This window comes from Hyla sarda, chromosome 10 (genome assembly GCF_029499605.1).
Source record: "Hyla sarda isolate aHylSar1 chromosome 10, aHylSar1.hap1, whole genome shotgun sequence".
NCBI classification, from domain to species: domain Eukaryota; kingdom Metazoa; phylum Chordata; class Amphibia; order Anura; family Hylidae; genus Hyla; species Hyla sarda.
Window position 1 is genome coordinate 8,720,873 of NC_079198.1, and position 103,897 is coordinate 8,824,769.

General features: G+C 43.6%; 3 protein-coding genes across 3 annotated transcripts; all 3 read right to left on the bottom strand.

Annotated features, from left to right (window-relative positions):
* Positions 1-217: 217 nt before the first annotated feature.
* On the bottom strand, positions 218-35,387 carry LOC130294272 (phospholipase A2 inhibitor and Ly6/PLAUR domain-containing protein-like). Its single transcript, XM_056543884.1, has 6 exons — positions 35,362-35,387; positions 27,513-27,685; positions 12,190-12,306; positions 3,705-3,851; positions 1,251-1,391; positions 218-603 (listed from the first exon to the last, which is right to left on the bottom strand). The coding sequence occupies exons 1-6, from the start codon at positions 35,385-35,387 to the stop codon at positions 410-412; spliced, it is 798 nt and encodes a 265-aa protein (XP_056399859.1). The 3' UTR covers positions 218-409.
* A 1,674-nt stretch (positions 35,388-37,061) lies between these two features.
* Positions 37,062-48,019, bottom strand: LOC130294208 (uncharacterized). Its single transcript, XM_056543786.1, has 9 exons — positions 48,011-48,019; positions 47,653-47,772; positions 47,242-47,388; positions 46,514-46,654; positions 44,589-44,702; positions 42,565-42,654; positions 40,223-40,366; positions 39,310-39,447; positions 37,062-37,313 (listed from the first exon to the last, which is right to left on the bottom strand). The coding sequence occupies exons 2-9, from the start codon at positions 47,759-47,761 to the stop codon at positions 37,117-37,119; spliced, it is 1,080 nt and encodes a 359-aa protein (XP_056399761.1). The 5' UTR covers positions 47,762-47,772; positions 48,011-48,019; the 3' UTR covers positions 37,062-37,116.
* Positions 48,020-56,752: 8,733 nt separating this feature from the next.
* LOC130294273 (translation initiation factor IF-2-like) lies at positions 56,753-82,503 on the bottom strand. Its single transcript, XM_056543885.1, has 16 exons — positions 82,455-82,503; positions 81,060-82,094; positions 78,847-78,909; positions 73,831-73,953; positions 72,944-73,066; positions 72,739-72,813; positions 72,066-72,161; positions 70,757-71,032; positions 70,397-70,558; positions 70,227-70,301; positions 68,786-68,950; positions 66,863-66,984; positions 65,520-65,585; positions 63,752-63,955; positions 60,374-60,527; positions 56,753-56,892 (listed from the first exon to the last, which is right to left on the bottom strand). The coding sequence occupies exons 2-16, from the start codon at positions 82,047-82,049 to the stop codon at positions 56,827-56,829; spliced, it is 2,760 nt and encodes a 919-aa protein (XP_056399860.1). The 5' UTR covers positions 82,050-82,094; positions 82,455-82,503; the 3' UTR covers positions 56,753-56,826.
* Between the last annotated feature and the right edge of the window lie 21,394 nt (positions 82,504-103,897).

Here is a 103,897-nt window from a genome sequence, read left to right on the forward strand (position 1 = left end):
GAGATGTCAGCAGAGAGCACTGTGCTCTTGATGTCAGCAGAGAGCTCTGTGTTCCAAAAAGAAAATAAATTCTTCTGTAGTATTCAGCAGCTGATAAGTACTGGAAGGATTAAGATTTTTTTAATAGAAGTCATTTACAAATTTGTTTAACTTTCTGGCACCAGTTGATTTAAAAAAAAAGTTTTCCACCGGAGTACCCCTTTAAGGGTCCGGTCATCTATTTTTTTTTTTTTGCTTTTTTTTTTTAGCCAATACGACACTGGTCTGATGCAAATGGCTACCGCCAGGTCCTGATGGACCCCATTCACTTGCGTGTCCGACGGCAATGGGAACGAGGCCTTACACGTATTAAAAGAATTATAACATTTTGTCAATATCAGGAAAAAAACTACATCACTGAATGTTTCCTCTATATCAATAGTTTTGTGACCAAGGCCGTAAATATAGAGATGAAGTATCCAGCAGTGAGGCCGGCGGCGCCATCGCTGCAGTACGTCTTCATGTCCACGTATAATCCATCGATGACCGTATTCTGGGTGCCAAGGATGTCACAGAAGCTTGAGGTGGCACAGCCCCGGATAGCATCTTTTAGGTTTATTGTACCTGGACAGAACAAGGATATCAATAAAAAATTATATGTCATCCAAATTTTAACATTTTATTTTAAAATAGTAATTTGTCAATTTTATTGTTTTGTACATTATTATGGGGCGTCCATATTGCCTGTGCTTTCTGCATAGCACTTAGAGATATGCTTTACGATTCCCAATGGACAAAGACACAATAGGCCAGAGCTGACCCTTTTGACTTCTATGGGAGAGGTTTCTAGGCATGCTCTGTGACCTTTGCAGAGGTCATTGTACATGGAGGGATTGCTTGGGGGGGGGGGGGGGCTAGAAAAGCATTTTTAACTCCCCTTCCTCCGTCCCTCCATAGCGTTGCTACAGCTTTTCGTTCCTCCAATCGGGTCTTCTTCCATGTGTACGGATCGTCACACTGCGCTCAATGTTGGTCCAGTGGCAGGAAAATCCTGGGTAATCTCCGCAGCCTGAGAGTAATGGGATCAGGAGATGTACCGGAAGTCCCATCCAAGTTTACAAGACTTCTAATACATTTCCTGAGCATTTCACTTTTGGGCTGCGGAGATTGCCCAGGAGTTTTAAACTTCCTGCCACTGTATTAACTTTGCTGCTGTGGTGAGGAATGCAGGGAAGATGAGTAACAAGGTTTTTTGTTTTTAAACTTCTTACCAGATAATGTCCTTGCCATACGTCCACACTTGGTCTCCTTTCCGGTGCACTGTAGGGTCTCTGACGTGTAGCAATAGTCGGAGGAGTCGGATGAACACGTTCTACATGTCAGGCCATTCTTTTCTGAACTTGGACTTGGCACTTTAAAAAATAAATAACATGGTGTCATTTCTGTCTATCGCATTGTTTAGGGTCAATCAATCATACATGGACTTAGGACCAGTGATTTCCCTGTCAGTTTCCTTTCGGGTACCACTATCTGCCCGCCATAGCTGGGATGAGATCACAACTTTAGCGTACACTTTGCGTAAGCAAAAAACAAAACATAAAAACATGTTGACAAAGATATCTTTTACCCATGTATAATTTGTCAAATGTATATGTTTAACATATGGTCATGTGTTTGTATATATTTTGATACTTTTCATTAAAACATACGTTTTTCATAAAAAAAAGCTTCTTAAAGGGGTACAATTACTTCCAGTACTTATCAGCTGCTGTATGCTCTAGAGGAAGTTGTGTAGTTCTTTCCAGTCTGACCACAGTGCTCTCTGCTGCCACCTCTGTCCGTGTCAGGAACTGTCCAGAGCAGGAGCAGATCCCCATAGCAAACCTCTCCTGATCTGGACAGTTCCTGACATGGACAGAGGTGTCAGCAGAGAGCATTGGGGTCAGACTGAAAAGAACTACACAACTTCCTGTGGAGCATACAGCAGTTGGTATTAAAGGGGTACTCTGGTGGAAAACTTTTTTTTTTTTTTTTTTAATCAACTGGTGCCAGAAAGTTAAACAGATTTGTAAATTACTTCTATTAAAAATGTTTAATCCTTCCAGTACTTATTAGCTGCTGAATACTATAGAGGTAATTCTTTTCTTTTTGGAACACAGTGCTCTCTGCTGACATCACGAACACAGTGCTCTCTGCTGACATCACGAGTACAGTGCTCTCTGCTGACATCTCTGTTCATTTTAGGAACTGTCCAGAGCAGCATATATTTGCTATGGGGATTTTCTCCTACTCTGTTCTTAAAATGGACAGAGGTGTCAGCAGAGAGCACTGTGCTCGTGATGTCAGCAGAGAGCTCTGTGTTCCAAAAAGAAAAAAATTTCCTCTGTAGTATTCAGCAGCTAATAAGTACTGGAAGGATTAAGATTTTTTAATAGAAGTACTTTACAAATCTGTTTAATTTTCTGGCACCAGTTGATGTAAAAAAAAAAAAAAAGTACCCCTTTAAGGTTAAGATTTTTATATAGAAATAATTTACAAATCACCAAATGTTATCTTATTTCTTTTTTAGCAGCGGGACCCCAGCGACCTCGGTGCAGCCCCTTGCATTCTGTGCCAGGCGCTGCCTCCGATACGGGGATGTGATGTCATGGCCACGCCCCCTAGTAATGTCATGTCACGCCCCTCCATTCATGTCTATAGAAGGGGACAATACAGCTGCAGCCCTGTAGAGAATGATTAATGATAAAGTATATGCGAAAATAAAACGTGAATATTATGAATATGCAAATTTAGCGAATATATGACGAATATTTGTCCATATATTCGCAAAATATCGCAAATTCGAATATGGCCTCTGCTGCTCAACACTAATGGATAATTGCATTGACCTGACCATTTGTAGAATTTGCTACATTATGAACAAATCATTTAGGATTATATCTGCATTAAAGGGGTACTACCGTGGAAAACTTTTTTTTTTAAATCAACTGGTGCAGAAAGTTAAACAGATTTGTAAATCACTTCTATTAAAAAAATCTCAATCCTTCCAGTACTTTTTAGGGGCTGTATACTAAAGAGAAATCCAAAAAAGAAATGCATTTCCTGTGATGTCCTGACCACAGTTCTCTCTGCTGACCTCTGCTGTCCATTTTAGGAACTGGAGAAAATCCCCATAGCAAACATATGCTGCTCTGGACAGTTCCTAAAATGAATAGCAGAGGTCAGCAGAGAGCACTGTGGTCAGGACATCACAAGAAATGCATTTCTTTTTGGATTTCTCTTTAGTATACAGCCCCTAAAAAGTACTGGAAGGATTAAGATTTTTTAATAGAAGTGATTTACAAATCTGTTTAACTTTCTGGCACCAGTTGATTTAAAAAAAAAAAAAAAGTTTTCCACGGTAGTACCCCTTTAATAATTCTTGCATGCAATGCCATTTGTGGCCACCTGGTGTGCTGTTACAGGAAGTTGTCTCAGTGACAGTATTGTATTGCACCACCTAGTGGTTCCAATTTTAAATGCAGCAATTGGTTTTCATAGTACAGGAAACAAGATCTGGCGCCAAACTGTGGCCCTCCAGCTGTTGCAAAGCTACAACTCCCAGCATGCCCGGACAGCCAACGGCTGTTCGGGCATACTGGGAGTTGTAGTTTTGCAACACCTTTGAGAGATCCCCAGAGTCATCAGTATCCAGTTTAGCCTTGTTACATTTTACAGGAACTTACAGGTGGGAAGAGTGGGGACGCAGGAATCCGTGCTGCAGCATGAAGTCGCTGTCCGCACGGTGCCATAGTTGAAGGTCAAGCTGCTGCTCCGGTCACATTCATTCTGTGTTCCGCATGAAAGAGAATATTGTGGGGTGACAGAGGCTCCTGTGGTTGGCAGACAGAAGAGCATCATCATTACATATACTACTAATAACCATGTTTAAAAAAAAAAAAAAAAAAAGTATATATATATATATATATATATATATATATATGAAAAGAAGTAAAAACTTTCACAAAAATATTATCTATTTACGAGGTAAAAAAACTACCTATAGGTGGGTCATGCATACCAAGGAAAACTACCTACAGGGGGTCATTTATATAGGGGACAAACTACCTACCGGGGGTCATTTATATAGGGGACAAACTACCTACAGGGGGTCCTATATAGGGGACAAACTACTTACAGTGGGTCCTTTATACAGGAGGCAACCTACCTACAGGGCGTCCTATATATAGGGGGACAAACTACCTAAAGGTAGGTTCTATATACGCGAGCAGGCTACCTATTATGGGTCCTATATGCAGGGGACAAACTAACTACAAGGTGGTCTTACAGTATATACAGAAGGCACACTATGCACAGGAAGGTCCTAAATATAATGGTAAAACTACCTACAGGGGAGCTATATGGATATGTTAAACTACCTACAAAGGGTCCATTATACAAAGGGGAAAACTACATATAAGGGCCTCCTATATACAGGGGCCAAAGACCTACTAGGAGGTCCTATGTACAAGGAGCAAACTATTGTACCTACAGAAGGGTCATATAGACAGTGGGAAAACTACCTACAAGGGTCCTATATATAGAGGGTAAACTTCCCACAGGGGTAAGCTACAGGGGATTCTATATACAGGGGGGGGGGGGGTCAAAGTACCTAAAGGGATGATAAATATGGTTGCAAACTAACTACAGTGGGGATCAAAAGTGGGCACCCCAGGTAAAAATGTGTATTAATGTGCATAAAGAAGCCAAGGAAAGATGGAAAAGATCTCCAAAAGGCATCAAATTACAGATAAGACATTCTTATAATATGTCAACAAAAGTTAGATTTTATTTCCATCATTTGCGTCTGCACAAGTTTGGGCACCCTGCAGAATTTATAGCATGCACTGCCCCCTTTGCAAAGCTGAGACCTGCCAGTGTCATGGATTGTTCTCAATCATCATCTGGGAAGACCAAGTGATGTCAATCTCAAAAGTTTTAAATGCCCAGACTCATCTGACCTTGCCCCAACAATCAGCACCATGGGTTCTTCTAAGCAGTTGTCTAGAAATCTGAAACTGAAAATAATTGACGCTCAAAAAGCTGGAGAAGGCTATAAGAAGATAGCAAAACGTTTTCAGATGTCAATATCCTCTGTTCGGAATGTAATTAAGAAATGGTAGTCATCAGGAACAGTGGAAGTTAAAGCAAGATCCGGAACACCAAGAAAAATATCAGACAGAACAGCTCACAGGATTGTGAGAAAAACTATTTCACTGCACAATCCCTCCAGAAAGATCTGGCAGACACTGGAGTTGTGGTACACTATTCCACTGTAAAGAGATACTTGTACAAATAGGGTCTTCATGGAAGAGTCATCAGAAGAAAATCTTTTCTACGTCCTCACCACAAAAATCAGCATTTGAACTTTGCAAATTAACATATAGACAAGCCTGATGCATTTTGGAAACAAGTTCTGTGGACTGATGAGGTTAGAATTGAACTTTTTGGCCGGAATGAGCAAAGGTACGTTTGGAGAAGAAGGGGAACAGAATGAAAAGAACCTCTGTCCAGCTGTTAGCATGGGGGTGTATCAATCATGCTTTGGGGTTGTATTGCAGCCAGTGGCACAGGGAACATCTCACGAGTAGAAGAAAAAATGGATTCAATAACATTTCAGCAAATTTTGGATGCTAACTTGATGCCATCTGTGAAAAAGCTGAAGTTAAAGAGAGGATGGCTTCTACAAATGGATAATGATCCTAAACACACCTCGAAATCCATGGGGGATTACATCAAGAGGCGTAAACTGAAGGTTTTGCCATGGCCTTCACAATCTCCTGACCTCAACATAATTGAAAATCTATGGATAGACCTTAAAAGAGCAGTGCGTGACAGACAGCCCAGAAATCTCAAAGAACTGGAAGACTTTTGTGAGGAAGAATGGGCAAAGATACCTCAAACAAGAATTGAAAGACTCTTGGCTGGCTACAAAAAGTGTTTACAAGCTGTGATACTTGCCAATGGGGGCAGTACAAGATATTAACTCTGCAGGGGGCCCAAACTTTTGCAGACGTCATTTTTTTGTTTTCTGTTATTCTGAAAGTGTAAATGATGGAAATAAAATATAACTTTTGTTGACATATTATAAGAATGTCTAATCTGTAATTTGATGCCTTTTGGAGATGTTTCCATCTTTCCTTGGCTTCTTAATGCACATTTATACAATTTTTTTTACCTGGGATACCCAAACCTTTGATCCCCACTGTACAAGGGGTACTATATACAGGGTGAAAATACCTACTGGGAAGTCCTACCTGCAGGGGATATTAAATATGGTGGCTGCAGAGGGAACAGGGGTCAGGATCAGGGGGCACATTACTGACTACAGAGGTCATTATATACATCAGGGGATATATTACTGACTACAGAGGTCATTATATACATCAGGGGGCACATTACTGACTACAGAGGTCATTATATACATCAGGTGGCATATTACTGACTTCAGAGGTCATTATATACATCAGGGGACATATTACTGACTACAGAGGTCATTATATACATCAGGGGATATATTACTGACTTCAGAGGTCATTATATACATCAGGGGATATATTACTGACTACAGAGGTCATTATATACATCCGGGGGCACATTACTGACTTCAGAGATCATTATATACATCAGGGGATATATTACTGACTACAGAGGTCATTATATACATCAGGGGACATATTACAGACTACAGAGGTCATTATATACATTAGGGGACATATTACTGACTACAGAGGTCATTATATACATCAGGGGCACATTATTGACTACAGAGGTCATTATATACATCAGGGGACATAATACTGACTACAGAGGTCATTATATACATCAGGTGACATAATACTGACTACAGAGGTCATTATATACATCAGGGGACATATTACTGACTACAGAGGTCATTATATACATCAGGGGCATATTACTGACTACAGAGTCATTCTATACATCAGGGGACATATTACTGACTACAGAGTCATTCTATACATCAGGGGGCATATTACTGACTACAGAGGTCATTATATACATCAGGGGACATATTACTGACTACAGAGTCATTCTATACATCAGGGGATATATATTACTGACTACAGAGTCATTCTATACATCAGGGGACATATTACTGACTACAGAGTCATTATATACATCAGGGGGCATATTACTGACTACAGAGGTCATTATATACATCAGGGGGTATATATTACTGACTACAGAGGTCATTATATACATCAGGGGACATATTACTGACTACAGAGGTCATTATATACATCAGGGGGTATATATTACTGACTACAGAGGTCATTATATACATCAGGGGGCATATTACTGACTACAGAGGTCATTATATACATCAGGGGGCATATTACTGACTACAGAGGTCATTATATACATCAGGGGATATATTACTGACTACAGAGGTCATTACATACATCAGGGGGTATATTAATGACTACAGAGGTCATTATATACATCAGGGGGCACATTACTGACTACAGAGGTCATTATATACATCAGGGGATATATTACTGACTACAGAGGTCATTATATACATCAGGGGGTATATTACTGACTAAAGAGGTCATTATATACATCAGGGGGTATATTACTGACTACAGAGGTCATTATATATACATCAGGGGATATATTACTGACTACAGAGGTCATTATATATACATCAGGGGGTATATTACTGACTACAGAGGTCATTATATACATCAGGGGACATATTACTGACTACAGAGGTCATTATATACATCAGGGGGTATATTACTGACTACAGAGGTCATTATATACATCAGGGGATATATTACTGACTACAGAGGTCATTATATACATCAGGGGATATATTACTGACTACAGAGGTCATTATATACATCAGGGGATATATTACTGACTACAGAGGTCATTATATACATCAGGGGATATATTACTGACTACAGAGGTCATTATATACATCAGGGGGTATATTACTGACTACAGAGGTCATTATATACATCAGGGGATATATTACTGACTACAGAGGTCATTATATACATCAGGGGATATATTACTGACTACAGAGGTCATTATATACATCAGGGGGTATATTACTGACTACAGAGGTCATTATATACATCAGGGGGCATATTACTGACTACAGAGGTCATTATATACATCAGGGGGCATATTACTGACTACAGAGGTCATTATATACATCGGGGGATATATTACTGACTACAGAGGTCATTATATACATCGGGGGGTATATTACTGACTACAGAGGTCATTATATACATCAGGGGATATATTACTGACTACAGAGGTCATTATATACATCCGGGGGCACATTACTGACTTCAGAGATCATTATATACATCAGGGGATATATTACTGACTACAGAGGTCATTATATACATCAGGGGACATATTACAGACTACAGAGGTCATTATATACATCAGGGGATATATTACTGACTACAGAGGTCATTATATACATCAGGGGACATATTACTGACTACAGAGGTCATTATATACATCAGGGGCACATTACTGACTACAGAGGTCATTATATACATCAGGGGACATAATACTGACTACAGAGGTCATTATATACATCAGGGGCATATTACTGACTACAGAGTCATTCTATACATCAGGGGACATATTACTGACTACAGAGTCATTCTATACATCAGGGGACATATTACTGACTACAGAGTCATTATATACATCAGGGGGCATATTACTGACTACAGAGGTCATTATATACATCAGGGGGTATATATTACTGACTACAGAGGTCATTATATACATCAGGGGATATATTACTGACTACAGAGGTCATTATATACATCAGGGGGTATATTACTGACTACAGAGGTCATTATATACATCAGGGGGTATATTACTGACTACAGAGGTCATTATATACATCAGGGTATATATTACTGACTACAGAGTCATTATATACATCAGGGGACATATTACTGACTACAGAGGTCATTATATATATCAGGGGATATATTACTGACTACAGAGGTCATTATATACATCAGGGGACATATTACTGACTACAGAGGTCATTATATACATCAGGGGCACATTACTGACTACAGAGGTCATTATATACATCAGGGGATATATTACTGACTACAGAGGTCATTATATACATCAGGGGACATAATACTGACTACAGAGGTCATTATATACATCAGGGGCATATTACTGACTACAGAGTCATTCTATACATCAGGGGACATATTACTGACTACAGAGTCATTATATACATCAGGGGGCATATTACTGACTACAGAGGTCATTATATACATAAGGGGGTATATATTACTGACTACAGAGGTCATTATATACATCAGGGGACATATTACTGACTACAGAGGTCATTATATACATCAGGGGGTATATATTACTGACTACAGAGGTCATTATATACATCAGGGGATATATTAATGACTACAGAGGTCATTATATACATCAGGGGATATATTACTGACTACAGAGGTCATTATATACATCAGGGGGTATATTACTGACTACAGAGGTCATTATATACAATGGGGGGTATATTACTGACTACAGAGGTCATTATATATACATCAGGGGATATATTACTGACTACAGAGGTCATTATATATACATCAGGGGGTATATTACTGACTACAGAGGTCATTATATACATCAGGGGACATATTACTGACTACAGAGGTCATTATATACATCAGGGGGTATATTACTGACTACAGAGGTCATTATATACATCAGGGGATATATTACTGACTACAGAGGTCATTATATACATCAGGGGATATATTACTGACTACAGAGGTCATTATATACATCAGGGGATATATTACTGACTACAGAGGTCATTATATACATCAGGGGGTATATTACTGACTACAGAGGTCATTATATACATCAGGGGATATATTACTGACTACAGAGGTCATTATATACATCAGGGGATATATTACTGACTACAGAGGTCATTATATACATCAGGGGGTATATTACTGACTACAGAGGTCATTATATACATCAGGGGGCATATTACTGACTACAGAGGTCATTATATACATCAGGGGGCATATTACTGACTACAGAGGTCATTATATACATCAGGGGCATATTACTGACTACAGAGGTCATTATATACATCAGGGGATATATTACTGACTACAGAGGTCATTATATACATCAGGGGATATATTACTGACTACAGAGTCATTATATACATCAGGGGGTATATTACTGACTACAGAGTCATTATATACATCAGGGTATATATTACTGACTACAGAGGTCATTATATACATCAGGGGACATATTACTGACTACAGAGGTCATTATATACATCAGGGGGTATATTACTGACTACAGAGGTCATTATATACATCAGGGGACATATTACTGACTACAGAGGTCATTATATACATCGGGGGGCATATTACTGACTACAGAGGTCATTATATACATCAGGGGGCATATTACTGACTACAGAGGTCATTATATACATCGGGGGGCATATTACTGACTACAGAGGTCATTATATACATCGGGGGATATATTACTGACTACAGAGTCATTATATACATCAGGGGGCATATTACTGACTTCAGAGGTCATTATATACATCGGGGGATATATTACTGACTACAGAGGTCATTATATACATCGGGGGATATATTACTGACTACAGAGGTCATTATATACATCAGGGGGTATATTACTGACTACAGAGGTCATTATATACATCAGGGGGTATATTACTGACTACAGAGGTCATTATATACATCGGGGGGTATATTACTGACTACAGAGTCATTATATACATCAGGGTATATATTACTGACTACAGAGGTCATTATATACATCAGGGGACATATTACTGACTACAGAGTCATTATATACATCAGGGGATATATTACTGACTGCAGAGGTCATTATATACATCAGGGGGCATATTACTGACTACAGAGTCATTATATACATCAGGGGATATATTACTGACTACAGAGGTCATTATATACATCAGGGGACATATTACTGACTACAGAGGTCATTATATACATCAGGGGGTATATTATTGACTACAGAGGTCATTATATACATCAGGGGATATATTACTGACTACAGAGGTCATTATATACATCAGGGGATATATTACTGACTACAGAGGTCATTATATACATCAGGGGATATATTACTGACTACAGAGGTCATTATATACATCAGGAGACATATTACTGACTACAGAGGTCATTATATACATCAGGGGACATATTACTGACTACAGAGGCCATTATATACATCAGGGGATATATTACTGACTACAGAGGTCATTATATACATCAGGGGGTATATTACTGACTACAGAGGTCATTATATACATCAGGGGGCATATTACTGACTACAGAGGTCATTATATACATCAGGGGGTATATTACTGACTACAGAGGTCATTATATACATCAGGAGACATATTACTGACTACAGAGGTCATTATATACATCAGGGGCACATTACTGACTACAGAGGTCATTATATACATCAGGGGATATATTACTGACTACAAAGGTCATTATATACATCAGGAGACATATTACTGACTACAGAGGTCATTATATACATCAGGGGATATATTACTGACTACAGAGGTCATTATATACATCAGGGGGTATATTACTGACTACAGAGGTCATTATATACATCAGGGGGTATATTACTGACTACAGAGGTCATTATATACATCAGGGGATATATTACTGACTACAGAGGTCATTATATACATCAGGGGACATATTACTGACTACAGAGGTCATTATATACATCAGGAGACATATTACTGACTACAGAGGTCATTATATACATCAGGGGATATATTACTGACTACAGAGGTCATTATATACATCAGGGGATATATTACTGACTACACAGGTCATTATATACATCAGGGGGCATATTACTGACTACAGAGGTCATTATATACATCAGGGGGCATATTACTGACTACAGAGGTCATTATATACATCAGGGGGCATATTACTGACTACAGAGGTCATTATATACATCAGGGGGCATATTACTGGCGTTGAGTGGGTCCGCCCCTTTTGACCCCTTCCCCTTTGTTACCATAGAAACAGTATAATTGTATAACAAGTGTATAGTGTTCAGACTTACCAACACTCACTGAGGAGAGGGCAGCGACGCAGACGCCATTTTCAGGGCAGGTCACATTCGGCCCATTACATTCTGCACCACTTAAATGCCAACAACTCCTACATACAAGAGAATAACCTGAAACCAAAGACAGGACACATGGAATGAGCGTGCAGATTGTTTATCACCATTACTGCACTTAGATTCACAGATCATGGAGGTTTCCATATCAGAGACCAGATCTAAAGCTTAAAAGGTGTTATCCGGCATTTTGCCAGAATTTATATTCTACAGGGGCTGGGGAAAAAAAAAAACACTATACTTACCGAGCCCTGGTCTTTCACAGCTACCATGTCTTCTTCCTGCTTTCCAGGCAAATGCCCAGTGCAGGACCTGCAACTCAGCCAATCACTGTCTGCACCGGTGTCCTGTCTCACCCAGTGATTGGCTGAACCAGCAGGTCTTCAACAAGAGCTTATCTCGGGAGCAGGAAGAAGACAGAAGACCGGGGACTGAATAGAGCAGATCGGGAGCTGTGAAGGACCAGTGGGGGATTGGGGCTAAGTAGGTATAAGTTTTTCTGTTCTTCTTTATTTATTTATTTTAAATTATGAATTATGACAGAAAAGTTTCTGACTATAAGATGAATTTACTAATACTGTCTTATTCAAATTTATCACAATAGAGATGGTCTAGTCTAAGATTAAAGCAACTATTATTTGTGCCATAACTCCCCATTACTGCAAAGACACCCCCTTTTCCCAATAGGACACACTTAGACCTGCCTGATGTCAGTGATTGAAAACATTCTTGTTTATAGCCCGTTTAGATTTGTGTTTAGATAAAGAGCGGGTATTTATACAGCAGTATATACAGATAGAGGTATATATACAGAGCAGGTATATATACAGCAGCATATACAGAGGTGACTTGTATATTATAGTAAGTAAATGACATCTGCTGTAGATTACTTGTAGATGATTTGAGTCTATAGACAGAAGCAAAGGTCAAAGTGTCCAGAACTGTTTGGCACTGGAAATGCTTATCTCAGCTTTATGTTGACTTAAATGGGCACTGTCAGATACAAACACTTTTGATATGTTGTAAAGCATGTATAACCAATAGATTTTGCAATTGCTTTCATTAGAAAATTTTAGTATTTCATACTGAAAAATCCAGTCAAACAACTACCCCCCCTGTCTGCTTGGACACATACTAGTCCTGCTGTGTCCATGCGTCATCACCTATGTCATGGACACACTTCCTTGATTGACAGCTGTGAGCGCAGGACTCAGGGCTGGAGGAAAAACCCTCCCACTGTCATCTTGTGCCCCACTACTGTCTCTGAGGACAAGCTGGGAGTTGTAGTTTTGCTAATGCTAGGGGAGATGTGAGCAGACAGCATACTGAGGGAGGGGGCGGAGACCTGCACAGTGAGGCCACGCCCCCTGCCTTTGAGAGGAATTCAGACTAGTGAGCTAAATTAAAAGTGTAATAAAAAAAATAAATAAAGGAGCTAGACACATAAAAATTACATGTACATGGTCAGGATTAGGTACTGAGTGATATATTAAAAAAAAAAAATTTTGTTGGATCTGACGGGTGCGCTTTAAACTAAAAATATTAAAAATCATATCTACATATTTAATTAACCGTTCTTTTTATTGTCACTGAATGTAAATTTAATTAAGTTATCTTATTAATTTAATTTTATATTTTTATCTTTTTTTAAACTATTTAAGAATTTTCAGCTCTGTTAATATAAACCTTAAAATAAACCATACTATATAGCTAGTCCTGCCGGGAAGTGGATATAATTGAATTGTACAATGCTCTGTGAGCTAAACATCCTGGACTCCAGACTGATACATTGTACATAGCTAGTCCTGCTCTCAGCTGAGAAGTGATACAATTGTATCCAGTCTAGACAATGCTCTGTGAGCTAAACATCCCGGACTTCAGACGGATATGTTGAACAATATAAAAACTAGTAAAAATCAAGCAGTAAAAAAATCTAGCAGAGAGACTTGTGTAACTGCTGCTGATGCTTTTAGCTCACAGAGCATTGTCTAGACTGGATACAATTGTATCACTTCTCAGCTGAGAGCAGGACAAGCTAAATGCAGGGGTGTACAGCGGTGATCTCCAAACTGTGAATCTCTGCTGCAAAACGACAACTTCCAGCAGCCAAAGGCTGTCCGGGCATGCTGGGAGTAGTACATTTGCAACAGCTGGAGGGCCATAGTTTGGAAATCACTGGTTTACAGCCTCTGAATGTAAATAAGAGTGTTCTTGTTCACTGACAGCAAACAGAGATCTTGAAATGCACAGTTTATTACAAAGTTGCAGAACATTTAATTAGACACTGATTTAACTTAAATAATGACTATTTTATTGCCATTGCATATTACTATAAGTATATAAAGTGTAATGTATCTTTTATCATTACAGTGAAATCTCCCTTAGCGAACACCTCCCAATAGGGGACAGTTTTTAATTCCCAGGCAGAGTCCCATAGGACTTAATGTATTTGCACCCTCCGAATAGGGGACATTCCCAATAGTGGACGCGGACACACCCAACAGGGGACAATGGGGGACAACCAGGCTTATGTGCCGGCCCTACCTTGTATACAGGGTCGCTGTCAGGGGGTACAGCCAATACCCCAGTAAGGGGCCCAGACTCCTAGTGGGCCCAGGCCTCCACTGCAGCCCCCTGTAGCAGCCCAAGCACAGAAGCGAAAGATCTCAGTGGTCTCCTGCTTCTGTACATCCGCCGGCCACATCATTCACCCCCCTCCTTCCCTGATCCCCCCCCATGCCCCTTTATTCCCCTGTGTCAAGTCACCCCCCCCCCTTTACCCCCTGTGCCACATCATTTCCTCTTGATCCCCCCCTGTGCCATTTCTTTCCCCCCTTTATCCCCCTTTGCCACTTCATAAAGAGGGGGGTGATTAATTTATACAGAGGGTAATAATGGGGGGAATGAAATGGTGATCAAGGGGAAATGATGTGGTACAGGTAGTAAGGGGGGATAATTTGGTACAAGGCGTTAGGTGGCACAGGGTATAAAGGGTGGATGAAATGATGGGGGGGGGGATAAAGGGAGATTAAACGTCACTGGGAGATTGTACTGTAATATTCCTTTTTATCATGTTTTATAGGTAATTACACTGTAGAGTGAGTACAGGACAGTAGTCAGACATTTAGGTTTTTTGTGCCTTATTTTTCTCAATAGGGGACGTCTCTCAATAGCAGACACTAGAGATGAGCGAACTTACAGTAAATTCGATTCGTCACGAACTTCTCGGCTCGGCAGTTGATGACTTTTCCTGCATAAATTAGTTCAGCTTTCCGGTGCTCCCGTGGGCTGGAAAAGGTTGATACAGTCTTAGGAGACTCTTTCCTAGGACTGTATCCACCTTCTCCAGCCCACCGGAGCACCGGAAAGCTGAACTAATTAATGCAGGAAAAGTCATCAACTGCCGAGCCGAGAAGTTCGTGACAAATCGAATTTCCTGTAAGTTCACTCATCTCTAGCAGCCACTTTTATATTCCCCATGAGTGTCCGCTATTGGGAGATTCTACTGTATTATTCTTAGTATTATGAATAACTTATTTTCATTATTAATTACTATCACTTCAGTGATATTTATTTTATAAACTACAATACAGGAATATGGGTGCACTCCTGTGTTAGATGTATACAATGACATTGGCTATCCCTCAACACTGATGTTAAAATTGAGACATTCGCCAGTATATCCTTATATGAAGGACATACCAGAGCCCGCACACCAACGCCAAGGTTTCTTTTTTTGTTTGTCTAAATTTATACTTGGAGGTGTGTAAACTCCATAGTGAATGCGACTTGAATATCTTCCAGGCAGTATTAGGGTAGCACCTGTGAGGCCATGCACCCATATTAGCCAACTCAGGGGGGGCTTGCAGCTTGCCTCCCCCCTCCCATTGTATGTGTGCTCAGTCACGCTGGAGGGTATCTGGGAGGACGCTGTGAGTCGACTGAATGCTGCCGTAATTGCCCACTGGCCCCTGTTTTGCTTATCACGCACAGGTAGGATTAGCGTAGGTCCCGCGCCATTTTGAGAAACCTTGGTGTCGGTGTGTGGGCTCTGGTGTGTCCTTCATATAAGGATACACTGGCGAATGTCTCAATTTTAACATCAGTGTTGAGGGATTAGCCAATGTCATTGTATACATCTAACACAGTAGTTGGTGGTTGAGCACCTCCAGCCATTTGAGACCACGTTTTTTTTTTTTTTTCCTCCTATTTTATAAACTAGCTGAGTACCCGGCGCTGGTCGGTTTTCCCTTCCTAATCCTTGTGGAGGAGGAAAAGCAACAAAGGAGGAAGCTCTTGTCCTCATATCCCTTCCTCATATCCCGACACCAAATCCCCTCCTCATATCCCATCCTCCTATCCCGTCCCCTATCCCGACCTCATATCTCGTCCCCATATCCTGACCACATATCCCGACCTTATATCCCGTCCTCGTATTCTGCCCTCATATCCCGTCTCTATATCCAGACCCCATATCCCGACCTCATATCCCGTCCCCATATCCAGACCCCATATCCCAACCTCATATCCCATCCTCGTATCCAGTCCCCATATCCAGACCCCATATCCTGTCCCCATATGCAGACCCCATATCCCAACCCCATATCCCGTCCCCATATCCTAACCTCATATCTCATCATCATATCCCATCCCCATATCCCGTCCCCCATATCTAATCCTCATTTCTAATCCTAATCTCCCGTCCTCAGGTGGGGCTTCGTTGTGATAAAGATATTGTAAGCTGAAATTAAGAGGGGTGTGGCTTAAAGGGTGGGCATGTCTTTGCAAGATGGGCCGTGGCATGTGAGATGGGGTGTGGCTAGCCAGCAGGACTGACGGATTTAACAGGAGATGCAAAGCGGAGCTTGTGGATTAAGGTACCAGAAGTCCTATATACTTGCATGAGACTTGAAACAAAGAGGTTAGGGGTTAATTTAAATATTATATATCTTTATTTCACATATTAGTAACATGTGACCAAGTATTATCGAAATATCTCCAGCCATTTGGAAGTTGTGCAGTAACATATATTTCCCATAGACTTGTATGGGACTTTAAACAAAAACCCCGACCCTGGCAAATGGGGGTGAGTAAGGGTTAAATCACCTATTCTATGTTTGTTGTTGACATATAAGTAACATGTGACCAAGTTTCATGTTAATATCTTTAGCCGTTTGGAAGTGATGCTGGAACATACACACATACATACATACACACATACATACACACACACACATACACACACATGCCTGATGAAGTCCCCTGGACTAAAGCATCCGCCAACTCCTAGACAGTCTGTGGTGGATTGAGCGAGACGTCCCAGATGTGCTCAATCGGATTCAGGTCTGGGGAACGGGCGGCCAGTCCATAGCATCAATGCCTTCCTCTTGCAGGAACTGCTGACACACTCCAGCCACATGAGGTCTAGCATTGTCTAGTATTAGGAGGAACCCAACCGCACCAGCATATGGTCTCACAAGGGTTCTGAGGATCTCAGCTCGGTACCTAATGGCAGTCAGGCTACCTCTGGCAAGCACATAGAGGGCTGTGAGGTCCCCCTAAAGAAATGTCACCCCACACCATTACTGACCCAACACCAAACCGGTCATGCTGGAGGATGTTGCAGGCAGCAGAACGTTCTCCACGGTGTCTCCAGACTCTGTCACGTGCTCAGTGTGAACCTGCTTTCATCTGTGAAGAGCATAGGGCGCCAGTGGCGAATTTGCCAATCTTGGTGTTCTCTGGCAAATACCAAACGTCCTGCAGTGTTGGGCTGTAAGCACAACCCCCACCTGTGGACGTCGGCCCTCATGGAGTCTGTTTCTGACCGTTTGAGTAGGCACATTTGGGGCCTGCTGGAGGTCATTTTGCAGGGCTCTGGCAGTGCTCCTCCTGCTCCTCCTTGCACAAAGGTGGAGGTAGTGGTTCTGCTGCTGGGTTGTTGCCCTCCTACAGCCTCCTCCACATCTCTTGATGTACTGGCCTGTCTCCTGGTAGCGCCTCCATGCTCTGGACACTACACTGACAGACACAGCAAACCTTGCCTTGCCACAGCTTGCATTGATGTGCCATCCTGGATGAGCTGCACTACCTGAGCCACTTGTGTGGGTTGTAGACTCCGTCTCATGCTACCACTAGAGTGAAAGCACCGCCAGCATTCAAAAGTGACCAAAACATCAGCCAGGAAGCATAATAACTGAGAAGTGGTCTGTGGTCACCACCTGCGGAACCACTCTTTTATTGGGAGTGTCTTGCTAATTGCCTATAATTCCCCCTGTTGTCTGTTCCATGTGAAATTGATTGTCAATCAGTGTTCTTCCTGAGTGGACAGTGGGATCTCACACAAGTGTCATTGACTTGGAGTTACATTGTGTTGTTTAAGTGTTTTCTTCATTTTTTTTTTTGAGCAGTGTATATTAGGCAACCATCATGGAGCCATGACACTGTGGGGTTAGGGGTCCTACCATGACAAGATATCAGGATGGGGTTGTAGATTGCTCCATGATGGTTGCCTAATATAGTTTATGTGAATGGGGGAGTTGCAGTTATTACAGTATCATTTATATTTAAGATGGCCCCAAAGGTTGGGCATATGTTGCCCCTTAAAATTGCTTTTAGATTGAGTTTGCTTTATCATTATGATTTTTTTGCCCCTAGACATACATTAGTTATCTTTTCATTTTTTTAATAATTTTTATCATATTTTTTCCTCTTAAACTTTTCTCTCTCCCATCTTTTTCTTGTTTCAGTTATGATGACCTAATCCTGAGTCTTCCTTTCTTTGTTTTCCCTTCCTTTTGTTTTGTTCATTATACTTATTTTAGAATTTCTGGGTTTCCCACTTTAAATATGGCCATTGTGGTATCAAGTGACACTCTGAGCATGCGTAGGACACACTAGTGATGTACCGGATCACATGACTGGCGTGCCGTGTCATGTGACCGTGACGTCACGCATACGGATTGGTCCATCATCTATCTCTTTGCTGTGCATGCGCAGCAAGCATAATACACGCCGACATACAGGACTTACAGTATGGATGCAACACACGTGGCATTTGTTTACATGGGTAAGTGCAACCGTTGCCGCCCCGCCGCTGATCGTCATTGATATTATTAATTGAGCATATTTTAGATTTTATAACCTTTGACATTAATGATACTGTACGATTTGGTATCCTGCATCAGTATCCTTAAAGGGGTACTTCTGTGGAAAACTGTTTTTTATTAATCAACTGTTGCCAGAAAGTTAAACAGATTTGTAAATTACTTCTATTAAAAAATCTTAATCCTTCCAGTACTTTTTAGCAGCTGTTTGCTACAGAGGAAATTGTTTTCTTTTTGAATTAATTTTTTTGTCTTGTCCACAGTGCTCTCTGCTGACACCTGATGCCCGTATCAGGAACTTTCCAGAGCAGGAGAAAATCCCCATAGCAGAGCACGCACTGTGGTTGTGACAGAAGAGTAATCCAAAAAGAAAAGCATTTCCTCTGTAGTATACAGCCCCTAAAAAGTACTGGAAGGATTAAAAATTTTTAATAGAAGTAATTTACAAATCTGTTCAACTTTCTGGCACCAGTTGATTTAAAAAAAAATAAAATAAAATAAAGTTTTCCACAGGAGTACCCCTTTAACTCCGCACTTATGCTCTCTTCTTATTGCACTTTTATGAATTGTCCACGTTTTATGTATCTTTATGTACAATTGTTAGATTGATTGTGACTAATTATGTATTGAGCGTCACATGTTATATACCACGGGTTCGGTCACTTGTACTGATGCTTGAAAATGGCTTCATGGGCAGCGGAAACGTTGCATTTTACACACTGTTCTTGGTGGACTAAAGCTACTTTGTTCTTTACCATAAGTGTGCTGCAGCAACCTATATATATTTTGTATTGCTTTATATATATATATATATGTGTGTGTAATTTATAAAAAAAGATCACTGATGTAACAGTAATTCATAATGAAAATAAAATAAGTAATTTATAATACTACATTATACTTTATACACGTATTTTAGTAATAATAATAATAATACATTACACTTTATACACTTATAGTAATAATAACAATAATAATAGTGGTAATACTATATTACACTTTATACACTTATAATAATAATAATAATAATAGTGATAATAATACTAAATTACACTATATACACTTATAGTAATAATAATAATAATAATACATTACATTTTATACACTTATTTTAGTAATAATAATAATACATTACACTTTATACACTTATAGTAATAATAATAATAGTGGTAATACTATATTACACTTTATACACTTATAATAATAATAATAATAATAATAATAATAGTGATAATAATACTAAATTACACTATATACACTTATAGTAATAATAATAATAATAATAATACATTACATTTTATACACTTATTTTAGTAATAATAATAATAATAATAAAAATAAAAATAATACATTACACTTTATGCACTTATAGTAATAATAATAATAGTGATAATACTATATTACACTTTATACACTTATAATTATAATAATAATAATAGTGATAATAATACTAAATTACACTATATACACTTATAGCTATAATAATAATACATTACACTTATAGTAATTTGCAATGGCAATAAATCTCTGTTTGCTGTCAGTGAACAAGAACACTCTTATTTACATTCAGAGGCTGTAGACCAGTGATCTCCAAACTGTGGACCTCCAGCTGTTGCAAAACTACAACTCCCAGCTGTTGGCTATATCTTATATAGATACTTTTTGTTCTATATATCTCTAGTAAACTGAACACACTCCAGCGCTCCTTTGTGTTTTCGCAATCGCCCGTTTCCCCTTTTGTTTGTGTTCCCCATCACCACATGACAAGGCGGGCAAGAATCTACAAATGTACGAAAACACGTATATACATGCACGCTTAAGAAAACCAATTCCAAACACTAAAGAATGTCCAGAGGAACAGCCAAGAAAACGTGAAAGTGACCGAAATTAACTAAAAATGCAAAAAATTCAGAAGCAGAAGAGAAATGTGGTCAGGAATGTGACTTGTGAAATGTTTTCTTACCTGTCGCAGTCAGAGCCGACACAAGGAGGAGGATTCCCAGGAGCTTCATTGTCATGACTGGAGGTGACGGTGTAATGTGACTCTTCTATATATGGCGGAGCTTCTATAGGAGAAGAGATATCAGTACAGGGGATGTCCCGGGTGCTCTACGTGTAGGAAAAAATGAGGTTTACTATTTTCCTATGTGACAATGCAGGAATCATATCTTACAACGTGTTTCCATCATTTGTTTATTGTTTCACAATTGTAACATTCCATAAGTTCATTGTATAGAGGAATTCCTACTCAGCAGAATTGTAAGATACAATAATGAGTAGAGAGCCTGTGTAAAATTGGTCAATTTATCACTTTAACTTAAAGGGGTATTCCAGGAAAAACTTTTTTTTTTTATATATATATATCAACTGGCTCCAGAAAGTTAAACAGATTTGTAAATGACTTCTATAAAAAAAATCTTAATCCTTTCAGTACTTATTAGCTGCTGAAGTTGAGTTGTTATTTTCTGTCTAAGTGCTCTCTGATGACACCTGTCTCGGGAACCGGTTCTCTTCCCTTATGAGCTGCTGAAGTTGAGTTGTTCTTTTCTGTCTAACTGCTCTCTGATGACACCCGTCTTGGGAACTGTCCAGAGTAGAAGCAAATCCCCATAGCAAATCTATTCTGCTCTGTGCAGTTCCCGAGACAGACAGAGATGTCAGCAGAGAGCACTGTTGTCAGACAGAAAAGAACAACTCAACTTCAGAAGCTGATAATTATTAGAAGGATTAAGATGTTTTAATAGAAGTAATTTACAAATCTGTTTAACTTTCTGGAGCCAGTTGATATATAGAAAAATAAATGTTTTTCCTGGAATACCCCTTTAAAGGCGTTTGGTGGTCTTGGCCATACTATTCTTTCTCTATTATGTTATATATACGTATTACACGTATCTTAAATTATCTATAAACAAAACCTAGTGATGACACTTCAGGCTGGGCTGGTTTTAACCCATTAAGGACCAAGCCCATTTTCACCTCAAGGACCAGGCCAATTTTATTTTTGCGTTTTCGTTTTTTCCTCTTCGCCTTCTAAAATCCATAACTCCTTTATATTTCCATCTACAGACCCATATAAGGGCTTGTTTTTTGCGTGACCAATTGTACTTTGTAATGAAACCTCTCATTTTACCATAAAATGTATGGCGAACGCAAAAAAAAAAAAAATTTTAGGGAGGAAATTTAAATGAAAACCACAATTTTGCACATTTTGGAGGGTTTTTGTTTTCACACTGTACACTTTACGGTAAAAAATGACAAGCCCCGCCCCATCATGATGTCACGTCCCACCCCCTCAATGCAAGTCTATGGGAGGGGGCGTGACATCCGTCACGCCCCTTCCCATAGACTTGCTTTGAGGGGGTGGGGCGTGATGTCATGAGGGGGGCGGGGCTATGACATCCCCAGTGCCTGGCTCCAGTGTCCGGAACAGTTTGCTCCAAAGGCTGAGCAGCGGAGTACCCCTTTAAACAGATTTGTAAATTACTTCTATTAAAAAAATCTTAATCCTTTCAGTACTTATCAGCTGCTGTATATTACAGAGAAAGTTATTTTCCCCCCTTTAATCACAGATTTAAAATAATTAAACAAAACATAACCAAGCATCACATATGATGCCAAACTGATTACTTTAGGTGAACCTAAAAAAGCCTAAAATCACCAACATATTCTCCTTTCTGCTGCTGTTTTACCAGAAGAAAGTGACTTCATCCTGACAACTTGACCTTTGCTCTTCATACCTATCGACCCCCATGGTATCTTATTGAAGTTTAGATACGTAAGAGTTTCTTAGGCTGATAATACTGATACAGGGATTCCTTATTTTCCATACAATGTTGCTCTTTTGCTCTATACATGAAGAACACACAACACTTTTGTCACGATTCGCTGGCTGGAGGTGGATCCTCTGTGTCAGAGAGGGATTGGCGTGGACCGTGTTGGTGGACCGGTTCTAAGTTGCTACTGGTATTCACCAGAGCCCGCCGCAAAGCGGGATGGTCTTGCAGCGGCGGTAGCAACCAGGTCGTATCCACCAGCAACGGCTCAACCTCTCTGACTGCTGAAGATAAGCGCGGTACAAGGGAGTAGACAAGAGCAAGGTCGGACGTAGCAGAAGGTCAGGGCAGGCAGCAAGGATCGTAATCAGGGGCAACGGCAGGAGGTCTGGAACACAGGCTAGGAACATACAAGGAAACGCTTTCACTGGCACAATGGCAACAAGATCCGGCAAGGGAGTGCAGGGGAAGTGAGTAGATATAGCCAGGGAGCAGGTGGAAGCTAATTAAGCTAATTGGGCCAGGCACCAATCATTGGTGCACTGGCCCTTTAAATCTCAGAGAGCTGGCGCGCGCGCGCCCTAGAGAGCGGAGCAGCGCGCGCCAGCACATGACAGCCGGGGACCGGGACGGGTAAGTGACTTGGGATGAGATTCGCAAGCGGGCGCGTCCTGCTATGCGAATCGCATCCCCGCCGGCAATGTCAGTACAGCGCTCCCGGTCAGCGGGTCTGACCGGGGCGCTGCAGGGAGAGAGACGCCGTGAGCGCTCCGGGGAGGAGCAGGGACCCGGAGCGCTCGGCGTAACAACTTTCTATGTATTGATTTATTAACAAGCGCCGTCGATGTTCCTCTCCTCCCAGCTCAGCAGCATTAGACCTGTTGGCGTAAGGCTGGGTTCACACCACGTTTTTGCAATACAGTTCCCGTATCCGGTTTTTGATGAAAAACGGATTCCTCAAAACCGGACTAAACTGTATCAAATTTTAACCCGTATACGGTTTTAAAAACTATGTCCGGTTGCATACGTTTTTAAGAAAAAAAAAAAAAACGTATAATAATATGTATATTTTTAACTTTTCACTCCATTATGAATAAAGTTTCACTTGTTTGATTGAAATTCCAAGAAAAAAACTGTGCAAAGTCAAAAACGTATGGTGTAAACCAAATGGAACCGTACGCACATACGGTTCTGTGCGGTTCCCATTGACTCCCATGTTTAAACAAAACATATACGGTTTGATACAGTTTTTCACCTGGACGAAAAAAACGTGGTAGTCTACGGTTTTGGGTATGGGTAAAAAAACGGACAAAACCGTATAAGACACAAAACGGACTAAACCAAATGATGCCTTTGACATAGGGTTTACAATGTTAAGTCAATGCATAAGGTTTTCTATACGGTTCCGTAAGTTTTTTTTTTTTACTTGAAACCGTATATGGGAACTGTATAGCAAAAACGTGGTGTGCATGCACCCTAACATTGGTGGTCCGTGTCCGCCATTATACTTCCTTATGGGCACGGACATGGGGTCACTCTTGTTCCTCATGCAGTTGTCCAGGCTCTTTCCCACTCTCCTCTCTCTCTGTTGCTGCTATTCCTGGCTCTGTCCATAAGGTGAGTGCACACTCACTCTCTGCTTCTTAAAGTGCACCCGTCAGATCCAACAAATTTTTTTTTTTTATATATCACTCAGTACCTAATCCTGACCATGTACATTTATGTGTCTAGCACCTTTATTTATTTTTTTATTACACTTTTAATTTAGCTCACTAGTCTGAATTCCTCTGAAAGGGAGGGGGCGTGGCCTCACTGTGCAGGTCTCCGCCCCCTCCCTCAGTATGCTGTCTGCTCACATCTCCCCTAGCATTAGCAAAACTACAACTCCCAGCTTGTCCTCACTGACAGTAGCGGGACACAAGCTGACAGTGGGAGGATTTATCCTCCAGCGCTGAGCCCTGCGCTCACAGCTGTCAATCAAGGAAGTGTGTCCATGAAATAGGTGATGATGCACGGACACAAGCAGGCAGGGGGGCAGTTGTATGACTGGCTTTTTCAGTATGAAATACTTAAAATTTTCTAATGAAAGCAATTGCAAAACCTGTTGGTTATACATGCTTTACAACATATCAAAAGTTTTTGTATCTGACAGCGCCCATTTAAAGGGCCACTGTATTCACCCAAACCTGTTCCCAGCTAATACTCTTTGGTCACAAGGTATATGAGGCGGTACCATCTTGCCTGATCAATAAACTTCCTACTGTGAAGACCCTGTGTGAAAATTAGGGGCAACTTGGCTCAAAGTCCAGCCGGTTTGGAGTCGTTCTTACCATTAGAATTGGGTCAGAAGTCTTCACTCCAGGATTGTTCCTACTATCACTATAGACAGGAAGGTGAAGCCATATTTCAGCCTAGGGATAACCTCGATCCTTGATCTTTTGGGTTGTTGTTTTTTTCAAGGACAAAAATTTGGAAGCTGAAACTGAAGATGGGGCTGACATGTGCTACAGCTCAATGGCTCCGAAGTGAGCGCACGGGCTCCTCCAACTTCCAGAAGATTCATGGATGCGTCGACCTTTTATAATTTTTATATCATTATCTACTATACAGGAACAGTACAACCGGTTGGTAAATCTGTCACAAAGTGGAACTGTTTATTAAGCCGCCCCCCCCCCCCCCCCCCCAAAAAAAAAAAAAAACGACATAAAAGAAGACGTTATCAAGCTACGGCAGCCCCTGTACAATCCTGTCAGCACCGCAGACATCTGGCGCACAAAGTGGACTTCTCTCCGTGCCGGATGACTGGTGGGGCGGAGGCATGTGACGTGATAGTCACGCCCCGCTCGTGACATCACGGCCACGCCTCCTCAATGCAAGTCTATGGAAGGGGCTGTCACGTCATGAGCCTCTGACACTGCACCTGACGGTCTAGACCAGTGATGGTGAACCTATGGCACAGGTGGCACGCTGAGCCCCCTCTGTGGGTACGCAGCCATAGTTTTGCCATGAATGCCTTTTGATGGGCTCCACCGGCGCCGGACATCCGCTATGCTCAGTGCCGGTGTTAAGGCGGGGCAAACCGGGACATCCCTGTGTCCCGAAAGATCTTTTCGGGACACAAGGATGTCCCGGTTACCTTTCTGTGGCCCAGTGTTAACTTTAAAAACGCAGGGGCCACCAGACATACAGCCTCCATCCATACACTGTATATGACTGAAGGCTGTATGTTTGTGGGGGAACTATACTGCACCTAATGGGGGGGGGGGGGGGGGGGAGACTACAACCTAATGTGGGGGAACATACTGCCAACCTAATGTGGATGGAATGCAACTTATTGTGAGTGAACTGCAACCTAATGTGGGAGAACATACTGCCAACCTAATGTGGGGGAACTGCAACCTACTGTGGGGAACTGCAACCTAATGTGGGTGGAATGCAACTTAATGTGGGGGAACTACAACCTAATGTGGGGGAACATACTACCAACCTAATGTGGGGGAACATGGGAACATACTGCCAACCTAATGTGGGGGGGGACTACAATCTAATGTGGGGGGACTATACTGCCTACATAATGTTGGGGAACAACAACCTAATGTGGGGGAACTGCAACCTAATGTGGGGGAACTGCAACCTAATGTGGGGGAACTGCAACCTAATGTGGGGGAACATACTGCCAACCCAATGTGGAAGAACTTCAACCTAAAACAGGGGAACTACAACCTAATGTGGGGGAACATACTGCCAACCTAATGTGGGGGAACATACTGCCAACCTAATGTGGGGGAACTGCAACCTAATGAGGAGGAACTACAACCTACTGTGGGGGAACATACTGCCTACCTAATGTTTGGGAACTACAACCTAATGTGGGGGAACATACTGCCTACCTAATGTGGGAGAACTACAACCTAATGTGGGGGAACATACTGCCTACCTAATGTGGGGGTACGTACTGCCTACCTAATGTGGGGGAACTACAACCTAAGTTGTTTTTTTCTAAACTTAAACCTCAGTATTCTGATTTAATATCTGGGCTGGCACTGTGAGGGAAAAAAAGTTGGTGTGCATTACGGTTTGGGCACTCGGGCTCAAAAAGGTTCACCATCACTGGTCTAGACGAACGCCGGGTGCAGCAGGGAGATCGCAGGGGTCCCCATCCTTTGGATAGGGGATAAGATGTCTAGGTAGGGGCGGAGTACCTCTTTAAATGCGGGGTCACGCTCTGACCTAATAATGCTGATCTTTCTTTCTGGTGGGAGACCCAAAATGTATGAATAAGTGCACGTTACTGAGCTACAACTCTGCGTCTCCAGAGAGAGGATCGTGCATTCTTATTACAATTCATCATACCATGCCCTGCAACATAACAGTACTCACTGACCAGGTATAGGTGCTCCCTCTTCACATGCCTGATGTCCACTTTTATTGAAGTCATCAGCTGTCGTCCAACGTGTTCTCCTGCGATCCTCAGCATCGAGTCGGGCAGTAAACAGAGCTTCTGCGTGAGACAAATGTTCTCCAGGTCCCTTGGATAAATAAAGGCTTCCTAGACAACTTGGTAATTATAGTCACAGTTGTGTTAGCCAATTGTGTAAACGGGTTTTGAATAGGATGCTTCTCTTCCTCAGGGAATTAGATCACTCTGGGCTTGAGCTTTTTTTCTAAAGGGGTTTTCCATCTCCGCTTGTTGTAGCTATGGATGGCGAATGACAAGATAAACAGCTGGGGCTGTCAGGGCACGCTCCGTACTCCTGTGGAGTGCGTATACACCTATGTAAATACAATGTAGTCTAGGAAGCCTTTATGACCCAAGGGGCTCTGAGAACAATAATGTCGCGCAGAAGCTCTGTTTACTGTGATGGCTGCACGACTATCACACAGGTGCACCTTGTCAGTCCCGTACCATGACTGCAATAAAAGGGCAAATTAGGTATACGAAGAGGAAACATATATATCAGTGGTCATGGACTCCTGTATACAGTGCATTTTGTTTTGGAATGTTTTCAGACACTTATTTTTTTATTTTTCACATTTTGTTATGTTGCTAGATTAGAGTCCTTTGTGGTAAATTCATCTGATTGGACAGGATTTGGGAAGACCCAGCCCTATCTATATGAGGTCTCACAGCTGACAATGTATATCAGAGCAAACACCAAGCCATGAGGTGGAAAGAACTGCCTGTAGAGCTCAGACACAGCCCTATCTATATAAGGTCTCACAGCTGACAATGTATATCAGAGCAAACACCAAGCCATGAGGGGGAAAGAAATGTCTGTATAGCTCAGACACAGCCCAGTCTATATAAGGTCTCACAGCTGACAGTGTAAATCAGAGCAAACACCAAACCATGAGGGGGAAAGAACTGCCTGTAGGGCTCAGACACAGCCCTGTCTATATAAGGTCTCACAGCTGACAATGTATATCAGAGCAAACACCAAGCCATGAGGGGGAAAGAACTGCCTGTAGAGCTCAGACACAGCCCTGTCTATATAAGGTCTCACAGCTGACAATGTATATCAGAGCAAACACTGAACCATGAGGAGGAAAGAACTGCCTGTAGAGGTCAGACACAGCCCGGTCTATATAAGGTCTCACAGCTGACAATGTATATCAGAACAAACACCAAGCCATGAGGAGGAAAGAACTGCCTGTAGAGGTCAGACACAGCCCGGTCTATAGAAGGTCTCACAGCTGACAATGTATATCAGAGCAAACACTGAACCATGAGGAAGAAAGAACTGCCTGTAGAGGACAGACACAGCCCTGTCGATATAAGGTCTCACAGCTGACAGTGTATATCAGAGCAAACACCAAACCATGAGGTCGAAAGAACTGCCTGTAGAGCTTAGAGACAGGATTGTGTGGAGGCACAGATCTGGGGGACAATACATTTCTGCTTCACTAAAAGTTCACAAGAGCTCAGTGGTCTTTAAAATTTTTAAATGGGTACTCCGGTGAAAAACATTTTTAAACAGAAAGTTAAACAGATTTGTAAATTAATTCTATATAAAAATCTTAACCCTTCCAGTACTTATCAGCTGCTGTATACTCCACAGGAAGTTGTGTAGTTCTTTCCAGTCTGACCACTGTGCTCTCTGCTGACACCTCTGTCGATGCCAGGAACTGTCCAGAGCAGGAGAGGTTTGCTATGGGGATTTGCTCCTACCCTGGATAGTTCCTGAGTTCCTGACATGGACAGAGGTGGCAGCAGAGAGCACTGTGTTTAGACTAGAAAGAACTACACAACTTCCTGTGGAGCATACAGCAGCTGATAAGTACTGGAAGGATTAAGATTTTTATATAGAAGTAATTTACAAATCTGTATAACTTACTGGCACCAGTTGATTTAAAAAAAAAAAAATGTTTTTCACCGGAGTGCCCCTTGAAATGAAAGAAGATGGAACCACCAGGACCTTTTCAATCGGGGGAAAAGGGCCTTGGTAAAAAAAAAAAAAAAAAGGAAACCAAATACCCCGTGGTCACTCTGGCTGAGCTCCAAAGATCCTGTGTGCAGATGGAAGAAACTTCCAGAGGGTCCAGAACCATCACTGCAGCCTCCACAATCTGGGCTTTATGGCAGAAAGAAGAAATAAGCTTCTCCTCAGTAATAACACATGAAAGACGCCTGGAGATTTATGAAAATGATCTAAAAGGATAAAACTGTGAGGAACAAGATTCTGATGAAACCAAGACTGAACTTTTTGGCCTCTCTTCTAAGCGTCATGTCTGGAGGAAACCAGGGAGTACATAACGGGGGATGCATCCTGCTGTAGAGGGGTTTTTCAGCAGCTTGGACAGGATTTAGGGAAAGCTGAATAAAGTAAAGTGCAGAGATGTTCTTAAAGGGTTACTCCGCCCCTAGATATCTTACCGATAGGGGATAAGATGTCTGATCGTGGAGACCCCCGAAATCTCTGCTACGGCACCCAAATCATTCAGTGCACCGAGCGAACTTTGCTCCGTGCTGGATGACTGGCGATGCTGGGCGGAGGCTTGTGCCATCACAGCCATGCCCCGCTCATGCCGTCTCAGCCACACCCCCTCAATGCAAGTCTATGGGAGGGGGCGTGACGGCCGTCACGCCCCCTCCCATAGACTTGCATTGAGGGGGTGTGGCCGGGACGTCACGAGCGGGGCATGGCCGTGACGCCACAAGCCTCCGGCGCAGCACCCAACACTCTAAATGAACTCCGGGTGCAGCAGGGAGATCATGGGGGTCCCCAGTGGCGGGACCCCTGTGATCAGACATCTTATCCCCTATACTTTGGATAGGGGATAAGATGTCTAGGGGCAGAGTACCCCTTTAATTCCAATGTGTCACAGATTTACTGACCATCTGTTCACATATAGTAGCTAATAATAGAAACAGTCTGGGGTCTACACTAACAATTAGATGCCAAAGATAGCAGTCCTCAAAGTTATATGGAAAAATATTTATACCACAATGGAGAAAAGAACTTCAGGGCCCTTGTGGTCTATTCACAAATAAAGATAGAAATACACAGATACAATACAATTTGGTATAACTAGAAAGTATTACTATATATCTATTGCAACAATGTAACCTGCAAAGTAAAAATGGCATATATGATAAAATAAAATAACATAACATATATGATAAAATACCCAAGAAATTTATGAAATAACAAAAATACATGATAAAATAACAAAAAATAAGAAAAAAATATCTAAAAATAATAAGCAAAAAATAACAAAAAAATATATAAAATAAAACATTATAAAATAACAAAAAATATAATAAATATATATTAAATAAAAATATATGACAAAATAACAAACATACATGATGACATTTTTTTTTTAAATAACAAAAATATATGACAAAATAAAAATATATGGCAAAATAACAAAAATATATGATAAAATAAAAAAATATATGATAAAATAAAAAATATATAAAATAACAACACATGATAAAATAACAAAAAAAATTAAAAATGATAAACAAAAAATAAAAAATGTATACAATGACAAAAATATGAAAAAATATATAAAATAAAAACATTTGACAAAATAACAAAATATATGATAAAAAAAATAAAAGTCCCATAATGCCTTTTTGGTAGTCAGTAAAATCCCTCCCTGACATTGATATAAAACAGTGATGTCCAAACTGTGGCCCTCCAGATGTTGCAAAACTACAACTCCCAGCATGCCCGGACAGCCAACAGCTGTCCGGGCATGCTGGGATTTGTAGTTTTGCAACATCTGGAGGGCCAAAGTTTGGACATCACTGATATAACAGGTGAATGTGTAACTGGCAGCCAAAGGTGAGAGGCTGGGAGTCCCGTAATGCGCATTATTGCTGCTGCTTAAGGGCACGCTTCCACCTGGCCTATACGCTGCGCAAAATTTGTGGCAGCAGCGAGAAACATGCTGCGTATTCCTCGCTCACTATACACACAGGGCTTTCCGGCGGCATCCCTATGTATGCAGTGAGTTTTGCAGGTGGAGCCGCGTCACAGTCACGCCGGCACACGGCCCCGTCTCCAAAACTCACTACACGCATAGGGCTGCCGCCGGAAAGCCTTTTGCGTATAGTGAGTGAGGCATACGCTGCTGCCGCAAATTTTGTGCAGCGTGAAATACACTACCTATACGCCAGGTGGGAACGCACCCTTAGTGATATAACATCACAAGTATATGGGCTGTAGGCATAGGTGTGCACGCATGCGTATATATATATATATATATATATATATATATATACATATACGCACACAAATACACTCTTACTCGCTTGCACACATACATAAACAGACCTGCACAATCTGCTCCTGATCTCTATGTGAATTGCGCTCAGTAAACAGCCCAGGTCAGGCGCTCCGTGTGAACAATATGGAGTATAATGCAAGTTTAATACAATAAATCAGAACAATGGGGGAGATTTATCAAAACCGGTCCAGAGGAAAAGTTGCTGAGTTGCCCATAGCAACCAATCAGATCACTACTTTCATTTTTCACAGGCCTTTTCAAAAATGAAAGCAGCGATCTGATTGGTTGCTATGGGCAACTCAGCAACTTTTCCTCTGGAACGGGTTTTGATAAATCTCCCCCAATGTGTATTTGAATGTAAACTATCAGTAGGTAGTAGGTCAGTAGCCATTTGCCCCTTTCATATGTGACACAGAGGGGTCTGACTGAGGCGGAACGAATGAGTAAATGAAATAAAAACACAGCATGAAGGAAGAAGAAATAAACTCTTAGGGGGAAGAGTTATCAAAACCTGTGCAGAGGAAGAGTGGTGCAGTTGCCCATAGCAACCAATCAGATCACTTCTTTCATTTTCCACAGGCCTCTAAAGAGGCCTGTGGAAAATGAAAGAAGCGATCTGATTGGTTGCTATGGGCAACTGCACCACTCTTCCTCTGCACAGGTTTTGATAAATCTCCCCCTTAGAGTACATGGCTGAGGAAAGAAAAAGAAAATCTGAAAAATATATATATAAAAGAAATAAACAATGGCTGTTATCAATAAAGCTGCTAAACTAAAACATTAGGGTGACTAAATAACTAGAGAATCCCTAGAAAGATGGTCGTGCTAGCGTACACTATTATCATAATAATAATAATTATATAACCAATAAATTACACAGTTTATTACAAATTGATGATTTAAAAATGAAAAAACAAAAACAAAAAAAAAAATCCCCTCTAGAAGATATTGGCTGCCGTACGCTGTTCTGGGAGAGTGGGATACCGAGAGTAATGGCGCTGGTATTGCGCAGTAACCACTTGGCCGTGCCTCACCCTTGCGCTGCCGTGACTCCGCCTCTGCGTGACGTTACGGAACGCGCATGCTACAGGGGAGGTCTGGAGGAGGAGCATGTCCGTCCTTCACTGTGCGGAGATATCGCTCGCATAGTGTAGGAGGATTGGATCGGCAGGGAAACAAATGCGCGGCAAGGGAGTGCAGCACGGAGGTGATAGAGCCTCAAGTTTGAGGCTTGATTCGGGTGTGACCAGGCACACCCCGTGCGCACGCACGCCTATGGCTGTAGGTCCTGTAGTGTTGGTTGGTGTGAATATTACCTCACTGTTAGCGTATTGCAGCTGGTGCCGGGACGGGCTGGAGGTACCGAGTGCAGGTCTTTGTGAGGCCCGTAGTTCCTGTGCAGATCGTGGAGGAATCAGATTCGGGAGGCAGGCCTGTCAGCTGATTGCGGGCGGGTAGCAGACAACAGCAGCATCCTCGTGGTTAACCCCTTAGGGTAGTTCACACTGCGAGCAGAGATTCCGTCAGGCGGCCGCTACATCGGCGGTAGGACCGCGGGGCACTGCGCCATCACCATTGACGGCTATGCAGTACATGTTCTTTCTTTGCGCGGAACAATTGTCCACCCATTCACACTGATGATAACGTTCACAGCACGGAATTTTACTCCTGGAATTCCACCCACAGAATTCTGTGGAGTGAACATACCCTTAAAGGGGTACTCCGGTGGGAATTTTTTTAATTTTATTTCAGATCAACTGGTGCCAGAAAGTTAAAACAGATTTGTAAATCACTTCTATTTTAAAAAATCTTAATCCTTCCAGTACTTATCAGCTGCTGTATACTACAGAGGAAATTGAGTTGTTATTTCCAGTCTGACCACAGTGCTCTTTACTGACACCTTTGTCTGTGCCAGGAACTGCCCAGAGCAGGAGAGGTTTTCTATGGGGATTTGCTCCTGCTCCGGACAGTTCCTGAGTCAGACAGAGGTAGCAGCAGAGAGCACTGTGGTCAGACTGGAAAGAACTACACAACTTCCTCTGGAGCATAGAGCAACTGATAAGTACTGGAAGGATTAAGATTTTTATATTTAAGTAATTTTCAAATCTCAATAGAAGAAGGAAATGATGTCCGCGCTCACCATGCCGTAGAAAATTGGATATGCTTTATTAGCGTCTTCATTTTTTCAGCAGTGCCCACCCACTCTTCTCTTACTACTATAAATTTTCAAATCTGTTTAACATTTCTGGCACCAGTTGATTTAAAAAGAAAAAATGTTTTCCAGTGGAGTACCCCTTTAACGATCACGGACGTATATTTTTGTCCATGGCTGGCTCCCGTTGTGTTGTGTGTGTGTGTATGTATATATATATATATATATAGATAGATAGATAGATAGATAGATAGATAGATAGAGATATATATATATATATATATATAGCAATACTATCTAGGTATACCAAATTGTATCTCTATGTATATTTTATTCCTTGGGCCATCACGCCCCCTCCCATAGACTTGTATTGAGGGGGCGTGGCTAAAACAAAAAAAGCTAAAACAACATTCTGCACATTTACTTCCGAATGCTGACCAGTGGAGTACCCCCTTAAAGGGTTACTCCGCTGCTCAGGATTTGGAACAGTACCCTCAGCTTAAAGGGGGTACTCCGCTACTCAGCGTTTGGAACAAACTGTTCCGAACGCTGGAGCTGGCGCCGGGAGCTTGTGACATCATAGCCCTGCCCCCTCATGATGTCATGCCCCACCCCCTCAATGCAAGACAATAGGAGGGGACGTGACAGTTGTCACGCCCCCTCCTATAGTCTTGCATTGAGCGGGCAGGGCTATGACAACACAAGCTCCTGGCGCCAGCTCCAGCGTTCCATACGCTGAGCAGCGGAGTACCCCTTTAAGCTGAGATAATATACAGAAAAGACAGCAGCAGGGATGAAGGCAAGGAAGCCAGACAGGGTCATACACAGTAAGAACAATTTCATTGGAATACTAGACATGTAGGAAGCTTATTGCTATTCCTATCACACCTGGTGACCAAAGGGAATTAGCTTGGGACACGTTTGGGTGCGTACAGTGGTCCTTTAAGATGCAGAGAGTGAGTGTGCACTCAACTTATGGACAAAGCCAGGAACAGCAGCAACAGACAGAGATGGGAGTGGGGAAGAGGCTGGAGAACTTCACGAGAAGCACGAGTGACCCCATGTCCGTGCTCATAAGGTAGTATAATGGCGGACACGGACCGCCGATGTTACACCAACTGAGAGGAGAGGAACATCAATGGAACTTGTTAATAAATCAATACATAGAAAGTGTCGCGTGTTCTTCATGTGTAGAGCAAAAGAGCAACATCGTATGGAGAATACGGAATCCCTGTATCAGTATTTTCCAGCATCATATAATCTATAGTACAATATATGTGTTGTAGGGAAGATGTCGCCATTATCACATCCTGCTCAGATAATCAGCCTAGGAAACTCTTACGTATCTAAACTTCGATAAGATACCATGGGGGTAGGTAGGTACGAAGAACAAAGGTCACGTTATGCCACGATGTACTCACTTCCTTTTAGTGAAGCAAAAGTAGAAGGGATAATAATAATGGAGATCTATAGCTGCTTGTTTACATACAGTAATAAGTGACATCGTATGTTGTACTTGATTATGGATTTTTATTAAAAAAATATACATATAAATCTGGCTGGGCACAAGCACTGGAGGTAACTGAGAGGAGGCTGTGAGTTGGACCTACTGCTGCTGTAATTGCCCACTGGCCCCTGGTTTTGCCCATACGGCACAGTTAGGTTTAGCATTAGGTCCCGTGCCACTTGAGAAACCTTGGTGTTGGGGTGCGGACTCAGGTACGTCTTTCATACAAGGATATACTGGCTAATGTCTCAATTTTAACATCAGTTTTGAGGGTTTGTCATACGTTATTGTCTACATCTACCACAGTAGTGCACATAAGTTCCTGTATAGTTAGTTGATTGATCACTTGGTTGGATGGTCAGATGTTTAGTTAGTTGATTGATCTGTAAGTTTGTTGGTTGGTTGGATGATTGGTTGGTTGGTCAGATGGTTAGTTAGTTGATTGATATGTAAGTTTGTTGGTTGGTTGGATGATTGGTTGGTTGGTCAGATTGTTAGTTAGTTGATTGATATGTAAGTTTGTTGGTTGGTTGGATGATTGGTTGGTTGGTCAGATTGTTAGTTAGTTGATTGATATGTAAGTTTGTTGGTTGGATGATTGGTTGGTTGGTCAGATTGTTAGTTAGTTGATTGATATGTAACTTTGTTGGTTGATTGGTTGGTTGGTCAGATTGTTAGTTAGTTGATTGATATGTAAGTTGGTTGGTTGGATGATTGGTTGGTTGGTCAGATGGTTAGTTGATTGATAGGTATATTTGTTGGTTGGCTTGTTGCTCAGTTGATTTGTTGTTGGCCGATTCATTGGTGATGGGGCCCATAAAAATGAGAAGGAAGTTAGTGAAAGCTGCTGTTTTCTGTAGTGAGCATCTTGCTTGGTTTTGTATATTTGTACGTCCTGTTGGGTGTTTTATCGAGTCATATATAAAAGTCGTGCTTCAGCTTGTTTCTTTCCAAACAATATTGACAATTTGAGCAGGTACCTCTTCACCTGATGACCTGTGATCCCTCATTTTACCATATAATGTATTGTGGAACCAATGATTTGCAGTATTGCTTGGGGAAGGGGATACCACCAGCAAGAAACTGCAGGCTGAGGGTAAGGAGAGCACGTCTGACCTCACTGTAAATCCAGGAGGGGGTCCGGGGAGGAAGGAGATGGTCCTACCCACAGAGACGTAATGAGTGGCCACAATGATGGAATTACTTCTCAGGTGGGAACTAGATGTGGTAATATGGAAAGATATAACATTAAATAAAAAAAAGATAAAAGGCTTTATTAGTGCACCCGCCACTCTGCAACCAAAACACCTGCAGGGGGCGTAAGACTCAGTCAGCAACATAACACTTATAGCAGAGAGAAACATGGATGAAACGTCCCATCATTCCCAATAATAAATATTAATAGATCTAAATATTTACTACAATAAAGGAAGATCTATGAAAACCTGTGCAGAGGAAAAGGTGACCAGTTGCCCATAGCAACCAATCAGATCACTTCTTATATTTTTAGAAAGGCCTCTGGTCACCTTTTCCTCTGCACAGGTTTTGATAAATCTCCCCAAAATCCTTTTGGTTCTACTCCCGGGGTCCTTATCTAGTCAGATATTTCAGGATGAGTAGAGAGACCACAGACAGGGGGACGAGGCTTCTGCACATCGAACCTGTCCCGCTGGTGCAGGTGAATTTCGTGGCTGACGTTATTCCGTCCACGGTGTAGTCCTGCCTGGTGAGGTCACAGATGTTCTTTGTGGTGCAACTCCGCATGGCTACCGAGGCTTTGGTTTTTCCTATGGGGAAGGTAAAGAAAATGTATCCTTTATATAAATGTATAAAGGAAATAAAGTGCATCATATAACACAAACTGTGTAATACCTTTTATGCCCTGTGGGGGAGCTGTTGGCATTTCATACACTTGTCTTCTAGGTCTATAGCAGTGATCTCCCAGCACCCCGTCGGTTGTAGTTTTGCAACATCCAGAGGTTCACAGTTTGTAGACCACTGCTATAGGTTATGGCTGATGGATTGGACAGGACACCCTGTCATCGGGTTATTATACTGTGACGCTTTATTGTGTCAAAGGAAGTGGTCAGCTGACTACCTGTGAACTACAGTATGACATCATCACCTATAATATCCCTCCTAGCAGATCACAGACCCCACCCCTTCAGCTCTATCTGTATACTGCTGCTATCTCTATGTGATCAGGATATATAGTAGTTCTACATCTCCCCTCCAGCTCTATCTGTATACTGCTTCTGCTATCTCTATGGGATGAGGATATATAGTAGTTCTACATCTCCCCTCCAGCTCTATCTGTATACTGCTGCTATCTCTATGGGATCAGGATATATAGTAGTTCTACATCTCCCCTCCAGCTCTATCTGTATACTGCTGCTATCTCTATGGGATCAGGCTATATAGTAGTTATACACCTTCCCTCCAGCTTTATCTGTATACTGCTGCTATCTCTATGGGATCAGGATATATAGTAGTTATACACCTTCCCTCCAGCTTTATCTGTATACTGCTGCTATCTCTATGGGATCAGGATATATAGTAGTTATACACCTCCCCTCCAGCTATATCTGTATACTGCTGCTATCTCTATAGGATCAGGATATATAGTAGTTATACACCCCCCAGCTCTATCTGTATACTGCTGCTATCTCTGGGATCAGTATATATAGTAGTTATACACCTCACCTCCAGCTCTATCTGTATACTGCTGCTATCTCTATGGAATCAGTATATATAGTAGTTATACACCTCCCCTCCAGCTCTATCTGTATACTGCTGCTATCTCTATGGAATCAGTATATATAGTAGTTATACACCTCCCCTCCAGCTCTATCTGTATACTGCTGCTATCTCTATGGAATCAGTATATATAGTAGTTATACACCTCCGAATGTTACCGATAAAAGATACAGATCATTGCACAAAAAATTACACTCATACAGCCCTGTATACGGAAAAATAAGTGTTATAGGGGTCACAAGAGGACGATTTTAAGCATACTCATTTTTATACAAAAAGTGATAATTTTTTTAAAGTAGTAAAATTAAACAAAACCTATATAAATTGGGTATAACTGTAGTCGTATGGACCTATAGAATAAAGATAAGGTGTAATTTTTACCGTAAAGTGCACCGGGTAGATACAGAAGCACCATATTTTTTGTTTTTTGTTTTCTAAATCTAACCCCCCCCCCCCAAAAAAAAAATATAATATATATATATATATATATATATATTTTTTTTTTTTTTGGTTGATTTAGTAGTAAAATGACTGATGTCATTACTAAGTACAATTGGTGAGGCAAAAAACAGGTCCTATATGGGTTTGGGGGGGGGGGGGGGGTTGAAAGCATTAGAAGGTGAGGAGGGAATAATTAAAGTGAAAAAAAAAATAAAAAACACGATCTCCTTAAAGGGATACTCAACCTCTAGACATCTTAGTCCCTATCCAAAGGATAGGCGATAAGATGTCTGATCATGGGGGTCCAGCCGCTGGGGACCCCCACAATCTCCCTGCTGCATCCGGCGTTCGTTTAGAGCGTCAGGTGCAGCGCCGGAGGCTCGCGACATCACGGCCGGGCCCTGCTCATGACCTCCCGGCCACGTCCCCTCAATACAAGTCTACGGAAGGGGGGCGTGACGGCCGTCACGCCCCCTCCCATAGACTTGCATTGAGGGGGCGTGGCCGGGATGTAGGGGATAAGATGTCTAGGGGCAGAGTACCCCTTTAAGGGGTTAACAAGGTGTAACATTTTCTGTGACTTACCGGTGAGTTCTGTACTCTGTAGCAGACAGGCGCGCTCATCCCCAGTACATTGCATCGTTTCTGCGGTGTAGCAGTCAGATTCTGCCGATATGCACTTCCGACATGTGACGCCGTTAACGTCGGTTTTCTCATTTGGAACTTTAGGAAAGAAAAATTAAAGAATTTTCAAGTTTGTATTATTCCAGAAATAGCCCCATCATGTCCCCTGGGTGAGTCTGGTATTGCAGTTTATAGTCTTATTTAAAGGGGTACTCCACTGCCCCAGCGTTCTGAACATTTTGGAATGCTGGCTGCGGGGGTCATGACGTCATGGTCACGCCCCCTCAATGCAAGTCTATGGGAGGGGGCGTGCTACGCCCCCTCCCATAAACTTGCATTGAGGGGGCGTGGCGTGACATCACGACCCCCCCGCAGCCCGCACCCAGCGTTCGGAACAAAATGTTCCGAACGCTGGGGCAGTGGAGTACCCCTTTACAGAACTGCTGCAATGATGCAATACCAGACACAGCCTGTGGACAAGGGTGGCGCTGTTTCTAGAAAAGGAAAGGGGAACCATTCTCTTCAATCTTACACAATATATTTGACTTTCTTGTGGAGAATTCTTGTTACTGATAGAAATCTACACTGTTAAATTTTGTTGGGTAAAATGATTCTACTTTGCTACATTGTTGCACCCATACATTAGTTAATGGTTAGTTGTTACTAATTATAGAATAATTATAGACTACTTGTAATTCCAAACCTGACCACACGGCAAATAATATTTTAGTGAGAGAAAATTATATATATATATATATATATATATATATATATATATATATATATATATATATATATATATAAATCTGTGTCGCCACCTAGTGGTTGCTTTAGGAATTTCTTGCATAGATTTACATTGTGAGTGGTGACTTACACTCAGGGAAGGGTAAAGTGCAGCTCTCCATGGTGCACACAGTCATTATCTTCATCTTGCCCTTGGGGATACTCGCAGTTCCGGATACACCACATTGGTTTATTGGGGAACACGTTTTGGTAAATCTTTCAGAGCTGGCGTCACCTACATCACATATATTAAAAGTGGAAATTAGATTTATTACTAAGTCATATAGGGCAAAAGAGGCAAAAATATACTAAGGTCTTCAAGGAATTGTCCATCAATCGGATGTCTCTGTGAAGGAGCCTGACGTGATGTGCTGAGATTCACTGCAACTCCAGGAAATAATCGTTTATGCTGGTTATATAGTGTATCATAGGCTATTAGAGAATAATGTAGAGGTTCTTGTGTATGCCTTGTGCTTACCTGTTTAGGCTGATGTGGCAGGCGTGGATTTTCAGCCATATTGATTGCAATTCCATCACTGAAATGGTTTCCTAATGCTGCCTACATTTTCAATAAACCTTCTGTCCTTGCAGAGAGAGAGAGAGAGAGAGAGAGAGAGAGAGAGAGAGAGAGAGAGAGAGAGAGAGAGGGGGGGTCGAGCCTCATCACTGCACCTGGTCATGTAGTTAGGCTGCTGGTGCTGGAGGGGAGGTGTATAACTACTCTATACCCTGAGCACATAGAGATATTAGCAGCAGTATATAGATAGAGCTGGAGGGGAGGTGTATAACTACTCTATACCCTGAGCACATAGAGATATTAGCAGCAGTATATAGATAGAGCTGGAGGGGAGGTGTATAACTAGTATACATACTGAGTCCATGGAGATAGCAGCAGCAGTATACAGATAAAGCTGGAGGGGAGGCATATAACTACTATATATCCTAATCTTATAGACATTTTAGCAGCAGTATACAGATAGAGCTGCAGGGGAGGTGTATAACTATTATATATATCCTGTTCCCATTGAGATAGCGACAGCAGTATGCAGAGAGCACTGGAGGGGAGGTGTATGACTGCTATATATCCTGATCCCATAGAGATAGCAGCAGTATACAGATAGAGCTGGAGGGGATTGTTCAGAATTATAAAGAAACTGCTTTTCTAGAAGCAGCAGTTAGTATGTCTGGTATTGCACATCAGCCCCATCCATTTAAATAGGCTGCAATACCAGACATAGCCTTCCATTAAAGTGGCACTGTTTCCAAGAAACTATGTCAGTATACAGATAGAGCTGGAGGGGAGGTTTATTACTATTAGCTATATCCTGTTCCAATAGAGATAGCAGCAGCAGTATACAGAGAGCTCTGGAGGGGAGGTGTATGACTGCTATATATCCTGATCCCATAGAGATAGAAGCAGCAGTATACAGATAGAGCTGGAGGGGAGGTGTACAACTACTATATACCCTGATCCCATAGAGATAGAAGCAGCAGCAGTATACAGATAGAGCTGGAGGGGAGGTGTACAACTACTATATACCCTGATCCCATAGAGATAGCAGCAGCAGTATACAGATAGAGGTGGATGGTAGGTGTATAACTACTATATATCTGAAAAAAGAAGAAGGTCCGGCACTTCGGGTGAAGGATAAAACCAGCTTTCCTTTATTCAAACGTTGACACAGTTCACATACAGAACAACATCTGACGCGTTTCGCCCACGTTGGGGCTTAATCGTAGACTCGGCGAAACGCGTCAGATGTTGTTCTGTATGTGAACTGTGTCAAGGTTTGAATAAAGGAAAGCTGGTTTTATCCTTCACCCGAAGTGCCGGACCTTCTTCTTTTTTCAATTGGATTGTGGGCCGAGGGCGGAACCGGCCGGTCCGTGGCACAGGTGAGCCATTTGGACGTTCAGTGTGAAGCGGACTCCACAACTTGCATTAACTACTATATATCCTAATCTTATAGAGATATTAGTAGCAGTATACAGATAGAGGTGGAGGGTAGGTGTATAACTACTATATATCCTAATCTTATACAGATATTAGTAGCAGTATACAGATAGAGGTGGAGGGGAGGTCTATAACTATTATATATATCCTGTTCCCATTGAGATAGCAGCAGTATACAGATAGAGCTGGAGGGGATTGTTCAGAATTATAAGGGAACTGCTTTTCTAGAAGCAGCAGTTAGTATGTCTGGTATTGCAGATCTGCCCCATCCAATTAATAAGGCTGCAATACCAGACACAGCCTTCCATTAAAGTGGTGCTGTTTCCAAGAAACTCTGTCAAATTAGAGGGTGTAAAATTAGTTTTCCTAAACGGGAAACCCATTAGGATAAGGAGTAGTGGGGGAACTGAAAGGAGTGGAGACGTCATGGGAAACGGGTAAAGATTTGGGTAGATTTTCAATGACTCCTTTTTTCTTACCTATAGTAGTGACGGCCCGGACAGTGGCACAGACGGTGCCCGCAGCGCAGGTGACATTGGTGTCAGAACATTTTGTGGGTGTGAGAGTTCCTGTAAAATGAAGGATTATTTTATTCATTTTATATCACTGACATATTCCCCAGCGCTGTACAGAGATCCTCACATCAGTCCCTGTTGGGGTTCATATTCCGACCTTGTGTGGGAGGAAACCAGGGTACCACGAGGAAACCCACAAAAACATGGAGAGAACACGGAGAGAGGCGGTCGTGCGGATGTCTGTAATTTAACCCTGTAGATGCCGCAAATAATGGTGCACGTGGCATGTCTGTGCCATGTGCACCATTATTTGCGGCATCTAAAGGGTTAAACTACGGACATCTGCACGACCGCTGGCGTGTATGTTCTCTCCGTGTTTTTGTGCCGAAGGCTTTGAAGGTCTGATTGCGAACTCCACAGTGCGATGTGGCGGATCTGATAAGTCAAGAGGATAGCTGGAGGCCTTCTAAAAGCCTGCATGTTGGCCATAGTCACTCTGCTAATACAGTCTGCCTCAGGCAGACTGTACAAGCAGAGCACCGAATTCCCTGATCAATGCTATGCCAAGGTTTAGGACTGAACAGTATAAGCAATCAAAAGATTGCTTAGAATAGTCCCCTATTGGATGTTAAAAAGTGTGAATAAAATAATAAAAGAAAGTTTATTAATGAGGTATTACACCCCTAGACATCTTATCCCCTATCCAGTATAAGCAATCAAAAGATTGCTTAGAATAGTCCCTATGGGATATTGAAAAGTGTGACTAAAATAATAAAAGAAAGTTTATTAAAGGGGTACTACGACCCTAGACATCTTATCCCCTATCCAGTATAAGCAATCAAAAGATTGCTTAGAATAGTCCCCTATGGGATATTAAAAAGTGTGAATAAAATAATAAAAGAAAGTTTATTAAAGGGGTACTACGACCCTAGACATCTTATCCCCTATCCAAAGGATATCCAAAAGGATCTCCCTGATGCCCCCTGTGTTCGTTTAGACCATCAGGTGCAGCCCCAGAGGCTCGTGATGTCACGGCCGCGCCACGCTCGTGATGTCACGGCCACGCCCCCTCAATGTAAGTCTATGGGAGGGGGCGTGGCAGCGCCACGCCCCCTCCCATAGACTCGCATTGAGGGGGCGTGGCAGTGACAGCGGGGCGTGACTGTGACATCATGAGCCCCAGGTGCTGCACCTGACGCTCTAAACGAGATGTCTAGGGGTGTAGTACCCCTTTAATAAACTTTCTTTTATTATTTTATTCACACTTTTTAACATCCCATATAGGACTATTCTAAGCAATCTTTTGATTGCTTATACTGGATAGGGGATATGATGTCTAGGGATGGAGTACCCCTTTAATAAACTTTCTTTTATTATTTTATTCACACTTTTTAACATGTCATATAGGACTATTCTAAGCAATCTTTTGATTGCTTATACTGGATAGGGGATATGATGTCTAGGGGTGGAGTACCTCTTTAATAAACTTTCTTTTATTATTTTATTCACACTTTTTCACATCCCATATAGGACTATTCTAAGCAATCTTTTGATTGCTTATACTGGATAGAGGATAAGATGTCTAGGGGTGGAGTACCCCTTTAACCCCTAAAGGATGCTGGTCCCTGTTATACTACTGTGTAATTTGTTTCTATTATTACTTCTTCCTGTTTTCATGCCCTGGACCCACACCCGGAAGTGCTGTAGCACAAGTCTTTTTATTTTACTGTTGTCTTTTGACCTTTCCCAGTGTTCCATGTGGTCGGAGACAATATGTCATAAGTCACATGGTCTCCAGGGGGCGTGACTATGCTCCAGTGGGTGATAGCAGGACGGAAGGTATTTACTGAAGTATTGCTCTCCATCCACCCACTGCAGCACGGCCGCGCCCATGGAGATCATGTGACTTATGAATTTGTAATAAAACACAATAAAAACATAAAATGCAGCTTCCTCTATCTCTAAGTGCAGTAAAAAGGATCATTCACCTCCACAAGTGCAGGTCAGGTCGTGGGTGATGGCGCTTCCGTTCACACTGTATACCTGATGAGTCCCGCATATAGAGCTCTGCACAGCGCAACCCCGGAATGAGGAGCTCCTGCCTGTGTATACAAGGGATGAGCACATATATAATAGAAATGTGTAAAAACGTAGGGGGAGATTTATCAAAACCTGCCCAGAGGAAAAGTTGACCAGCTGCCCATAGCAACCAATCAGATCGCTTCTTTAACTTTTTGAAAAGGTCTCTGAAAAATGAAGCAGCAGTATACAGATAGAGCTGACAGGGAGGTGTATACATAGGGGGGGGGATTCATCAACATCAGTGTATGGTAGAGTTTTTTTTTTTACACCTTTCTGCTGCGTGTATTTGTCATTTAGCTGCGCAAAATTTACTAAACTTGCGCACGGGTCTCTGTGAATGATGTGCAGTAATAGGCTGGGTTCACACTACGGTTTGTAACTACGGTTCCCGTATACGGCTGGGAGGATGGGTGGGCGGGGCTTAATCGCGGCGCCCGCACTCAGCCGTATTCGGGAACCATAGTTAATGTATGTCTATGAGCCGACCGGAATGAACCGCAGCCTCCGGCTACGTTTTTGCTTGCGGTCGGGAAACCACATACGGCCAAAAACGCAGCCGACCGGAGGCTGTGGCTCACTCCGGTCGGCTCATAGACTTGCATTAAATACGGTTCCCGAATACGGCTGACTGCGGGCGCCGCGATTAAGCCCCGCCCACCCATCCTCCCAGCCGTATACGGGAGCCGTAGTTACAAACCGTAGTGTGAACCCAGCCATAGAATCCAGCCCATCTCAGCTCTTGAAAAAAAAATATAAGGCAGACTTGTACGTGTGCTCGGAGCTGGTGTATATTTGCACAAGAAAATTACACTTGCTTCCTTTTTTTGCGCCAAAAAAAAAAAGGCGCAGTTAATAAATTCATGTCTACCAGAAAAACGGCTCCACGGTACACCTGAAGGGTGACATCTTTAGAAAAAGTTCCACCAAAAAAGACGCACAAAAAGAACGCAGGAAATATCCTTGCTCAAGATTTTGCGCAAGAAAATACACCTAAAATGACTCTATATAGATTGATGAATCCCCCCCATTCTGTATATCCTGATCCCACAGAGATAGCAGCTGCAGTATACAGATAGAGTTGGAGGGGAGGTGTACAATTACTATATATCTTGATCCCATAGAGGTAGCAGCTGCAGTATACAGATAGAGTTGGAGGGGAGGTGTACAACTTCCATATATACTGATCCTATAGAGATAGAAGCAGTATAGAGATAGAGCTAAAGGGGAGGTATAAAACTACTATATATCCTGATCCCATAGAGATAGAAGCAGTATAGAGATAGAGCTAAAGGGGAGATATAAAACTACTATATATTGTGATCCCATAGAGATAGCAGCAGTATACAGATAGAGCTGGAGGGGAGGTGTATGCCTACTATATATCCTGATCCCATAGAGATAGCAGCAGTATACAGATAGAGCTGGAGGGGAGGTGTATAACTACTATATATCCGAATCCCATAGAGATAGCAGCAGTATACAGATAGAGCTGGAGGGGAGGTGTATAACTACTATATATCCTGAACCCATAGAGATAGCAGCAGCAGTTTATAGATAGAGTTGGAGGGGAAGTGTATAACTACTATATATCTTGATTCCATAGAGATAGAAGCAGTATACAGATAGAGCTGGAGGGGAGGTGTATAATGCCCCCTCCCATAGACTTGCATTGAGGGGGCATGGCCATGACGATCTGATTGGTTGCTATGGGCAACTCGGCAACTTCCTCTAGACAGGTTTTGATAAATCTCCCCCTTATTTCTTATATTTTACTACAGATGGTTCAAAATTGAGAATTTCTATAAACTGTATTAAAAAAAAAGTAATTTACCGTCTCTTGTTGTAACATGTAGAACGCAGACATTCTCGTCCCCATAGCATGGTGAGGTATCGCCCGTGTAACAATAGTCCGAATCAGGCGCCTGGCAGCTGGGACACATCAACTCATTGGGCTGTGAACTGAAAGATGGCGCTGAAATGCAGGATTCAAATACAAAGAAGTGTTATTGTTACATAGAATGAGCCCATATCTATTTCCAATATTTAACATGTATGGTACAAACTGATACAGAGCTCCAAATCCACTGCAGAGACATAGAGTTAAATATGACAATTTTCTAAGAACACAGCCACCACTAGAGGGAGCTCCCTGCATACTGTATTATAATTGAGATCAATGTATAAGCAGTATGCAGTGAGTTGTAGGTTCAGTTTAGTGGGGGCTGAACATAATCCTTTAAAGGGATACTCCAGTTAAAAACTTTTTTTTTTTTTTTTTAAATCAGTGTGTGGTATTACAACTTTGCTCCATTCAGTAAAACTGAGCTATAATACCACTCACGACCTGAGGACAGGGGTGACGCTGTTTTTGGAAGAAATCAGCTTCTGGATTATGTACCTACAGTATGTATTTGGGGTCTTGCTAAAATTAGTGCTGGATATTAAAATGAACAACAATGTTTTTCCTCCCCCCCCCCCCAACATGTTTCACCAATAACACGTGCAGCATCGTCAGGGGAAATTATGTGATGGGAAGAAAAAGGAAGAATGGGTACTCACCTGGGACAATGGGGGATGTACAGTTGTCAGAACTACAACATGAGGTGGACATCCACATCTTCCCGGTAGGGAGGCTGATCTTCCCTGTATGGTTGCACTGACTGATCGGCGCACATGAGAGGATAAGCTCCGATGATGAGGTTCCGTCTGCGAATATATGTAGAGAAGAGCCATTATAGTTTATCATGGCATTGGTGGTCAACCTTTACATAGACCAGTGTTTACCAACCAGGGTGCCTCCAGCTGTTGCAAAACTACAACTCCCAGCATGCCCGGACAGCCGTTGGCTGTCCGGGCATGCTGGGAGTTGTAGTTTTGCAACAGCTGGAGGCACCCTGGTTGAAATACGCTGACATAGGCTTGCACACACATTTCATACACCCACGCGCACTACCTGTCTACACAACTTACCACCGTTCACCATCTCTGTGTAGGACGTGGCACATAGATAATTCTTCTGACACGTCACGTTGTTCCCGATGCAGGATAATGAGTTTGTAGTCCTGCATTCTGGACACATCAGGGCATCACCTGCGGAAGTATTGTGATCATTTATCTGCTACTCCTAGGAAAAGTTCAATATTTCTATTGTTGACCCGTTGTCTTCTTTTTCGAGACTTTCTAATATTACTGCAGAAGCCTTTGCCCTAAAACTCTGCCCTCTTGTGGTAGTCTTTAACAGCATAGGGAATAAGTGTCTGAGCCAGTGGGGGAGAGGGTCTGACCACTGGGACCCACGGCAACCTTCATCACCGTGCCAATCTCTTACCTCGGAATGCTCTGGCCACCACCTTATGAGGCCAACTGTTCTCGGGATTGAAGGCCCGGTCTGCTAATCACTGCCTGGAGTGTGGCTGGGGAAACAGTAGCCAGACACACAGTATGGATGGGGTAGAAGAGGCCCAACACACAGTATGGATGGGGTAGAAGAGGCCCAGCAGTATGGATGGGGTAGAAGAGGCCCAACACACAGTATGGATATGGTAGAAGAAGCCCAACAAACAGTATGGATATGGTAGAAGAAGCCCAACAAACAGTATGGATATGGTAGAAGAGGCCCAACACACAGTATGGATATGGTAGAAGAAGCCCAACACACAGTATGGATATGGTAGAAGAGGCCCAACAAACAGTATGGATATGGTAGAAGAAGCCCAACACACAGTATGGATATGGTAGAAGAGGCCCAACAAACAGTATGGATATGGTAGAAAAGGCCCAACACAAAGTATGGATGGTGAAGAAGTGGCCCAACACACAGTATAGCTGGGGAAAAAGTGGCCCTACAGATAGTATGGCTGGGGGAAAAGGGGCCTGACACGTGGAATGGATGGGGAAGAAGTGGCCCGGCATACAGTATGTATGGGGAAGAAGTGGCCTGGCACGCAGTATGGATGGAGAAGAAGTGGTCAGACATACAGTATGTATGGGGAAGAAGTGGTCAGACATACAGTATGTATGGGGAAGAAGTGGCCCGGCACACAGTATGACTAGGGAAGAAGTGCCTCCAGCCATTGCAAAACTACAACTCCCAGCATGCCCAGACAGCATACCCTTAAACATGTATTCTGCATGAGGACACTTGCCCAACCCTTCTCTCCTCTGACTTCCAGAGTCAACATAGATTAGAGAAGGCCAACGTACACATTGAGCATTGTTTCCCAACCAGTGTGGCTCCAGCTGTTGCAAAACTACAACTCTTAGCATGCCTGGACAGCCCTCGGCTGAAGGCACACTGGTTGGGAAACACTGAATTAAATAACCGAATAAGCAGTTTTGCCTTGAGAACCTTTAGGTAGGACCTTGGGCTCAGTTCTATGCTCAAGTAACTCAAAGGTTTACTACACCCAAAGTGATGTCCAGTATAGAACAAGTCCTCGGGAGCAAAGTCCTACTTACTGATGGGTATAAGGGCCGAGAACAGACACAGGATCCCCACTGAGATCATCTCCAGAAGGTCTTCTCCTTTGAGCAGTTCTTTTCTCCACCAGGTCCTGAGCGTTGGATGAAGATCCACCCTGGAAGCTGAAGTTTAGATGTAGGAGTGACACCGCGGCCCATCCTTCATACATACCTTTCCCTCACAGAAGAAGGTGTGCTGGAGTTCTCAGACGTCAGGCACAGGTTACGCGTAAATGTTTAATTCTAAAAACAACAATCGGTCACGTCATTGGGTCTGACGTCAGAACCGGAACGTTACAGGCAGAGACGTGAGTTATTAGTGGGGTCCTGGTCAGTCATTGGGTTCTATTGTAGAGGGTCTGTTTAGAATGCAAAGAATTGGACCTGAGGGCCCATGACCAGAGGTGCCCCCAGACCCTTGATAAATATGATCCCAGGGTTTGTGCCGGAGTTCCTAGCACAAGCGAGACATAAGAGAATGGCACCGACACTTCATGATGGAGATGACAAAAAGTGACCCACAGGAAGTCCAGGGTAGGTAGATCCCCAACCAAACATGGTCTACAGAAGAAGGTTTGGCACCTAGTGCTGGACTGGTGCAAGGATTTTTGCCATCCTAGGCAAAAGCTAATTTTACAGCCCCCTTGACTCCTCCCTTACTACTTAGGTGACACACTGTAACAAACCCCATCTTTATGTAATCACCTTACTACTGGGGTGACAGCTTAGCGGCTGTCAGGACCTGGAAAAATAACTTTTGCGGAAGGCAGAACGGCGCCCCCATCAAGAGGGCGCTCTAGGCAGCTGCCTATATTGCCTATAGGTGGAGCCGGCCCTGCCCTGGTGGCTGTGAATGTGGAGGTGGGGATAGATGAGGTGACCAGTGCACCGAGGGAGTGATTGACTGGAGAAGGGCCAAACTGTTTTGGACTTGAGCAGCTGAGGGGAACACCCACTGATCTCCAGAGCCTAATCATAGGCGTGCGCACGGGCTGTGCCTGGTGTGCCAACCGCTGTCCGGGCATGCTGGGAGTTGTAGTTTTGCAACAGCTGGAGGCACACTGGTTGGGAAACACTGCATTAGATGGTCGGCCAGTTCTACTGAATAAGCATATTTGCCTGGGGAACCTTTAGGTAGGACGTTGGGGCGCAGTTCTATACTCACGTAATTCTGCAGGGGTTTATGGGAGGGAGCGGAGATCTGTCTGTCTGCTTACAGTGCGGTCAAGGAATGTGGAGCGACTAGTTTTACAGTCGATTGGATTCATTCTATGACAGATGTACTAAGGGGTCGGGGAAGAGCAATGACCTGAGATGTTACCTTGATTTCACATTTCATGAAGACCAGGTTCAGAAGCAGCAGAGCTGAGTTTGTCATGCGGGTCGAATCATGGTGACATTGTGGTGCGTCACCTACAGTTATACATGGGAATGCAGGTCTTCTTTGGGGGCTCGCGGGTCCTGGAATAAATGTTTAGCTGTTCCCCTAATGATCCATAAAAAAAGACCAAATGTACCCTTTCTAATTAATAAATAAACCAAATAAATAATTGAATGAATAAATAAGCTAAATAAATAAGTAAATAAAACAAAAAATACACTAAATAAATAAACAAAATAAACAAATACGGGTCAGAGGAAGTGCCTATGTGTATGAAACTTGTTGCCGCCCCTGTGTACCTCACCTGTCCACCGTTCTCACCGCCTCACCTGTCCACCGTTCTCACCGCCTCTCCTGTCCACCGTTCTCACCGCCTCTCCTGTCCACTGTTCTCACCGCCTCTCCTGTCCTCCGTTCTCACCGCCTCACCTGTCCACCGTTCTCACCGCCTCACCTGTCCACCGTTCTCACCGCCTCACCTGTCCACCGTTCTCACCGCCTCACCTGTCCACCGTTCTCACTGCCTCTCCTGTCCACCGTTCTCACCGCCTCACCTGTCCACCGTTCTCACCGCCTCTCCTGTCCACCGTTCTCACCGCCTCACCTGTCCACCGTTCTCACCGCCTCACCTGTCCACCGTTCTCACCGCCTCACCTGTCCACCGTTCTCACCGCCTCACCTGTCCACCGTTCTCACCGCCTCTCCTGTCCTCCGTTCTCACCGCCTCACCTGTCCACCGTTCTCACCGCCTCACCTGTCCACCATTCTCACCGCCTCTCCTGTCCACCGTTCTCACCGCCTATCCTGTCCACCGTTCTCACCGCCTCTCCTGTCCACCGTTCTCACCGCCTCTCCTGTCCACCGTTCTCACCTCCTCTCCTGTCCACCGTTCTCACCGCCTCACCTGTCCACCGTTCTCACCGCCTCTCCTGTCCACCGTTCTCACCGCCTCACCTGTCCACCGTTCTCACCGCCTCACCTGTCCACCGTTCTCACCGCCTCACCTGTCCACCGTTCTCACCGCCTCTCCTGTCCACCGTTCTCACCGCCTCACCTGTCCACCGTTCTCACCGCCTCTCCTGTCCACCGTTCTCACCGCCTCACCTGTCCACCGTTCTCACCGCCTCACCTGTCCACCGTTCTCACCGCCTCACCTGTCCACCGTTCTCACCGCCTCACCTGTCCACCGTTCTCACCGCCTCTCCTGTCCTCCGTTCTCACCGCCTCACCTGTCCACCGTTCTCACCGCCTCACCTGTCCACCGTTCTCACCGCCTCTCCTGTCCACCGTTCTCACCGCCTCACCTGTCCACCGTTCTCACCGCCTATCCTGTCCACCGTTCTCACCGCCTCTCCTGTCCACCGTTCTCACCTCCTCTCCTGTCCACCGTTCTCACCGCCTCACCTGTCCACCGTTCTCACCGCCTCTCCTGTCCACCGTTCTCACCGCCTCTCCTGTCCACCGTTCTCACCGCCTCTCCTGTCCACCGTTCTCATCGCCTCTCCTGTCCACCGTTCTCACCGCCTCTCCTGTCCACCGTTCTCACCGCCTCTCCTGTCCACCGTTCTCACCGCCTCTCCTGTCCACCGTTCTCACCGCCTCTCCTGTCCACCGTTCTCACCGCCTCTCCTGTCCACCGTTCTCACCGCCTCTCCTGTCCACCGTTCTCACCGCCTCTCCTGTCCACCGTTCTCACCGCCTCTCCTGTCCACCGTTCTCACCGCCTATCCTGTCCACCGTTCTCACCGCCTATCCTGTCCACCGTTCTCACCGCCTCTCCTGTCCACCGTTCTCACCGCCTCTCCTGTCCACCGTTCTCACCGCCTCTCCTGTCCACCGTTCTCACCGCCTCACCTGTCCACTGTTCTCACCGCCTCACCTGTCCACCGTTCTCACCGCCTCTCCTGTCCACCGTTCTCACCGCCTCACCTGTCCACCGTTCTCACCGCCTCACCTGTCCACCGTTCTCACCGCCTCTCCTGTCCACCGTTCTCACCGCCTCACCTGTCCACTGTTCTCACCGCCTCACCTGTCCACCATTCTCACCGCCTCACCTGTCCACCGTTCTCACCGCCTCACCTGTCCACCGTTCTCACCGCCTCACCTGTCCACCGTTCTCACCGGCTCTCCTGTCCACCATTCTCACCGCCTCACCTGTCCACCGTTCTCACCGCCTCACCTGTCCACCGTTCTCACCGCCTCACCTGTCCACCGTTCTCACCGCCTGTCCTGTCCACCGTTCTCACCGCCTCTCCTGTCCACCGTTCTCACCGCCTCTCCTGTCCACCGTTCTCACCGCCTCACCTGTCCACCGTTCTCACCGCCTCACCTGTCCACCTTTGCTCCCTGTGTGTCTGTCTATGTTGGTGTATCCTCATGCTTTGAATCAAACATAGCCCAGAGTTTTTGCATCGATCAAGTTTGTGGTGAGTGCATTACCCGCATGTTCTACAGTATATTGCCTTTGTAAATAAATAAATAAGTAAACAAAATAAAAAAATACACTAAATAAATACATAAAAAAAAACAAATAAATAAAGAAAGAAATATAGCTAAAAAAGGAAACAAAATAAAAAATACACTAAATAAATAAACTAAAAAACAAATAAATTAAATAAATAAACAAAATAAGTAAACTAATAAATAAATAAAATAAATAAATTGTTTAAAAAAAATAATAACATTCTGGCTCCTAAATTCAAAGGAAAGTCCTGCTCTTAGCTGAATGTGGACCAAACCAATGCTCAGTCACTACCTACAATAATGGACTGATCCGACACAGCGCCACATAAGCTTATATGTAGAACATATCAAATCCTCTCCTTCTGCTTGACCTATTAAAGCCAAATTTTATAGTTTTGTGTATCCAGCCCTAAAAAAGAAACATGCCTTTCCCTATCTTATATAAAGGATAGCCTTATGCCTATCCCTATCTTATATAAAGGATAGCCTTATGCCTATCCTTATCTTATATGAAGAATAGCCCTATGCTTATCCCTATTTCATATGAAGGATAGCCTTATGCCTATCTCTATCTTATATGAAGGATAGCCTTATGCCTATCTCTATCTTATATGAAGGATAGCCTTATGCCTATCTCTATCTTATATGAAGGATAGCCTTATACCTATCCCTATCTTATATGAAGGATAGTCTTATGCCTATCCCAATCTCATATGAAGGATAGCCTTATGCCTATCACTATCTTATATGAAGGATAGCCTTATGCTTATCTCTATCTTATATGAAGGATAGCCTTATGCCTATCCCTATCTTATATGAAGGATAGCCTTATGCCTATCTCTATCTTATATGAAGGATAGCCTTATACCTATCCCTATCTTATATGAAGGATAGCCTTATGCCTATCACTGTCTTATATGAAGGAGAGCCTTATGCCTATCTCTATCTTATATGAAGGATAGCCCTATGCTTATCTCTATCTTATATGAAGGATAGCCTTATGCCTATCTCTATCTTATATGAAGGATAGCCCTATGCTTATCTCTATCTTATATGAAGGATAGCCTTATACCTATCCCTATCTTATATGAAGGATAGCCTTATGCCTATCCCATCTCATATGAAGGATAGCCTTATACCTATCTTTATCTTATATAAAGGATAACCTTATGCCTATCACTATCTTATATGAAGGATAACCTTATGTCTATCCCTAACTTATATGAAGGATCGCCTTATGCTTATCCCTATCTTATATGAAGCATAGCCTTATACCTATCCCTATCTTATATGAAGGATAGCCTTATACCTATCCCTATCTTATATGAAGGATAGCCTTATGCCTATCCCTATCTTATATGAAGGATAACCTTATATCTATCTCTATCTTATATGAAGGATAACCTTATATCTATCCCTATCTTATATGAAGGATAACCTTATACCTATCACTATCTTATATGAAGAATAGCCTTATACATATCCCTATCTTATATGAAGGATAACCTTATACATATCCCTATCTTATATGAAGGATAACCTTATATCTATCCCTATCTTATATGAAGGATAACCTTATATCTATCCCTATCTTATATGAAGGATAACCTTATATCTATCCCTATCTTATATGAAGGATAACCATCTATGCTTAAACTCCTTCACTGTATTTGCAGCTTCCACTTCTGCAGGAAGACTATTTCATGCATCCACTAATCCCTCAGTAAAGTAATACTTCCTAATATTATTGCAGGAACCTTCCCCGTCTTTATAACACAATGTCCTCTATATAACACTATGTCCTGGAACCGCTCACCCCACAATTTCACCGATACTACAATAGGGAAGAGCCCAAGAAGGGTTAAATTACGACAGTAACCATCCCCCCCCCCCCCCCCCCAAAAAAAAACCAAAAAAAAAAACCTCCATATGTACAGACCTGCCTTGATAGAAGCCGTCAGGCAGATACGATGCTCGGGCCTGTGGAGCCCTCTGGTGGCAAGAAACAGATGCTGGTTTGGTCGGGGAATTCCGCAGACCGGCAAGCAGCCGAGAAAGGAATTCCTCCTCCACCTCCCACTCCCGGACATGAGCTAAAAGGTCGTCGGCCATCTTACCAAGTGGGACAGATGGTGCCTGTTTAAATCACCTCATTAACCCCCTCCCCTACATGACCTATGCCCTGGACCTCTGGCCAATAGGGTGACCCACAGCCTCCTCCTCTTAACCCAAGGACTCAGGGCTTAACCCTTTTTAAAGTGGCCTGCAGTCCGTGTCAGCTTAGCCTATGTGGCAAGGTGACATCTAAACCAGTGCTTCCCAACCAGTGTGCCCCCAGCTGTTGCAAAACGACAACTCCCAGCATGCCCAGACAGCATACACTCAAACTTGTATTTTGCATGGGGACACTTGCCCAACCCTTCTCTCCTCTGACATCCATAATCAATATGGAGTCCAGAGGCCATTGTACACATAGATCAGCGTTTCCCAACCAGTTTGCCTCCTTACAAAACTACAACTCCCAGCATGCTGGGAGTTGTAGTTTTGCAACAGCTGGAGGCACCCTGGTTGGGAAACACTGATCTAAACCATCTCTTGTTATATGGGCTGAGGGACATTTGGGTCAAGTCTTTCACCAGGGCTTGGGTGCAATCTCTGCACCCCTCCAGGGATGATCCTGGGGGGATGACTGTGTGGTGTCCCGGTACCGTATTGTATACATTACCTTTATAGAGGTCCCCATAGTCAGTCCCTAGGACGTCGGGGTCCCTCTTCTGTAGTGTTCCCCTTGTCACCCCTCAGTTAGTCAATGACTATAGGGAAGTTCTTATCAATATAAGTATAAATATAAGTATAGATATATGTATATATTTAGTTGTCTACCTGTTCAAGCGTAGCAGGACCTACGGGTCATGTGATGAGCTTAGAACTCTATGGTTTTGCTACAGGACCTTTGGAGGTTCCCGTGACGTGTTCACCCACAATGCAATGTAACGGTGAGTGACAGTTGTTACGGACCAATCCAAAACGGCCGGCCCCTGCCCATATAAGGGACCTGCGCCATCTTGATCGCTCTCTTGGGTTGCTGACTCTGGAAGAGGTAGGACCTCCGCAGCTTACAAGACGATAACTAGGCCAAAGCCTTGCGGCCTCGGCCTCTAACATACTGGATATACTAAGCAATTCCCCGCTACTCACCGCGAGATCACTGGACCTAAACGCACCCCTAAATCCAGCGGATCTCTGCTATACAATCCCTAAGAAGCTGGATTGAGCTTATCTGATCCCAACCAACTGTCAATCACTGCTCAGCCATATCTGTAGAGTCTGTGTTATCTGGACTGTTACTATTGCTGCATGTACAGAAATTCTTCAGTAAAAGTTCCTGCAAGTTTTCAGTTAACAGCGGTTGTGGACAATCCTTTATTTCTGCATCACCTATTGCTCTTGGGAAGGGTGGCAATAGGCCAATCAAGAATACAGCATTTAACCCTCACCCTGGCGTCACGAGTGACAAGAGTTAACAGCGCCCTTAACTATTCTGAACAGCAACACCCTAACTACCCTACACCCCACAAGGCTTTATCCCAATTCCGCCACCACACCTGGATCTGCAGGGACCCCCTCTATGATGGTCATGGTGCCTCTGTTACCTCTTTGTTGCATTCATCTGATCTCCGGCCATGAATATTTCACACACTGTATAAGTAAGAAGCTGAATTAATTCTATCCATGAGACCTACCGCACTGTGGCGATCCTAATTTAAGCCGCAACCACCACAAATGGGATATTTTGGTGTTTTTATTTTTTAATAATATATGTATTCTTTTTTTTTTTTTTAAGGATGATTTTCTGTTTGTGTTCTTTCGATGTCCAGTCCATCCATTGGAAGTTGAGGGCGCTCCTGAGATGGTGAGAGAGAAGATGTTCGTAAGTGTCATGTCTAATAGGATAACAATATTGTCTAATATATGCAGATAATATAGCAAAGCATTTGGCACTATGGAGAACATTATATATTGTTCTGACCATAATGTGTACATTGTTATGTTTCACACTTGTATAAGCAGCATCTTCGTACTATATACTGCCACACAATGTGCCCTAGGAATATAATACTGCCACACACTGTGCCCTAGGAATATAATACTGCCACACACTGTGCCCTAGGAATATAATACTGCCACACACTGTGCCCTAGGAATATAAAACTGCTACACTGTGAACCCAATGAATATAATACTACCACACACTGAACCCTATGAATATAATACTACCACACACTGAACCCTATGAATATAATACTGCCATGCTGTGAACCCAATGAATATAATACTACCACACACTGAACCCTATGAATATAATGCTGCCACACACTGTGCCCTATGAATATAATACTGCCACACACTGTGTCCTAGGAATATAATACTGCTATATAATGTGCCCTATGAATATAATACTACCACACACTGAACCCTATGAATATAATACTACCACACACTGAACCCTATGAATATAATACTACCACACACTGAACCCTATGAATATAAAACTACCACACACTGTACCCTATGAATATAATACTACCACACACTGAACCCTATGAATAGAATACTACCACACACTGAACCCTATGAATATAATACTGCCACACACTGAACCCTATAAATCTATAATACTCCCACACACTGAACCCTATGAATATAATACTGCCACATACTGTACCCTATGAATATAATACTACCACACACACTGAACCCTATGAATATAATACTACCACACACTGAACCCAATGAATATAATACTACCACACACTGAACCCTATGAATATAATACTACCACACACTGAACCCTATGAATATAATACTACCACACACTGAACCCTATGAATATAATACTGCCACACAGTGAACCCAATGAATATAATACTGCCACACACTGTACCCTATGAATATAATACTGCCACATACTGTACCTGATGAATATAATACTACCACACACAGAACCCCATGAATATAATACTGCCACACACTGAACCCCATGAATATAATACTGCTACACACTGAACTCTATGAATATAATTCTGCCACACAGTGTCCTCTGAAAATAATACTGCACACACTGTATCCTCTGAAGACAACACTGCCCCATACTGTACCTTTAAAATATAATGCCGTACACACTTTGCCCTATGAAAATAATATTACACACACTGTGCTCCCTGAACATAATAATGCTTTACACTATATCCTATGAATATAAAACTGCCACACACTGTACCCTATAAATATACACCCCATCTGAGAGTAAGTGGGTGGAGCAGCGCCTGTTATGGAAGCCAAGCCAGAATCTCCCCCAGTAGGGAAAGTTACCCATCTGCAGACAATTGCTTCAGGTGAATGTTATGGTCTCTTTTGAATGCTGGCGGTGCTTTCACTCTAGTGGTAGCATGAGACGGAGTCTACAACCCACACAAGTGGCTCAGGTAGTGCAGCTCATCCAGGATGGCACATCAATGCGAGCTGTGGCAAGAAGGTTTGCTGTGTCTGTCAGCGTAGTGTCCAGAGCATGGAGGCGCTACCAGGAGACAGGCCAGTACATCAGGAGACGTGGAGGAGGCCGTAGGAGGGCAACAACCCAGCAGCAGGACCGCTACCTCCACCTTTGTGTAAGAAGGAGCAGGAGGAGCACTGTCAGAGCCCTGCAAAATGACCTCCAGCAGGCCACAAATGTGCATGTGTCCACTCAAATGGTCAGAAACAGACTCCATGAGGGGGGTATGAGGGCCCGACGTCCACAGGTGGGGGTTGTGCTTAAAGCCCAACACTGTGCAGGACGTTTGGCTTTTACCAGAGAACACCAAGATTGGCAAATTCACCACTGGTGCCCTGTGCTTTTCACAGATGAAAGCAGAGGTATCCTGACTGCCATTAGGTACCGAGATGAGATCCTCAGACCCCTTGTGAGACCATATGCTGGTGCAGTTGGCCCTGGGTTCCTCCTAATACAAGACCATGCTAGACCTCATGTGGCTGGAGTGTGTCAGCAGTTCCTACAAGAGGAAGGCATTGATGCTATGGACTGGCCGCCCGTTCCCCCTGAATCCGATTGAGCACATCTGGGACGTCTCGTTCCATCCACCACAGACTGTCCAGGAGTTGGCGGATGCTTTAGTCCAGGTCTGGGAGGACATCCCTCAGGAGACCATCCTCCACCTCATCAGGATCATGCCCAGGCGTTGTAGGGAGGTCATACGGGCACGTGGAGGCCACACACACTACTGAGCCTCATTGGGACTTGTATTAAGGACATTACATAAAGTTGGATCAGCCTGTAGTGGGGTTTTCCACTGTGATGTTGAGTGTGACTCCATATCCAGACCTCCATGGGTTGATACATTTGATTTCCATTGATAATTTTTGTGTGATTTTGTTGTCGGCGCATTCAACTATGTAAAGAGGAAAGTATTTCATACGATTAGTTCATTCATTCAGATCTAGGATGTGTTATCTTAGTGTTCCCTTTATTATGAGCAGTGTACTTCATTCTGTGAAGAGGTTTTTCCCAACCAGTGTGCCCCCAGCTGTTGCAAAACTACAACTGCCAGCATGCCCGGACAGCCGTTGGCTGTCCGGGCATGCTGGGAGTTGTAGTTTTACAACAGCTGGAGGAACCCTGGTTGGGATACACTTTTTTAGATCTTGAGAAGACCGTTCATATATACACTGAATAAGAGATGATAGCTGCACTATACACCAACGCTGTGACTAAGCTGGAGGATAAGCAAGGACTATAGCACTGTATTTGCTGGAGGAACCCTATACACCAACGCTGTGACTAAGCTGGAGGATAAGCAAGGACTATAGCACTGTATTTGCCATCAGATCACTATATATATAGCTGCAGTATATACTACTGGGTCACCAAGTATTGGCCACGACCATAAGGTTTTTTATCCTTCATAGATTTACCAAAACTCTAGGTGCGACCTCCGCTCCATTCATTCTCTATGGGTCTTCTAGTCATTGCCAAGAGCTAAATGCTATGTTCAAAGGAAAAGTGAATGGAGCAATAATGGGCAAGCAGGAGTATGACCTCTGTTATTGTGATCGATGAGGGTCCCATTTGTCAGACCCCCAAAGATAAGCTAGTTATTTCCTATCCCGTAGACGGCGGGTAACTTTCAATCTTGGGACAACCCCTGGGACAAGACCTGACAGCTATAGTGAAATGTCCCTATCTGTTCTTGGATTGTGCCATTCCTCTTTGATTACTCCTGAAAATGTATGAATGAATTGACAACTGGGCGTTACCGTTCTCCTCAGGAGGGTGTGTCCTACCACAAGGTCCAATCAGCTGTGAGCAAGAGTCAAAACCCTTCTTACCTTCAGGCCAACCTCAGCTGCCGCTCTCTTTTGTAAAGTACATGAGGTGCTGATCTTTGTAAGATTCTTCTGCGTGAAGGTCAATGTGTGACTTCCTCCACAGTTTCGAGGGACGGTCCTATATCTGGACCTATCCAGATCTGGTAAGCGATTACTAATGAAAAGAGAAAATAGATCAGTCAGGTCCAGTCCCTTCACACAACCTTACAGTGAAGGCATTGATGGCTGACAACCTCCTGTATAACAGAAGTGGTCGTGCCACCATACGGCCACACTCATCCTCTTACATCTCCGATGGTGGAACCCTTACTGCATTCCCAAAAACGTTACAACTCATTTTCCACACTGGCTCCTGCCTCTACTAGGGTTGCCACCTTTCTTGCAAAAAAACATACCGGCCATGCTAATGTGGTGGCCCAGTACGGGAGGTGTTACCCCGTTTCCTTGCTGTCCTGTCAGGCAGCCTCCATTCAGTGTCCCCTGGGCCCCTTGTACTTGTTTCCCGCCTGTATACAGTGGTCCCTCAACATACGATGGTAATTCGTTCCAAACGACCCATCGTTTGTCGAATCCATCGTATGTTGAGGGATCCGTGCAATGTAAAGTATAGGAAGCTGTACTCACCTGTCCCCGTCGCTCCGGACCGCGTTCTCACCGCACCCGATGCTGTCCCAGGGGCTCCCGATGCTGTCCCGCTGCTCCGGTGTCTTCTTCGGGATCCTCCGTTGTCTTCCGCATCTTCTGCAGGGTCCGGGCCTCGCTTTCTGGTGACGTTATTATGCTGCTGCGCCAGCGCGGCGTGCGTAGTGACGTAATAACGACGCCAGAAAGCGAGGCCCGGACCCTGCAAAAAGATGCGCAAGACACCGGAGGATCGCAAAGTGGACCCGGAGCAGTGGGAATAGGTAAGCAAACCTGCCAGGGATGCTTAAACTGCTATCCGACAGCAGCTTAAGCATTTTGGCGCTGTCGGATAGCAGTTAATGCGATGGCCCCGACATATAAAAGCATCGTATGTCGATTTTATCATATGTCGGGGCCATCGTAGGTCGGGGGTTACTGTATATGTTTTGCTATGTATTATAATATATAATGTGTTGTTGCTTTAAGAAATGTACCATGTGATTGTTACCCAGGAGGTACCAGTGACCAGGTGATCCCAGGGGTGACCTATGGGCTCCCTACTAGTCTCCCCCATATAAGCCCTGGGAGGAGCTAGCTTCACACTCTTTTGCTCTTTTCTGCTAAGCTGAGGTCCAGTCGAGTCCTAGTGTTTGTGTCCAGAGTCATTGGAGACCTCAGAGTCCAGTCTGCAGCTACAGTCATTTGCAAGTAATCTACAGTCATAGCTTCGTCAGTCATCAGTCAAGTCTAGTCAGTCCCTGTCATCTGTCAAGTCAGTGTGGTCTGCATTCAATTGTCCAGTCCTACTACAAGTCCCAGCAAACCCTTATGGTCTCTGAGTCACTGGTCACCTCCTTGGGTCCTGGCTGAACTGTATAGTCTTTACCCTCTGTCAGTAAAGCTACCGTTGTCCATAACTTGGCGTCAGAATCATTATTGCCCCCCGTGCCTAGCGCAGGATCCAGCGGTATACCTTCAGGTGGTATCGAGGATAAACCACGCCCTGGGGTCACGAATACAAGGGGTTAATGCCATCTGCCCCTAGGGTAACAACATCTGCCCTCATCACACCCCCATTACTACACAAATTTGCATAATTAATTATATATGCGTGACATCGCAGGATACACATATGCGTTGGATAAGTTTTTATTTCTCCTTATACGGCCTGTATGAGGGTCATTTTTTGCGCCCCAATCTGTACCATTTTTGTTTTGACGAGACTTTTTGATTGCTAACTACAACTCCCAGCATGCCCTGATACAGCCTGTGGCTCAGCAGCTGCCCCAAACAAAAACTACAACTCCCAGCAACTATATAGTAGTATATAGTATCAGTCAGTGTTTCCCAACCAGGTGTGCCTCCAGCTGTTGCAAAACTACAACTCCCAGCATGTTGGGCTATATAGTAGTATATAGTATAGGTCAATGTCTCCCAACCAGGGGTGCCTCCAGCTGTTGCAAAACTACAACTCCCAGCATGTTAGACTATATAGTAGTATATAGCATCGGTCAGTGTTTCCCAACCAGGAGTGTCTCCAGCTGTTACAAAACTACAACTCCCAGCATGTTGGACTATATAGTAATATATAGTATCGGTCAGTGTTTCCCAACCAGGGGTGCCTCCAGCTGTTGCAAAACTACAACTCCCAGCATGTTGAACTATATAGTAGTATATAGCATCGGTCAGTGTTTCCCAACCAGGGGTGCCTCCAGCTGTTGCAAAACTACAACTCCCAGCATGTTGGACTATATAGTACTATATAGTATCGGTCAGCGTTTCCCAACCAGGGGTGCCTCCAGCTGTTGCAAAACTACAACTCCCAGCATGTTGGGCTATATAGTAGTATATAGTATCGGTCAGTGTTTCCCAACCAGGTGTGCCTCCAGCTGTTACAAAACTACAACTCCCAGCATGTTGGACTATATAGTACTATATAGTATCGGTCAGCGTTTCCCAACCAGGGGTGCCTCCAGCTGTTGCAAAACTACAACTCCCAGCATGTTGGGCTATATAGTAGTATATAGTATCGGTCAGTGTTTCCCAACCAGGTGTGCCTCCAGCTGTTGCAAAACTACACTCCCAGCATGTTGGACTATATAGTAGTACATAGCATCGGTCAGTGTTTCCCAACCAGAGTGCCTCCAGCTGTTGCAAAACTACAACTCCCAGCATGCCCTGATACTGCCTGTAGCTCAGCAGCTGCCCCAAACGAAAACTACAACTCCCAGCATGTTGGACTATGTAGTAGTATATAGTATCGGTCAGTGTTTCCCAACCAGGGGTGCCTCCAGCTGTTGCAAAACTACAACTCCCAGCATGTTTGACTATGTAGTAGTATATAGTATCGGTCAGTGTTTCCCAACCAGGGGTGCCTCCAGCTGTTGCAAAACTACAACTCCCAGCATGTTGGGCTGTATAGTACTATATAGAATCGGTCAGTGTTTCCCAACCAGGTGCGTCTCCAGCTGTTGCAAAACTACAACTCCCAGCATGCCCGGACAGCCAACGGCTGTCCGGGCATGCTGGGAGTTGTGGTTTTGCAACAGCTGGAGGCACTCTGGTTGGGAAATACTAGTATAGGCTTTGGTGCAACATTTCGGGAGTTGGAGGATTGGTTGGATAAATACTGGCCATTGCATTGCCGGTATTTTTAATAAAAAATACCGTCAGGATGGCCAAAATACCGTCTGTGCTGGAAAAATACCGGCCAGGTGGCAACCCCAGCCTCTACCGCCAGTTTCTTATACTCACCGTCCCTGGTTGGAGCTGGACGTTCTGGAGAGCCTCTTCTGGGTGGCGTCATGTGCTGGCAGGAGATGGCAGATCTTCCCGGAGGTTTGCAGCTGAACTCTTGATATCTCCTGACGCATGTGGGTATGGGCACCGCGCCGGTGGTTGAGGCTCATCTCTGGCTGCGAGGCCTCGCGTCTTGGCTGAGGTGTCCCTGACTGTAATCTATAGGGTTAACAGGAGGAGGAGAAACCATCTTCATACAATGGATGTACATAGAGAAGCTACAGACATTTTCATGTGAGATGTTTTCTGCCAATAAACTGTGGCCATCAGTGCCAGCCGGAGGGCTCTTTGGGTTCACAACACATTTTTGCCATACTGTTTTCAATCAGTTTTTCTAAAGAAAACCGTATGGCAAAAAAAAACGGATGGAACAGTATGAGAAAAAGTTAACCGTATACTGTTTTTAAAAGTGCATACAGTTCTGTCCGTTTTTATTGTAAAAAAAAACATACGTTTTTGAAAATGTCGTCCATTTTTAATGGGAGGGGTCTGGGGTGGGGACTTTAGGATGCAAATGCGAAGGGTGCAAAGAAAAAAACGTATATGGTTTCCCGTATGGAACCGTATACATGTGCGTTTCTCATTGACTTCCATGTAAAAAAAAACGTATGCGGTTGCAGTACGGTTTTTAAACCGGAGACAAAACTGTGGTCAACTACGGTTTTGAGTACGGGAGAAAACCGTATTGCAAGCAAACCGTACGCAACCGGATGCATACGGTTTTCAATTATTTGTCTATGTGTACGGTTTTCAATATGGTTCCATACGTTTTCAATAAAGAAAACGTAAACGGGAAACGTACTTGAAAAACGTGGTGTGAACCCACCCTAATATGGGCATTAACCATTATATATGTAATATATGAATGTCCAATCTCTGGGACCTCAACAGTCCCCAGTAATCTCCAGAATGGGGCCTTAAAGGGGTACTCCAGTGGATAACTTTATTTTATAATTTTTTTTTTTTTTAAATCAACTGGTGCCAGAAAGTTAAAGGAGTACTCTAGTGCAGAGTATTCCTGCTCCGTCCTCCCCGGGCTGCAAAATAAATGAAAATGAACCATCACTCACCTTCCTGGGTTCCTGCGGAGCGCCACTACAGCTGATCGGTCCTCCGGTCCATCTCCTTCATACTTCCGGGTGTAACGAAGCATCACATGGCGCTCAGCCTATCGCCGGCCGCCGCGATGTTCTGCCTCGGCCCATAATAGGCTGAGCGCCATGTGACGCTTCGTTACACCCGGAAGTATGAAGGAGATGGACCGGAGGACCGATCAGCTGTAGTGGCGCTCCGCGGGAACCCAGGGAGGTGAGTGATGGTTCATTTTCATTTATTTTGCAGCCCGGGCAGGACGGAGCAGGAGTACTCTGCACAAGAGTACTCCTTTAAAGAGATTTGTAAATTACTTCTATTTAAAAATCTTAATCCTTCCAATACTTATTAGCTGTTGAATACTACAGAGGAAATTCTTTTCTTTTTGGAACACAGAGCTCTCTATTGACATCACGAGCACAGTGCTCTCTACCCCCGAAACGTGTCTTGTACTATGTAATGTCCTGTCCTGTTGTATTTTGTGTCAATAAAATTTGGACTCTTGTGAATTTTGCCTGACCGAGCAGCACCATCGCCAGCCTTTTTCTTCAGCCTTACTCCATTTTAGGAACTGTCCAGGGCAGCGTATGTTTGCTATGGGAATTCTTAGCATAAAAACACAAGGACTTACGGGCCGGGCACCTTCATATACACAGGGCGGTCACAGGAGATGCAGTGAAATCTTGTCATCAGCTGCCTGGATGGGAGAGAACACACAGAAGATCATTCTTCTCACCCCCTGGACTTAACCCCATAATGTTTGTTTCTGTTTCAAAAACATTAAATGGGTTTGTCCAGGATTACAGAAAAAAAAGAGTGCACTTTGTTTCCAGAAACAGCGCCACCTCTGGCTGTGGCGGTGCCTAGTATTGAAGCCCAACTTTATGATTCCTAATCCTTTACAATGATGTCACAGAAGCTTCAGGTCTCACTCACCGACTCATTTATTATGTTGAAAGGATTTTCTAAACCAAATCTCTTACATCATGTTAGGCAGAGTTCACACTGGGTTTTTGCCTCCATTTAACTATTTATGTTCCAGTATATTTAATTTTGCTGTATGCAAAAACATTGTCAGATATGCTATAATGTACAATCTGTTTCTTTGAGTTAGTAGAGGGGGTTCCTCTTTTTAGGATCCTCATCTCTTGGAGTTAGGAGATTGAGCTCTTCTTTTCTGGATCCTAATCTCTTGGTGTTAGTAGAGGGGGTTCCTCTTTTTAGGATCCTCGTCTCTTGAAATTAGTAAAGGGGGTTCCTCTTTTCAGGATCCACGTCTCTTGGAGTAAGTACAGGGGTTCCTCTTTTTAGGATCCCTGTCTATTGGCATTAGTAGAGGGGGTTCCTCATTTTAGGATCCTTGTCTATTGGAGTTAGTAAAGGGGGTTCCTTTTTTCAAGACCCTCATCTCTTTGATCCTCCAAGATGGGAAGAGGTTACAAAGTACGTCTTTGGCCTGTCCTGTGTTCATATTGATCGGAATGGACATTGTGTAATGCTTAAATCCCCCTTGTGGTGGTGCTGCAGAGAATGTGAACACTTGGAGGAGGGTCCAGCTTTGTAAACAGCCTATTGTATCCCTCTCCCAGGGATGATTAAAATTAAATATATCAGCCTGGTGCTTCTCCTATATATAGGTTGATACATTATTAAAAGCACATGTATTATGCGTTTCCAACCCCTACCAGACTCTTCATCAGATATCTGATGAAGAGTCTTGTCTATATTTTACACTGCTCTGGTTACTCAGAGATAGGGAGGATCGGGGCTGCAGACCCTCTCAAACATTGGAAGCTCTTCATGGTGTTGCACACAAGTTACAGAACATTCTGTTAAGCGCAACATTTTTTATTGTCACAAGTGTCCCAATTATCTAAACTAGGGGCACACATTCCTTTCTGATATAATAGTTTAGGTCAACCAATCCCCTGTGTGTATTTCAGGCACAGAAGTCTTATTTTTCCTTTCACTTACCTTCTGATCCCCGCAGCTTCATCAGCCTCATACTGTGGTGGATGTTGCTGCAGCTGTCGACAAAGGTCTTTCCAGCGTTGTTCCAAAATGTTCTTCAGTGGATCAATCTCCATGCGATCCAGCTGTCAAATAATGAAAACAGGTCAGAAACTGCAGCGTTCCCGCACTCAGCCCAAGCCCTTGAGCCTTCCAGGATATGGAACGTATTTTACAGTATTGGGAAAATATGTCTTAGATGAGTGTCATAGCTAAAAATCACTGAGAAGCTAAGTACATAGCTTCAGCAACCAATTTCAGAAATAGTAGGTGTTAGGTGAAGATCTCTGTGAGGGACAATGAGCAGTGACCAACATAGATAGGAGTAGGTGCACACATACTGTATATAATAAATGTAGTAAAGCAGCAGAGAGTGTTCTGCATTGGTTCTGTTAGTGGAAGATCTGTTCTAATTAGAAGTTAAATGTGACAATTATTTTTTTGTTTTACACTAAGGCTATGTTCACCCAGCGGAATGTCTGCCTTCACAGGTAGCTTTCCCTAAATATCAGCTTTAGCTCCAGTAACAGAGTCTGAGGAACTAGGCATTCTGGGAAAATTTCGAAGACAGAGTAAACTTAAACTAGACAGTCTTGGAATGGGCCTTGCCTTAGTTTTGACCAACCATTAGTTGGCTTAAAGGGGTATTCCGGTGCTTAGACATCTTATCCCCTATCCAAAGGATAGGGGATAAGATGCCTGATCACGGGAGTCCCACCACTGGGGACCCTTAAGATCATGCACGCGGCCCCCCGTTTGTAATCAGTCCCCAGAGCTTTTTCGCTCCGGTACTGATTACCGGCGACTACAGGGCGGGCGGCATGTGACGTCCCGCCCCGCCCAGTGTGATGTCACGCTCCGCCCCTCAATGCAAGCCTACGGGAGGGGGCGTGATAGTTGTCACGCCCCCTCCCGTAGGCTTGCATTGAGGGGCGGAGCGTGACATCACACTGGGGCGTGACGTCACACGCCGCCCGCCCTGCGAACACGCTCCGGGGACTGATTACAAACAGGGTGCCGCGTGCATGATCCCGGGGGTCCCCAGCGGCGGGACTCCCGCGATCAGGCATCTTATCCCCTATCCTTTGGATAGGGGATAAGATGTCTAAGCACCGGAGTACCCCTTTAATCTGCACAAGTATCTTGTTCCAGAGTTCTGGAGCCCTTTTTTTGGTGCCTGTTGTCCCAGCTCTTTTACCGAACCCATGCCTCCTTTTGCCAAGGCTATACCGCTTTTGTTGGACATGGAGGAAAAGTATCTAAAAAGCTAGTTTTTGTTTTTTATTTGTCCCACTAGGGGACTTGAACACTCAATCACTTGACCTCTTGTATTTCTGTATTGCAGTGTTTTACAATGTGAATGTTTACACAGGGGAATTATGGTCACAGGTACTGGCTGGACCACGGGTCCGTCAGGCATGAGTTCCGGTCATCAGAAACGTGGTCAGGCCAGGACTTGTGACCATAATATGGTTACATATACGCGTCTTTATTACATACATGTGAAGCTGGCCTTATATGGAGAATCAAGGAGCCTTCATTAGGCCCCTAGGTGCCATCTTAGGAGCTTAGCATCCTGCAAGTGCCACATGATTGGGTAACACTGGTGTTCCTCTACTCTGTCTAACTGTCTAGTTGCCGCAGTTGCTATTAGTCACAGCATCTAGGCGGTTAAATGGCCAATATTGGAGTTACCTCTGACCCCTGCTGCTGTAATACAAAGCTGGTATATGTGCATCAAATATCAGTAATAGATTAATAGGCCCCATACTAGTGTTTGGAGTACATCCCCCACCCCACTCCATCTCCAGTGATAAATATTGATGGAAAAGTAGGATGACGAGGATGGGGCTGGACCAAATCCAACAATCACCTAAAACTACTCACTTTGTTCTGCATCTCCACATTAATTTTCTCCAATAGGCTCTGCCAGTCTTCTTCATGAGCGTCCACTTTCTCAAGCAGATCCTCAATCATTCTACCCAGATGTTCTGTGGTGACATCAAAGCGAGAGTAGCTAACTTTCCTCTCCAGCGCACACTTGTCTGCTTTCTGTCCAGATAAAGGTGAAAGGTTATGTAGATGAAGAAGAGGAGGAACATCACCTTAATGTGCTGGATGCATATATAGAACTCAGGCGGCACTGCTATATACCCTAATAGCCTGCACTTATTGGATATAGGTCTGACTGTTGAGACCCAATTAGCTCCTAGCAGGCTATAACTACCCCTCCCCCTTATTACAATAATTAATTAAATAATAACTGACACAACAACAATTCAACTTTTTTATGGGTGGGGATCGGCCACATCTTTATTTATAAAATTACTTATATAAATAACAATTTAACTGTAACAAAGACACCGATTGGCTTCTTGCCAACCCGAGAGGTGCTGCCACACCGTCCTGTGTGGAGGTCTACCCCGGGTTGACCCCGCTTTCACCGTCTTCTTACCGCCAAGCTGTGACTTACAATAAACAGAGATACAAAAAGGGAGGGAGGGAGGGCAAAACTCCGGGTCCTGGGCAGATTGAGGGGGGAAGGGAGGCACCACAGCTATAAATACCCAGGGGAGGGCCCCTGAAAGCCTGGGAAACTATTAAACCCCTGATTGGTGCACTCCTTCCCCCCCACCCATGGGACATACCACTATAGTTACCAACAAATTTTTACAGGCGGGGGAGGGGGCTAAAAACCTTGCCTGTATATTTCTTAACCCATTAACTGCTCACCAGTCAGGGGGCAAGCTAGTTATGCACAGCTTGCCCCTCCAGTATAAAGGCTGTGGGGTAAAGGCAGCTGGGGTCATAGTCCAGAGGTGCTGAAATAGAGTCCGGTGCAGGAACAGCTTGGGGCACTCAGAGGCGACTGCCGGCGGTTTCGCGCAACTGTGCGAAACCGCTGGCAGTCGCCTCTGAGTGCCTCAAGCTGTTCCTGCAGCCTCGTCTGGTTCGTCCAGCATTGGAACTTGAAGTCGTCTGTTGAGCGGTGAGTGCGAGGTTCTTTGTTGTGCATTGCACTCACTCTTTCTAAGAAATGTGCTGGATACTTAGTGGTCAAGGAGAAGCAGGCACAGATTTATTGCCATCGTATTGTGTGGGCTTTAGGCAATGCCAAGAATTATTCTTTTCACTATATTTACTATTATTTCAATACTCTTAACCCAAAAGGCCACTTATCCCAACCTACCAGCACCAAGTATAATATCACCCATTGTCTTTTCCAATGACATGTATTCTTGGCTACTGTATTGGGAGAAGAATTTCACAAATCGAGACTAGAAAAACTCTCAAGGTTGACGTAAAAATCACAGAACTCTAGGCTCACCAAGTCAATCTCCAGCCCAATTACTTCTCTGTCGGCTTTCTTGTTCTCCAGTTTGCCAACTTCTTGGTAAAGGGTCTGCAAGAAGAAGCAAAGCAGCATGGTAAGAAAAAAGAAAGCTGGAGAGGAAAAGAGACAATGAGGAATAATATGGACGGTCTCATCTTTCTCACCTCAATGTGTTTCTGAGTCTGTTCATAGTCCTGGATCAGAGTCTCGATGGTCTTGTTTAGGTTCTCACCTCCTACCTGGAGCTGGTCAATGGTGGTCTTGTTTAGGTTCTCACGTTCATCTTGGAGTTGACCTATGGTCGTCTTGATGGAACCGATTATGTCCTACAGCAGGAAAATGAAGTGTTAATAGGATTGTGAAAACACAAGAGTGAAGGAGGCCCTGAGTGGAAGTCCCACCAGGGCAACACATGTATGGAGATTAGATATGAGAACTTTCTGTAGTCATAGTGTAGGTCAGGGAGCCCCCTTAGGTCTATATGAGACAGACATTGTGACTGTTTCCTTTAACCACTAAGTTACCTTAATGTGAGGCTCAGATGCCTTCCTGTCTGCCCCTAGATCTGTCCCAGTTGCCTCTACAGATGTATAATCTGTCACCAAGTTCTGTAGGTCTTCAAACTGGCTGCCGATTTTGCTGAATTTCTTCACTATGTCGATGGTGCCGGCTGGACATGTGGTCTCTACAGCGACAGTAGATCCTGGGGTGGAGCTGTCAGACTGTCCGGGGACACTTATGGCTAGCAGGGTGGATGAAGGAGATGCTGTAGTTGTTAATATCCCATGAAGTGCGTCAAACTGCAAGAAGGAGAAAGGGACAGGTTTAGGAATTTGACAAAATATGGAGTAAAAGTGTCTGGTTTCATGCAACATTTTGTGGTGTCCCTGTGTGGGACACACTTGTCCACCTGACCAGTAAGGTGGATGCCACTTTATCATGTCTGGTCCGGCCCCACTGCTCAGGTTTATATGTATTGTGTTGCATAATTTATTGCACTGTGATATCTATTGTGAAATGCACTTATGTGCCTTATTGTCACAAGAGTTTATCTTGTCTGTGCAGGAGGATGCTGGAGGGATCACATGACTGCTTCAGCCAATCAGTGCTCCTGCCCTGCTTCACCAAGTCTGTCTAGACGGGAAGGAGCTAGTCAGTTCAGTGGAGGATAAGAGAGAGTGAGTGGAGGTCAACTCCAGACCTTTACTGTGGGACCTATACCTCACCACAGGACAGGCTAAGAGACCCAGTTGCTGCAACCATCTTTGTTCCTGAGCGACAACACTCTTCACAGGATCTCGCCGACCAGGTCATCAATCAAGTTTGTCCACATAAAGTTCAGACTCAAGTCTGCTATGGGGAGAAGAGCCAAGTGAGCCAGGGGGCCAAATTAGCCAAAGAAGAGGCTAGCGAGAGTGAAAGTCTCTGGCAACTCCGGTCCATACAAGTCCACCCTAGTGGTAAGCCCTTACACTGGATTATACAAGAGAAATTTCAGAGTTAGTTATTGTTAGCTCCAAAGTCAAGTCATGCTTAAGTGAGTCTGTCCATGTCCAGACCAGTCTACATTATATCTAAGTCAAGAAGGACTATAAGTCCTACAGTGCCAAGAAGCAATTATGGTTCTCTGTCGCAGCCTTCAGTAAATATTGCACTAAAGTGAACTGTTACTGCTGGTATAGCAAGTTCCTGAAGTAAAGATAAAGTGGTTTCCTAACCTGGCAATTGAGGTGTTTCTTTACCCGGCTCCTGGCACCGGCAACCGCTTATCCCTGAAGTATTGTGGTAACTGTGAGGAATGAGGAATAATATGGACTGTCTTGTTTTTCTTACCTCTATGTCTTTCTGTTCCTGTTCATGGTCCTGGATTAGAGTCTTGGTGGTCTTGTTCAGGGTCTCACATTCCTCCTGGAGCTGGCCTATGGGGGTCTTGATGAAACGAAAATGAAGTGTTAATTGGATTGTGAAAACACAAGAGTGAGAGAAGTCCTGAGTGGAAATCCCACCAGGGCAGCACATGTATGGAGATTAGATATGAGGACAGAATAGTCTGATATAGGGACAGAGCTGTCAGACCGTGTGGGATCAGGATATATGGTAGTTATAACCCTCCAGCTCTATCTATATTCTGCAGCTATCTCTATGAGATAAGAATATATGGCAGTTATACTCCTCCCCTCCAGTTCTATCTTTATACTGCTGCTGTTATCTCTATGGGATCAGGGTATATCGTAGTTATACACCTCCCCTCCAGTTCTATCTGTATACTGCTGTTGTGCTTACCACTAGGCTTGAACTTAACCTGAGCGATTGGGTTCTATTGTCATTTTCCCAACAGTGTGGTTAAAATGGTAATAATTTACAGCAATTGTGCACATTATGGTAAAAACATGTAATTATTTTCCAATGGACTTTACTCTTGGCTATTGAATTGGGAGAAGAATATCAAAAATCAAGACTGGAAAAACTCTCAGGATTGAGGTAAATCCCACAATTCTAGACTCACAGCGGCAGCCTCCAGCCCAATAACTTCTTTGTCAGCTTTCTTGTTCTCCAGTTTGCCAACTTCTTGGTAAAGGGTCTGTAAGAAGAAGCAAAGCAGCATGGTAAGAAAAAAGGAAGGAAAGAAGGGACTGAGAATAAATCGGAAAGAGAACGTGAAGAAGACAAGAGACAATGAGGGGTAATATGGTCGGTCTTGTCTTTCTCACCTCAATGTGTTTCTTGTTCTCGTCATGGTCCTGGATTAGAGTCTTGGTGGTCTTTCTCAGGTTCTCACATTCATCCTTGAGCTGGTCTATGGTGGTCTTGATGTCACTGGTAACGTCTGTGTCCTATGAACAGAAGAGTCAGATAAGAGGACAGAGCGGTCAGACTACTCATGGCTAACTGTGAGAGAGAGAAGGTTAAGAATTTGGCAAAATAACATGAGACAACAAACTTCGTCCCTGGGTGAAGTTTAGAGTCTACATTCACATGTTATACTGTATAGATAACTTATTTAAAAATGAATGTATGCATCGGGAAGGAGACGCCGCTCCATTCCCCTCCATATCCTCCTCTAACCTTCAGATTCTTCCTGGTCCCCCGAAGACAGGCATGGAGCCGGAACCACAGTGCAGCTGCAGGTTCTTCGCCCTTTCCCCTCTTTCACCCTGCCCACCTCTGTGTCATCCCTGTTGACCCCTTTGACACCCCCTGTTACCCCTATGACACCCCCTGTTACCCCTGTCCCCCCTGTCACCCATGCACCCCTCTGTCACCCCTTTCCACCACCCAATCATCTGTCCACCCCTGTGCACCCCCCTGTAACCACTTTTTGTCACCCTTGTCCACCCCTCTGACGCTCCATCACCCCTGTCCACCCCCTTTCACCCATGTCAACCCCCCTGTCACCCGTTCACCTCTGCTACCCCGGTCCATTCCCTGTCACCCTTGTTCACTCCTCTGACACCCCTGTTACCCATGTCCACCACCCTTGTCACCCATGTTTACCTTCTGTCACCCCTGCCCTCCCTTTTACCCATCCACCCATCTGTCACCCCTATCCCCCATCACATGTCCACCCCTCTGAGGAATAATATGGACTGACTGTCACCTCAATGTGTTTCTGGTTCTCCTCATGGTCCTGGATCAGAGTCTGGGTGGTCTTGTTCAGGTTCTCACATTTCTCCTGGAGTTGACCTATGGTGGTGTTGATGTAACCGATTATGTCTGTGTCCTATAGGAGGAAAAGGAAGTGTTAATAGGATTGTGAAAACACAAGAGTGAGAGAGTGAAAGAGAAAGAGTGAGAGAGGTCCGGAGTGATTAGAAATCTAAAACTAAGTAATTGCCGAAATGATCTTAGGGATTAATACCGCTCATATATATGAAAAAAAATTAGGAAATGGCAATTCCTCCTTCTTAAACCCCTTAAGGGCGCAGGGTTTTTCCGTTTTTGCACTTTCGTTTTTTCCTCATCACCTTCTAAAAATCATAATGCTTTTAATTTTGCACATACAGACCTACATGAGGGATTTTTTTTGCGCCACCATTTGTACTTTATAACGACATCAATCATTTCACTATAAAATTTATGGCGAAACCAGAAAAAAAATATTTGTGGGGAAAAATGTAAAAAAAAAAGAAGAAAACGCCATTTTGTAACTTTTGGGGATTCTATGCAGTGCACTTTTTGGTAAAAATTATTTTTATTCTGTACGTCCATACGGTTACAAGGATACCTAATTTATATAGGTTTTAATTTATTTTACTACTTAAAAAAAATTATAACTACATGCACCAAAATTAGTATGTGTAAAATTGTCATCTTCTGGCCCCTATAGCTTTTTAATTTTTCCATATATGGGCCGGTATGAGGGCTCATTTTGTGCGTTGTGATCTGAAGTTTTTATCGGTACCATTTTTGTTTTGATGAGACTTTTTGATCGCTTTTCATAATTTTTTTTAAGGTATACAAAGTAACCAAAAAGACGCAATTTTGGACTTTGGAATTTTTTTTTTACGCGTACACATTTGACCGTGCGGTTTAATTAACATTATATTTTTATAGTTCGGACATTTCCGAACACGACGATACCACATATGTTTATTTTTATTGTGTTTACATATTTTTTATAAGGAATTTGGGAAAAGGGGGGTGATTCAAACTTTTAATATGGAAGGGGTTAATGGGTGTGTTTTTAAAAGTTTTTATTTAACTTTTTTTTTCTTTCACACTTTTAGTCCCCTTAGGGGACTTTTAGGAAGTATCAGTAGATTCCTCATACAGATCAATGTGGTTCCATAGAACTACATTGATCTGTGTGCTCTGCGCCTGATTGATAAAGCCTGGTTCAGCTAGGCTCTATCATTCACACCCTCCGGCTACTTCCACAGTGGGGGCGTCAACAGCGCCGATCTAAAGGGTTAATAGTCGGCCGTGGCGATCGCCGCATGTCAGCTATCAATGCTGGCCCCCAGCTACAACGCTCGAGTCAGGAGCCCACACCATACACTGCTTGCTGTGTCAGGACCAGCCGGCTGGAGATCACGGGATGCCCCAGCGCTCGGACCCCCCCCCACTCGAAAAACATATCCCCTATCTTGCAGATAGTGGATACATTTTTTGCAATGAGACTTGTCCTTTAAATCTACTTGGTCTCAAAGGGCTAATTCACCTTATTGTACACACATTGGGCCAGATTTATAAACTCTGTGAGAGAAAAAGTGGAGGGATTTTCCACAGCGACCAATCACAGCTCAGCTAGCGCGCGCTGGTAAAGTGAAAGCTGAGCTGTGATTGGTTGGTGTGGGAAAATCTCTCCACTTTTTCTCTCCCACAGTTTATAAATCTTTGTCTTTAAACACATAACATACTTACCTTTAGTATCCTAACATACTCTAATATTATTGTATTTGTTGTAGATATTTAGGATTTTATATATGCGTATGAATTACTTACCTTACCAGGGACACACCTCTCCTCAATGTACTATACATATGAGATATATCTTATGTGTCATTTTGTTTTGGTTAAGTTTATTGTATTAACTTGTATTTTAAAGGGTACCTCTGATCAAAAAAACTTTTGATATATTATAGATTAATGTATGCAGAATAACTTTACAATTGCATGTTATTAAAAAATATGCTTCTTTCTATTTAATTTTCCACTTTGAAGAAATGACCACTAGGGGTCTCCCTACCAGTCCTGGAAGCAAGCATTTCAGACTCATGCTGAAGTCCTAAACACTACGAGCTGCCAGCCTGCTTTGTTCACAGCCTGTTTGGGACAGAGCGGTCAGATATGAGGACAGAGCGGTCAGATATGAGGACAGAGGTGTCAGATATGAGGACAGAGGTGTCAGATATGAGGACAGAGGTGTCAGATATGAGGACAGATCAGTCAGATATGAGGACAGATCAGTCAGATATGAGGACAGAGGTGTCAGATATGAGGACAGAGGTGTCAGATATGAGGACAGAGGTGTCAGATATGAGGACAGAGGTGTCAGATATGAGGACAGATCAGTCAGATATGAGGACAGATCAGTCAGATATGAGGACAGAGGTGTCAGATATGAGGACAGATCAGTCAGATATGAGGACAGAGGTGTCAGATATGAGGACAGATCAGTCAGATATGAGGACAGAGGTGTCAGATATGAAGTTACAGAGGTGTCAGATATGAGGACAGATCAGTCAGATATGAGGACAGATCAGTCAGATATGAGGACAGAGGTGTCAGATATGAGGACAGAGGTGTCAGATATGAGGACAGAGGTGTCAGATATGTGGACAGAGGTGTCAGATATGAGGACAGAGGTGTCAGATATGAGGACAGTGGTGTCAGATATAAGGACAGAGGTGTCAGATATGAGGACAGAGCGGTCAGATATAAGGACAGAGGTGTCAGATATGAGGACAGATCAGTCAGATATGAGGACAGAGCGGTCAGATATAAGGACAGAGGTGTCAGATATGAGGAAATGTGTCAGATATGAGGACAGAACAGTCAGATATGAGGACAGGTTTCAGATATGAGGAAATGTGTCAGATATGAGGACAGAGGTGTCAGATATGAGGACTGAACAGTCAGATATGAGGACAGTGGTGTCAGATATGAGGACTGAACAGTCAGATATGAGGACAGTGGTGTCAGATATGAGGACTGAACAGTCAGATATGAGGACAGTGGTGTCAGATATGAGGACTGAACAGTCAGATATGAGGACAGTGGTGTCAGATATGAGGACAGTGGTGTCAGATATGAGGACTGAACAGTCAGATATGAGGACAGAGGTGTCAGATATGAGGACAGAGGTGTCAGATATGAGGACAGAGGTGTCAGATATGAGGACAGTGGTGTCAGATATGAGGACTGAACAGTCAGATATGAGGACAGAGGTGTCAGATATGAGGACAGAGGTGTCAGATATGAGGACAGTGGTGTCAGATATGAGGACTGAACAGTCAGATATGAGGACAGAGGTGTCAGATATGAGGACAGAGGTGTCAGATATGAGGACAGAGGTGTCAGATATGAGGACAGTGGTGTCAGATATGAGGACAGTGGTGTCAGATATGAGGACTGAACAGTCAGATATGAGGACAGTGGTGTCAGATATGAGGACAGTGGTGTCAGATATGAGGACAGTGGTGTCAGATATGAGGACAGAGGTGTCACATATGAGGACTGAACAGTCAGATATGAGGACAGAGGTTTCAGATATGAGGAAATGTGTCAGATATGAGGACAGAGGTGTCAGATATGAGGACAGTGGTGTCAGATATGAGGACTGAACAGTCAGATATGAGGACAGTGGTGTCAGATATGAGGACAGTGGTGTCAGATATGAGGACAGAGGTGTCACATATGAGGACTGAACAGTCAGATATGTGGACAGAACAGTCAGATATGACACGTACACGCCAGCAAATGACAGTGCCCATGTAAGTTAGTTTCTGCCCAGTGCCCCTGTGTATTCCCATTGTGCCAGTTTGTGCATCTTGTCTAGCACTGTGCAGGTGTCCGCCTTGCAGAGTGACGTGAGCGTACACGCTACGTCACAATTTCCCAGTACGCTTGCACGGTGTGGATCAAGATTATGGTGACCACCGGGCCCTGGTGAACCAGCATCTGTGATGGATTCAGGTTTATTACTTTCTCTTATTTTCCTTAGCTCTGTTCCATTGGTCAGTGTGCAAACAAAAAGTACTATTGTATTGTACCAAGACAGGAAGCATAAATCCAAACCATGTCGGGGCTGGTTTACAGAGAGTATGTGGTTGGGGTAGGTGTGGGTCTGTTGCTTTACAAGATGGTTCTTGCTATAGACAGTTGTTTTTCTTCTAATTTGGTCTAACTGATTTTTGTCCGTAGTTACCTGTTACGGCCATTATTTATTGGGTACTGCAACGTTGGGGACATTTATTTATTTATTTATTGTTTAATTCATAGGCACCATTTTCCCCTACTCATCTCTACACGTTACATGTTTTTCATATTTGATGTTCTAATAAAGATTCTGATTTTTGTGAAGTTTATTTTGTCTGGTGTTTGTTGATAGGGTTAATTATTCTGTGGTTGTCTCACTGGACCTTGATTTTTATGTGATGACTTATCCCATATATTGGTTTATATGAAGAAGAAAAAAAACATTCTAAAAGTAATAAAAGTATACATAGTTATTACATTATTGATCCTGCCCGGTGAATGTTATAAAAAATTGTCCAATTCACCGAGAGCTTTAAACATCCTGCTGCCGGACCAACGTCATGGTAAAGTATGATTTAACTGTCTGGAAGGCAGGTGTGGGGGCAGGGAGAGGGGATGGGGGAGAGAAGATTTATTGTGGGCAGAGAGAAGAGTAAGGGAGGAGGTAGAGGGCTTGGCAGTGCTGCTGCAGTGAGAAGTGCAGGGTGGACAAGCAGCCTATCACTGCTGGGGCTTCAGAAGACTGGGAAAGCTGGGTGGCACACAGTATGTGTGCCACCCAGCTTTTCCAGTCTTCTGAAGAGTGTTGTTTTTTCTCTTCTACAAGGTTTAGGTAGGAAGACTGTGCGACACTGGGTACTCAGCTATTGTATGAACAGGAAATGTCTTGTTGCAATTATTTTGTGCCACTCACTTTGCGCTGTGCCTCTTTTATGGTGTTCATCTCTGTCATGAGGTCTTGCAGCAGTGTCATAGCCTGGAATAAGAGGAGGAGACATCAGGGCCGTATACAGCCCATTATATCATCACAATGATTACTTCTTTGTGCACTTGATATGGAGGCAATTGAGCGAAACACGATGTAGCAGATACAGCTGTTTTACTTTTTATTGAGACACAAAATATAAATGAAGCCCCATCTCTAATACTAAATATGAGGGGAGGTTTCGGCAAACGTAGCAAATTTTGGGGAGGTTTGTTTTTACGCAGTAACCTTTACAGAAAAACGTATATGTTCTCTTTTAAAGGGGTATTCCAGGAAAAAAAAATATATATTTTTTTATATATCAACTGGCTCCAGAAAGTTAAACAGATTTGTAAATTACTTCTATTAAAAAAATCTTAATCCTTCTAAAAATTATCAACTGCTGAAGTTGAGTTGTTCTTTTGTGTCGGCTGGCAACAGTGCTCTCTGCTGACATCTCTGCTTGTCTCGGGAACTGCACAGAGTAGAAGAGGTTTGCTATGGGGATTTGCTTCTACTCTGGACAGTTCCCGAGACACGTGTCATCAGAGAGCACTTAGACAGAAAAGAACAACTCAACTTCAGCAGATCATGAGTACCAAAAGGATTAATATTTTTTTCATAGAAGTAATTTACAAATCTGTTTAACTTTCTGGAGCCAGTCAATATATAAAAAACATTTTTTTCCTGGATAACCCCTTTAATTCTGTAGGTTAATACGATAAAAACGATATTCATGGTTATATTTTTGTTTATTATTGTTCTGATTATAAAAAAAGGCAAACTTTTTAAACAATCTGTATGCTTTAAATTGCCCTATTCTGACCCCATTTTTTTGTGCCGTAATCTATAGGTTTTATTGGTAACACTTTTGCGTATATGTGATTTTCTGATCACTTTTTATAAAAAAATTTCTAGGATGTGATGTGGACAAAAATCTGCAATTTTAAACATTATGGGGGAGATTTATCAAAACCTGTCCTGAGGAAAAGTTGCTGAGTTGCCCATAGCAACCAATCAGATCGCTGCTTTCATTTTTGAAAAGGCCTCTGCAAAATGAAAGTAGTGATCTGATTGGTTGCTATGGGTAACTCAGCAATGTTTCCTCTGAACAGGTTTTGTTATATCTCCCTCTATGTTTTTTACATTTACGTTGTTCATCGTATGAGATAATTATCATTATATTTTAATAGTTTGGACATTTCCATATGTGGTGATAATAAATATGTAATTTTTATAAAATCTATTTTTCAAATTGAATTTTTTTATTTTTAATTGGGGGAGGGGCTTATTTATCTTTATGAAAACTTTTTAATTACTATTTATTTTTTTGTGAGTCTCTATAGGAGACTATTTATAGCAATATTTTGACTGCCATTACTGTTCAGTGCTATGGAATGGCATTGTACTGATCAGCAATATCGGCGATCTACTTGTACAGCCTGATGGGAGACTATACAAGAGAATCCCCTATAGACCTCCGGCCACCATCTGACCCCTGCGGCCACACAACAAGGGGTCCAATGAGCATCCCCAAAACCCTGCAACTGCTTTAGATGCCGTGATTAGCATTGATCGCAGCATTAAAAGGGTAAATGGCAGAATCAGTGTAATTGATAATATCCGCTATTAGCAATGAGGACCCCGGATGCTGATGTGCATGACATAAATGTATATTATGTATAATGTATATCTAGGGGTTATATAGGAAAAGAAAAACAGCTGCCAAAAACAGCTCCACCCCTGTCCTCAGGTTGTGTGTGGTATTGCAACTTGGTTCCATTCCCTTTAATAAAACTGAGCTGCAATACCACATACAATCTGATGACAGGGGTGGCGCTGTTTTTGTTTTGAACTTAACTCTGTTTTTCTAATTCTGTTATTTGCACAGATGGAGGCACAATGTAGGGGTCCATCATAGGCAAATCTGCAGTGTAAAATACGCTGCGGATCCGTCCGTGTGAACGAGCCCTAAGAGTACGTTCACACGTACAGGATCTGCTGCATATTTTTGCGTCATATTTTCTGCAGCTGATTTTGCTACTGTTGCTGGGCATGCTGTGCATGCTGTGAGTTGTAGTTTTGCAACAGTTGGAGGCACCCTGGTTGAGAAACACTGGGTTTTACTATGGGGGGAGAGGGTGATGAGGACTGTCCATTACCTTACACACTCCTTCCTCATTCATCTCCACCCTCCTCCGGAGCTGCATCATCTGCCACATGTCTGACACTGCTCCGCTGCCGCCCTGCTGGACGGATTTGCTCTTTTCCATCAGCTCTAATCCAGAGGGAAGTTTGTTGAGCACCTCCAGCTGTTCCTCCAGGTGCAGGATCCTGCGCTCCATGTTGTCCTCCTGCCCCTTCTCTCCTTTCCTCACCAGGTCATCTCCTGATGGTGGGTCACCCCCGACTCCTCCTGATGGTGGGTCACCCCCGACTCCTCCTGATGGTGGGTCACCCCCGACTCCTCCTGATGGTGGGTCACCCCCGACTCCTCTTGATGGTGGGTCACCCCCGACTCCTCCTGATGGTGGGTCACCCCCGACTCCTCCGGATGGTGGGTCACCCCCGACTCCTCCTGATGGTGGGTCACCCTCAACTCCTCCTGATGGTGGGTCACCCCCAACTCCTCCTGATGGTGGGTCACCCCCGACTCCTCCTGATGGTGAGTCACCCCTGACTCCTCCAGATTGTGGGTCACGCCTGACTCCTCGTAATGGTGGGTCATACACAACTCGTCCTGATGGTGGGTCACCCCCGACTCCTTCTGATGGTGGGTCACCCCTGACTCCTCCTGATGGCGGGTCACACCCGACTCTTCCAGATGGTGGGTCACCCCTGACTCCTCCTAATGGTGGGTCATACACAACTCGTCCTGATGGTGGGTCACCCCTGACTCCTCCTGATGGCGGGTCACCCCTGACTCCTCCTGATGGTGGGTCACACTCGACTCTTCCAGATGGTGGGTCACACCTGTCTTCTCCTGTTGGTGGGTCCCATTGGGCACCCCCTTCAGGCAGCTCTATCTGAACATCCTGGATGTCTAGGTGTTTCAGGATGACATGAAGGAGAGTGTGAAGGGCTCTGAAGTTCACTGCTCCCGGCGTCCCAGTGGCTAAATTGGCCAAATCAAACAGATGGATTCCCTCCATTCTCCTCTGTCCGTCTACCAATCCATCTGAGGTCTGAACATTGGCCTAGAATCCAAGCGTTATAGTCACTGATAATGCCTCAGCATACATCTCAGACAATCTCATATCTATCTATCTATCTATCTCATATCTATCTATCTATCTCATATCTATCTATCTATCTATCTCATATCTATCTATCTATCTATCTCATATCTATCTATATCATATCTATCCATCTCATATCTATCTATCTATCTATCTATCTATCTATCTCATATCTATCTCATATCTATCTATCTATCTATCTCATATCTATCTATCTCATATCTATCTATCTATCTATCTATCTATCTCATATCTATCTATCTATCTATCTCATATCTATCTATCTTATATCTATCTATCTACCTATTCCACACATACAAAGAAACAAAAAACTGATAAGATCCTAAATTATCCCCAGTACTGACCGCGACATCTATGGGATTTATCCCGCAATGCGATCAAGGGGTCCTGATGGTTTCCATGGCAGCAGGAGACCAACTGATGTCCTGCTAACCGCCAAGTATGGCAGCCTGTAAGGTCCAGGGATCGGTTGTATGAGTGTTGGTGTAATACTGACAGGTGTGAGGCAGTCACATGTACTGCAGGATAATATAACAGGTAACAATTAATTGCCGATCCACCGTTCTTCCACAGCACAGCAAGTTATTCCACAGACCCATTGGCAGCCAACAATTACATTGCGGAGCTGCGTATGGGCCCCTTAGACACCATGGATAACCAGCATTTAATGTTGAAATGTTGGCATCGCTATTGATTAACCATTTAACCTTTAACCATTTAAATGACGCACATCGGAGCTGGCTCTAATGTCCATCATTACTGGAAGATGTCAGCTGTGGATAGCAACGGGCATCTCCTGGTTATGATGCGGCCTAACGCATTGGTCCGTGCCATATGTCCCTCACCCAACCAGTGATGTACGGGTTCGTCATGGGTCGGGAAGGGGTCAATTTAGTGTCTTGCTTATATAGTGCAGCATAGGCTATTAGAAAATAATGTAGAGGTTCTTGTGTTTGCCTTGTGCTTACCCATTTTAGCTGATGTGACAGGAGGGTTTTGCTCCATATTGGATACATCACTGAAATGATTTCCTAATGCTGACTACATTTCCCATAAATCTTCTGACTTTGCATAGAGAGGGTGTGGAGTTTCATGCAGTTTTCATGCTTTTTCTTTTTCAAAGTGTGTTCTTTAAATAAATATTGCCATTAGGCACAAGTTATTTGACCTATAATCACACTTGATGTGTTTTATGAAGATTTTAAGTCTTTAGGCTGTTTACATGTTAAAAAAAATCACAAGAAGTCACTTATATAAAGTAAAAAATATCATGTTTATTAATCACATTAAAAATACATTCAAAAGAGGTGGGAATCCAACTCCACATATGGCCATGTACAGAAAGTGCTATACAATAGCCTCAAAAATGCAACATACAGGGGATGAACAGACATATAGTACCAAAATACAATACCAATACTTGTGTGTAGAGCATGGGAGTGACCTCAACTTAATGCACAAGGGGGGTTTCCCACCTATTTTCAATGTATTTTAAATTTGATTAATAATTATATATCTACTATGTATCCTGACATCAGTAGCAGTATACAGATAGAGCTAGAGGGAAGGTGTATAGCTACTATATATACTGATCCCATAGAGATAGTAGCAGAAGTATACAGGTAGAGCTGGGAGGGGAATTGTATAACTGCTATAATATAGACTGATCCAATAGCGATAGCAGCAGTAGTATACAGATAGAGCTGGGGGGAGTGTATAACTACTATATATACCAATCCCATAGAGATAGCAGCAGTATACAGATGGAGCTGGAGGGGAGGTGTATAAGTGCTATATATCCTGATCCCATAGAGATAGCAACAGCAGTATACAGATAGAGCTGGAGGGGAGGTGTATAACTACTATATAACCTGATCCCATAGAGACAGCAGCAGCAGTATACAGATAGAGCTGGAAGGGAGAGGGATTGTAGGGCTAGCAGAAGGAGTCTAAAAACTGATGATGTCACCCTCTAGTTCACAGGAAGTCAGCTGACTCAGGACTGATCACTTCCTCTGACACATTAAGCCATGTGATTTTCTATGAGTCAGACTGGTGATCACATGACCCAGCTACATGATACACATGCATACAGCTGCACTGGAATGAAAGAAATGGCGAAGTAGAACTAGTGATGGTGAGTGTGTATGATAGGGACAAGAAACACACCCGAAGGACTTCTCTAACAAAGTATCTTTATCTGCAATTGGCAAAATCCGGGAATAATGCATTTGGTGTTTATAATTAGGGATTCATCCGATTCCTACAGTCTGTCATATATTCACTTGTCTTATAGGTTACCCCCCAATATTCTTGGTGAAGGTCTAAACTGGGCAGAATGGGGGGTGCAGCCCATAACTTAAATTATTGATAATTATGTAGATATCCCTGATATGATTCTGTTTATAGGGATTAGGATAGGAACAGACTGTGGAGGAGATTTATTAAATCCTGTGTAGAGGAAGAGTGGTGCTGTTGCCCATGGCAACCAATCAGATTGCTTATTTCATTTTTAATAAGGCCTGTGAAAAATGAAAGTAGCTACCTGATTGGTTGCCATGGCTACTGCACCACTCTTCTTCTTTTTGATAAATCTCCCCAGTGTTTTTGTTTTCCTTCACATGTATCTGTCACTATCTCGCCAAGAACAGGATGCCGACATATACTGTGGTGGAAAGCAGGGGGTGCCATTTATTTTAAAGGGGTACTCCGGTGCTTAGACATCTTATCCCCTATCCAAAGGATAGGGGATAAGATGCCTGATCGCGAGAGTTCCACCGCTGGGGACCCCCGTGATCTTGCACGCGGCACCCCATTTGTAATCAGTCCCCGGAGCTTGTTTGCTCCGGGTCTGATTACCGGCGACCACAGGGCCGACGGCGTGTGATGTCACGCCTCCGCCCCCGTGTGACGTCACGCTCCGCCCCTCAATGCAAGCCTACGGGAGAGGGCGCGATAGCTGTCACGCCCCCTCCCATAGACTTGCATTGAGGGGCGGAGCGTGAGGTCACACGGGGGCGGAGGCGTGACGTCACACGCCGCCGGCCCCGTGATCGTCGGTAATCAGACCCGGAGCGAACATGCTCCGGGGACTGATTACAAATGGGGTGCCGCGTGCAAGATCACGGGGGTCCCCAGCGGCGGGACCCCCGCAATCAGACATCTGATCCCCTATCCTTTGGATAGGGGATAAGATGTCTAAGCACCGGAGAACCCCTTTAATGTTTTAATGGCCCAAACGGATTTTCCCAGTGCTGAGTGACTCCGTCCAGGCAGCTTTCCTCTGGTATTCGCTATTTAATTGGACTTAAAGGGGTACGCCGGCCCTAAGACATCTTATCCCCTATCCTGGGGGTCCCGCCGCTGGGGATCCCCGCAATCTTGCATTTGGCATCCATCTGCCGGGTGTCAACCATGGGGCCGAAGTATTGTGATGTCGCAACTCCTCCCCTGTGTGACGTCACATCCTGCCCCCGCTATGCAAGTCTATGGGAGGGGGCGTGACGGCTGTCACGCCCCCTCCCATAGAGTTGCATTGCGGGGCAGAGCGTGACGTCACACGGGGGTGAAGTCGTGACGTCACGATACTCTGGCCCCGTGGTTGACACCCGGCAGTTTGTGAGCTGGCAGCGCAGCGTGCAGCTTAAAGAGGTGTGTGCCGAATGCAAGATTGTGGGGTCCCAAGCGGCGGGACCCCGGCAGTCAGACATCTTATCCCCTAACCTTTGGATAAGATGTCTTAGGGTCGGAGTACCCCTTTAACAATGCAGCAAACCAATGAGTTGGCATCCTGTTCTTGGCAAGATGTGAAACACAAACGCAGGGTTTTCCTTGTCTTAGGAGAATTTTCTGGGGTAAATTAGTTATCTCTTGTGCAGAGGCGCCTGAGACGGTCAAAAAATAACATGAATGCAAACAACATTGCACCGACATACCATAGGCGGCAGTCACTAATGCTTGTCTCGGAAGGTGTGGGCCGGAGCACTCCAAAGCCCTGTACACGAGACTGCTGGGATGCCCCCCCTCATTTAAAGGGATACTCTGTTGCTAAAAATCCTATTCCCTTACCCATAGGATAGGGGCTAAGATGTCCAATCGGCGGATGCTGTCGCTGAGACCACCCGCGATCTTCGTGCAGACTTCCTGCTTTCTGAACATAATGTTTGGGATGCCATGTCATGTCGCCATGCCCCCTTGTGGTGTCACACCATGCCCCCTCCATTCATAATGGGAGAGGGGCGTGACAGCCCCCTCCCATAGACATGAATGGAGGGGGTGTGGTGTGACATCACGAGGTGGCATGGCGTGAATGCTATTTATTTATTTATTTTTTTTGGCCAAATAAACAACATGTCTTATGGCTCCTAGAAGGCAAGGATATAAAAACGGAAATGCAAATATGATTTATTAAAGGGTTCAAGTGGTCACATATCTTTTTATACAGTGTGAGTTATATTCCAGAAAAATCTAAAACATCATTGACCTATATGTGAAGTTCACTAGAGGAAACGGATAGACATAGAGATGATTCCAAGTGAGAAAAACATCAGATCTCTGTAGAGACAGGGGGCGCTATGCTAATTTCTTTATTCAGTACGGGGGAAATTGTAAAAGAACCTGTGAAGATCTCGCAATGACAGGAACAGTAGCTCTGGGCAAGGAACCTGAAAATCTTTTAGAAAAGACATTTCAGCAGAAGGAGACACACAATGGCTGGAGTCAAGACCGCCTTCTGGACACTTGTTCCACCATTGCGGCTTGTAGTAACTTTCACTGTTGTTCCTCCGGACCCGCTGTCATTACTAGAGCATACAAAATCCGTGCTCCCTGTTGTCCCGTCGATACTAAAGGAGAAGCTGCCAACATCACAGACGCTCTGTGTTGCACACCCTCGAAAGGCTGATGTTTGTCCTGCAGAGATTTCATGACTTTGTTAGTAAATACACTTCTACTTACAATTGTTACAGTACAGCATGATGTGCACATTGATTGCATCACCTAAAGAGCCACCAGTACCCTCTGGGTAAGAAGTGACCACCACTACCCTATGGGTAAGAAGTGACCACCACTACCCTCTGGGTAAGAAGTGACCACCACTACCCTATGGGTAAGAAGTGACCACCACTACCCTATGGGTAAGAAGTGACCACCACTACCCTATGGGTAAGAAGTGACCACCACTACCCTCTGGGTAAGAAGTGACCACCACTACCCTATGGGTAAGAAGTGACCACCACTACCCTATGGGTAAGAAGTGACCAACACTACCCTCTGAGTAAGAAGTGACCACCACTACCCTCTGAGTAAGAAGTGACCACCACTACCCTCTTGGTAAGAAGTGACCACCACTACCCTCTGGGTAAGAAGTGACCACCACTACCCTATGGGTAAGAAGTGACCACCACTACCCTATGGGTAAGAAGTGACCACCACTACCCTCTGAGTAAGAAGTGACCACCACTACCCTCTTGGTAAGAAGTGACCACCACTACCCTCTGGGTAAGAAGTGACCACCACTACCCTCTGAGTAAGAAATGACCACCACTACCCTATGGGTAAGAAGTGACCACCACTACCCTCTGAGTAAGAAGTGACCACCACCACTACTACCCTCTGGGTAAGAAGTGACCACCACTACCCTATGGGTAAGAAGTGACCACCACTACCCTATGGGTAAGAAGTGACCACCACTACCCTATGGGTAAGAAGTGACCACCACTACCCTATGGGTAAAAAGTGACCACCACTACCCTATGGGTAAGAAGTGACCACCACTACCCTATGGTTAAGAAGTGACCACCACTACCCTATGGGTAAGAAGTGACCACCACTACCCTCTTGGTAAGAAGTGAACACCACTACCCTCTGGGTAGGAAGTGACCACCACTACCCTCTTGGTAAGATATGGCCACCACTCTAAGAGCCATTTTATGTTTAGTGCAGGGTTTATTGCCTATAAGAATGTTGTTAGGATCTAAAAAAAGATCATGGACATGAACCACAAGGTCTCTATTTCCTCTAATTTGCCCCCAAAAAGTGGTAAAATTACTTTTAGAACACTATGGGGGAGATTTCTCAAAACCTGTCCAGAGAAAAAGTTGCTGAATTACCCATAGCAACCAATCAGATCGCTGCTTTCATTTTTTTTAAAGGCCTCTGAAAAATAAAAGAAGCGAGCTGATTGGTTGCTATGGGCAACTCAGCAACTTTTCCTCTAGACAGATTTTGCTGAATCTGCCCCAATGGGTTTAGATGCGCCAACTCATCAGCATACAGTTCCTGGATATCATTTTACCATAAAACCTGCACTCATACATACATCAGCAAAAAAAATTGCCCATCTTAATGTATATAGAGTAAAATAGAATATAAATAGATTTAAGCAAATTATCTTGTCCAAAGCCAAATTGGACAAGGTATGGTGGCTGGTGATTTTTTTTGTCACAAATGTTTTGCAGTTTGTTGCACCCCTTAGTGAACCATATTAACAGTTTCCTATGCAAAACCAGTAGCTTCTTAGTATCCCCCATATAACTCATGCCCACCAATGTGTTCTACTTAGTAAATGTACCCCCCCTTAATTCCCCCACCATCAATAGTTTGCCCACATACAGTAAAAGTGCCCCCCCATTTAGTGCTGATGCTCTGATAGTGTCCCCTTAGTGCTTTCCCATCAGTAATAACATCCCTTAAGATTTCCTACTCCGTAATGGTGCCTTTCGCCCAGTAATGATGCCGCTTAGTGTCCACCACTTAATACTGATGCTTCCAAGCACTTCCACAGTACTAGTGTCCTTTAAGTACCTTCACTCAATAGTAATGGCTGTTAGTGCTTCCCACTCAGCAATGGGCCCCCAATAATGTTCTATAAAGTACTATTCTGGTCAAATAAATCCAGTCCTGGCATGTCATAGTCTTGATGTGGCCTCTAGCCTATGAGAGCCATACTACTCTCGTGTCCCAAGGGGCCTGGTACTAATAGTGCTCCTGATAACTTCACTCATCACAGTCAGCCCTGCCTCAAAACTAAGCATGAGAAAACCATCTGGAGAAAACCATCTCATCATCTGCCCAATACCATCTCTACAGTGATCATGGTGGGGGCAGCATCATGTCAGTAGGAAACCAAGCACTGCCCATCACCCGCCCAATACCATCCCTACAGTGATCATGGTGGGGGCAGCATCATGTCTGGGGGAAACCAGGCACTGCCCATCACCTGCCCAATACCATCCCTACAGTGATCATGGTGGGGGCAGCATCATGTCAGTAGGAAACCAAGCACTGCCCATCACCCGCCCAATACCATCCCTACAGTGATCATGGTGGGGGCAGCATCATGTCTGGGGGAAACCAGGCACTGCCCATCACCTGCCCAATACCATCCCTACAGTGATCATGGTGGGGGCAGCATCATGTCTGGAGGTAACCAGACACTGCCCATCAGCTGCCCAATACCATCCCTACAGTGATCATGGTGGGGGCAGCATCATGTCTGGGGGAAACCAGGTACTGCCCATCACCTGCCCAATACCATCCCTACAGTGATCATGGTGGGGGCAGCATCATGTCTGGAGGAAACCAGGCACTGTCCATCACCTGCCCAATACCATCCCTACAGTGATCACGGTGGGGGCAGCATTATGTCTGGAGGAAACCAGGCACTGCCCATCACCTGTCCAATACCATCCCTACAGTGATCATGGTGGGGGCAGCACCATGTCTGGAGGAAACCAAGTACTGCCCATCACCCGCCCAATACCATTCCCTACAGTGATCATGGTGAGGGCAGCACCATGTCTGGAGGAAACCAAGTACTGCCCATCATCTGCCCAATACCATCCCTACAGTGATCATGGTGGGGGCAGCATCATGTCTGGAGGAAGCCAGGCACTGCCCATCACCTGCCCAATACCATCCCTACAGTGATCATGGTGGGGGCAGCATCATGTCTGGGGGAAACCAGGTACTGCCCATCACCTGCCCAATACCATCCCTACAGTGATCATGGCGGGGGCAGCATCATGTCTGGAGGAAACCAGATACTGCCCATCACTTGCCCAATACCATCCCTACAGTGATCATGGTTGGGGCAGCATCATGTCTGGAGGAAACCAGGTACTGCCCATCACCTGCCCAATACCATCCCTACAGTGATCATGGTGGGGGCAGCATCATGTCTGGAGGAAACCAGGTACTGCCCATCACCTGCCCAATACCATCCCTACAGTGAAGCATGGAGGGGTACAGGGAGACTGGTCAGGGTTGAGGGAAAGCGGACTGAAGCAAAGTACAGAGATATTCTTAATAAAACCTGATCCTCAGAGCTCTGGACCTCAGACTGGGGTGAAGATTCACCTTCCAACAAGATAATGCACCCTAAGCACACGGCCAAGACAACACAGGAGCGGCTTAGGGACAACTTTGTGAATGTCCTTGAGTGACCCAGCCAGAACCCGAACCCGATAAACCATCTCTGGAGAGACCTGAAAATGGCTTCTACTGATGGTCCCCATCCAACCTGACAGAGCTGAGAGGATCTGCAGAGAAGAATGGCCGAAAATCCCCAAATCCAGGAGTGTAAACCTTGTGGCCTCATCCCCAAGAAGACTGGAGGCCGGGATCACTGCCAAAGGGGCTTCACCTAAATTATGATTAAAGGGTATGAATACTTATGTCACTGCAATATTATAGTATTTATTTTTATTTTAGCCAAAACATAAAAAAAATTTGAAAGAAGTGAAAAGGTCTAAAGACTTTCCCAATGCACTGTATGTATGGTATTAGTTACCCTTAATGATATGGTTGGAGATCAAATGGGCCAGGACTTTTTTTTTAATACTTTATATTTGATAAATTGCTAATCACCACTTATTATCCGTTATATACATCATGGCGGTCCGGGATATCATGCACTGCACATCAGGATAGCAAAGGAATGGTCAACTATAAGCATGTCTTACAGATACGCCTATAGTAAAATGTGGCCCACTCGGCTGTCTTGACAGAGCAAAGAGCCATTGGCTCTTCTTCCTGTCATTCATTCTTGTGTCCGCCCACATTATGTAGGCAACCACACGAGGGACAGCATCCTTCATCTGTGCACCGGAGCACAGACCGGAGGAGAAGAAAGAGGAAAGGACACGCTGCAGACTACAGGAGCCTGGTGAGTATCTTTATTTGTTTTGCTTTTTAACCAATGTCAAGAGGGGCTTCGGGCTTCACTACTACTAGTGCTTAAGGGGGCGTCTGCTGCTACTCCTACCTAACAGGGGTTGCTGCTGCTTCTACTGCTAACTAAAAGGGGATGCTGCTGATACTTAAAGGGGGTTGCTGCTGCTACCTAGGCCTACTTCATTATCCAGCCCCTCAGGCCTACTTCATTATCTCTACCAGCTGGAATCCTCGGTAAGTACACAAAGATTTTTGGAATTCCTTAAATCAGACCTCTGAGATAGACATTGATATGTCAGTATATTGTCCTGTAATCTATTTCTATCCGGTTTTAATTATGGTAAGGATTAAACAATCGTATAGCGGGTTATCTTATCTGGTAAATGAGCATCTGAGGCAGTTATTAGCAGGGGTTTAATGTTGAGATTGTTAAATTGCTTAATTATAATACCTGATTCATTTGAGGAACGCAGCAAATATAAAATCTTCGTTCAATCCATTTCGGTTCTTACTGTTTAGGCGATAAAGCCAACTCGCCTCTTGTTTTAGAAATAGCCTATCAATGTTTCCCTTTCTTGGGCCTGTCTTTAATTGACAAAGGCTCCAAAATCTCAACATCTCAGCTTTAGTCTCATGTTTAAGATTAAGATGTCTTACTAGTGGGTATCTGCCCCTGTTCTGATGGTTCTGATTTGTTTTTCTATTCTCCTTCACAATTCTTGTATAGTTTTTCCTACATATATCATCGGGCACGTGCATGTCGCTATATAGATGACGTTTTGACTGCTGCAGTTTATGAATTGTTTTATGGTATATTCTCTACCAACCGGTGAATTTAGAAATTTCTTTATTTTTGGCATATATTTGCACATTGCGCAATTACCACAAGGATAGGATCCTGTGGGTGGATTGGGGATCCAAGTGGTTTTAGCTTCATCCTCCTTTTTATAATGGCTGTGTAATAAAAAGGCCCTGATGTTAGACCCTCTTCTATAAGTTATACTCGGTCTGTTGCCAATTACATCTTGTAGTTCGTGATCTAATCTTAGTACATGCCAATGCTCATTTAGGATCTGCGTGATATGGGATGAATAGGCATCAAACGTCCCTACGCATCTGATGACTTTAGATTCTGAATCTTCTTCTCTTTTGGGACCCAAGAGTTCTGTTCTATTAAGGGTTCTCACCCGATTGTAGGCTCTTCCCATATGGTTTTTGGGTAGCCTCTATCCACAAAGTGTTGGAAGAGATTGTTACTCTCTGCCTGAAAATTCTTCTCTTCTGAGCAATTTCTTTTCGATCTTAGGTATTGTCCGAATGCTTTAATGATCCAATGATCCAGGATGCCAACTCTTCCAATGAAGGAAGCTGTTGGTTGCTGTAGGATATATATATATATATATATATATACATTGGTTTGAATGTTACATTCTTCATTAATATATATAGAGTCACATCCCAAAAAATTAGGCTTCTTCCCCCTTCTTCTAGGGTGAACTTCATTCCGATATCATTATTGTTGAGTTTGCAAATAAAATTTCTGAAAAAGTGGGATGCACTCATCCCCAAAAAAATCTAAATGTATATGTAGTATGTACCTCCCCCAAAATAAAATGTGCTGAGTGTAGTGCTGTAAATCTTCACCAAAAACAATAGTGTTTACCACCACCCCAAAAATAAATCACCCAAAAAATAGGTACAAGGTACCCCCAAAAAGAAAAAAGTTGTGAGCGAGTATGAATTCTAACAGTGCCTTAAAAAAATTGTTGTGCCTCTCAAAGTTAATACTACGGGTGGCTAAAAAAGTGTTCACCGCTGTGATCCCTAATTGGTGATTAATGTTACTGTACAAACTTTCTACATCAAGGCTCATCAACTTCGTGTTTTGTGTTATGGTCAAATCATTAATTTTCACTACTGTGTCCTTCATGTCCTCTAGGTGAGAGGGGAGGAAGGAAACAAATGGTGCCAAAATCCTAGGTCACCAGATTCACAAATGTGTCAATGTTTGGGGAATGTGGGGGTGAATGTAGGGGTCATAACAGGTCTAGGTTGTAAATTTGTAAAAGGTGCATTTATCGTCACTTCCATTCCCTCATTCTATTCCACCCAGGAGCATTAGACACATTATGCCAAATAAACCACCAAAAAGATCCGCTAATAATTTTAAAACTTGTTTGTGGGTTAAATATTTTATACATTAAACACTAATATCCATAAGTTTTTTTTGGGTTCTAGTAAGGAGTTTTCCCTGCAAGGGGAGGTTGTTGTTGATTAATTTGCCCTTGAACCTCCAGGGACTTTTTCTTGTGTTATTTGAGTGGTCCACAATCTTGTTCCAGACATCATTGGACAGATCTTTGGTCTTGGCCATGGTGGAGAGATTGGAATCTGATTGATGATTCCGTGAACAGGTGTCTCTATACAGGCAACAAGCTGAGATTATTCTGGGCTAAGTAATCTAGTGGGTGGGCGCCATGCCTATGTTGTTACTGTCCAACAGTGAGATCTCAGCGGTGGGTTCAGCTGCATCACTTCAGAAAACTTAAATGATAATACATAAGGAGGTGTTCATACAGATAACACCCCCAATGCACTGAACACCCTTATTTGTAGAATGCTGGGAATCAATTTTTCAGAACAACAGTGTAACGGGCAGACATAGAAAAAGTAACATGGACACCATGTGAGGAACCATATCAGTCTATAGTAGTTAGTAGGGATTAACCTGCAGTCAGTTTCTCTTTCACGTGAAATAACAAAAATAATTAATTTCTTTAAAAGTTACCTCCTAATGTGCTGGTCGATAACAGACATCTCTTCTCATCTCCTGTGCACGGTATTGTTCCTGAAGCCTCACAGGTGGAGTAAGCACTTGTGCAGACTGGACAATTCACTCCATTGGGCGTAGAGCTGGGTGGTAATACTGTCATGAAAGAGAGAAGGTAATAGAAAGGTTCACAATGAGTGGATTATGTAAAGTGGGATATAGTGCTAAATATTTCAAGCATGTTAATTATTAAGACCCTGTTCATATTGTCCTTTCTTTTATGCATAGTCCACCCATTTCCCTTACTTATTTTGGTTTCCTGTCTCTAAACCCTCTCCAGCTTTTGTGTACACTCGATATAGGTGAAAGTAGATCCCAGCACACAACAATCTTGATGCAAATCTTGATAATTATTATTTAAGTATTAATTCATGTTGAAAAGAACGCAGCACGCGTTCCGGCTGTAAAGCCTTTTTAAACTGCAGTGGGCAGTGGCGCCGATAGCCAGGGGGAGAGAAGGGGCAGCGGCACCCATTGCCGGCACCGCTTCCCTGTTGCCTCCCCCATCCCCGGTTGTATAATTACCTGTTGCCGGGGTCGGGTCCGCGCTGCTTCAGGCCTCCGGTGTGCGTCCCTTGCGTCGTTGCTATGCACTGCACGGCGCGGCGCAATGACGAGTGACGTCATTGCGTCTCGCAGCGCATAGCAACGACGCAGGGGACGCAACACCGGAGACCAGAAGCAGTGCGGACCCGACCCCGGCAACAGGTAATTATACAACCGGGGATCGGTAATTATACAACCCCTGGCTATCGGCGCCGGCAATGGGGCAGCGGCGCCGCTTCTCTCCCCCTGGCTATCGGCGCCAGGGGGAGAGATAGCCAGGGGGAGAGAAGGGGCAGCGGCGCCGATAGCAAGGGGGAGAGAAGCGGCGGCAGCAGGGCTCTAGACCCCAGGACAAGCAGGGGCTGAGAAGCCGGCAGGTCTATATATATATATATATATATATATATATATATATATATAGTATGTATAGTCATGTATGTAGTATGTATAGTTATGTGTGTAATATGTATAGTTATGTATGTAATATGTATAGTTATGTATATATTATGTATAGTTATGTATATGGTATGTATAGTTATGTGTATAGTATGTATAGTTATGTATGTAATATGTATAGTCATGTATGTAGTATGTTTAGTTATGTATATAGTATTTATAGTTATGTATGTAATGTGTATAGTTATGTATGTAATATGTATAGTTATGTGTATAGTATGTATAGTTATGTATGTAGTATGTATAGTCATGTATGTAGTATGTATAGTTATGTGTATAGTATGTATAGTTATGTATATAGTATTTATAGTTATGTATATAGTATGTATAGTTATGTGTATAGTATGTATAGTTATGTATATAGTATTTATAGTTATGTATATAGTATGTATAGTTATGTATAGTCATGTATATATTATGTATATATGATGTATAGTTATGTATATATTATGTATAGTCATGTATATATTATGTATATATTATGTATAGTTATGTATATATTATGTATAGTTATGTATGTAATATGTATAGTTAGGTATATATTATGTATAGTTATGTATATAGTATGTATAGTTATGTGTATAGTATGTATAGTTATGTATGTAATATGTATAGTCATGTATGTAGTATGTATAGTTATGTATAGTTATGTATATATTATGTATAGTCATGTATATATTATGTATATATGATGTATAGTTATGTATATATTATGTATAGTCATGTATATATTATGTATAGTTATGTATATATTATGTATATATTATGTATAGTTATGTATATATTATGTATAGTCATGTATATAGTATGTATATAGTATGTATAGTTATGTATATATTATGTATAGTTATGTATATATTATGTATAGTCATGTATATATTATGTATATATGATGTATAGTTATGTATATATTATGTATAGTTATGTATATATTATGTATAGTCATGTATATATTATGTATATATTATGTATAGTTATGTATATATTATGTATAGTTATGTATATATTATGTATAGTCATGTATATATTATGTATATATGATGTATAGTTATGTATATATTATGTATAGTCATGTATATATTATGTATAGTTATGTATATATTATGTATAGTCATGTATATATTATGTATATATTATGTATAGTTATGTATATATTATGTATATATGATGTATAGTTATGTATATATTATGTATAGTTATGTATATATTATGTATAGTCATGTATATATTATGTATATATTATGTATAGTTATGTATATATTATGTATAGTCATGTATATATTATGTATATATGATGTATAGTTATGTATATATTATGTATAGTCATGTATATATTATGTATAGTTATGTATATATTATGTATATATTATGTATAGTTATGTATATATTATGTATAGTCATGTATATAGTATGTATATAGTATGTATAGTTATGTATATATTATGTATAGTTACGTATATATTATGTATATATGATGTATAGTTATGTATATATTATGTATAGTTATGTATATATTATGTATAGTCATGTATATATTATGTATATATTATGTATAGTTATGTATATATTATGTATAGTCATGTATATATTATGTATATATGATGTATAGTTATGTATATATTATGTATAGTCATGTATATATTATGTATAGTTATGTATATATTATGTATATATTATGTATAGTTATGTATATATTATGTATAGTCATGTATATAGTATGTATATAGTATGTATAGTTATGTATATATTATGTATAGTTATGTATATATTATGTATATATTATGTATAGTTATGTATATATTATGTATAGTCATGTATATAGTATGTATATAGTATGTATAGTTATGTATATATGATGTATAGTTACGTATATATTATGTATAATCATTGTGACATCTCTAGAACATAGTGACTGACTTACATTCAGGATAAGGCGGAGTGCAGTTATCGGTCTCACAGCATGTAGTGGCCATCCTGACTTTAATCTTGTCCAAGCCCAAGTTTCCCTTCACGTTACATTCTTTTTTCAGTGTACATCCCCTGTCTAGGTGTAAAGAGGTTGTAGCATCTGCAATTGAATATAAACGAGATTATCTGCCAAATGAACTACAGAAACTTTAGTAGGGAAATAAGAAAGAAAAAAATTATTCATTACATTGATGAGCTTACCTAGACATCCCTTATACAGCTGTCACGCCCCCTCCCATAGGCTTGCATTGAGGGGGCGGAGCGTGAAATCACACGGGGCGGAGCCTTGACGTCACAACGCTCTGGCCCTGTGATCGACCGTAATCAGATCCGGAGTGAACATGCTCCGGGGACTGATTTTAACGGGGTGCGGCGTGCAAGATCATGGGGTCCCCAGCGGCGGGACCCCCGCGATCAGGCATCTTATCCCCTATCCTTTCGATACCCCTTTAAGAGCATTTGGACTGAAAGTCCACTCTGCAGTGATCAAACCTCTCATTAGCAGAAAGAATGAACAGGCTAGATTTGCCTGAGGAGCATGTTGTGTGGACAGAGGAGAAGTGCTCCAGAGTTCATATTAGTGATGAAACCAAGTTTAATCTATTTGGGTCTGATAGGAAACATTATGTTCATTGACAAACTGGGTGAAGACTGAACCCAAAGTGTGTAAAGAAGTGACTTGTGGAGGAGGAAGTGTCATGGTTTGGGGAATGTTTTCGGAGTTGGACCTCTCATACAGCTACATGGCAGAGTAAATGCGAGTATCAGAACCTTCTCCAACAACACATGGTTCCTTCCTTGCGTTCATCAATCAGCAACAATTTTCATGCAGGAGTCACAGAACTGTGGAAGAGACTGGAAGAAGAGTGGAGCAAAATCCCACCAAAGAAGTGTGAAAGACTAATGATGTCCTGTGGGGGGCGAAGATGTGTGAGAGACTAGTCATGTCCTGTGGGGGGCACAGATGTGTGTGAGACTAGTCATGTCCTGTGGGGGGCGCAGGTGTGTGAGAGACTAGTCATATCCTGTGGGGGGCACAGATGTGTGTGAGACTAGTCATGTCCTGTGGGGGGCGCAGATGTGTGAGAGACTAGTCATGTCCTGTGGGGGACGCAGATGTGTTAGAGACTAGTCATGTCCTGTGGGGGGCGCAGATGTGTGAGAGACTAGTCATGTCCTGTGGGGGGGCGCAGATGTGTGAGAGACTAGTCATGTCCTGTGGGGGGCGCAGATGAGTGTGAGACTAGTCATGTCCTGTGGGGGGCGCAGATGTGTGAGAGAATAGTCATGTCCTGTGGGGGGCGCAGATGTGTGAGAGACTAGTCATGTCCTGTGGGGGGGCGCAGGTGTGTGAGAGACTAGTCATGTCCTGTGGGGGGCGCAAGTGTGTGAGAGACTAGTCATGTCCTGTGGGGGGCGCAGATGTGTGTGAGACTAGTCATGTCTTGTGGGGGGCACAGATGTGTGTGAGACTAGTCATGTCCTGTGGGGGGCGCAGGTGTGTGAGAGACTAGTGATGTCCTGTGGGGGGCGCAGATGTGTGAGAGACTAGTCATGTCCTGTGGGGGGGGCGCAGATGTGTGTGAGACTAGTCATGTCCTGTGGGGGGCGCAGATGTGTGAGAGACTAGTCATGTCCTGTGGGGGGGGCGCAGATGTGTGTGAGAGACTAGTCATGTCCTGTGGGGGGCGCAGATGTGTGAGAGACTAGTCATGTCCTGTGGGGGGCGCAGATGTGTGAGAGACTAGTCATGTCCTGTGGGGGGCGCAGATGAGTGTGAGACTAGTCATGTCCTGTGGGGGGGCGCAGATGTGTGTGAGACTAGTCATGTCCTGTGGGGGGCGCAGATGTGTGAGAGACTAGTCATGTCCTGTGGGGGCGCAGATGAGTGTGAGAGACTAGTCATGTCCTGTGGGGGGCGCAGGTGTGTGTGAGACTAGTCATGTCCTGTGGGGGGCGCAGATGTGTGAGAGACTAGTCATGTCCTGTGGGGGGCGCAGATGTGTGTGAGACTAGTCATGTCCTGTTGGGGGCGCAGATGTGTGAGAGACTAATGATGTCCTGTGGGGGGCGCAGATGTGTGTGAGACTAGTCATGTCCTGTGGGGGACGCAGATGTGTGAGAGACTAGTGATGTCCTGTGGGGGGCGCAGATGTGTGTGAGACTAGTCATGTCCTGTGGGGGGCGCAGGTGTGTGAGAGACTAGTCATGTCCTGTGGGGGCGCAGATGTGTGTGAGACTAGTCATGTCCTGTGGGGGACGCAGATGAGCTGACATCATTCAAATCAAAGGCCTGGACGCTCCCTACTGATTGGTGACTGCTGGAACCTTCGGACAATTTTCTTACAATCTTTCTCTCTGCTACAGTCATTGCTGTTCTCTAATTATCATAATTACGTTTTTTGAAAAATAAAGGTTTTATGTTAATATACTTTGGTTATTTTGTAAAACACCGTTCTAATGGCATGGTGTACCCCTTATAAAAATCCTTTAAATGATAATCAATGTAGATTACATTATTTCTGAGGCCGACACGCCCCCTCAATAAAACTCTATGGCAGAAGCCGGAGATTGCCGAAGGCAGCGCTCCGGCTCTGCCATAGAGTTGTACTGAGGGGGCGTGTCCTCCCCGCTTCGTGCGACGGTCAATACGCCGCGCCCCCTTCCCAGGGGCTGTCGGGGCCCAGTACAGGAGATCGCGGGGGGCCCCAGCGGTCGGATCCCCTGCGATCTGAAACTTATCTCCTATCCTTAGGACAGGGGAAAAGTTTTTCACCACTGGATATCTCCTTTAAAAACATATGGGAAAAATAGAAGATAGGTTTACTATAATTATTAGAGATTTTCTACATACCATCACTGTCATTCTGCAGCGCAAATCTTGTGTAATAGAATGAGATGAAGAATAGCAGTAAATAAAAGATAACTCACCAATGAGGGTTTCTACGTATAAGGATCCACACGTAAAGCCAGAAGGACAAGTCACGCTGGGACCATCGCATGTATTAGAAAAAACTGAGCACACTGTGCACGAGAGAGCATAGCCTACAGATATAGAAATTAAAGATTTTTTTTATCAGAGGTCCTTAGACATTTTTCTGTGTACATTTGCTTTCTCCTGTGATGTTACAGCCAAATGCTGCCTTAGGGCTCATTCACATGGCAGAATATCCGGGAGGTCATTCTGTGTGCGGCAAGTGCCAACTGATCCAGTTGGCACTAAGATCGCTTGGAGATGCCCTGCTTCCATAGATGGCAATGCATTTTCTGAGAGGATTCCACTGAAGGAATGAGCATTTTTCTGTGGAGTCCATAGCAGACATTCTGGCATGTGCATGGTGCTGCAGAATCCCATTAAAGACAATAGGAGGCTGCTGCACCAGAATTTTTTTAAAGCATAATTGTTATGCTGAATTTTGCTTGGAAATTTTGCCTTGGGAATGGGCCCTTGGAGCTAATCTCTCCCGCTTAGACTTCTTCCAGTGCACGTTCCACCATATATCCATCATGTATATGCTCAGTTAGATAACTGGATATAAAAGCTGCTTTTCTGGAGCTGATGGTCATCACCAAACCTATAAAATCTCCTCTTTATTTCTCAGCCAAGTGTCAAGGAGGTGGAGAGGGGCTGATCAAGTGCCACAGCCTAGTAAACTTCCTCACTTACCCTCACCTCTTACCCCTGCCCCTCCTTGATGAAGATACAGGAACTGGCTGACAATTGAGAAGGAATAATAATAATACACTTTCCCTAGAAAGTCTCAGGGCAACATAAATACATTTCCAACCCATTGGGGGTTTCTTCAAGGGCTCATTATCATTACCAGCCTCATAGCCCTGGACAAAGCCATGGTAACAGGCGAAACGTCGGGGAGGCTGTTAATAGTTTTTCTACAGTGCTGTTTCGGAAGAGAACTATCAGTAGTTACCGTATTTTTCGCCGTATAAGACGCACTTTTTCTTCCCCAAAACCTGGGGGGGGGGGAAGTTGGTGCGTCTTATACGGCGAATACACACCTATCGTCTCGGTCCCTGCGGCCATCAACGTCCGGGACCCGCGGCAAATACAGGACATCACCGATCGCGGTGATGCCCTGTATTAACCCTTCAGACGCGGCGATCAAAGCTGACTGCCGCATCTGAGGCGAAAGTGACAGTAACCCGGCTGCTCAGTCGGGCTGTTCGGGACCACCGCAGTGAAATCCCGAACAGCTTACAGGACACCGGGAGGGACCTTACCGTCCGGGATCCCCTGCATGGCGGCACTCTCCTTCGACGTCATCACGTCGTCGCGCACGCCGTCATCCAATAGGAGCGGCGTGTGTAGCGACGTGATGACGGCGACGTGATGACGGCGATGGAGAGTGTGGATCCCGGGGAAGAAGACGTCCGGAGCGTCGGGGACACGGCAACAGCGATGGAGCGACATCCAGGGCAGCGGTGACGGTCCGGAGCGGCGGGGACACGTGAGTACTACCTCCTATCCAGTGGTCTCCAACCTGCAGACCTCCAGATGTTGCAAAACTACAACTCCCAGCATGCCCGGACAGCCGTTGGCTGTCCGGGCATGCTGGGAGTTGTAGTTTTGCAACATCTGGAGGTCCGCAGGTTGAAGATCACTGTTGGGTGCAGAATCTTTTTTTTTCTAGATTTTGCACCTTTAAAATTGGGTGCGTCTTATATGCCGGTGCGTCCTATAGGTCGAAAAATACGGTATATAATTTTTGTGCCAGAGAACAAATTCAAATATTTGGTGCTAAAGTCAGCACTGATTGACAGACTATTATCTATCCAGTGGTGTGAAGGACCACTTATATGTTATACAAAAATCCACATCAGCACTTTTAACTGTGTGTGTTCCTAGGATTAAGGATCCTTTTAATCTATAATAACAAAGATTAAAGTTTTAGGGAGGGTCTCTAGTTAAGGGATTTCTCCGCAGGGGGAAACCCCCAAGAGGTTGGAAATTTATTGACAATCAAGAAGGGACTAAGAGGTGAGGGCAAGTGAGGAAGTGTACCAGGCTGTGGCACTTGATCAACTTGGCTCCACCTTCTTGACACTTGGCAGAGAAATTTAAATGTTATTTTAGAACTTTGGCAACCGCCATCAACTCCAAGGGGTACTCCAGTGAAAAACTTTTTTTTTTTTTTAAATCAACTGGTGCAAGAACGTTAAACAGATTAGTAAATTACTTCTATTTAAAAATCTTCATCCTTCCAGTACTTATCAGCTGCTGTATGCTCCACAGGAAGTTCTTTATTTTATTTTTTATTTTATTTTTTTGTCTGTCCACAGTGGTCTCTGCTGGCACTTGAACAATACTTGCATAGGTTAGATCAATAGTACAAGTGAATATAAGAAACTTTGTAATATATCTTTTTAGACAAAAATATTTATTTCTCAAACTTTCTCTCTCACCCTTCTCTTCAGTGAGACTGTATTCCACTCTAAAAATCAGCTCAGCTTTGTCCTGTGTCTGCAAGACAACTCAATACAGGTCAAGAGAGTAGGGAGCTTCACCCACCAGCTGTGGGAGAATTGCAAATTAGTGATGAAGGCTGCAGAGCAGAAATCTGCTGATGACTAAAATATACTATAATGGCCAGAAATAGCACTGCTCCTCACGTACACACAGGGCAGCTTATCCTAAAATTCTCCTGAAATGACAGGTCTGCTTTCACGCACAATGTACACTGCAATACCCAAACAAGTAGGGACCTACTGTGCTACCGAACCTGTATGGCTCAGGGACAAACTCTGAAGTGGAGTCTAAGTACCAATTACCGTATTTTTCGCCCTACCGGCATATAAGACGCACCCAATTTTAAAGGTGCAAAATCTATAAAAAAAAAAGATTCTGCACCCAACAGTGATCTTCAACCTGCAGACCTCCAGATGTTGCAAAACTACAACTCCCAGCATGCCCGGACAGCCAACGGGAGTTGTAGTTTTGCAACATCTGGAGGTCCGCAGGTTGAAGACCACTGGATAGGAGGTAGTACTCATGTGTCGCCGCCGCTCCGGACCCGTCACGGCTGCCCTGGATGCCGCTCCATCGCTGTCGCCGTGTCCCCGGGGTGTCCCTGACGCTCCGGACGTCTTCTTCCCCGGGATCCACGCTCTCCGTTGCCGTCATCATGTCGCCATCATCACGTCGCTACGCACGCCGCTCCTATTGGATGACGGGACAGTGTGCGTGACAATGTGATGATGTCGAAGGAGAGCGCCGGCCATGCAGGGGATCCCGGCACGGAGCAGACACCGAGGAGGCAGGTAAGGTCCCTCCCGGTGTCCTGTAAGCTGTTCGGGATGCCGCGATTTCAGTCCCGAACAGCCCGGGTTAGTGAGCAGCCGAGTTAGTGTCACTTTCGCTTCAGACGCTGCGGTCAGCTTTGATCGCCACGTCTGAAGGGTTAATACAGGGCATCACCGCGATCGGTGATGTCCTGTATTAGCCGCGGGTCCCGGACGTTGATGGCCGCAGGGACCGCCGCGATAGGTGTGTGTATTCGCCATATAAGACGCACCAACTTTCCCCCCCCAGTTTTGGGGAAGAAAAAGTGCGTCTTATACGGCAAAAAATACGGTAGGTTTTCATCATTTATACCACTCCAAGAGGCTAAGAGGTTGTTTTTCAAAAAAGGTCCGTGTGTGAGTGGCACTTGGCCACCGATGACCTAGGTGTCTCCTAATAAATCACATTTCTGTATTATAGTTTCCTAACTCTCCCTTACACTTGAAGGTTGGGAAAAAATTGGGAAAA

Excerpts from the sequence above, each read along its gene's own strand:
- LOC130294272 (XM_056543884.1), bottom strand. The coding sequence starts at position 35,387 with ATGGTATCTTATCGAAGTTTAGATAC. Across the intron at positions 27,686-35,361 it reads TCTTATCGAAGTTTAGATAC|TTGTCTAGGAAGCCTTTATT; the intron begins GTAAGAGTTTCC and ends ATAATTACCAAG. Across the intron at positions 1,392-3,704 it reads CGTCCCCACTCTTCCCACCT|TGCCAAGTCCAAGTTCAGAA; the intron begins GTAAGTTCCTGT and ends TATTTTTTAAAG.
- LOC130294208 (XM_056543786.1), bottom strand. The coding sequence starts at position 47,761 with ATGTGTCCAGAATGCAGGACTACAAACTCATTATCCTGCATCGGGAAC. Across the intron at positions 44,703-46,513 it reads ACATGTTACAACAAGAGACG|GCAGGAGCTCCTCATTCCGG; the intron begins GTAAATTACTTT and ends TTGTATACACAG. Across the intron at positions 40,367-42,564 it reads CCGGGCCGTCACTACTATAG|GTGACGCCAGCTCTGAAAGA; the intron begins GTAAGAAAAAAG and ends TATGTGATGTAG.
- LOC130294273 (XM_056543885.1), bottom strand. The coding sequence starts at position 82,049 with ATGGAGGGAATCCATCTGTTTGATTTGGCCAATTTAGCCACTGGGACG. Across the intron at positions 70,302-70,396 it reads AGACTCAGAAACACATTGAG|ACCCTTTACCAAGAAGTTGG; the intron begins GTGAGAAAGATG and ends TTCTTCTTGCAG. Across the intron at positions 56,893-60,373 it reads CAGCTGAGGTTGGCCTGAAG|GAGCGCCCTCAACTTCCAAT; the intron begins GTAAGAAGGGTT and ends TCACCATCTCAG.